Consider the following 144,179-nt stretch of genomic DNA (forward strand, 5'->3'; position numbering starts at 1 on the left):
AAGAAAAATTTAATTAAAAATACTAAAAATAGTTTGTGATTACTAAATGTTTGCCTGTTTCTTTGTCTAAGCATTGTTTTGCAGAGATGTCAGGTGCATAAAGTAGTAATGGTGCTGGAAAGCGAAGAAGAGGACCGCAGTCATGCCTAATAGGGGTTCCAGTTCAACAGGACAATCCTCCAGACCCGCGACTTAGGCATATCGTGTATCATACTCCGGAACGGATTCATATAAGATGAGTTGCATGATTAAGAGATCATCCTGTTCTTCAGTTCAAGGTTAACACAAACGAATGGAAAAGGTTGTAGAAATTAATCACTACGGAAGTTTTTGAACATCGAATGATAGACTGGGATTGGTTGGGTCAGATGGGGGAAAGACCGAGGGTTGAAAACTTGTTGGCAGGAAAGGCGAGGGACGCGGTTGAGTATTACTTGCATCAGTATGAAGAGCTGGTTTTGGAGTTTCATTCTACGTACCGACACAAGGAGGATGCATTTGCTGAGAGGGATGTTGTGTCCTTTAGTTCGGGTAGGATGGTACATGAGATGACCATTCGACAGTTTGTTGTAGCAAGTAGGTTTTACACAGCAGAGGAGGTAGTTACTCTTGAGTTTTTAACAGGTTTGAGAGGTGCTTATGTGTCTCCTCGGGAGTTGAGCTTGGGTAGTCGTGACTTGTCACAGTTTTGGGCTACTATTTCTAACCATCCTTTTGCGGGTACGAATTTGATTACATCGGTTAGGAACCCCGTTTATAGATATGTGTTGAAGATCTTCTCTACCACTCTGGTTGGTAGGAAGTCAGGGGAAAACAAAGCCAATTGGAGAGACTTGTTCATTCTTATGTGTTTGGTTGAGAGGCGTAATATGAATTTGGCTAGTGTTCTGGCGTGGTCATTTAAGCGTACTCGTTGAGGTGGGTATCGGGCTACTTTGGATATGGGACCCTACATTACTAGGCTTCCTTAGAGTCTGAATGTGTTTACTAGGTATAATCCGGATAATTTGACTAGAGGCCCAATTTCGAAGTTCTTTGCTATTAGAGACCTGCAGCTGGCAAGTATTTTGTCATGGACTGAGCCGGTTACATGGGATGGTGTTAGGCAGGGAGCTTAGGTTCAGCCACTTGAGGGCCACCCGACTCACGATCTTATGCAGGCTATCTACCCAACCCGTAGACGCCCCGTCAGAGGCAAGAGACACCGGCACCTCAGTATCCTAGCCGTTAGCCACCACCAGACCCACCTACTTTAGAGTCACTATATGATAGGATGAATCAGGGATTTGGTAGGATAGACACCAGGCATGATAGGCGGGATGATGCGCTCAAAAGGAGCCATTTGGATACTAGAGTGGTAGCTATTGTTGTACGAGAACTCTATCAACGGTAAATGCATATCCCAATTCCCACCAAAGTCAATAGCACAAGAGCGAAGCATGTCCTCTAGGGTTTAGATAGTACGTTCAGTCTGTCCATCCGTTTGAGGATGAAAGGTTGTACTGAGATTAAGATGCGTACCCATAGCGGTTTGAAATGTTTGCCAAAGCCGGGAAATGAAATGACCATCGTGATCCAAAATGATGTCAATGGGGATACCATGACGACAAATGACTTCATCCTTGTAGATATGGGCTAATTTCTCAACCTTGTAATCTTCACGAAATGGGGAGAAAATGAGCGGATTTCGGTCGATGATTACGTAAATGCTATCATGACCAGAAGGTGTGCGAGGGAGTTTAGTTATGAAATCCATGGAAATGCTTTCCTATTTCCAAATTGTAATTTCTGGTTGTTCGAGTAAACCAGATGAACGTTGGTGTTTGGCTTTCACTTTCGAACAGGTGAGACACTTTGAAACAAAGGTAGCGATATCCTTCTTCATACCAGGCCACCAATAGGATGTATGTAGATCGTGGTAAATCTTATCGAGACCTGGATGAATAGAGTACCGTGATTTGTGTGCCACGTTCATTATGAGTTCACGAAGTTCACCACGATTGGGTACCCAAACACGATCGAGGTAATATTGGATTCCATCGGATTTTGTCATGAGTTGGTTTTCAGCACCACACTTCATCTCATTGTACATGTTCTCCTCGTTGATGGGTGAATACTGAGCTTTACGAATGCGAGTATGAAGACCGCTTAGGATTTGAGAACAACGAATGCTGTTAACACGAGTCTTTCGACTGAGAGCGTCGGCCATGACATTCGCTTTACCAGGGTGGTAGCGAATCTCGTAGTCTTAGTATTTAAGCAATTCTACCCAACGACGTTGACGCATGTTTAGTTCTTTTTGGTTAAACATATGTTGTAGGCTCTTATGGTCGGTGAAGACCACACATTTAGTACCATATAGGTAGTGTCGCCAGATCTTTAATGCAAAAACAACTGCGCCAAGTTCGAGATTGTAAGTATTGTAGTTTTTCTCATGTATCTTCAGCTGTCTCGAAGGATATGCGATAACCTTGTCCTGTTGCATGAGAACACAGCCAAGACCTCGGTTAGATGCATCGAAATACACTACCAAATCATTATTTCAATCCGGTAGAGCGAGAATAGGAGCATTGCAAAGCAAGTCCTTAAGTGTTTGAAAAGACCCCTTTTGTTCAGGACCCCAAAGAAAAGGTTTATCTTTTTCATCAACAAAGTGAGAGGAACGTCGATTTTTGAAAAGTTCGATATGAATCGACAGTAATAGCCCGCCAATCCGAGAAATAAACGAATTTCGGATGGAGATTTAGGTGCGATCCAATTGTTGACAGCTTCGATCTTCGAGGGGTCAACATGAATACCTTTCTCACTCACGACGTGTCCAAGGAATTCAACTTATTTGATCCAAAACTCACACTTGGAGAACTTTGCGTATAGGCGTTCGCCATGTAGAAGTTCAAGGACCAAATACAGATGATGCTCGTGTTCAGCTTGGGTTTTCGAATAGATGAGGATGTCGTCGATGAATACAATCACAAAATGGTCCGGGTAAGGTTTACACACACGATTCATTAAGTCCGTAAAGACCTCAGGTGCATTTTTCAAACCAAAAGGCATGACCACGAACTCGTAGTGACCATATCGAGTATGAAACGCGGGTTTGGGGATGTCCTCTTCGAGAACGCGAAGTTGATGATTTCCTGAACGAAGATCGATTTTGGAAAAGCACGTTGCGCCTTGGAGTTGATCAAAGAGGTCGTTAATGCGAGGAAGAGGGTAACGGTTTTTGACAGTGAGTTTGTTAAGCTCACGATAATCGATACACATACGGAACGAACCATTTTTCTTCTTCACAAAAAGAACAGGAATGCCCCAAGGAGAAGTGCTTGGGCGTATGAAACTTTTATCAAGCAACTCTTGAAGTTGACTTGAAAACACTTGCATTTCAGAAGGTACAAGGCGGTAAGGAGCTTTAGCGACGAGGGTTTCATCGGGGATAAGGTCGATGCGAAAATCAAAAGTACGCGAGGGAGGAGGTCCAGACAGATCTTCAGGAAAGACGTCAGGAAAGTCACGCACCACTGGAACATCACTTACGTCTTCTCTCTTGCCCTTTTCTTCCACAACGTGTGCTAAAAAGGCAAAGTACTGTTTACGTAAGTATTTGTTCGCATCTGTGCATGACATAAGCTTAAGTGCTTTTGAAGGTCTGCCGACGGGGGTTGCATCAGGGATAAGGTGGATACGAAAATCAAAAGCATAGCACTACAAAAAAAAATTGCCATTTAATAGCACACAAAAAGTGCCATAGAAAACCAATAAAATGCCACTAAAGATCTTTGTAAGAATGAGCAGCACACAAAAAAAGTGTCACTAGAAGCGATGACGCTAAAGTCTTTTTATGGCACTTTTTTTATATGCCGCTACAAACTTTTAGGCTTTTAGTGGCATTTTTTATTTGCCACAATACAAAAAAAGGACTTTTGTGGCACAAATTTTGTGTTAGTAAAAATTGTTTGTAATTACATATTCGTACTACTTTTAGTGACATTTTTTACCACAATATTAGAAAGACTTTGGGGCACAATTTTTTTGTCGGTAAAAACAAACATCTTTGGCACTACAAACGTTTATCATATTAGTTTGATTAATTAAAATTGTTATTTGTTTACAGTATAAAATAAAGAGCAAACTGCAATTTTACCCCTTGTGGTTTGGGGTGATTGGCACCCTTACCCCCCCCTAACGAAATAATTGCAATTTTACCCCCAACGTTTGTTGTTATGTCGCAACCTTACCCCCCGGCCTCAAATTTGTTGACTGATCTATTTACTTATTGGTGAAATGACTATTTTACCTTTTTATTTTACCCCCCAACATTCCTGTTATGTTGCATAATTACCCCCCACAGGTAAATGACTATAATGCCCTTTCATATTACCCCCTGTGTTTTGTTCTACTCTGTAATATTACCCCCTCCCACCTCCAGCCACCACCCTCCAACACTCTCAACCGGGTACCACCACTGCCACCGCCATTAACCTCTCAAGATCCAAATCTCACTCTTCCATGGATGATACAACGCTCTCACGGTCCTCCATAACTTGTTTAAATCCCCTTTTGACCCGGAAACTAAATAAGCGAAACGAGGAACAGTTGGATGGGGCGGAGGTGGTGGAAACTGGATCTTGTCTTCAGCGAAAGATCCGGTCTTATTTGACCCAATTCGAAACGAGTTGAGTTTGTTTTCAGTACCCAAATTTAAAGAGATTGTAAAGAGAAAAATGGATTGATTGAAGCCATTGCTAATGGAAGCACCCATCTTTTTTCAAAGTGAGGAAATTTAAATTCTTTAAACTTTATCATTGTGTTTTTGACTAGTGTTAATCTCATTCACATCAATTTGCTTTGAGAATTTGTAACCCTGTGAAACAATATGGTCCAGCAAGATGTTAATTTACAAACCAAACTGGATCAGATTCCGTTGTGTGGCGGTCAAATCGATAGCTAGCTGTTGACAAGAACATCAAGAACAATTGATGCATATTACGAACACAATCGATAAAAATAATACAAAACTCAACTATAATAATAAAACACACACAACAAAACAAGCTATAAAACCAAATCATTATTCAACAAAAACCCAAATCCCTAAGCAAACATTGAACACTATGTAAATAAAGATTCAAGTATGTGTAACTAACTGCAACATCAACATCAGAGCTAAAAAAAGCTGAATCTATTAAATCAAAACAAAAATTAGCAAATCTAGCACTGACCCATTAAAATTAACATAAAACCCATGAATCTTTGATCAAGATTTGACAGAAACACTTACTTGGGTTTTTAATCTGTTAGTGGAGACGACATTATGCGAAACATACGACAGTGAAGAACAAACAATCCGAGGTTTGTGGTCGCCGGAGGTGGAGGTGGAGGTGGATCGCCGATGTGGAAGTGTGGAAGAAGGAGCGGAGGTGAATCTTAGGGGGTAAGGTTGTGATAGAATGTTGGCCCTAATCAGCAAGCTGTTGGTTATCAAGGATTTCGACCAAAGTGCAAGCAATGCAACATGCACCGCTACGGGCCTTGTGAGAAGAATCGTTGTAAAAGGTGCAACAAGGTGGGACATTCAGCTAAGGACTATAGTAGTCCTCACCCAGCGAAGCAGAACCAGAAGTCCCAGCAGTAGCAGTAGGGAAATGTCAAGGGGTGTTATCAGTGTGGGGACGAGGGACACTTTAAGACAAACTGCCCATAATTGAACCAGAATCGCAACAACAACAATCAGGGCGGGTGAAACAACAACAACAATAGGAATGGCAACAATGGTGACAACGGTGTAAGAGGACGCGTATTTGTGATTGGCGCAAGAGAAGCAAGGAACGACCCCAACGTGGTAACAGGTAAGTTCCAACTCAATGATCTCTTTGTTTCCGTACTATTTGATTCTGGAGTCGATGCTAGTTATGTATTATTAAGTGTTAGTAAGAAGCTTAAGTGTGACAACTCGTGTAAATTCCTTAACGCTTCGTTTTACTGTGTAATTTCATGTACGTTAAATGAATTGAATTTGGTGATTTATTTTACTTGAACGATGGTATGCGTGGTAATGTGTAATGTGAATTATGTGAAATCGAAACCCAAAACTAAAATGTTGGAATACGTTATTTTGTGAATCGAAGCATTGTAAAATATTATTCCGCGATACGCAATGTTTTAATTAATTATTTCATGAATCTTGTGAAACCGTCGCTTAGTGCGAAACCGTTACCTATTAAAACCCAACCCAAGCCCACCCCTCCCCTTCTTGCGCCATTTATAGGCCCAACCCCACATCTCTTGTTCCTTGTAGCCCATTAGCCCAACTTCCATGTGTTTTAATTATACGTATTTGGTTTAGGGAACAAGAAAAATCAAACAAGAAACCCTAAACACACTTGTGTGCGTCAACCAAGAGCCCCCCCTCTCTCTGCGCAAACCCTAGCTCCTCAGTCTAGCTTCTTGATTCGCCTTTCACTTCCTCATAATCCCTTCTCTTGCTCCAAGGTTAGTATTCTTGATTTGGATTGTGATTCTTGGTGTGATTTGGTATAATCATGGCTGTGATTTTTAGTTGACATGCTAGGGTTTTGATGTTACATGATTTATTTCGATTAAGTATGCGATTTGTTGAAGTAATCGATGATATGTATGCGTAAATGATTGTTGGCTGCATTTTTGATGAAAATCATGATGTTTTATAATTAGGGTTTTGAGATTATTGATATGGTTAGATGGTAATTGATGATTAGCCTGCTGATGGTTGTTATTAGTAAGAGTCGGGGTCGTTTACACGTGTTTTTGTGTCGTTTAAATGTAAAACAGCATGCTGATTGACGAAAAATTGATTTTCTAAAGTCTAAATTATATGTTTTCGAAAAACGTTTCAAATGGCACTGGAATCATATTTTTTTGAGGTCGTTTGCTATTTTTAAAGGTCCGTTTTATACAGCAGCAAAAGCTGCGTTTTTTCTGCAAAAAATATGTGTAATGTTTTTCGTCATAATTTGAAATCTGAGAGAGTTAGGTCACGAAATTTGTACAATAGATGGCCACGGGTGTCGTTGTAATTCTCCAACTAGAATTTCGTCAATCGGACTTACGATGAATTTTAAATGAATTTTTCCGTGGACTGCAGTTAGAAAGTGATGAATCTGATTGTAGCCTGGTAAATGATTTTTATTAGAGTAAATTACAAAACTCGTCCTTTATGTTGACATCAGATTGCAAAGTGTGTCCTTTGTCTTCAAAAAGTACAAAAACCATATTCGATGTTTGCAAACCCTTGCAGGTTATGTCCTTTAATTATAACTCAGTTATTTTTCAGGGTTAAATCTAACCAAATAGACCCCACATAAGAGTATTTTAGTCATTTTGCCCTAAATACTTAAATAAATAATCAAAAAACTCATCTCTCTCTCAAGATTCACTCTCCTTCACTCAGTTCCTTCTCCCTCTACAAACTGTCTCTCTCTCTACAACCAGGGGCCACCATCACCTATAGCACCACCGACCAAAGCTCTGTCATCGCACCACCATAGCCAGCGCACCCTAAAAGCTGCCATTGTCGAAACCCTAAATCCAGATCCACCGCCGCCGCCATTCGTTCTATAGCTCTCCCGCCGTCGTTCGTTCCACAAGTCTACATCCAGAAGCTGTCGTGCACAAGTGGCTCAATATTTCTTCTAATAGTTCTGATTAATGCAGTGCTGATTCTGATGATAGTGTTTGTGATTGATGTGTGTAAAATGCAACATATAAATTACATCAAATGAGGCATAAAACTAACCCTTTTTAAGTACTAATGTTGGATAAAGTGTGTTTTTGTCTTCCTTTTGTATTTTCAGGATTAAATGAGCTCAAATTAACAAAAGAAGCAAAAAGACAGCAAAATCTAACATAAATACAAGAAAAGGAAAAAAAGTGGACTGCCCGACCCCTCGACAGCATCCTCCCAAGCAAAACAGAGAAGACAGAAGACAGAACACGCCCCGTGCTCAGCGAGCACGAGGCCATGCCCAAGAAGCAGCAGAAAAGACAAACCTGTAGAAGCTTCTATTGCTCACCACGGGGCCGTGCCCAGCGGACAGGGGGGCGTGCCCAAAGTACTGCAGGCGCATTTATTGTAATTGCGAAATACAATTAATGAAGAAAGAGAGTGTCACACGGGCACGGGGCCGTGCCCAGCGGACACGGGGCCGTGCCCAGGCTTTTGTTCAGCCTATAAATAGGAGTTCTTGGATCCATTGCAACTCATCCCTTGGCACACCACCTCTCTCACACTTCACCCACCACCCACCACCACCATAACACCATCATCCACCACCATCATCCATTGTCCATCATAGAGTGTGTGAGTCGTCTTGGAATATCGAGTGAAAATAGCGAGACATCTTCCGTGCATTCATCAAACAGTCGAAGAGGGAGAAGGCCTTCCATTGAAGCTACACTTGTGCACTATGTCATAGCATTAAGGGAGGCTCTCGATGAAATGACTTCAGTAGAGGAGGTCCTAATTGACCGTATCAACTATCTTACGGTAGGGCTGGAAAATAGCTTTCAAGAAATTAACCTCTTGCACCAGAGGTTAAATATTCTTGTAACACCTCCAATGGAACCCGTCCTCCCTTAAGAGGATTGGAACCTAGCACTTGAAGTTAACAACCCTACCGGGTGGGACGACATTCCGACGGAACCTCCCCTTGAGCATCTACAAGAAATCCCGGTGGAAGTCGCAACTCCTAAAACTAACGCTAACGAGCCCTCTTTTCTCCTCCCAAGAGAGATAGAGGAGTGGCTCGCTGACATATGAGGAGGCCATACCCGGAAGAAGGAGTTTTATAAAGCCACAACTAACCCAGACCATTTGCTTCTTGGAAATTTTGCTAATTATTATAACTTGTAGGCTAGAACTCCATGGTTTATGCTTCTTGTGTTTTCTTATCTAACTTAGTAATATTTAGGATTATATAATTCTCTCTATGAATGAATTGATGATTTTAAGGTTTGAATGGTGTTATGAAAAAATAAAACACACTCGGATGGTCAAGGATAACAAGGGAAACAAGAAACATGGCCCATGCATGAAAACAGGGCCATCCGACAACAATTTCTTCATTACAGTAAGCTCAGCACGGGCCGTGCCCAGCCAACACGACCCCGTGCTGAACATCCTGCAGAAAATCGCCTAGTTCAGGTAACTGGACACGGGTCGTGTTCACTGAACACGCCCCCGTGTCCAGGCTTCTGTTTCTTTTCTTTAATTTTTGTCACTGGCACCTGAACACGGGGCCGTGCCCGGTCACCACGGGGCCGTGTCCAGACTGCCAGTAACATAAAATTTTGCTTTTAACACCATTTTACACATTCAATCAACCTAAAAATTTATTTTTGGGACATATTGAGGACAACGTGTAATTTAAGTGTGGGGGGGATGCTAAAACCTTGAATTTTGCAAGTCCTAATAACAAGCCTTACACAAAACTCTATTGGAACCGCTAATCACCCCAATTTTTTTTTAAAATTTTCATTTTTTTTACTTGTCTAAGTTTAAGTTAGGAATTCTAAGTCTAACAAGGTTATATTTTTATATGGTTACAACCGATAGTGTCGTGATAAAAAGAACCAACATAAGAAAATTATGAAACGGCATGACAAACTTAGTTAAAATTTGATTATATATATACTTGATCACATAAAAACCCATTCCCACAAAAGTGAGTTTTGAGCCTTTATTGAGCATCCAAATATACATCTTTACGCTAAATGCTCATTTTTCGTTTCTTGTGTGAATAGCCGCTTGGTTCTTACGACTTTAGAACTTGCCACGACAATTCATTCCCGGTCCTTACCAACTTAAACCCAAGTAAGTAAATGATGGAGGCATTAGGACTAACCCTTTTTCTTTCAACACCATTATTTTTATTTTTTCTTTTTACCTACCCAAAAAATTCCCCCTAGTTAACCCCTTTGAGCCTAAACCTTTTCATTTCTTAACCCAAAACCCTTTTTGCCCACCAAAAAACCCTTTTTATTTTTACCTTTTATTTTAGTAATAAGCTCGGTTTTCGTGTGACTATGAAAAAAAAATTTACAATGAAGTTGGAAATAAACAAACAAAGCTCCTCAAACAAAAAGCTTGTTTGAATAAATACTTCATTGAAAATAAAAAGTCACAAAAACAAAATGTTTTACGAAAACCAACGCTTTTTACGCCTTTCGCCATTTTCTACTAACCACTAACCCAACTACCCACCTTTAGCCCAAGCCTAACCCTTCACCCAAAAAGTCCTCTTGATATTTACAAAGGTATAAAGTTAAAAAGGAGGAGGATTGATTGCTTGGCAAGCTTATGGTAGGAATAAGTTCCATGCCGCTCTCGAGTGATTCACTAAAAATACACCTTCGGCCGAGTGTGAGTGATTTCCCTCGTGAGGTATGTGAACTTGTATATAAATGAAATTTTAAAAAGGTATGTTATGGCTTAATAAATAATTTACCTTATGAAAAGTTTTTAATAAATCATGACGAATAGGATTGTAAATAAATAAAAATAAAACCTAAACAATCTTGGAAAATCCCGACACTCTATGGTGGTGTTTGTTTTTTCAAATGTAAAATGTCTGCAGTCTGCGGACCATATCTGCAAACGTCTGCACGAGAAGAGGTGGACCAAATGTCTGCAGAGTGCAGTAAAAAGAGTGTTTGGTAATCTCAAACCCCACATCTACAAACCTTCTTTTCTCCCCTTCTCTTTCAGATCTGCTTGCTTTTCTTCATCCCCACCCACCCAGCTACATCTCTCTGTATCCTTCTACACCATCATTTATCATACACCCCATTCACCCCAAACCCACTATTAATTCACCGCTAATTTCGTCACATTCTCCACCAATTCCCCCACACTCCTATTAAAATCACCCCACTTATTATTATCATTATCACCCACCAAACTACAATTTTTGGAATTTGTAAAAACTGTAATTATCGTACCGAACAAGGAAGGCGGGAAGATTCTGCCGGAGGTACGAGGAAGGCAGGCGGGGACGGTGGTACGACTCTCTCATCTTCTTCATCGTGACCCCCTCTTTCTCTCTCCGTCAAGGAAGATTTTGCCAGAGGTACGAGGAAATCGGAGTTGTAGTGGGGGCCGGTGGCTGTGGAGGAGGTGGAGGTGGTGACCGGCGGCGTGGAGGAGGAGGTGGTGACCGGTGGCTGTGGAAGAGGTTGGAAGACGGGAGAAGAGGTTGGACCATGTCTGCCTGGGGAAGAGGATGCGCAGAGCTTTGAAGACATTTTTTAATGAAATCTCTTCTTAAAAACAAACGGTCTGCAGAGCTAAACGTCTGCGCGTGGTCTGCACGGCGCAGACATAAGAGGCCAGAAGAGGTTTTGGGGAAAAAACAAACACCCCCTATAACAAGCCCAAAACCTTCTCTTCTACCCATTCCATTTGAGAGTGTAAGCCACATATTAAAGAGTTTTGCTTGAGGATAAACAAAGATTCAAGTGTGGGGATATTTGATGTGTGTAAAATGCAACATATAAATTACATCAAATGAGGCATAAAACTAACCCTTTTAAGTACTAATGTTGGAAAAAGTGTGTTTTTGTCTTCCTTTTGTATTTTCAGGATTAAATGAGCTCAAATTAACAAAAGAAGCAAAAAGACAGCAAAATCTAACATAAATACAAGAAAAGGAACAAAAGTGGACTGCCCGACCCCTCGACAGCATCCTCCCAAGCAAAACAGAGAAGGCAGAAGACTGAACACGCAGCGTGCTCAGCGAGCACGGGGCCGTGCCCAAGAAGCAGCAGAAAAGACAAACCTGTAGAAGCTTCTATTGCTCACCACGGGGCCATGCCCAGCGGACATGGGGGCGTGCCCAAAGTACTGCAGGCGCATTTATTGTAATTGCGAATTACAATTAATGAAGAAAGAGAGTGTAAGACAGGCATGGGACCGTGCCCAGCGGACACGGCGCCGTGCCCAGGCTTCTGTTCAGCCTATAAATAGGAGTGCTTGGATCCATTGCAACTCATCCCTTGGCACACCACCTCTCTCACACTTCACCCACCACCCACCACCACCATAACACCATCATCCACCACCATCATCCATTGTCCATCATAGAGTGTGTGAGTCATCTCGGGATCCAAGATTGATCGTAAGAGTTCTTGACAATCAAGGCCATGTTTGCCTAAGTCTCTTACATCACTTGGTGAAGACAAGTGTTTAGTATAATACTTTTTATTTTTAATCTTTTGCATTTCTTAATTGATTTTGTATTAATGACTTTAATAACTAGTTTCTTATGTTGAAGGTGATTCTTCCTTATCGTTTGTCCGTGGTGTCTTGGCATTATTTTACTGTCTATATAAAATAAAAGATTTTGACCATTCATATCTCCACGGTCTATATGGAGGTATGTTGGCTACCTGGTCGGGGGTTAAGGGAACGGTTTGGTAAGGTTCTTGCCCTTGTTCAGCGTTTAGAGGTCCTGCAAGGGACCTGGGTCAAATTTAGTAGGACCTCCTTCAATACCCAAATGTATTGGATGGCGGGGGTCCAAACTCTTTGATCCCCTCATAAGTAAACTACTATTAATACTATAACCCGGCTATTTAGGACTGTATTCCTGCTGACTCAGACTACTTAGTCGAGGGTAACGTCACCTCCAAAAGAGGGGCCTACCATAATTTGCATTAATAACTTAATTAATTATCTTTCAATAATCCGACCCTTTAGGATTGTATCCTTGCTGACTCAAACTACTGGGTTGAGGGTAACGTCGCCTTCAAAAGAGGGGCCTACTACAATAACTAAGATAATCTTTTAAACAAGTGCAAAAGTGAGAAAATAATCAAAGGTTATACTAACACACGAGTCGGATCCAAGTGATTCATCTTGTCTATCTGTTTTTATTTTTATTTTATTTTTCAGCATTTAGTTACTTTTATTTTCTTAGTTTAAAAAAATCTTTTTCTAACATTTTGATTTGATTAGATGTTGAGGATAAACCAGTACTAAAAGCTCTTGTGTCCTTAGACGACCTCGGTATCTTACCAACACTATACTACGTCCACGATGGGTGCACTTGCCCATATGTGTGTTTAGTGTTAGTAAATATCGTGTTTTATAAATTTAAAACTTGGCTAAAGTGTAAAAAGGGCTTAAAATATATACCTAAAACATATTACACCTAACGCACATCAAGTTTTTGGCGCCGTTGCCGGGGACACAAGGATTTTAAGAAAGTTAGGAATCAACGGCCTAATCATTTTTTTTATTTTCTTTTTTATTTTTTTAGGATTTTCTTAATTTTTCAGCTTCTGCAGAGCTCAGCACGGGCCGTGCCTGCTGAACACGCCCCGTGCCCAATCATTGGAACTGGAAATCTTGTTTTAAGTCAGACAGTAAGCTGAACATGGGGCCGTGTTCACTCAACACGCCCCCGTGCCTAAGATTCAGTTACTGAAAACAGAACCGTTAGATCCCGGCGGTTGGTAATTTCTGACACAAACATGAGTGATGGTAATTCTTTTTACTTTCGGCACTCTTATGGTACGAGGTGTCGATTATGTGGCGGCAACCATAAAGAATTAGAATGTTATTTTCTAAATTATAGGCCCCACTATATAGACCCATCGTCTCCCTATAACCTTAAGAGGGGCGAAAGTAAAAATAATCATTATCTCTCCCTCGAATGCGCCGAACCAGATATTCTAGGAGAAATGCTCCTTGAAGAGTTAATTCAATTAGAAAATCTAATTCTTAATTGGTTAAAAGAGCTTAGGAAGGATTTCATTGATCCATCCCAAGACGATGGCCAAGAAGAAATGTTGGGGTCGCATGAAAACAACCTCGTTGTTCCCAATCCTACCTTCATACCTAGCAAAGACATGGACGATAATCGTCCCTGTGCTGATTGTGCCGTGAAGGACTCTCCATCGACTTCGTTCGGTGCATACATAGACCTGAGCGATTCGGCATATACCTTCTTTAACGAGAGCCCGGAAAAGGGTTGGACTTGTCCACCTAAAATAAACATAGGAATTACGCTCACCAACAACCTCTTGCATTCTCGTCTTAGTCTAGGGCAATTAAGGTATCTTAGGCACTTTGGGGTTGTTCCATCCAGTAAGGAACCACCCGATCCGGATAAGTTCCTTAGAAATAGACAAACTTCATAAACAGCCCTTCGACACGGGGCTGTGTCCAGCCAACACGCCCCCGTGTCCACCAAAAAGATTCCTTTCTGACTTTTACGTCAAAATACAGACAAACTGTGTCAGGATCCTACCTGCACACGGGGCCGTGTCCACCCGACACGGGGCCGTGTCCAGCCCGCTGTCGTTTTCTATAAATGCAGCCAAGAATTCTGCTCATTTGGACCATCTTAGGACAGAGATTTGAAGGAATCTTCTCTCAACTAACCTAGGTATGTTCTAAAAGAAGGTTCCAACAAACCATCTTGTCCTTTCCTCTTTTATCCATTTCCTTCTTCTTCATCTTTCTCCAAAAACCTCCATTAAAGTTTGAAATTTCAAGCTTTAAGGAAGGGATTATTGAGTTTTGTTCAAAGAATCTTGTTGAAAATAAGTTGTATAACATTGTTTTAAGTTACTAATGTTCAAAAAGACTTCAAAAGTTCAGAAAATAACTTAGAACTTCAAGATTCCTTGTCTCAAAACTCTGCAGAAAGATGAACACGGGGCCGTGCTCATTGAGCACGGGGCCGTGTCCAGACCATTATTTCAGCAAAATAAGCTATTTTCAGTTTGTTTTCGAAGAATATCGAGTGAAAATAGCGAGACATCTTCCGTGCATTCATCAAACAGTCGAAGAGGGAGAAGGCCTTCCATTGAAGCTACACTTGTGCACTGTGTCATAGCATTAAGGGAGGCTCTCGATGAAATGACTTCAGTAGAGGAGGTCCTAATTGACCGTATCAACTATCTTACGGTAGGGCTGGAAACTAGCTTTCAAGAAATTAACCTCTTGCACCAGAGGTTAAATATTCTTGTAACACCTCCAATGGAACCCGTCCTCCCTTAAGAGGATTGGAACCTAGCACTTGAAGTTAACAACCCTACCGGGTGGGACGACATTCCGGCTGAACCTCCCTTGAGCATCTACAAGAAATCCCGGTGGAAGTCGCAACTTCTCAAACTAACGCTAACGAGCCCTCTTTTCTCCTCCCAAGAGAGATAGAGGAGTGGCTCGCCGACATATGAGGAGGCCATACCCGGAAGAAGGAGTTCTATAAAGCCACAACTAACCAAGACTATTTGCTTCTTGGAAATTTTGCTAATTAAAATAACTTGTAGGCTAGAACTCCATGGTTTATGCTTCTTGTGTTTTCTTATCTAACTTAGTAATATTTAGGATTATGTAATTCTCTCTATGAATGAATGGATGGTTTTAAGGTTTGAATGGTGTTATGAAAAAATAAAACACACTCGGGATGGTCAAGGATAACAAGGGAAACAAGAAACATGGCCCATGCACGAAAACAGGGCCATCCGACAACAATTTCTTCATTACAGTAAGCTCAGCACGGGCCGTGCCCAGCCAACACGACCCCGTGCTGAACATCCTGCAGAAAATCGCCTAGTTCAGGTAACTGGACATGGGTCGTGTTCACTGAACACGCCCCCGTGTCCAGGCTTCTGTTTCTTTTCTTTAATTTTTGTCACTGGCACCTGAACACGGGGCCGTGTCCAGACTGCCAGTAACATAAAATTTTGCTTTTAACACCATTTTACACATTCAATCAACCTAAAAACTTATTTTTGGGACACATTGAGGACAATGTGTAATTTAAGTGGTGGGGGGGGGATGCTAAAACCTTGAATTTTGCAAGTCCTAATAACAAGCCTTACACAAAACTCTATTGGAACCGCAAATCACCCCAATTTTTTTTTTCAAAATTTTAATTTTTTTTACTTGTCTAAGTTTAAGTTGGGAATTCTAAGTCTAACAAGGTTATATTTTTATAAGTTTACAACCGATAGCGTCGTGATAAAAAGAACCAACATAAGAAAATTATGAAACGGCATGACAAACTTAGTTAAAATTTGATTATATATATACTTGATCACATAAAAACCCATTCCCACAAAAGTGAGTTTTGAGCCTTTATTGAGCATCCAAATATACATCTTTACGCTAAATGCTCATTTTTCGTTTCTTGTGTGAATAGCCGCTTGGTTCTTACGACTCTAGAACTTGCCACGACAATTCATTCCCGGTCCTTACCAACTTAAACCCAAGTAAGTAAATGATGGAGGCATTAGGACTAACCCTTTTTCTTTCAACACCATTATTTTTATTTTTTCTTTTTACCTACCCAAAAAATTCCCCCTAGTTAACCCCTTTGAGCCTAAACCTTTTCATTTCTTAACCCAAAACCCTTTTTGCCCACCAAAAAACCCTTTTTATTTTTACCTTTTATTTTAGTAATAAGCTCGGTTTTCGTGTGACTATGAAAAAAAATTTACAATGAAGTTGGAAATAAACAAACAAAGCTCCTCAAACAAAAAGCTTGTTTGAATAAATACTTCATTGAAAATAAAAAGTCACAAAAACAAAATGTTTTACGAAAACCAACGCTTTTTACGCCTTTCGCCCTTTTCTACTAACCACTAACCCAACTACCCACCTTTAGCCCAAGCCTAACCCTTCACCCAAAAAGTCCTCTTGATATTTACAAAGGTATAAAGTTAAAAAGGAGGAGGATTGATTGCTTGGCAAGCTTATGGTAGGAATAAGTTCCATGCCGCTCTCGAGTGATTCACTAAAAATACACCTTCGGCCGAGTGTGAGTGATTTCCCTCGTGAGGTATGTGAACTTGTATATAAATGAAATTTTAAAAAGGTATGTTATGCCTTAATAAATAATTTACCTTATGAAAAGTTTTTAATAAATCATGACGAATAGGATTGTAAATAAATAAAAATAAAACCTAAACAATCTTGGAAAATCCCGACACTCTATGACAAGCCCAAAACCTTCTCTTCTACCCATTCCATTTGGGAGTGTAAGCCACATATTAAAGAGTTTTGCTTGAGGACAAGCAAAGATTCAAGTGTGGGGATATTTGATGTGTGTAAAATGCAACATATAAATTACATCAAATGAGGCATAAAACTAACCCTTTTTAAGTACTAATGTTGGAAAAAGTGTGTTTTTGTCTTCCTTTTGTATTTTCAGGATTAAATGAGCTCAAATTAACAAAAGAAGCAAAAAGACAGCAAAATCTAACATAAATACAAGAAAAGGAACAAAAGTGGACTGCCCGACCCCTAGACAACATCCTCCCAAGCAAAACAGAGAAGGCAGAAGACTGGACACGCCCCGTGCTCAGCGAGCACGGGGCCGTGCCCAAGAAGCAGCAGAAAAGACAAACCTGTAGAAGCTTCTATTGCTCACCACGGGGCCGTGCCCAGCGGACATGGGGGCGTGCCCAAAGTACTGCAGACGCATTTATTGTAATTGCGAATTACAATTAATGAAGAAAGAGAGTGTCAGACGGGCACGGGGCCATGCCCAGCGGACACGGGGCCATGCCCAGCGGACACGGGGCCGTGCCCAGGCTTCTGTTCAGCCTATAAATAGGAGTGTTTGGATCCATTGCAACTCATCCTTTGGCACACCACCTCTCTCACACTTCACCCACCACCCACCACCACCATAACACCATCATCCACCACCATCATCCATTGTCCATCATAGAGTGTGTGAGTCGTCTCAGGATCCAAGATTGATCGTAAGAGTTCTTGACAATCAAGGCCATGTTTGCCTAAGTCTCTTACATCACTTGGTGAAGACAAGTGTTTAGTATAATACTTTTTATTTTTAATCTTTTGCACTTCTTAATTGGTTTTGTATTAATGACTTTAATAACTAGTTTCTTATGTTAAAGGTGATTCTTCCTTATCGTTTGTCCGTGGTGTCTTGGCATTATTTTGCTGTCTATATAAAATAAAAGATTTTCACCATTTATATCTCCACGGTCTATATGGAGGTATGTTGGCTACCTGGTCGGGGGTTAAGGGAACGGTTTGGTACGGGTCTTGCCCTTGTTCAGCGTTTAGAGGCCCTGCAAGAGACCTGGGTCAAATTTAGTAGGACCTCCTTCAATACCCAAAGGTATTGGATGACGGGGGTCCAAACTCTTTGATCCCCTCATAAGTAAACTACTATTAATACTATAACCCGGCTATTTAGGACTGTATCCCTGCTGACTCAGACTACTTAGTCGAGGGTAACGTCACCTCCAAAAGAGGGGCCTACCATAATTTGCATTAATAACTTAATTAATTATCTTTCAATAATCCGACCCTTTAGGATTGTATCCTTGCTGACTCAAACTACTGGGTTGAGGGTAACGTCGCCTTCAAAAGATGGGCCTACTACAATAACTAAGATAATCTCTTAAACAACTGTAAAAGTGCGAAAATAATCAAAGGTTATACTAACACACGAGTCGGATCCAAGTGATTCATCTTGTCTATCTGTTTTTATTTTTATTTTATTTTTCAGCATTTAGTTAGTTTTATTTTCTTAGTTTAAAAAAATCTTTTTCTAACATTTTGATTTGATTAGAAGTTGAGGATAAACCGGTACTAAAAGCTCTTGTGTCCTTGGACGACCTCGGTATCTTACCAACACTATACTACGTCCACGATGGGTGCACTTGCCCATATGTGTGTTTAGTGTTAGTAAATATCGTGTTTTATAAATTTAAAACTTGGCTAAAGTGTAAAAAGGGCTTAAAATATATACCTAAAACATATTACACCTAACACACATCAGTGATCCTGTTAGTGCGGGTTAGATAATTATATTGTTGTTTTTATTGTTTCTATGATGCTGTGTTTTGAGTTTTGAAAGTTAGGGTTTGATTGGATTTTATTTGCAGAGGCGTTGTAAGGAGATTTGCAGAATGATGGTTATGGTAAAGAGATATCATTTTCCTTTTGTGATTGATGTATTTTATGGTGTTGATATATGTTTTTTGAAGTTAGGTTAGTGATTTATTGTGTTGACTTTTGTGAAGAAAAGGTTGAAAATCATTAAGCTTTGTGTATAAGTTTGAAGACAGCTTTTATTAGAGTTGTTACAGTTTGATATATTATCATAAATACTAAATAGGGAATTAAATTTTAGAAGAAAACTGTTGAATCATGATATAAATTGATTCGAATCACGTGGTCTCGTTGATGTTTCCTAAATATGTAGGTTGGGGTTAGGGTTAGGGGATGGTAGTGGTGGAGGTTGTGCTGCGGGGGTTGGCCCCTGGTGGTGGAGGTGCAGCGGGGGTCAGGGTTGTGCAGCAGGGGTAGAGGTGTTTACGGTAGTGGATGTGAAGTGGTGGTGTGGTTGAGAGAGAAAGATAAGGAGGAGAGAGAAATATGAGCGAGAGGGAGAGAGAGAAATAATCAGTATGTATTCTTTTATATGTTTTGGATGAATGAGTAAAATTACCAATATGCCCTGATTTAACATTAAAATTTAACTCAGTTAGAGCTAAAGGACATAGTGTGTAAGGTTTTGCAAACATAAAGTATGAATCCCGTCAACTTTAAAGACAAAAGACATACTTTGCAATCCAATGTAAACATAAAGGACGATTTTTGTAATTTACTCTTTTTATAAAATAATTGTAATGAATTGAGTCACGAGATTTTTACACAATGTGATGCGGACCGTTTAATTAGTCTGTACAATTTTGGGAATTTTTGAAACAAGTTAACTATTTTATTAAAATACTCGAAAACAGCCCAATTTTGGATGTTAAAGCTGAAACAATATAAGTAGTGATTTGCGTGTCTAAATGTCGGTTATGTTATCTGATAATGATCCAACTTGTTATATGTCAATGAAAGTGTTATGTGAAGTATCGTGTGCTTGCTCTTGAGTAGTTATAGGTGGAATGTATATATGGGCGTGAACTGTCAAAGTGAGTGCATGTTATGTGGTAGATGCGTGTAGGAACTTTGTGCTCTATTTGAAACCACTAATGGACTAAATGGTAATCATACTAGGACGTGATTGACCAACCCTGACTATTAGCTATTTTTAAGAGTCCAACCGAGCAACCAAAGGTGAGTTCACACTTTTCTACAAAGCATGGGATTCCCGGTGGTTTGGGAATGAATTAAATAAGGATTCCCGGTGGTTTGGGAATGAGTTCAACAAGGATATCCCGGTGGTTTGGGAATGGGTTAATTAACAATACTCCCCCTTAGGTGGGATGCAACCTGCGTATTCTCCTCGGGTAGAATACGTACCTCGGTCCTCCTTGGGTAGGACAACAACCTTAAAATTACTAGACAAAACTCTATCATGAAGTCCCTCATTTTTATATCGACTTAATCGCCGGGCCATTGACGAACGAGTCATTAGTTAAATAGCACTATTAGGTCTGACAAGCCTCACACCGTGCCGCAGAGGACGGGAGTGGACAAATATACTTGGGCACTTTGTCAATGATGATAGACATTGACTCAGGGCACTTAAACATGACTTAAGTTAGTAGTCGATATGGTAACGGGTCTAGTGGTTTACAACATGGGGTAGCCCCCACGGTATATGGTTATGGGAACATGGAACTGGATAACTTTTGGTTTTCGAAACAACTTAACAACTTATGGTTTTTGGAACAACATTAAAACAGACAACCAACTGTGAACTCGCCAGCATTTTTGTTGATACGTTACTACATGCTTTGCAGGTCGTTAGGTTATTTGTTGGAGCTTGCATTGGAGAAGGAGTCATTGTGGGACATGAACCGCTGTGTGTTCATGAGAAATTTTATGAAAATTTAAACTTATATTTTGGTTTTGAACTTAATTCTTCCGCTGTTAACTTGGACTTTGCTAAATTGTTTGACACCAATTATATTGTTTTTGTTGAGTTTTACTTACTTACTTACATTGTTCAATATGATTGGTGGCTTGATCCTAGTCAGTCACCCTCCCTGCGGTGATACCTCGCTTGTGGATTTTGGGGGTGTATGTCACGGCTCCCCGACCCACCCTGGACGGAGTCGGGGGCCGCGAGGCAGTTCCCGTGGTACCCGTGGTATTTAATTTATGTGACAGCGGAAGTCTTTTATTACATGATCTTTTCACCGTAAAAAGCTCGTTTAATATATTACACAAAGTTTAAGGGATAAATCCCATAATTTACAATAAGTTGATTTCACACAGAAATCTTTATTTTTTCAAAACATATTTTATTGATTTATTCATACTGAGCCACTTCCTTGAGCTTGTAGTGCTTTACTGCACTTTTCCTGGATCACACAGATCACCTGAAATATGTTTGAAAAAGGTTTTGTCAGCGGGGAAATACTGAGTGAATCATTCGGTTTTTCTAAAACGACCTGTTAGTTATAAATTACAGTATTAAGGGGAATTACAATGTTTTTATCAACCAATTATCAAGAATGGGTATTTGTCACTCGACCGGATCTGTGACTGTGGTCATACCACTATTGGGCCCCGTCGCCCCAATAGTGACGGCTCACTTACCTAGAGTAATAAAAATAGTAATGTGCACAATACCCCACATACCAGCTGTAATTTGGTGATTACAAAGACTTAATCCCTGTAATTATAACCTTTGAAAATAACTTGAAGTTTTGTAATACTTACTCACAAACTGTGAGAAAACAGTTAAAAAGAAGAATGACTCACATTGCAGATTAACGAGCAAATAGATAAGCCTACTGATTAGCCTTGATTACACCTAGTTTAACACAATGCACACACATGCAGGTTAGTAACTAATACAGCAGTTACGTCAATTCACGAGATTAAACCCTCACAACGATTAATCAGTGCAATACTCGATAATTCAATCGGATTCACAACGAATAACAGAGCATAGTCCGAATTCGAACAGCACTCAAATATTCAAGTCGAAATCACGATGAATAATCAAAGTACAAGCTCAATTGAGCAGCACCCGGACTATCGTTGGATAGTTATAATCGATCGGACGTTGAATCGTAATAGCGATCGAGTTATTACCCTGATTGCGGCAGCGTTTCGTGATCGTGTGTGTGTGGTGAACTGATCGGAGTATAACACGACGTACAGACAGTATCTGATCGATGTTTTAACATCAAAATTCTAATGCCAAGGTCGGCTATTTATAGCTAAAATTTCGATTGGCTTACGGACCGTATGACTAAGCCCTTACGGTCCGTAAGGGAACCCGGTCAGCTTACGGTCCGTAAAGCTAATCCTTTACGGTCCGTAAAGGGTGCAGCCTACTTCCTAGCCTAGCTGAGTTCGGTTGTAGCTTAGGTGATTCAACAATTTCAACAAATAAGAACTGAGCAACGAATTACTTAAGATAATTATCAACGAGGGTTTGCCCCCTCGAGTTTTAGGGGTCCTGATCCTGATTCCGATTGTTCCGGAAATTTCAGGGTTTATGCCAAATTACTTGGGTGTCTTAATTAGGGTTTTCTTATTGAATGATTATTATCCTAATTACCGGTTTTATTGATAGTTGTTACATCCTCCCCACCTTAAGAAAAATCTCGTCCTCGAGATTTACTGGAAGAGATGTGGATATTTTCGCTTCATTTCTGATTCCAGCTCCCAAGTGTATTATGGTCCTCTCTTTGAATTCCATTTGACTTTGACCAATACCAGTCTTTTATGCTTGAGGAATTTGACTTTTCGATCTTCAATTTCTAATGGTTTCTCTACGAATTTTATTTTTTCGTTTACCTCTACATCCTGTAGAGGGACTACCAGGGATTCGTCTGATAGACATTTCTTGAGATTGGATACATGAAATACCTCATGTACTCCGGCTAATTCTTCTGGTAGTTGTAAACGATAAGCTACTGGTCCTATTCGTTGAATCACAGGGAATGGTCCAACGTATCTTGGACTTAGCTTTCCTTTCTTACCGAATCGTACTATACCTTTCCAAGGAGAAACTTTTAAAAGTACTTTATCTCCGACTTGAAATTCTAAAGGTTTGCGACGATTATCTGCATAGCTCTTTTGACGATCTTGAGCTGTTTTCAGTCTTTCTTTGATCTGGGTTATCTTGTCGGTAGTTTCTTGTACAATTTCAGGACCTGATAATTGACTTTCTCCGATTTCTGCCCAACATACTGGAGTTCTGCATTTGCGTCCATACAGTGCTTCGAACGGAGCAGTTTCGATGCTCGAATGATAACTATTATTATAGGAGAATTCTATTAATGGCAAATGGCTATCCCAATTACCACCAAAGTCAATTACACATGCTCGGAGCATGTCTTCTAACGTTTGTATTGTCCTTTCACTCTGTCCGTCTGTTTGTGGATGATATGCAGTACTTAGATTTAGTCGAGTTCCCATTGCTTTCTGAAAACTTTTCCAGAAATGAGAAGTAAATCGACTATCTCTATCCGATACAATGGAGAGTGGGACTCCATGTAGGGATACTACTTCGTCCACGTACAGTTGTGCTAACCTTTCCATGCTAAAGGTTTCTTTCATTGGTAGGAAGTGAGCTGACTTGGTTAATCGGTCTACAATTACCCAAATCGCATTATTACCTCTTTTGGTTTTGGGTAACTTAGTAACAAAATCCATTGCTATGAGTTCCCATTTCCATACAGGCATTTCTAATTGTTGTAGTAATCCGGAAGGTTTCTGGTGTTCAGCCTTAACTTGTGAACAAGTTAAACACTTGGATACGTATTCGGCTATATCCTTTTTCATTCCTATCCACCAGAAATTATTTCTTAAATCTTGGTACATCTTATTGTTTCCTGGGTGCATGGTATACCTAGATTTATGAGCTTCTTCTAAGATCTTGTCTCTTAACTCTCCTTGCTTAGGTACCCAAATTCGTTTCTTATGGAATCTCCAAATTCCATCGTTTCCTTGTTCTAGTTCTTTTAGGTAACCTTTCATTCCTTCAGCATCATCTTTGATTGCTGTTTTCTGAACTTCTTTGATTTGTGCCATTAAATCTACTTGTAGATTCAACCTCAGAGCACGGACTCGTTTCTGTTTCTCATGGTACTTACGACTTAAGGCATCGGTAACTACATTTGCCTTTCCTTCGTGATATTGAATATCACAGTCGTAATCGCTTAGCATCTCCATCCATCTTCTTTGCCTCATGTTTAATTCTTTTTGCCCAAATATATATCTTAAACTTTTATGATCTGTATAGATAGTAAACTTACTTCCATACAGATAATGTCTCCAGATTTTAAGGGCAAAAATTATGGCTCCTAATTCTAGATCATGAGTCGTATAATTCTCTTCGTGCTTTTTCAATTGTCTAGAAGCATATGCAATTACCTTCTTGCGTTGCATCAACACACATCCATAGCCTAATTTTGAAGCATCACAATATACTTCAAAGTCTTCTGTTCCTTCAGGTAAAGCTAAGATTGGTGCATTTGTCAATCTATGCTTTAAAATCTTAAAGGCTTCTTCTTGTCTAGGCCCCCATTCAAACTTAGCAGCTTTACAGGTTAACTTGGTTAAAGGTATGGCTATCTTAGAAAAATCTTTGATAAATCGTCTATAGTATCCAGCTAAGCCTAGAAAACTTCTTATCTCCATTGCTGTTTGTGGAACTTTCCATTTTGTAATTGCTTCTATCTTAGCAGGATCTACATGGATACCTTCGTGATTTACCACATGTCCTAAGAATTGTACTTCTTGCAGCCAAAATTCACATTTTGAGAATTTGGCATAAAGCCTTTCTTTTCTTAACAAAGTTAAGAGAACGTGTAAGTGCTCACAATGTTCTTTTTGGCTTTTGGAGTAAATAAGTATATCGTCGATGAAAACGATTACAAATTTATCCAAGTATGGTTTACAGATGCGATTCATCATGTCCATGAATGCGGCTGGGGCATTCGTTAACCCAAAGGGCATGACTGTAAACTCATAATGACCATACCTAGTTCTGAAAGCAGTTTTAGGTATGTCTTCTTCTTGTACTTTCAACTGATGGTATCCGGATCTTAAATCTATCTTTGAGAAGTACCTAGCTCCTTGTAAATGATCAAAAAGATCATCAATCCTAGGTAATGGGTATCGATTCTTAATAGTAACTTTATTCAACTCCCTATAATCGATACACATTCTCATCGATCCATCTTTCTTTTTCACAAACAACACTGGTGCACCCCAAGGGGATGAACTAGGTTGTATGAATCCTTTGCTTAATAATTCATCTAATTGCTTTTTCAATTCTAGCATTTCGGTAGGTGCTAATCTATAAGGTGCTTTAGCTATTGGTGCGGTACCTGGAATTAAATGAATTCTAAACTCTACTTCTCTATCAGGTGGTAACCCAGGTAATTCTTCTGGAAAAACGTCTGGGTATTCTGACACTACCTGGATATCCTGAAGTTCTTTATCCTTAGTGTTAACGATTACTGAAATCATATACACCATTTCCTGCTTTCTCGAATAATTAGCCAATTTCATTACTGAAATGAATTTCAGTGGCTTTCGGGGTTTATCTCCAGTAATTAAAATTACTTTTCCGGAAGGGGATTGAATTTCTACAGCATTTTTATCACATAGGATTCGAGCATGGTTGGCTATTAACCAATCCATTCCTAACACTACATCGAATCCGGCTAAATTCATTGGTAACAGATTTGCAGAAAACTTATGGCCTAATAGTTCTATTTTTCCTTCTTGCCAGACTTTATCTATTTTCACAGAATTTCCTTCTGCGGTTTCAACTGTGAAGACTTGTCTAAGAGTGGTTAAAGGTAACTTAAGAGCTTGGCAAAATGAAGTATTGATAAAACTTTGGTTTGCACCAGAGTCAAATAATACTTTTGCGAACACATCATGTACTAGGAACGTACCAGCTATCACATCTGGAATGAGTTCGGCTTCTTGAGTGGTTAGCTGGAATGCCCGCGCATTTCTCTTTGTTGCTCCTTCAGTTGGTTTGACTTGGTTGGCTACAGGTTTAGCTAATTTAGGACATTCAAATTGGAAATGACCCATTTCTCTGCAATTATAACAAATTCTTGTTTTCTTCCTGCAGTCTTCTTCCCGATGTCCTTGTGTCTTGCAAAAATTGCAAACCGTGTTGCATTGTCCATAATGCTTCTTTTTGCAAGTTTTGCAGAAGGGAGATGATGAGGATTGCCTCGTTCCTCTTTTCTTGGTATTACCCATACGAAATCCTTGGGTAATCTTTTGAGCTAATTCCTTCTTGCGATCTTCCTCTCTTGTGCGTACCAATTCATCCGTTAGGGTGTTAGCTAATTCTACAGCATCGTCAATAGTACGAGGTCTCGCAGCTTTAACGATGTTTCGGATTTCACTAATTAACCCCCAGATGTAACGGGAAATAAGTACCGGTTCTGGCGAAGCCAGTGTTGGCACTACCCTTGCGTATTCAAAGAATGTCGAAGTATAGCCCCGACAATCTACCCCTGTCATGCGGTGACTTAGGAATTTGTTTGCCATTTGATCTTTTTCATATTCGGGACAGAATTTTCTTTCTACAAGACTCTTAAATTCTTCCCAACTCATGGCATAGGCTATCCTTCTTCCTTTTGCCTGGAGGACCGTATTCCACCATTCTAGCGCTCCTTCTTTGAACAGATTTGATGCATACATCACCCGATCCTCTTCAGCACATTTGCTTATTGCGATTACTGCTTCGGTTTTCTCTTACCAACGCAGTGTTGCAGTTGCCCCTTCGTTACCTGCAAATTCAGCGGGTTTGCAAGCAAGAAACTCTTTGTAAGTGCAACCAGACGTTGCAGCTTTTATTCTTTTTAGAAGTGGGACTTGTTGCGGATCATGATTGTTATGATTGCCGCCTCCATTTATGCTGTTACTGCCGTTATCTTCCAGAGTACGTTTACTCGGATTTAATTGTTGTGGTTCAACAGGTTTTTGAACAGCAGCCACAATTGCTGGAATAGCATGGGCTATCCCTTGGGCGATAAAGTGCTCGATATCTTGTCGAGTTATATATTGATCTTCCTGTTCTTGCTCAGATTGATTTACTTCATTAATTGGTTCATTGTTAGCGTTTTCCATCTGCTAGTTAGTAGGAAGTATTAGTGTCTAACTTATAACTAACAAACTTAGCACAGATAAACACAACATACAAACATAATCAAAATTGTCGATTTCTCGACTTTCATTTTGTTATTGTATATTGTATATGCCTCCGTACACACCATATCTTACAGAGTTTTATTGCCCATTTTACAAAGTCTTACATTACTTATTTACATTATTATACAGTACGGCTTCCTGTGGTTTAACTGACAGTTCTAGTAACGATGTTCCCTCTCATCGTACTTCCAAGTTAAATGCTCTCCATTTCCCTGATCCTATTACCTGTACCTATCAGTTCTTCACCGAACTGACGAAGTTCAGCTAGGTTTTCATTACTCATGGGAGGATTCGGGATTGGTTCTGGATCGAATTGTGGAAGGAAACTATAAGGACTATTGACTATGTTTTGGAATTGCCAGTCGTTTGTCCACCATTCCTCCAGTTCGCCTAGTGGTCGGGTGTGGATTAAAGGTTCAGAAATAGCTGGTGCTACGTTTAAGGGAAATTGAACTGTAGCCGGGTAAGGGTACAAGTTAGTGCGGATTGGGCTTATGACCTCACAGTTTTCTAAGAGACGGTCTATTTCGTCTTGGAACGTAATTTCTTCTGGTTGTTTAGAACTTTTGCCAATCTCTATTCCCTTTTGCTTAAGATCTATTCCTATTTCTTTTTCTGGTGGTTTCGAACTTTCTCCAGTTTCTATTTCCTTTCCCTTGCTCACACTCACAGGGTTTTCTATTTTGGGAAGTCTCCTAGTGGCTGGTTTCCTACGACGTACTTTCCTCCATCCTACGTATCTTCTCTTCTTTTTAGGTTTGGCTTTTTCCAGCGGTGGAGCTTGGAATTCCACAGGTTCTTCTATGTCAGCAACGTAACCAGTAAAATCGTAAGAGACTTCGATAGGCACTGGATATAAATTGAGATTCTGGAAGGCTTCCGATATCTCATTCATGCTGCATAGTATATATGCAAAATAAAAATGCAATGTTAAAACTTTGGAACAAAGTTTAACAAACAAACACTGAAGTTTTATTGCATAATTTATACAGAAGACAACAGAAATAAACATACTGGGTTTTATTTATTTACTGGATAGTGATTTTTCTATTAGACTCGATTATTTGGAAATTTAGAGGTTGATATTTTCTGCTACAGTAGCTAGCATATAGAGATTTGCCCATTTCCCGTCTATTTTATCTTCCCAAGGTGCACTATTACCAAATTCTTGGACTTCTGGGTTAAACCTAACTCTCTTGGTTAGGGGTTTCTTTGTCCCCTGACTCTTTTTAAGTATCGAATCCCTTTTCTCTGGGGAAAGAGGATTTTCATAGTTTGCCTTGCGGACAAAGATTCCTTCTTCTAAGTTTACTGGGTTTTTAGAAGAAGATGCAACATCTAGTTTGTGGTAGATAGCAGACAGCTTTTGCTTACCCATACTGTAACTAACAAATAATCAGTTAATAAAACATATAATCACAAAATAACAACTAGTAAATTTAAGTATTCTGTCAAATACTTAGTTTAGTATTAGGCTTAATCAGCGGCTCGATCAGTGGCTCAATATTTATTAATTCTTAGCTCTGATACCACCTTTACTGTCATGGCTCCCCGACCCACCCTGGACGGAGTCGGGGGCCGCGAGGCAGTTCCCGTGGTACCCGTGGTATTTAATTTATGTGACAGCGGAAGTCTTTTATTACAGGATCTTTTCACAGTAAAAAGCTCGTTTAATATATTACACAAAGTTTAAGGGATAAATCCCATAATTTACAATAAGTTGATTTCACACAGAAATCTTTATTTTTTCAAAACATATTTTATTGATTTATTCATACTGAGCCACTTCCTTGAGCTTGTAGTGCTTTACTGCACTTTTCCTGGATCACACAGATCACCTGAAATATGTTTGAAAAATGTTTTGTTAGCAGGGAAATACTGAGTGAATCATTCGGTTTTTCTAAAACGACCCGTTAGTTATAAATTACAGTATTAAGGGGAATTACAATGTTTATATCAACCAATTATCAAGAATGGGTATTTGTCACTCGACCGGATCTGTGACTGTGGTCATACCACTATTGGGTCCCGTCGCCCCAATAGTGACGGCTCACTCACCTAGAGTAATAAAAATAGTAATGTGCACAATACCCCACATACCAGCTGTAATTTGGTGATTACAAAGACTTAATCCCTGTAATTATAACCTTTGAAAATAACTTGAAGTTTTGTAATACTTACTCACAAACTGTGAGAAAACAGTTAAAAAGAAGAATGACTCACATTGCAGATTAACGAGCAAATAGATAAGCCTACTGATTAGCCTTGATTACACCTAGTTTAACACAATGCACACACAGGCAGGTTAGTAACTAATACAGCAGTTACGTCAATTCACGAGATTAAACCCTCACAACGATTAATCAGTGCAATACTCGATAATTCAATCGGATTCACAACGAATAACAGAGCATAGTCCGAATTCGAACAGCACTCAAATATTCAAGTCGAAATCACGATGAATAATCAAAGTACAAGCTCAATTGAGCAGCACCCGGACTATCGTTGGATAGTTATAATCGATCGGACGTTGAATTGTAATAGCGATCGAGTTATTACCCTGATTGCGGCAGCGTTTCGTGATCGTGTGTGTGTGGTGAACTGATCGGAGTATAACATGACGTACAGACAGTATCTGATCGACGTTTTAACATCAAAATTCTAATGCCAAGGTCGGATATTTATAGCTAAAATTTCGATTGGCTTATAGACCGTATGACTAAGCCCTTACGGTCCGTAAGGGAACCCGGTCAGCTTACGGTCCGTAAAGCTAATCCTTTACGGTCTGTAAAGGGTGCAGCCTACTTCCTAGCCTAGCTGAGTTCGGTTGTAGCTTAGGTGATTCAACAATTTCAACAAATAAGAACTGAGCAACGAATTACTTAAGATAATTATCAACGAGGGTTTGCCCCCTCGAGTTTTAGGGGTCCTGATCCTGATTCCGATTGTTCCGGAAATTTCAGGGTTTATGCCAAATTACTTGGGTGTCTTAATTAGGGTTTTCTTATTGAATGATTATTATCCTAATTACCGGTTTTATTGATAGTTGTTACAGTGTAACAGATTGGTATCAGAGCCATTGGTTATAGTGAACTTGGTTTTAAAAGGGGGACAATCTTTTTTTGACAAAACCAGACTATAACCTGTTCAGTGCTCAACGATCCACAACGATGCTTCGCTCCACGTGCAAGACTCAACACTCCAGGTGGTATGATTTATGTTTGTATTGCCTACTTGCTAGTTTACATTTACATTGTGTATTGCACATGGTATGCCTAGTTAGAGTAGTAACATGTTATCTATTAGCCCGAATGTGCTCTTTATGACACCCAACTATTTACTTGAAATTTGACGTGTGGTGATCAAATTATTTTCCTGTTTTCTCCTCACCCCACTACGACAACTATTTTATGCGTTCTATCTATTCGTACGATTGCCTCGACATGGCGTCGCCGTTACAGCCAGTATTCAGACCTGACCCTCTGTACATTCAGTTTGCACGACAACATTCACGTAGACCAGAGCCGGCCCAAACGAACTTGGATTTAGGAGAACAGTATACCCACGCGTCCATGTCAACAAACCCCATCATCTCCACTAGTCGTCGTCACCAGAAACGAAGCAGTCACAGTTACATGCGTTTGTCGTTGTACAACTCGAAACCCTGTCATCCGAACTCTGTTTTGAACAAATGATGTACTCACATGACCATGATGCAACAAACTTTTCTGTCGTGTCGTTGCCGCCATCTACCATTACTGGAACTGTCTTTAGAGAACATAATAGTCGGCGAAATTCTTCGGTTACTTGTTGGATTTTGTTTTCGCTCAATTCTTCGTATGAACATCACCAACCTCCTGTTTCTCCGATCCGCAACCGATATAACGAAACGCTAACAACCATACCATGATTTCCACCAATTACAAGATTACCCCCCCTATTACCCTGTTGGGTGGTTAATTATTATTCTACTTTGATTTACACCTTCGTATACCCAACTTTGCAAGTGGATGCCTCCTAATGATGGGATAGTCTTCGGGACATTCGAGGACGGCGATACGGATTACTCAACCTACATACGGACACGATGAACTACACATTTACCTCACCCCTTTCCCCCTTACACTACAAGAGTCGCATTCTGATCCTACGATAGTTTATCTTAATTATGTGAAATCTTTTCGCTAGCCTTTGTAGCGATCTATGCTTGTCGATTAATGCAATGCCTAATTTCTACTATTGACTTAGACAAAACCATCATTTCTTTACCACAGTGACACTACGTCTTCGCTTCTCCATGTAGAGACACTAATACGAACTCACTCTAGTTTAGAGAATTTGGAAGGCTCGACTTTCGATCATTGGTGATCACTTCTTGAAACCCTGAGGATGGTGATGTATTGCTGATACGATCATACCCTCTTGAACATGTTTTCGCGTCCTTTCTTTGAAACCACTTGACTACACAGGCATATTTCAGATTCATTCACACGACTTAAGGAAACTCCTCCGAATTTGGTTGCTTACCGACTCGATAAATCGCAAACTCATCTAAGTTCATGGATCAAGGTGAATTATTCCCCCTTCGCATGTGGGCGAGCCCAACAACTTTGACGGAAGTTTCGGCGAACCTTAACACTACAAACTTGTGCGACAACCATTATTCTCTGGTTAATTCTTATTATGCTTAATATACCAACGTGGCACCTCTATTCGACAAACGACATTCTTCATTTTAACCTTAAGCAACTTGTGTATGACCAGCTATACCCTCGACAACAGGTAAACCCCTACTATGGATTCTTAAACGCCTACGCATCTATTGGGACTACCCTTTTTGCATGTTTCCACATCCATTCGTGTTATACTTCTCAAATCCTATGATCCTTCTCCTAACAACATTCTTCGCGAACTCTCGATTGGAAGAGTTACTCTCTACGAACGTTACTCAAGAAGCAATGGGCCATGAATATCACAGATATGGAGGTATCACGAGAACTATCCTTAGAACTCGTTACGATCGAGGTAGGTCCCAGTCACGACATTCGAATTTAGCCTACCTTGACAGATATGCCACTTGTTTTCTTTGACGACATCTGAAACTACTCCAAGAACTAGTAGGAATCCGAACGATACCTACACTTTACCATGGAGCCCCTACAACACAAACAACCTTATGCTTAGTTTCCAACGAATGACTTTTGATGTTACGAAGCCCGCTTTGCTTGATCGTATGCACAAACCCCCGCAATTCTAACTCGAAAGATTGCTCAGGAATCCGCGTTTCAATACTTGAAGGTGAAACTCTGTAGTACACCCATTCTTTCGTTACCAGAAGGCACAGACGATTTCGTTGTTTATTATGACGCGTCTATCCAAGGACTTAGTTGTGTGTTGATGCAACGTGAGAAAGTCACGCCAACTCAAGGCTCACGAAAAGAACTACACTACCCACAATTTGGAGTTGGGAGCAGTAGTGTTTGCACTCAAGATAAGGAGACATTACTTGTACGGTACCAAGTGCACCATCTACACCGATCACAAGCGTCTCCAGCATATCTTGGATCAGAAGGAGTTGAACATGCGACAGCGTCGATGGGTCGAACTCCTTAACGACTACGAGTGCGCAATCAAGTACCATCCAGGCAAGGCCAACGTTGTGGCCGATGCCCTCAGTCGTAAGGAAACCAAACCTAAGCGTGTACGTGCATTAAAGCTTACGATTCACTCCAGTTTTCCTACCTAGATTCGAGAGGCACAGATTGAAGCATTGAAGGAAGAAAACCTCAAAGCTGAGTCCCTACTGGGATTGGAGAAACAGTTGGAACTAAAGGAAGATGGTGCTTACTACTTAGCGGGGCGTATCTGGGTTCCATTTTTATGGTAATCTACGTGAGCTTGTGATGGATGAGGCACACAAGTCTCGTTACTCGGTACGTCCTGGCTCTGATAAGATGTACCACGATCTCAAAACCACGTACTGGTGGCCTAGTATGAAGGCTAACATAACGACCTATGTTAGTAAATGCTTGACATGCGCCAGAGTTAAGGTTGAATACCAAGAGCCATCAGGACTACAACAACATGAGATCACAACATGGGAGTGGGAACAAATTTCCATGGATTTCGTTGCTGGCTTACCTAGATCTCAGCGAGGAAACGACACCATCTGGGTGATTGTTGATCGACTGACTAAGTCTGCACACTTTCTGGCAATCAAGGAAACAGATAAGTTTTGTACACTCGCAGACATCTACTTGAAGGAAGTGGTTGCTAGGCATGGAGTGCCAACTTCCATCATAGATCGAGACTCACGCTTTACATCCGAGTTATGGTAGGCAATGCACAAATCTTTCGGCTCACGTCTAGACATGAGCACAACATATCACCCTCAGACGGATGGGCAGACTAAACGCACCATCCAGACTCTAGAAGACATGCTTCGATTTTGGCAATGGCTGGGAAAGACACCTACCCTTAGTAGAGTTCTCATACAACAATAGTTACCACACCAGCATTAAAGCTGCTCCATTCGAGGCGTTGTACGGGCGGAAATGTCGATCACCTCTATGCTGGGCAGAAGATGGCGATAGCCAAATCACTGGCCCAGAACTTGTTGTCAACACAATGGAAAAGATTGCTCAAATCAGACAAAGAATAACGGCAGCTCGTGACCGTCAGAAAAGTTATGCGGATACGCGTAGGAAGCCTCTCGAGTTCCAAGTTGGGGATCGAGTGCTACTTAAAGTCTCACCAAGGAAAGGTGTGGTCCGTTTTGGCAAACGGGGCAAAGTTAATCCGCAATATGTCGGACCTTTTGAAATCACTGAGAAAATCGGCAAGGTCGCTTACAGACTGAATTTGCCCGAAGAACTCAGTGGTGTTCACAACGTCTTCCACATGTCAAATCTGAAGAAATGCTTATCAGACGAGACCCTCATTGTTCCTTTCAAGGAACTCACTATCGACGACCAGTTGCGCTTCGTCGAGGAACCGGTGGAAATTATGGACCGGGAAATCAAGACTCTAAAACGTACTAAAATACCTATTGTTCGAGTTCGTTGGAACTCCCGCCGGGGCCAAGGGTTCACTTGGGAACGAGAGGACCAGATGAAACGCAAGTACCCCCAGTTGTTCAAGAAAGGTGAGTCCAGTACTGAAGCAACTTCAGAATTTCGGGATGAAATTCCAAACCAACGGGGGGATGATGTGATACCCCAGGAAAACACAGAACACAACTAGCTTCTCCAGTGACTATGTGCTAAATTTCGGGAAGAATTTTCTTTCAACTTAGGGATGATGTGACAACTCGTCTAAATTCCTGAACGCTTCGTTTTACTGTGTAATTTCATGTATGTTAAATGAATTGAATTTGGTGATTTATTTTATTTGAACGATTGTGTGCTTGGTAATGTGTAATGTGAATTATGTGAAACCAAAACCCGAAACTAAAATATTGGAATACGTTATTTTGTGAATCGAAGCATTGTAAAATATTATTCCGCGATACACAACGTTTTAATTAATTATTTCGTGAATCTTGCGAAACCGTCGCTTAGTGCGAAACCGTTACCTATTAAAACCCAACCCAAGCCCACCCCCTCCCCTTCTTACGCCATTTATAGGCCCAACCCCACCCTTGTCCCCTTATTCGAAATATAAAGCCCAAACCCACATCTCTTGTTCCTTATAGCCCATTAGCCCAACTTCCATGTGTTTTAATTATACATATTTGGTTTAGGGAACAAGAAAAATCAAACAAGAAACCCTAAACACACTTATGTGCGTCGACCAGGAGCCCCCCCCCCCTCTCTGCGCAAACCCTAGCTCCTCAGTCCAACTTCTTGATTTGCCTTTCACTTCCTCGTAATCCCTTCTCTTGCTCCAAGGTTAGTATTCTTGATTTGGATTGTGATTCTTAGTGTGATTTGGTATAATCATGGCTGTGATTTTTAGTTGACATGCTAGGGTTGTGATGTTACATGATTTATTTTGGTTAAGTATGCGATTTGTTGAAGTAATCGATGACATGTATGTGTAAATGATTGTTGGCTGCGTTTTTGGTGAAAATCATGATGTTTTATAATTATGGTTCTGAGATTATTGATATGGTTAGATGGTAATTGATGATTAGCCTGCTGTTGGTTGTTATTAGGAAGAGGCGGGGTCGTTTACACGTGTTTTGGTGTCGTTTAAATGTAAAACAACATGCTGATTGACGAAAAAAGTTGGCTGTAAACGGACCGTTATAAATCGAAAAATTGATTTTCTGGAGTCTAAATTATAAGTTTTCAAAAAACGCTTCAAATGGCACTGGAATCATATTTTTTTGAGGTCGTTTGCTATTTTTAAAGGTCTGTTTTGTACAGCAGCAAAAGCTGCGTTTTTTCTGCAGAAAATGTTTGTTATGTTTTTCGTCATAACTTGAAATATAGATAGAGTTAGGTCACTAAATTTGTACAGTAGATGGCCACGGTTGTCATTGTAATTTTTCAACTGGAATTCCGTCAATCAGACTTACCATGAATTTTAAATTAATTTTTCTGTGTGCTGCAGTCAGAAAGTGACGAATCTGATTACAGCCCGGTAAATGATTTTTATAAAATAATTGATGATGAATTGAGTCCTGAGATTTTTACACAATATGACGTCGACCGTTTAAAGCAATCTGTACAATTTTGGAAATTTTTGAAACAAGTTAACTATTTTATTAAAATACCCGAATACAGCCCAGTTTTGGATGTTAAAGCTGAAACAATATAAGTAGTGATTTGCGTGTCTAAATGTTGGTTATGTTATCTGATAATGATCCAACTTGTTATATGTCAACGAAAGTGTTTTGTGAAGTATCGTGTGCTTGCTCTTGAGTAGTTCTAGGTGGAATGTATATATGGGTGTGAACTGCCAAAGTGAGTGCATGTTATATGGTAGATGCGTGTAGGAACTTTTTGCTCTATTTGAAACCACTAATGGACTAAATGGTAATCATACTAGGACGTGATTGACCAACCTTGAATGTTAGCTATTTTTAAGAGTCCAACCGAGCAACCAAAGGTGAGTTCACACTTTTGTACAAATCATGGGATTCCCGGTGGTTTGGGAATGAATTAAATAAGGATTCCCGGTGGTTTGGGAATGAGTTAAATAAGGATATCCCGGTGGTTTGGGAATGGGTTAATTAACAACAATCCCCCTTAGGTGGGATGCAACTTGCGTATTCTCCTTGGGTAGAATACGTACCTTGGTCCTCCTTGGGTAGGACAACAACCTTAAACTTACTAGACAAAACTCTATCAAGAAGTCCCTCATTTTTATATTGACTTAATCGCTGGGCCATTGGTGAACGGGTCATTAGTTAAATAGCACTATTTGGTCTGACAAGCCTCACACTGTGCCGTAGAGGACGGGAGTAGACTAATGTACTTAGGCACTTTGTCAATGATGATAGACATTGACGCATGACACTTAAACATGACTTAAGTCAGTAGTCGATATGGTAACAGGTCTAGTGGTTTACAACATGGGGTTGCCCCATGGTATATGGTTATGGGAACATGGAACTGGATAACTTTTGGTTTTCGCAACAACTTAACAACTTATGGTTTTTGGAACAACATTAAAACAGACAACCAACTGTGAACTCGCCAACATTTTTGTTGATACGTTACTACATGCTTTGCAGGTCGTTAGGTTATTTGTTGGAGCTTGCATTGGAGAAGGAGTCGTTGTGGGACATGAACCGCTGTGTGTTCATGAGAAATTTTATGAAACTTTAAACTTATATTTTGGTTTTGAAGTTAATGCTTCCACTATTAACTTGGACTTGGCTAAATTGTTTGACACCAATTATATTGTTTATTTCGAGTTTTACTTACTTACTTATATTGTTCAATATGATTGGTGGCTTGATCCTGGTCAGTCACGCTCCCTGCGGTGATACCCCGCTTGTGGATTTTGGGGGTGTGACATTAAGTCTTTGCCAACTTCTTTGAACGCTAAGCATGTTTTTGAATTGGCCAATGGCTGGAATATCGAGGTTACTCACATCATTAACAATTGTACACGTGTTCTGTCTGACCAAGCTTTCTCTATCAATCTTTTTACAATTATTTTTGGAAGTTTCGACGTTGTTATTTGGATAGACTGGCTATCCCAACATCAAGCTGAAATACTCTATCAAGAGAAGATTGTCCACATTCCTCGTTCTGTCGGCGAGCCCCTCGTTATTCCAGGCGATAAGAGTGGCGCAGTTACAGACATCATCTCATTCTTGAAAGCCCAGAAATGTATACGAAAAGGTCATACTGCTATTCTAGCTCTTGTTATCGATACTCAAGCAAAGGAAAGGATGATTGAAGATATTCCTATCGTTCATGATATCCCGAAGTATTGTTAGGATTGAATTAAGTCAAAAGATTACAAATCATGCTTACAGAACTAAGCTCCCCCTCAGCCTGATACTCCAAGGTTGGTTGCACAAGTTGAAAGGATTGAATTGAGGAGAAGGACTCACCCAAAACGATCAAATGTAACAAACCACTGAAGCATCTAAGCTGACGTCACCATGAAAGTGACATCTAACCTCCTAACAAACTCTAACCTTTGATCTATACAACCTCTGCTATGCTAACTACTGATATTACATTACATTACATTACATAAAGTAAACAAAACTGCTGCTGCATCCTTCCACTGCTGTGAACCCAGCAGTACTTGTCATGATCAGCAGTGCTTGACTCAAGGCAGTAGATTGGGCAGTAGGGCTTTAGTTCTTCATCAGTCTTTGACTTGATCAGTAGTTGTAGGTCAGCAGTTTGTATGATCAGTAGATAGGAGGTCAGCAGATGTTGAAACCACTTTCAAGGGGAGAGACTTGTATGCATAACATCTGCTTATTCTGGATCCACTGACCTGATCTAGTTTTGGCTTTAATTATCTGTTCCTCTGGTAGGGTTCAATCCCAACAAGTATTTCCTGAGAAATTACCTGGTCTCCCACCTCATCGACAAGTTGAATTTCAAATCGAGCTAACCCTTGGAGCAGCACCCATAGCTCGTGCACCTTATCCTTTAGCCCCAGCTGAATTGGAAGAACTATCTACGCAATTGCAGGAGCTGTTAGATAAGGGTTTTATTCGTCCTAGCTTGTCACCCTGGGGAGCCCCGTACTTTTTGTCAAAAAGAAGGATGTCACTTTACGTATGTGTATCGACTACCTCGAACTAAACAAGGTAACTGTGAAGAACCGTTATCCACTCCTTCGTATCGATGATCTATTTGACCAACTGCACTGCAATGGTCAAGCTTCTATTCTAAGATCGGGCTATCACCAGTTGAGAGTTTGAGACGAAGATATCTCAAAAACGGCATTTAGAACTCGTTACGACCATTATGATTTTCTGGTTATGCCATTCGGGTTAACAAATGCACTTGCGGTCTTCATGGATCATATGAACCGAGTGTGTAAACCCTATCTTGATAAGTTCGTTGTCGTTTTCATTGACGACATCCTGATTTACTCTAAGAGCGAAGAGGAACACGAACAACACCTGCGTCTTATTCTAGAACTCCTCCACAACGAATAGCTCTACGCCAAGTTCTCGAAATGTGACTTTTGGCTTCGTGAAGTCCATTTCCTCGGACACGTGGTCAACGAAGCTGGGATTCAGGTTGATCCAGCTAAGATTGACTCCATCAAGAATTGGCCTGTATCCAAAACTCCGACTGAAATCTGTCAATTCCTGGGTTTGGCGGGTTATTATCGTAGATTCATTGAAGGTTTCTCGAAGATCGCACAACCTTTTACAACTCTAACTCAGAAGAGTGTCGCCTACAAGTGGGGCGATGCTCAGGTGTCTACTTTCCAGCAACTAAAGGAAAAACTTTGTAGTGCACCTATCCTCTCATTACCTGACGGCACCGACGACTTCGTTGTTTACTGTGATGCATCTATACAAGGGCTTGGATGTGTATTGATGCAGCGTATGAATGTTATAGCTTATGCTTCACGACAACTCAAGGTTAACGAAAAGAATTACACTACTCACGACTTGGAACTGGGAGCCGTAGTGTTCACTCTAAAGATATGGAGGCACTACCAGTACGGTACCAAATGCACAATTTACACCGATCACAAGAGTCTCCAACATATTTTGGATCATAAGGAATTGAACATACGTCAACGCCGATGGGTTGAACTCTTGAACGACTACGAGTGCGCTATCAAGTATCATCCGGGCAAGGCAAACGTCGTAGCCGATGCCCTTAGTTGTAAGGACACTAAACCAAAGTGTGTGCGTGCACTTCAGCTTACTATTCACTCAAACCTTCCTGAGCAGATTCGTGACGCTCAAACCGAGGCACTAAAGGAAGAAAACCTGCTAGCAGAATCACTACGTGGTATGGAAAAGCAACTTGAACGCAAAGATGACGGCGTCTACTACTTCATGGAGCGTATCTGGGATCCACTTTATAGGAATCTTCGAGATCTTGTGATTGATGAAGCTCATAAGTCTTGCTACTCGATACACCCTTAAGCTGATAAAATGTACCACGACCTTAAGACCTTGTATTGGTGGCCGAACATGAAAGTAATCATCGCAAAGTACGTCAGTAAATGCTTGACTTGTGCCAGAGTCAAAATCGAGTACCAGAAGTCGTCTGGACTACTACAGTAACCAGAGTTGCCTACGTGGAAAGGGGAACAGATTTCCATTGATTTTGTTACTGGCTTACCAAGGTATCAAAGCGGAAACGATACCATTTGGGTGATCATAGATCGCTTAACCAAGTCTGCACACTTCCTCGCGATCAAAGAAATAGTCAAGTATTTGAAACTTGCAGCCATCTATTTGAAAGAAATAGTTGCCAGGTACGGAGTGCCAACTTCTATCATCTCCGATCGTGACCCATGTTTTACTTCCGAGTTATGGCAAGCTACGCATAGATCCTTTGGCTCACGTTTAGACATGAGCACTGCTTATCACCCATAGACTGATGGTCAAACCGAACGCACCATCTAAACGCTCGAAGACATGCTGTGAGCATGTGTCATTGATTTTGGCAATGGATGGGAAAGACACCTACCACTGGTAGAATTCTCTTACAACAACAGTTACCACACTAGCATTCACGCAGCTCCATTTGAGGCATTGTACGGTCGTAAATGCCGATCTCCTTTGTGTTAGGCGGAAGTTGGCGGAAGCCAAATTACCAGACCGGAACTCATAGTCGACACGACGGAAAAGATTTCCCTGATCAGACAACGCATGGCGGCAGCTCGCGACCGTCAGAAAAGTTACGCGGATAAGCGTAGGAAACCTTTGGAGTTCCAGGTTGGGGACCGGGTTCTACTCAAAGTTTCACCTTAGAAGAGTGTGGTATGCTTTGGAGAAAAGGGCAAGCTTAATCTACGATATGTCGGACCTTTTGAAATCACCGAAAGAATCGGTAAGGTGGCCTATAAACTAGATCTGCCTGAAGAGCTGAGTGCGGTACACAATGTGTTCCACGTATCGAATCTAAAGAAGTGTCTGTCAGATGAAACTCTTTTTGTTACTTTTAAGGAACTCACTATCGACGATCAGCTACGTTTCGTTGAGGAACCAGTTGAAGTTATGGATCGGGAAATCAAGACACTTAAGCGCAGCAAGATACCTATTGTCCGCATTCGTTGGAATTCTCGCCATGGCCCAAAGTTTACCTGGGAAAGAGAAGACCAAATGATGTGCAAGTACCCTCAACTGTTTAAAAACAAAGACTCCCGTGACGAACTTACTGAGGAATTTCGGGACGAAATCCCCAATTAAGTGGGAGATGATGTGACACCCCGTACGAACACTCAGTTTTCCAGTATCCGTACACTAAATTTCGGGATGAAATTTCCATTAACATGAGGATAATGTGACAACTCACGTTTCACCTCGTATTATTTTACCTTTTCGTATCAATGTGAGTGTCTGATTGCTATCTGATATTAAATACAACGTGCTTAAACGTTCGAATATTTGAAATACATGTGTTAATAAATGATTATTGTTATTATTACTATCGTTATGGTTATTATTATTTATCAACCCAATCGCACACCTTCACTAAACGAGAAACACTAGTCATGTCGCACACCCCGATGCCTCAAGCATTAAAAAGTTTTGCTCAGTCGCACACCATTGTGTGTTCCTTTGTTAACCGCACACCCTTAATCCTTAGCCCAATTCCCCAGGCCCACTCCTTAAACCCTAGTAGAGCCAATATCAATACATGGGGAGTGTGCAAAATCTGCTGAGGTGCATATTTATACAAGAAGGAATCCCAAAATCCTAGGAACCTTTCCAGATTTGACGGCCGTAATTTCCTTTCCAAGAAACATCCTCCCTCTCTCTAAACATTCATCCATCTCTCTCTATTTGAAGAAACACGGTAGCCTTGTTCATCTTTTAAAGCTTCTTCTTCTTGAAGATTCTAACTCTCCTGTGAAGACCCATCTCTGATTTATCACACACTTTCTTCATCACCTAATCCAGGTTAGTATCCACAGCAAAAGATCAAATACAAATAATCTTAAGATGCTAAACATATAAATTGAAGAAAACTCAAAAAGACAAGGTGACATTTTTGTAATTACCACCAACTATCAAAGTTACTATTTGTAGAGTAACTTTGATAGTTATTGTTAATTACAAAAATGCCACCTTGTCTTTTTGAGTTTTACTTCAATTTGTATGTTTAGTATGTTAAGATTATTTGTATAAGAACTTTACCCTATGCTTACCTTGTTCATATTGATGTTTATGGTACTGGGTTTTCATAAATGTACAACCTTTCATGCTTAAAGTACAACCTGGTCATGCATGCTTGGTGATAATTGTTAGATGATTGTTCTCGTTAATAATGAACAAATAGATATAACATAACTAAGGGTTCGTATGCTAGAAGTCCTCGATATGGTTGATTTCTTGATATTTGTTTGAATGTTAAAACAGAGTGTTTGAATACTAAACCCATTTTGATGAAACCTTGAGAAACATTTAAGGATAAGCGTAATTTGATTTCCGTATGATCTAATTTGGTGATTTAGTATGGATGGTATGAAAAATATGAGCTTAATGTTGATTTAAAACTTGCCATTGATGTGATGATAATACTGTGTTCATGAAGTGTACAAGAAGGTATGCGTATGGTACAACCCACATCAGTGTTTCATAATTTGAACCTTGTGTGTTAAATGTTTCTTTTTGTCTCTTCCTGTTGAATTGAAAGTTGTTATGACCGTACAACACCGATCGCACAATAAAAAGATCCGGCCCCACTGTTTTCTGTGCACGTGATTTGGTCACACAAATCAATTACACCGTAAAAGTTTGTTTAGTCGCACACTTTGTTTGAAATCATACACTGCATCCTTTTCAAAGAAACAACATTAATGGACTTCACGTGCGGTGCTACATAAGCTCAGTTGGGCCAGATGATGGTGAGAACCCATGTGTTTGAAGAAATTAGTCGCACACTACTAATTCTCTTTTAAATCGCACACTTAGGAGATTGGACAGACTAGTATGTCAGCCGCACACTCCATACCTGTTCCAACCGTACACTGATTTTTAGCATGGAAGCCACTAATGGATCCCGTCTATTTGGGCTGCACACTAGGGGAGGCCCAATACGTTTATTAGATTCACACTCACTCAACTACTTACTCTATTTTGTGCAAACTATTAGTGCTTTATATACGAAAATTGTGTTACACATGAAGGTACAAAATACATGAAGGGTATTCCTTGTATACTGCTTATGGACTACATAATAAATGTAAAATACGTGATTACTTGATACGTGTATGAAATACATTTTATATGTGAACTACTTGCATACGGTTCTAACAAGTGGTAACCGTTATAGGACGTGGTTGACCAAGTTTAGGATAAGCGTATTATCTACCGAGCAATCTAAGGTGATTTCACACTACATCTAAAAAGCATGAACTTCCCGCTGGGTGTGGGAACTCCGTATATTCCCGTTGGGATGGGAACTTCACATATTCCCGGTGGTTTGGGAACTTCACACATTCCCGGTGGTTGGGAACTTCATACACTAAACGAAACTCTACCAAAAAGTCCCTTTTTCACTTATACCGATTAACCGTCATGCGAGGCAGACGGGATACTAGTTGATAGCGCTATTAGTGTCACACCCCTAATTTCCACGTGTCACCGGTGGGCCCGGTGGGGGATTATCGTGACGCAGTTGATATCATCATAGTCAAACAACACAAATTATAATGCACAGCGGAAGCAAAGATAGATTTATTTCAACTTAATTTATTGTAATATTCGAGTATCACAAAATGTCGAAATAGAATCCACAGGCAGAATCAAATAAAAAAAGAAACTTCATTTCAACAGACTTCATGCATCCTAAGCTTGCGAGACTTCTATGGATGCTTAAGGAGTGACCAGCCTACTACGCGTAGTACCTGCACTTAGTCTTTTTGGAAAATACGTCAGTTTACACTGGTAAATACAATTTAGCTGACTCATTTTGAAAACGTTTAAAATTGATTTAAATGCACGTGGCATAAAACTTTTTATAACTTGGGATAATTATTTGCTTAATAATCTTGTAAAAGAATTACATGTTCGTTCTGCGTTCAGTAGCCCGGGTTCGTTCCGGGTTAAGGATTAATAGACACACCACTTAATATAATTCCGCCGCGAGACTTCTCTCGTACCGACGATTATACATGTTATACAGCGCTACGGGTGTACGCCTACACCCGAGTGCTAAGGTCGTGGCCATTCTTTGAATGATGCCAAGGATATCCGGGACATGGTCATTAAGCCCCCAAAGGCGTTAAACAAACAAAACAGCATTTTCAAACGGGTTCATTTGACTGCACATAACCAAGACCGGTTATGGTCAATTTCCCGACCAAGCGGTATTTTATATACCGTGCCCCAAGCCCGTATAGGGAAAATAAGTTAAACGTATTTACCTGAGCAAGTATAAACCAAATATAACGAGTGCAAGTAGCTTTTACTGGGCTCCTAGATCTGGAAATTAAGGTTTTAATAACCTATTAGAATCCTAACGAGTCTTAAGCTTAGACCGGTTAGTTTTATATAAAGATTACGATTTTAAACGCACAATAAGGCGAAAACCGTTTTAGAATGTGGTTTTGTCCCAACAAGCTTGCACACTTGTTTTATATGGGTAACATAATCACATTCTGGATTTTAGACCTAAAAGATATGGTTTGACCCGTTTCGGCTAAATGGCCAAACTAGTCACATGAGCCGATTCGAACGCGTATAGTGCGTGACGAGTGACCATAAGAGTCAAATACAAGTTTCTGAAGTCAATATGCTTAAAGTATGTTGTGATATCAGAATGATACCTTTCATTATGCCCCAAATGATTTTAAACCAAAACAATGCCTCATAAGGGCGTTTTGGTCATTTTATAAGGTGTAAAAGGGTTAAAATGATAACCTGAGTTACAGGTCTGATTAAATTAGTAAATATACTTAATTTACTAAGTTATAACAGTAGGGTATCAAATTTATGTGAAATTTATTATCTTTAACCTTACTATGCACCGTAGGGGCATTTTGGTAATTTCACATGTGCCTAAAAGGTCAATTCTGGAAATTCTGAGTTCAAAACATTTGCCTACTGTTTAAAATATAAAAGTATACTAATTACATCAGTAGGTCCAAACCCTTATGCTAAATAAGGTTCTAGTGCACACTTATGTGTTAAAAATGCCTAAAAAGGCGATTTGGAGCCATTTCCGGGTTTTCTGTAAAAAGTTGATATTTTCAATATTCCAGAAAGCTCAAAATAATTCATTTATCATAACAAATCAGTAGGAATTGGTTTGAGGTCAAAAGGATTTGTAAAACTCAATTTATGGCTAAAAGGGCAAAACCGGCATAAACCGAATTAATCTTAGAACACTAAGTTATGCTCAGCCTAAAAATAAATAAAAATCACCAAAAATCCCAAAATATTATTTTATAACAGTGGGTAAAAAGTTTGGTATAAAAATTTGGGTTTTAATAGGCTATACGTAATTTACGCCATTTAATTAGTAAGGAAGCTCTTAATTACGCTATTGAGCATAACTCTTAATCTAGACCTCAAACTGACTTCAAATTTTGGGTGCAAGTTTATAAATCAGTAGCTAAGGTGCCTACCCTTTTATATTTTCAAAAATCCTCTTTTAAGGTCAAATGGGCATAATGGTCAACATATAAGCGATTAACGGAAACATGCATGTGAATAGGATATCTAATGAACCAAGTTGTATAATCTCAGAGAGTTATACTAACATGTAAATAGGTTCAAAAGAAGCTCTAAGGCAATCCTAATCTTGTCTTAAACGGGTTAGAGCTGAAAGTCAAAGCAGAAGTCAAACTTTGCGACTTTCGGTTCCAAACCGAGCCTAACTGAAAATTGTCGAGTTGAACATGTTGGAACATGTTCTTACTTTAATTACCAAGTTATTTTAATGATCAAACAGATTGCATGTAACCTACATTGCTAATTATGCATTAATTCGCAAATAGTCATTTCTGTTGACTTTTTATAATGTACTTTGACTCGACAATTAGCATAGTTAGAGTGGGATTCTGGAATTTCCCTTTTAAGGGTTTGTTACCCACATAATTACCTACTTAAAGGTATTTTTAATTCGGGATATTAGTGAGTAATCATGGACTAATCCCGAAGTCAAACCTTAATTACGATGGTTTGACTTTTAGCTAATTAACTAAGCTAAAAGTAATTAGAGGGGATTAAGGACACTTACAAGAGTCCTAAGAATGCTTATGAGGCCTAAGAAAGATTTGTTGTAGTCCAGGAGCTCCAGAGAAGTCTTGAACCAAAGTTGCAAATGAGCATACCAAGTGTTCACAACATCAAGTTCTTATATAGTGAACCTTGAGGTCCAAGATGATGCCAAGGTAGTCTAGAGTGGTTACAAGATCACCCCAGGTGTCTCTATGATGCTATAAACTGCCTAGCAAGCCCCTGGTTTCGAAAACCATTCATTTAAGTCGGTTTAACAGGTTGAACATGCAGCTGTCCATTTCCTGCAGCCAGCGACTGCCTTACGGACCGTAAGCTTAAGGCCTTGCGGTCCGTAAGCATCTCTTGCGGACCGTATGCTGAAACAGTTACGGTCCGTAACCGACCCTTGCTGAAATCGCCCAGGTACCCTCCTTACGGACCGTAAGACTAGGGCCTTGCGGTCCGTAACCGTTGGTCAGAAACAAAATTTTCACAAACTTCAAGTCTTGACCATGCAATCTCGTGGATTCCGAACTTCATGCTACTTTCTCAGTTGTGGGACCTATTGGCTCAGCCATTGCATGCTTGTATGTCCCTTACATGTTTCTACACTTTGGCATCTTGTAATTTCTTAAAGTGACGGACATTTCCAAGGATTTAAATCTTGGATTCTCACAAGAGTTGGTTATGCTAGTTAACCATTATTAATTTTCTTTTTCACAAGAATTCTATTCAGCATTTTAGTAGCAACATTCCCAATAATCCAAATTCCATATAAAAGACGGACTTTAGAAACGACCGGTTAATATATATATATATAAGATGTTTGTCAAACGATTTAAGGATCTTGGGATTTATAAATTTGGGTCGCTCAGAGGTATTTTAATAACATGTCGCCCTTGGGGTCGTTCAGAGGTATTTTAATAACATGACGCCCTTTTTAAATCCTACCATACATCTTTTTATTTGATCCGGTTTTCCTGACACATCTGTCTCCCATGACACGTGTCTTTATTTTATTGGACAGGAAATTCCGAGGTGTTACATCCTCACCCCGTTAAAAGAAATATCGACCTCGAGATTTAAGGAAACAAATGAGGGTATTTTTCTTTCATCGTGGACTCTAACTCCCACGTATATTCAGGACCTCTGCGGGCGTCCCACTTTACCTTGACAATAGGTACAAGCTTTCTTCGAAGCTTCTTCACCTGTCGATCCTCAATTGTCACAGGTTTTTCCACAAATTTTAAGCTCTCGTCTATATGCACATCTGTGTGTGGTATGACTAGTGACTCATCAGCTAGACATTTCTTCAGATTGCAGACGTGGAATACATTATGAATACCATCGAGCTCCTCAGGTAAGTTTAACTTGTAAGCCACTGATCCTACACATTCGATAATCTCGAATGGTCCTATGTACCTTGGGCTTAACTTACCTTTCTTGCCAAATCGCATCACCCCTTTCCACGGTGATACTTTGAACAAAACTTTATCGCCAACTTCAAACTTGAGAGGCTTTCGCCTTTCATCCGCATAGCTCTTTTGCCTGTCTCGAGCAGCTTTCAGGCGGTCGCGAATTTGGACAATCTTGTCCGTTGTCTCGAAGACCAAGTCAGGGCCTGACAATTGCGTATCTCCCACTTCTGCCCAGCAAATGGGCGTTTTGCACTTTCTACCATATAGTGCCTCAAAAGGCGCAACCTTAATGCTAGTATGGTAGCTATTATTGTAGGAGAACTCAACCAATGGCAAATGCCTGTCCCAACTACCTCCAAGATCAATTACACATGCACGCAGCATGTCTTCCAACGTCTGAATAGTACGCTCACTCTGCCCATCCGTCTGAGGATGGTAAGCCGTACTGAAATTCAATTGAGTGCCCAGAGACTGTTGGAAACTCTTCCAGAAGTGGGATGTGTATCTAGTATCCCGATCCGAGATAATAGATACTGGCACACCATGCAAGGCCACGATCTTATCCACGTATAGTTGGGCTAGCATGTCAGAGCTGAAGGTTTCTCTAATGGGCAGGAAATGTGCTGACTTAGTCAGTCTATCAACTATGACCCATATAGTATCATTTCCCTTCGGCGTCTTAGGCAATTTGGTGATGAAGTCCATTGTCACCATTTCCCATTTCCAGGGGGAATCTCAGGCTGTTGTAACAAACCTGACGGTTTCTGATGTTCAGCTTTGACTTTAGCACACGTCAAGCATTTAGCTACATAAGCAGCTATAGACTTCTTCAAGCCTATCCACCAATAATTTGCCTTTAAATCCTGGTACATCTTATCAGCTCCAGGATGGACGGAATATTTGGAACTGTGGGCTTCCTTGAGGATAACATCACGAAGTCCTCCATATACAGGAACCCATATTCGTCCATTTAATCTCAACATTCCGTCTTTATCGTAGGACAACTGTTCTTCAGTTACTCCTAATTTCTCCTCAGGATAGTTAGCTTCCAACATAGCTTCCTTTTGTGCAGCTAATAACCTTTCATTCAAACTACTCTTGATTTCAATGCTCTTGGCATTGATCCTTATCGGATTCACTCTTTCCTTCCTGCTCAAAGCATCTGCGACTACATTGGCCTTGCCTGGATGGTACCTTATTTCACAATCATAATCGTTCAAGGTTTCCATCCATCGTCGCTGCCTCATGTTCAAATCCTTCTGATTGAACAGGTGTTGAAGGCTCTTATGGTCGGAATAGATTACACACTTCGTCCCATACAAATAATGCCTCCAAAGCTTTAGTGCAAATACAACGGCACCCAACTCCAAGCCATGGGTGGTGTAATTCTTTTCGTGCACCTTTAATTGACGTGAAGCGTAGGCTATGACCTTCCCTTTTTGCATTAACACACAACCCATTCCGGTGTGTGACGCATCACAATACACCACAAATTCTTCAATGCCTTCAGGTAGAGTCAGCACTGGTGCGTTACTCAACTTCTGCTTCAAGATATCAAAAGATTCTTGCTGCTTAGGCCCCCAATTAAACTTAATGTTCTTACGTGTTAACGACGTTAAGGGTGCAGCAATCCTTGAGAAGTTTTCAATAAAACGCCTATAGTATCCAGCCAAACCTAGGAAGCTACGAATCTCTGAGGGTGTCTTTGGCTCTTGCCAGTTCATGATAGCTTCTATCTTTGCGGGATCTACTTGAATTCCACGTTCGCTCACAACGTGACCAAGGAACTGGACTTCGCGAAGCCAAAATTCACATTTTGAAAACTTGGCATAGAGCTTCTCTTGATGGAGTAGCTTAAGAATGCACCAAAGATGCCTCTCATGGTCAGCTTGGTTCTTTGAATAGATGAGGATGTCGTCAATGAAGACGATGACAAATTTATCCAGATAAGGCTTGCATACGCGATTCATGAGATCCATGAATGCGGCAGGTGCGTTAGTGAGCCCAAAAGGCATCACTAGGAACTCGTAGTGACCATAACGAGTCCTAAACGCGGTCTTATGAACATCCTCCTCCTTAACCTTCAATTGATGATAGCCTGACCTGAGATCTATCTTAGAAAAGTAACTCGCTCCCTGAAGCTGGTCGAATAGATCATCGATTCTAGGCAAAGGATATCTGTTCTTGATAGTAACCTTGTTTAGCTCACGGTAATCAATGCATAGACGCATTGATCCATCCTTCTTTTTAACAAACAGAATTGGCGCTCCCCATGGAGATGAACTAGGTCTAATAAAGCCTTTAGCTAGCAAATCATCTAGCTGTGTCCTTAATTCCTTCATCTCTGTTGGTGCTAATCTATACGGTGCTCTGGCCACTGGTGCAGCTCCGGGGATGATGTCAATCCTAAATTCCACCTGCCTATCTGGCGGCAAACCAGGTAGTTCCTCCGGAAAAACCTCGGGATAATCAAAAATGACCGGTATGTCTTTGATCCTGGGCTTCTTCTCGTCAATGGTTACTCTTGCCATATAAATGACACAACCCCTACTCGTGCATCCGGATGCCTTAAGCATGGCCACACGCTCTGGCATTCCGTGTTGAGTATCTCCCTGAATAGTGAGTGGCTCACCAGATGGGGTCTTGATTACTACCTGCTTCTTGTTGCACACTATCTGGGCTTGGTTACGCGATAACCAATCCTTTCCTATCACTACATCAAAGCCTGCTAGCTTAAAGGGTAACAAGGACAAAGGAAAAGAGTGGTTCTTAATGGATAAGACACATCCATCTAACACAGTCGAAACTGTTTCTATTGTTCCGTCAGCTAATTCCACTTCATATTTCATACTTAGAATTTTAACAGGTAATTTCAACAGTTCACAGAACTTATTATCTACAAAGGACCTATCCGCCCCAGAGTCAAATAATACCCTTGCGTAGACATCATTTATGAGGAAAGTACCTGTTATGACATTATCGTCCTGAATAGCTTCCTTTGCATCCATGCGGAAGACCCTTGTATTTGTCTTCTTTCCCTCTTCTGCTTTCTTGGCAAGCTTTGGGCAGTTGGGCCTAATATGTCCCTTCTCATTACAATTGTAGCAGGTGGCATCCTTAAGCTTCTTGCAGTCTAATGCCTTATGATCTGGGGACTTGCAAATCCCACATAATTTCTGCTGAGATTGGGACCTAGACTCCTGCCTGCATTTCCCAAAATGGTGCTTCCTACAAACTTTGCACCTGGGTTTTTCACCTGTCTGATGATCTCCTTTCTTGGATCCCGACCCTTTCTTGTGGTCGTCATTGCCCTTACGCTTCTTTTCTGAGCGTCGCGAACCATCATCTTCGCGTTTTCGCTTCTCGGCATCTGCGGCTCTCAGTGATCTCTGTCTAACTGCGTCCTTTGTAAGGGACAGAGATATGTCGGCCACTGATCGAAAAGTAGTGGGCCGAGAGGCCTTGATGCTTGCTTTAATTTCTGGGGCTAGACCCCCAATGAAACGGGCTATCCTTTTTGGTTCAGGTGTTACAAGGTAGGGAACTAGCCTTGACAAGGAATTGAAGGTTGTGAGGTAAGCCTGGCAGTCCAGGTTCTTCATCACCAGAGACAGAAAATCAGACTCTATTCCTTCGACCTCGTGCTGGGGACAGTAATTCTCTTTGATTAGGGCAACAAATTGTTCCCAAGACATGTTGTATAGCGGTATCTTTCCGGTGGCTTGAATCAGCGACTTCCACCATTGCAGTGCATCACCTTTAAAGGATTGTGTCACGAACTTCACAATATCTCTTTCAGCACAGCCACTTATATCCACTACTGTCTCCATCTCATCAAGCCAAGTCATACAGTCCACTGCCCCCTTCTCCCCAGTGAAATCCCGGGGTTTACAAGACACAAAGTATTTATACGTGCAACCCTTGGCACGTGGGGCGTCATAAAGCACAATCTTCTTGGAATGATTATCATTTTCATTCGAAGAATGTCTATCATCCTCCTTCTTGGATTCCTCCTTCTTGGATTCCTCCTTTTTAGACTTGGGTTTGACAGAAGGTGGCTTGCTGTGAGCCTCTGAATGAGTCTTAGATTTATTATGCGGTGTAGACAAGGTTTTACTATGGGTCCCGCTGTACTCACTGTACTGTCTTTCTAAAGCCTTAGTAACCGCATCATCTACCAGTGCTTTCAACTCCGCACCAGTTAACTGTATCTTGGTGTTATCGTGGTTTTCCACCGGACGACTATTTACCTCGTCCGACCTAGCCATGTAGCTTCACTGCTACATATAAACAATAATGGGCAAGGTTTTATTTAACAGCTAATACAGTATTTTATGTAATTTATTAACCATGGTTTTAAATAGCCATTGCAGGTTAATTTATTAAACAAATATTAATTCAGGATCTGTATTGTAATCCTATATTATAGTTAAGAATTAACATATAACTTAGTCACAAGGCCAGTGTTAGTCAATAACCCGGATTCTTACAGAATCAAGACAGTGAGTTGCAGACTCTAACTGTCCCTTAGTCCCTAGGACATTAATTATTACCCGTAGGCACTTCATTCCCAAGGAATGGACATTTACTTACAGGGAATTTCAAATTAACCCAATTTTCAATGATGGCCTATGTGACTTTTACTGTGTCACAATTTGCCCATTATGTTAACATACTTACAGATGTTAACAGAATTTGGAATCTTCTAGACAGGTTCTGCCATCTTGGCCATGTCTGCAACGACACGTTACTAGGCTTTTACCCCTTAGATTCTCTTTATAACGCAGATCAATCCTAAGTTGAGACATTAATTATGGACCTGAATCTAATTATGGAGATACCATCTTGGCCTTGTCTTAAAATGACATGTGGCTAGGTCTTGCCCCCTTTTAGATTTTGCCATTTTATATTAATGGTAGGTCTTTTTTTTTTAATTTAGGAAATGTTATTTTCATTTTATTTTAAGTTTATTCATATACTTATTTATAACAACAATCATGAAAATTTAAATGCAACATTTCACTAAATAAAGATTTAACGGTACAATACTTGCCCTAAACGGGACTTCTACAACAACATGCCCACGCAGGGGCGAAATACAACAAATAAAACAACAAACAAACCCACGCAGGGGTCAACTGAAAGACACGCCCACGCAGGGGCAGAATACTAAAAGACAAGCTCGCGCAGGAGCTGAATACAGAAACAACAAGTCCACGCAGGGACTGACTACAACTAAGCAACAAACAACAAGGTCTTCAGTGACCCCTCCTCTTGGACTTCCCCTTTAGCAAGTCTGACAGACCCTTGAAGAAGCCTTGCCGCTCTCTGCGGTCTTCTCGGACTTCTCGTTCGACCTGGTTCAACCTATCAAGAACCTCCTGCTGACGCTCCGGTGGGATAAGCTGTGGCTGCGGTGGCTGGTACAACGGCTGAGGAGGTGGTGGCTGCTGGAACACATATGGAGGGTACCCGGTAGTCCAAGGACCACCATAGGGCCCTTCAGGGTGTCGCGCGTTGTAATCCCAAGCCTCCTGATATGGGTCCACGTTGGCATAATTAAAGCTGTTGTGGCCCGGCATTACAAACGGGTTGTACGTCGCAGAATAAGCAGGAATTGGGTTGTCAAAACCCAACGGAGGCACCTCAGGCACTGAGTTAACATCTGGAATGGGGTTTGATGGAACCCCCATCTGTGGTTCTTCTTCTTCCTCCTGTAGTGGCGGATAATGGCTGCCACTTGACGGTTGGGGTGTGCTGATACGGACACCCCCTCGCACGGACATCAGTGCGTTCGACCTCCTCCGCCTCGGCGGCTCCGGAGGCGGCTGCTGTTCCACTGGTGGTGGTGGTGGCGGGGTGAGTGCCACGAATCGTTGATCCTCAGAAGGATCTTGCTGTTGCTGTTGCTGCTGTTGCTGATACGGGGACGAGTGTTCAGAAGGCGTGAAGTACCAGTCCCACTGCTTGAACCTCTCTTAATAACTATCCGGATCGCGGTATGGTGATCCGTGGAAAGATGACCCATCCGAGATTTCGATGGGGTGGTGCGGCGTTCCTGTAGCAGGCTCCATTGGATCAGTATCCTCGTCCATGTCGTTTTCCCCAGAGAAGTGGTCTTCTGGTCCGAGTGGGTTAAAGCCTCCAGGTTCTGGAAAAATGTTGGGCGGGTTGAATCGGCTTTGGAAAACTGGGGTTGGGTCACCAAAGGAATGGTGGGAGTTGGATCTCTGTAATGGTATGAAAGAGGGTGGTTGTTCGTTGGGCTCGTTTTCCGATTGAGGTCCTAAGGAGTGCTGGTAAGAAGGCGAAGAGCTGAGGGAAACTGACCGTCTCCCGGGTTCAACATAGAGCCTCCACGGCTCTTGTAGACTAGTGCTCATGGTAATGGACGGGGTACGCCGGTGCGAAGGCCCGGCTTCGTGGTCGTGACCCGTGACAGGGGCCTTGCCTCGTCCGCGAAGAAATCTTGGTGGCATGTTGACCTGCATACATGTTTTAGATAACAACAATATAATAAAATAAGACCCAAAAATAAAACAAAACAGAGTTTGTCCTATGTTCTTTATCTAGACTCGGAACTCGAAGAATGTGCAATTCGTGCACTGAGACTGAACACAAAATGTCACACCCCCAAATAACCACCTAGGGCATATCCCTATTGGAGGTGCAACGATCCAACAAAGAGCCACCAACCATATCAAACACAAGTTATAATGTATTGAAATACCCAATTGAAAGAAATGTATCATTTGAAAAGTTAAACCAAAACCAAAGTATTGAGCGGAAGCATAAATGTATAAGTGCGTATATGTATCAAAAGCAAATCAAATAACTGTTTATTATGACCACAACCACTCCAGCAGCATCAGACAGCAAGCTCCCAAGTTCCTTCAATAATTACCTACAAGCATGCAACAAGTGTGTCAGACTACGCTGGTGAGTTCAAGGTTTCGTTAACGTGTTGTGTTACCAGATATATGTTAATGCGATTCAATGTTGTGTTACGATGTTGCTCATGTTAGTTACCCTAGGGACTACGCCCTTACGTAACCGAGGAGTGTGCCTCTTAGCAACCCACTATGTTGTTCAGTTAGTTACCCTAGGGGAACCGCCCTTACGTAACCGAGGAGTGTGCCTCTAAACAACCATAGTGAAACCCAGATAATTAGTACCTAATAGCGCTATCAACTAATCACCTCCATTGTCCTCCAGGCAATAACCAAAACCGATTAAGTTATTTACCCAATGTTTCCCTTCCAAATGTTTACCAGTTGTCCCAAACCATCGGGACGCATGCTTGAGAAAAGTGCAGTGAACTCACCTTTGGTTTGCTCGGCAGATAAGTTACTCGTTAAATAAGTTCAATACTCACGACCTAGATAAGTGTTTGATGTTTATCAGTTTCACAATTCGTTTTCAGGTATCATCACATAAGTCACGTATAAGTAATGCATACGATCATTAAATTCCTTAATGTCTTTAATGACAAACAGCACATTGGATCATACTATAATTCCCACAAACATAACCAGTGTATTTCCGGTCCTTGTATCACCTACCATTTATTCATCTTGTTCACATATTCACACAGTTTAGTATATACACATTTGTGGGCTCGACATTCACTCACAACCCACCCTATCCGATTACCTATTGAGTGGGTCGGCCCAAGTTTCATGGCCCATTAGCAATACCTCCTACCCGGCTAACCAAACTGTCAAGCCCACTCATTGCATCAATTCACATTCCTTCACTTGTCCATACGTTAATATTATACAGTTTGTGGACATGCATTGCTTCACTTGATTTAATGACTATTATGAGCTTAATCTAATCAGTATATACTCTTATCAGCATGCTATCCAACATATTAAATCACTAATACATGTCACTTTCAATTCACAGTTTAACATCAAGTAGGATAAGCATTCAACAGTGGGTTATTTCATGCGTATGGGTCAATGCGGTTTCGCTCGACAATACCCGACACAACATCTTACGGCAGTCTAGTGATGCGTTCTGGGAGATGGCATAACCATGAGACCATGGTTCATCTCGATAGGGTTCTATATCCTTGGTTGGGTTCGGTTCTGATCACAGCAATTAAGCAATCAAATCAACTCATATACTTTACACAAATAACCTTACAGTTCATGCATGACCCTACGTAACCCTAGTTTGCTTCTAACCCTACTCGACACCTGACTGGAACATAAGCACACATATAGCATGTAACAAACAAGTGGAGGGTAATAACCTATGATTCAGTCGACCAAGATGCACCCCAAACCGGAGAGTGTAAGCTTCCGAGCTGCCGTCTCCTTTACGAATTCCCTGGGTTGCGTACAAACGAGGGCTTAGTCACCGGATCATAGTCGCATAAACAACAAGGATTGAGGGTGGTAATACTCACCGATTGATCTATACTCCGAAGGAGTGTTTGCTATGCCGTCGCTACTCAAAACAGGGAAGTAGGGTTTGGTGTTTGTGCATTACCACAGTTACGTACAAGGGAAATATAAGATGAGGGTTTTGGGCCGGTGGTTTTCTTAGTGAGACGAGAGTTATTTGGGCCGGCTCCCTCTACCGAATGCATTGCTGAATTGGGTCTAGGCTTAGGTTTAAGTAGTCCATAAGATTGGCCCATACACGAGTTAGATTTAAGTAGTCGGATACGCAAGGTCCTTTAACGACTTCGAGTACACACTTCGCACACATAGCATTTCCAACACACGCACACACACACACAAGTAAATGAATTTGTACGATCGCGAAATGAAATAAATAATTAGGTACCGAGATACGCGTCAAAGGTTGTGGAATCTAAGTCATACTAACCTCAGAATTACGGGTTGTCACATCATCCCCAACTTGAAAGAAATTTCGTCCCGAAATTTGGCAAGTAAGCATTGAGGAGTGAAGTGGGAAATCAAGATTGCTGCGGATTTTGCTCAGGTGTGACATCATCCCCAGCTTGAAAGAATTTTCGTCCCGAAAATTGATCTAAAACAATGGCTTGAAGTGAGTTCCGACGAACTCGATCTATAGATACCTTACAACGCCTGGGGGGCTAATCTTGTGATCGGTGGAAATCATGGTATGGTTGTTAGCGTTTTGCTATATCAGTTGCCAATCAAAGAAACAGGGAATTAATGAGGTTCGTACAAAGAATCGAGCGAAACAGGGGTCCATTAAACATCCGGAGGATTTGGCCAGCAAATTTGTTGTCAAGAAGTAATTTCCAGTAGTGGTGCATGGCGGCATGGCACAACAGGGAGGTTCGTCACATTGCGGTCGCGCGAGTGTATCATTTGTCCAAAACAGAGTTTGGTGGGTAAAGGTTAGTGTTGCAAAACGACATACGCGTGTAACTGTGACTGCTTCACTTCTAGCGGCGATGACAAGTGAAAGTGATAAGGTTCGTCTACAGGGATGCGTGGGTATAGTTCTCCTAATCCCGTGTTCGTTCGGAAGTTCCATTCTAGCGATGCCTTCACATGGTTAGCTCTATTGAAACAAGGGTGCACTGAAGGCCCTTGTGATCGGTCTAATTGGTGCCTTCGGTACCGTCCAAGTAATGCCTCCCACTTAAATCCAATGACCACGGTTTCCACCGGAGGTTGTAGGTCGTGCAGTTCCTCTCCGTAACACCATCATGGCATATCGCTGGATCATCGGTACCCTCGGATAGAAGCGATGCTCCGCGTGTTGTAGAGTTGGGTTTCAAAAGCTGCAAAGACGTTCTCCGATTTTATTTCTCAGGAATTCACAGCTCCCCGCTATGCTAAGGAGGTTGAAGTTGCGAAACCTTCGAAAATCCTATGTTGAAGCTGTGATAGTATCCAGCGAATCCAAGGGATTGCTGTGCCCCAGAAGGAATCTAAAATTGCATAAGATTAATCTGAAATTCCACCTGACGATGGTAAACCAGGTAACTCTTCAGAAAACATGTCAGAAAATTCACGAACAACTGGAAGATCCTCGATCTTTCCTTCTTCAGGTTGCTAATCTGTGACGAGAGCTAGAATAGCAGGGTAGCCCTTCAGCAGACACTTCCGGGCTTTCATGACTAAGACGATGCCAACTTTTGCACTACCCTGATGCTTTAGCACAATTAACGGTTCTCCACACAAAGTTTTCTCCTTACTGGGTATATCTGTGTGATTCCTGGATAACCAATTCACACTAACAACTGCGTTGTAACCATCGAGGATAGTAGAAGGAAGGTCGGCGTCGAACACTTGTCCCACAAGGTCGTGTTTACACTCCAACGAACACATGAGGTTTCATTTGGCTTGCCATCAACCGTTTCCACATCAGGTTTGGTTTTAAGAAGTATCAAGGTCAAGCAGAATAGAGACGAAGCGAACAGCTACCTATACAAGCTATCCTGTTGTTGCTATGCCTGGCGTTGCCTACGCTAATCCTAAATGTCCTTCCACGAGCATCATTTCCAGTGTTGTTGTTACGGTTGCGAGGGTTCCCATCACCATCATTATTCCCTTGGTTGTTGACGTCTGGACTTAGCGACAGTCAATCCCTGTCAATGTCACCTTCGTTTCCATGTTGTAGACTACGATTACGAGTAAGAGTTGACTCCCACGAGTTGATTCGTAAGAGTTGACTCCCACGAGTCGCTGACTAGAGTTAAGAATTCAATTGAATTCAATTTGCCAGTGTTTGTTGCCGGTAATCAGGGTTGTCCAAATACTGAGGTCGGTAAAATACTACGCTCACCCTTTTGTCTATCGATCTAGCAAGTCGATTGAGTAATACGCGGTATGCTGCGATAGTGTTGCAGAAGTGATCACACTTTGAAATCTAAGGCGTCAATACATAGAGTTCCAGCAAACGAAGAGAAGCGAGAAAGGTACAGACCAGCTCAAGAACGTTCGTTCAAGCACCTAACATTCTACACGTTTCGCTAGGCGTTCAGATGTGTGTTCAGATAATACTCGATAGCATCGGAATTTGTAAGGATTCAGAAAGGAGTGAAAAGATCATGTTCGAGTAGGAGACAATCACTGCTATGACTCCTATGGACTGTTGTGTTCTAACATAACGTCAATTAACAGAGCGGAACCCCTCTCACACTCGTTAAGCCTCACTGGGACTCACATGCACCCCACATTATTATTATGTGTGCACCCATAATAATAAGGCAATTTGCATGCTTATCTCAGTGCCTCTTAACTTGCGCTAAAAGGTTCCCCACATTCAAATAGCAACAAAAGGTTTTACAGGATCAAGAATCACAATAGTCAAAGGGTTGTGTCACACTAACAGTTCAAATTACAGGGGTTGGTAATATAAGGGCTCATGCTGCTGTGCCAAGTGTGAATTCACGTGTAATGTTATACATATGTGTACACTAGATATACTATGCATTAGTAGATGAGAAACGAACCTTGCAGTCTGGAGCTGAGTGTCATGGTCATCGTTTGGATCAATTCGGTTATAGTCTGGTTTTATGAAAACATTTTTAAAACCGAGTTCTCTATAACCAGTGGCTCTGATACCAAACTGTCACACCCCCAAATAACCACCTAGGGCATATCCCTATTGGAGGTGCAACGATCCAACAAAGAGCCACCAACCATATCAAACACAAGTTATAATGTATTGAAATACCCAATTGAAAGAAATGTATCATTTGAAAAGTTAAACCAAAACCAAAGTATTGAGCGGAAGCATAAATGTATAAGTGCGTATATGTATCAAAAGCAAATCAAATAACTGTTTATTATGACCACAACCACTCCAGCAGCATCAGACAGTAAGCTCCCAAGTTCCTTCAATAATTACCTACAAGCATGCAACAAGTGTGTCAGACTACGCTGGTGAGTTCAAGGTTTCGTTAACGTGTTGTGTTACCAGATATATGTTAATGCGATTCAATGTTGTGTTACGATGTTGCTCATGTTAGTTACCCTAGGGACTACGCCCTTACGTAACCGAGGAGTGTGCCTCTTAGCAACCCACTATGTTGTTCAGTTAGTTACCCTAGGGGAACCGCCCTTACGTAACCGAGGAGTGTGCCTCTAAACAACCATAGTGAAACCCAGATAATTAGTACCTAATAGCGCTATCAACTAATCACCCCCATTGCCCTCCAGGCAATAACCAAAACCGATTAAGTTATTTACCCAATGTTTCCCTTCCAAATGTTTACCAGTTGTCCCAAACCACCGGGACGCATGCTTGAGAAAAGTGCAGTGAACTCACCTTTGGTTTGCTCGGCAGATAAGTTACTCGTTAAATAAGTTCAATACTCACGACCTAGATAAGTGTTTGATGTTTATCAGTTTCACAATTCGTTTTCAGGTATCATCACATAAGTCACGTATAAGTAATGCATACGATCATTAAATTCCTTAATGTCTTTAATGACAAACAGCACATTGGATCATACTATAATTCCCACAAACATAACCAGTGTATTTCCGGTCCTTGTATCACCTACCATTTATTCATCTTGTTCACATATTCACACAGTTTAGTATATACACATTTGTGGGCTCGACATTCACTCACAACCCACCCTATCCGATTACCTATTGAGTGGGTCGGCCCAAGTTTCATGGCCCATTAGCAATACCTCCTACCCGGCTAACCAAACTGTCAAGCCCACTCATTGCATCAATTCACATTCCTTCACTTGTCCATACGTTAATATTATACAGTTTGTGGACATGCATTGCTTCACTTGATTTAATGACTATTATGAGCTTAATCTAATCAGTATATACTCTTATCAGCATGCTATCCAACATATTAAATCACTAATACATGTCACTTTCAATTCACAGTTTAACATCAAGTAGGATAAGCATTCAACAGTGGGTTATTTCATGCGTATGGGTCAATGCGGTTTCGCTCGACAATACCCGACACAACATCTTACGGCAGTCTAGTGATGCGTTCTGGGAGATGGCATAACCATGAGACCATGGTTCATCTCGATAGGGTTCTATATCCTTGGTTGGGTTCGGTTCTGATCACAGCAATTAAGCAATCAAATCAACTCATATACTTTACACAAATAACCTTACAGTTCATGCATGACCCTACGTAACCCTAGTTTGCTTCTAACCCTACTCGACACCTGACTGGAACATAAGCACACATATAGCATGTAACAAACAAGTGGAGGGTAATAACCTATGATTCAGTCGACCAAGATGCACCCCAAACCGGAGAGTGTAAGCTTCCGAGCTGCCGTCTCCTTTACGAATTCCCTGGGTTGCGTACAAACGAGGGCTTAGTCACCGGATCATAGTCGCATAAACAACAAGGATTGAGGGTGGTAATACTCACCGATTGATCTATACTCCGAAGGAGTGTTTGCTATGCCGTCGCTACTCAAAACAGGGAAGTAGGGTTTGGTGTTTGTGCATTACCACAGTTACGTACAAGGGAAATATAAGATGAGGGTTTTGGGCCGGTGGTTTTCTTAGTGAGACGAGAGTTATTTGGGCCGGCTCCCTCTACCGAATGCATTGCTGAATTGGGTCTAGGCTTAGGTTTAAGTAGTCCATAAGATTGGCCCATACACGAGTTAGATTTAAGTAGTCGGATACGCAAGGTCCTTTAACGACTTCGAGTACACACTTCGCACACATAGCATTTCCAACACACGCACACACACACAAAAGTAAATGAATTTGTACGATCGCGAAATGAAATAAATAATTAGGTACCGAGATACGCGTCAAAGGTTGTGGAATCTAAGTCATACTAACCTCAGAATTACGGGTTGTCACACAAAAGGCTAGTGTTTAATTCACTCAGTGTTGGCTCTGATACCAACCAGTCACACCCCTAATTTCCACGTGTCACCGGTGGGCCCGGTGGGGGATTATCGTGACGCAGTTGATATCATCATAGTCAAACAACACAAATTATAATGCACAGCAGAAGCAAAGATAGATTTATTTCAACTTAATTTATTGTAATATTCGAGTATCACAAAATGTCGAAATAGAATCCACAGGCAGAATCAAATAAAAAAAGAAACTTCATTTCAACAGACTTCATGCATCCTAAGCTTGCGAGACTTCTATAGATGCTTAAGGAGTGACCAGCCTATTACGCGTAGTACCTGCACTTAGTCTTTTTGGAAAATACGTCAGTTTACACTGGTAAATACAATTTAACTGACTCATTTTGAAAACGTTTAAAATTGATTTAAATGCACGTGGCATAAAACTTTTTATAACTTGGGATAATTATTTGCTTAATAATCTTGTAAAAGAATTACATGTTCGTTCTGCGTTCAGTAGCCCGGGTTCGTTCCGGGTTAAGGATTAATAGACACACCACTTAATATAATTCCGCCGCGAGACTTCTCTCGTACCGACGATTATACATGTTATACAGCGCTACGGGTGTACGCCTACACCCGAGTGCTAAGGTCGTGGCCATTCTTTGAATGATGCCAAGGATATCCGGGACATGGTCATTAAGCCCCCAAAGGCGTTAAACAAACAAAACAACATTTTCAAACGGGTTCATTTGACTGCACATAACCAAGACCGGTTATGGTCAATTTCCCGACCAAGCGGTATTTTATATACCGTACCCCAAGCCCGTATAGGGAAAATAAGTTAAACGTATTTACCTGAGCAAGTATAAACCAAATATAACGAGTGCAAGTAGCTTTTACTGGGCTCCTAGATCTGGAAATTAAGGTTTTAATAACCTATTAGAATCCTAACGAGTCTTAAGCTTAGACCGGTTAGTTTTATATAAAGATTACGGTTTTAAACGCACAATAAGGCGAAAACCGTTTTAGAATGTGGTTTTGTCCCAACAAGCTTGCACACTTGTTTTATATGGGTAACATAATCACATTCTGGATTTTGAGACCTAAAAGATATGGTTTGACCCGTTTCGGCTAAATGGCCAAACTAGTCACATGAGCCGATTCGAACGCGTATAGTGCGTGACGAGTGACCATAAGAGTCAAATATAAGTTTCTGAAGTCAATATGCTTAAAATATGTTGTGATATCAGAATGATACCTTTCATTATGCCCCAAATGATTTTAAACCAAAACTATGCCTCATAAGGGCGTTTTGGTCATTTTATAAGGTGTAAAAGGGTTAAAATGATAACCTGAGTTACAAGTCTGATTAAATTAGTAAATATACTTAATTTACTAAGTTATAACAGTAGGGTATCAAATTTATGTGAAATTTATTATCTTTAACCTTACTATGCACCGTAGGGGCATTTTGGTAATTTCACATGTGCCTAAAAGGTCAATTCTGGAAATTCTGAGTTCAAAACATTTGCCTACTGTTTAAAATATAAAAGTATACTAATTACATCAGTAGGTTCAAACCCTTATGCTAAATAAGGTTCTAGTGCACACTTATGTGTTAAAAATGCCAAAAAGGCAATTTGGAGCCATTTCCGGGTTTTCTGTAAAAAGTTGATATTTTCAATATTCCAGAAAGCTCAAAATAATTTATTTATCATAACAAATCAGTAGGAATTGGTTTGAGGTCAAAAGGATTTGTAAAACTCAATTTATGGCTAAAAGGGCAAAACCGGCATAAACCGAATTAATCTTAGAACACTAAGTTATGCTCAGCCTAAAAATAAATAAAAATCACCAAAAATCCCAAAATATTATTTTATAACAATGGGTACAAAGTTTGGTATAAAAATTTGGGTTTTAATAGGCTATACGTAATTTACGCCATTTAATTAGTAAGGAAGCTCTTAATTACGCTATTGAGCATAACTCTTAATCTAGACCTCAAACTGACTTCAAATTTTGGGTGCAAGTTTATAAATCAGTAGCTAAGGTGCCTACCCTTTTATATTTTCAAAAATCCCCTTTTAAGGTCAAATGGGCATAATGGTCAACATATAAGCGATTAACTAACATGCATGTGAATAGGATATCTAATGAACCAAGTTGTATAATCTCAGAGAGTTATACTAACATGTAAATAGGTTCAAAAGAAGCTCTAAGGCAATCCTAATCTTGGCTTAAACGGGTCAGAGCTGAAAGTCAAAGCAGAAGTCAAACTTTGCGACTTTCGGTTCCAAACCGAGCCTAACTGAAAATTGTCGAGTTGAACATGTTGGAACATGTTCTTACTTTAATTACCAAGTTATTTTAATGATCAAACAGATTGCATGTAACCTACATTGCTAATTATGCATTAATTCGCAAATAGTCATTTCTGTTGACTTTTTATAATGTACTTTGACTCGACAATTAGCATAGTTAGAGTGGGATTCTGGAATTTCCCTTTTAAGGGTTTGTTACCCACATAATTACCTACTTAAAGGTATTTTTAATTCGGGATATTAGTGAGTAATTATGGACTAATCCCGAAGTCAAACCTTAATTACGATGGTTTGACTTTTAGCTAATTAACTAAGCTAAAAGTAATTAGAGGGGATTAAGGACACTTACAAGAGTCCTAAGAATGTCTATGAGGCCTAAGAAAGATTTGTTGTAGTCCAGGAGCTCCAGAGAAGTCTTGAACCAAAGTTGCAAATGAGCATACCAAGTGTTCACAACATCAAGTTCTTATATAGTGAACCTTGAGGTCCAAGATGATGCCAAGGTAGTCTAGAGTGGTTACAAGATCACCCCAGGTGTCTCTATGATGCTATAAACTGCCTAGCAAGCCCCTGGTTTCGAAAACCATTCATTTAAGTCGGTTTAACAGGTTGAACAGGCAGCTGTCCATTTTCTGCAGCCAGCGACTGCCTTACGGACCGTAAGCTTAAGGCCTTGCGGTCCGTAAGCATCTCTTGCGGACCGTATGCTGAAACAGTTACGGTCCGTAACCGACCCTTGCTGAAATCGCCCAGGTACCCTCCTTACGGACCGTAAGACTAGGGCCTTGCGGTCCGTAATCGTTGGTCAGAAACAAAATTTTCACAAACTTCAAGTCTTAACCATGCAATCTCGTGGATTCCGAACTTCATGCTACTTTCTCAGTTGTGGGACCTATTGGCTCAGCCATTGCATGCTTGTATGTCCCTTACATGTTTCTACACTTTGGCATCTTGTAATTTCTTAAAGTGACGGACATTTCCAAGGATTTAAATCTTGGATTCTCACAAGAGTTGGTTATGCTAGTTAACCATTATTAATTTTCTTTTTCACAAGAATTCTATTCAGCATTTTAGTAGCAACATTCCCAATAATCCAAATTCCATATAAAAGACGGACTTTAGAAACGACCGGTTAATATATATATATATAAGATGTTTGTCAAACGATTTAAGGATCTTGGGATTTATAAATTTGGGTCGCTCAGAGGTATTTTAATAACATGTCGCCCTTGGGGTCGTTCAGAGGTATTTTAATAACATGACGCCCTTTTTAAATCCTACCATACATCTTTTTATTTGATCCGGTTTTCCTGACACATCTGTCTCCCATGACACGTGTCTTTATTTTATTGGAAAGGAAATTCCGAGGTGTTACAATTAGGTTTGATAACCTCACACCGTGCCTTTAGAGGAGGACAAGCGTGAACTATAATCTAGGAACTCTGATCAATGACGGTAGACATTGATCAAAAGGGCAAACAACAATTATGTCAAAGTTTCAGTACTACATAGTTTAGTGGATTGACTGGTTCATTCATACATTTAATGGGGTGCTATGTTGATTACTTGGTAACTTCATGAAACGATGTTTTCGGATAAAACGAGAAAAACCTTTTCGAAAACCATGAACTCGCCAACTTTATGTTGACACGCTACTGCATGCTTGCAGGTCCATAGATGTTGCGCCGGAGTTTGCTTGGAGCGTTGTTGTGACAACCCGCACTTTTGAGATTAGCACCTCTCATTTTCCCGTTTACATTTCATGCTCTGTTACATGTCACATTTAATTGGTATGTATTAAACTTGATGTAGGATCGTTTGCTGCCCTGAACGAGTCGTTCAGAGGTTGTCTCTTGCGTTTCAGATGCAGAATAATAAGAAATGCAAGTAGATATAGCTTGTTCTTCCTCCTAACTGCTTGTTTTATTGATTTGAAACGTTTTACAGCTCAATCTTTACACCGGCAGAGCTTCGGCGTGGAATCCGACTATTACTCTTATGAGGATCGCTCAAACTACCCAATATATAGGCAGTTGGGTCCGCTTATGTGTCACATGACCATAAGAGCGGACCAGCTTAGTCCACATAAGCGGACCATAGTGACAAATGAGCGAACCTAGAACCCTAGGTCCCTATGAGCGGACCTAGCATATAAAAACTATACAGACTCCTGTTTTCTCGTTTTACGTGCCCTATGCTATACAATACGATGTAAGACCTGATCCTAGACACCTAGACGAAATCAACAGATGTAGTGCACTAACAGACTCCCCCTCAGATGTTGATGGAGTCGCCAATACACCTTGACTTCAAAACTGTGTCTTCACATCTTCAGTCTAGATCAGTCTCTGGGCTTTCTCTTTTTTAATCTTCAGACTCCCCCTCTCGATTTACTGGCATTCTTTTGTTCTTCAGTAACATCTTCAGGATCGTTGTCTGATCTTCACAGAGATCTTCAGAAATTGAAACCTGGCTACCTGCACAATCTCAACCCCGAAATAAATTTCTTTCACAAACATTTCAAACAACTGTGCATCACCACATAACTTCTCTCATATGCACTAAACAAACATATAATCGCATTAACTCAGACTCTCTCTCAAATATCTATGATGAACCACTTGAAGAAGGTTAGATTTAACGAAAACAGTTAGATTTACACAAACACTCCCCCTCAAATGCTGCTCATCATGTTTAGCACTCGGAATTTTGAAAATCAGTTTTCCAACATCAGCTGTCGAAAATCTTTTTGAGTTTTTCAAAATTTATGCTAAAACACACACAAAATCTTTTTGGATTTTTGAAATAAAAAAACCTGAAATGCAAAGAATAAAATATTTACAAACATATTTTTGTGAATTCGTGCAAGAGGATCATATCAGTATAAGAGACAAATCACCAACACCGTTAAGCTTGATTTCATTTTAAGCTTTAAACAATTTACCTAGATTGTCAGTATGTTTGTCTACTTAAATTCTCACACAGATTTCAATCGATTCGAGATACGATATTAATGTTTTAGAGACTTAAACTTAATTGTGTATCACTCCACTTGAATATACTCCCTCATCCAGATCCCAAATATTCAGTCTTACAGGTGAGTATACCACAGCTGATATCTGTAAAGGGATTAGATGCGAAACCGTGAGAGCTCAGGTCAGAACTTCCGTTCAGCAGAGAGATGACGGCTCGACTTTTGGTGGGTCCCCTTTAGAGGATCTTTTAATTTCAACAGCAGCGACTATCAATTTTATTGTTTCATCAGCATGCTGAGGGCGAAGCTTATGTTTCAAAGCTTTAGCAGAAAGTATTATCCGGGGACTAGGTCAGAACTTCCATTCAGCAGAAGTCCCGGGATAATACCCCAGATATCACTGAGCATAAAGACCTAGTATCTCAGAATATGGGACCTTTCAAACAAGATTTCGGGGGTTACCCATATATTCAAGAATAGTTACCCACGAATCAAGCAAGTTTGAATTTAGGTTCATATCCCGTTTCAACATACTAAATGTGCGAAAATCTACTGACACATCCGCAGTAAGATTGTTTATCACATTTTAACTTTACATTTCTTTAGCGTGCCGTGACAGTCCACTGATGTACTATCATTTCCTCTTTTTTCGCAACAAAACTCTTTTTTAATTTTATCATGTTTTTGGCTTTTTCAAATTTTCAAATGTTTTTGGATTTTCTAAAATTTCTTACTCCCCCTAAAATGCAAACACATTTCAAAGGAAATTTGAAAACAACTAGACTCTAACCCAATAGAAACATGAAAAGTAAAACAAACTGTACAGAAACTTGACAACTGACATCGAATCACATCAAATCGCCATTCACTAGGCATAAACAATCTGAACTCCCCCTATCACAAATCATTTTCTCATTTAGATTTCAAAACACTTAAGTTTGTTTTAATCAAAATGATTTTTCCGAAAAATGAATTTGTGTTGATAAAAACCATTTGTAGGTTTATCATTTTTAAAACGGGGATGTGGTTCATCATCATGTGCTTCTCTTGCCATGAATAGTAAATCAAGTACAATTTAATGTCCCTGTTTTACCATTTGCATTTCAGAACCTTCTGTACCACTTGTAAAAAAATACAAACATCTCAATATATAACCACAAATACCACTTGTAAGATCAAGATTACCACTTGTAGGAATGTTACGTCTACATCACCATTTTACCAATCAAGATGCCGATTCCTGCTTCGCAATTACCAACCTGGAAGCTCCGACATAGTCCTTCAACCTGCAAAACATTAAAAAACACTATTCAAAATCTTTCAAAACAAACTGTTCAAACACTAGAAAGATGCCGATTCCTGATCCACGATATGAACTTGGGATCTCCGGCATAGTCCTTCGACTATTATGGGAAACAAACTTCCATCCAAGTCTTTTCAGACTTGATGGCTTTCAACTCTTGAGCAGTCGGGTTGTATGTAGCCTTTTTAGTCGCGTAAAAATCTTTAACCCCTTTAGCTCTCCCACTCAACATTTTCCCAAAAATCTTTTTAACATTCCCGTTGAATGTTTTCTCGACATCAAAATCATTCTTTTCTTTGTAGAACTGATTCGAAATCTCAGTTTTTCCAACTTTCTTTTTCACTTCTTCAAACTTCAATGATGGAAAATCTTCATCATTCACTGACATTTTCTCCTCAACCTGTGGCTCTTCTGGCTTTGTGGAACCAGATTCATCGCCGACATTAACTTCATCTTTCTTCGCAACCCACACCTGGTTGTCTTTTCCTTTCTTCTCATATTTATTCTTCTTTGAACACTCACCAACCTCGAATTTTGAATTCTCAAAAATCTTAGGTCTATTGGTTGGTGTGTCAACATCAACAACTTTTTCTTTCAACTTCTGAGAAACTCCCTGTTTTGATTTGGCACTTTTCGAGCAATTCCATGCAATATGACCAGCTTCATTGCATCTATAACAGGTTCTAGTCTCTTTTAGATAACATATATCAGCTCCATTCTTCTTTCTCTCAGCAAAAAACTCTTTATTAGACTGTCTCCAGAACGGTTTCTGCTGTTCCTCCTCAGCACTTCCACCTGACACAAATTCATATTTTGTTTTAGAATTTTTCATATTTTTATCATTTTCTGATGGAACAAAACCAAGACCTTTCTTTTTGTAGCTACGATTCTGGTTAGGTTTCTTTTGAAAACCATACCCAGAATTGTTGCCCTTTTTCTTATTTAAACGTTGCTGAACTCTAGAAGTATATTTTTTAGATTTTTCAAAACTTTTCAAAACTTTTAATTCTGGAATATTAACTTCTATAAGTTTGAAAGTTCTGTTTATTAGTTCCGTTTTAATACTCATTATTGAGAACTCTTTATTGTAATATAATTTGTCCGAACCATTCAAAGTATACACAACTTCAAATGTTTCATCATTCAACTCTGCTTTTGACAATAAAAATTCTTTACTATAAGACCGTTTATCCGACGAATTTTGACTGTTGACTGACGACTTTGACTTTCCAGACCCAGATTTCGACTCAGACTCCTCATCAGTATCCAACACCTGATCGACCACCTTTTTGATTAATTCAGACTCATGATCAGTATCGGACGAGGTATACGTGACATCAATATTATCTGGTAAAACGTCAGTTGTATCGGCTTTAAGCTTTATATTGACTGCTTTTTCCAATTGCTCCTCATTTGGTCTCCTAGGTGAATAACCATCCCAAATCGGAGGCGGACATTTGTTTTAACTAACAGTCGATTTCTTACCACAGTCTTTCTTCTCTTTTAGCTTCTCATCTTTGAAAGCTTCCATACCTGCAACAGTTGGGTAAATACGATCAATGAGATAATCAGAACTAAAATAACTTTGCAATAAGCGTCTAATTCTCTCATTCTCTATTTTCTCTGTCTCCAACTCTTGCTTCCACTTAGCACTCTCTTCGATGTAGAAATTTATTGCTTTTTGTTTTGTCATTAAAACTGCATTCAACATCGTCAGTGCTTGTTCTCTCTCTGAGTTTGTCTTTTGAAGACCAGTTACTGTTTTGTTCAAAACATCGTATGATTCTTTCACATAATTGAGATTGAACAATAACTGCTCCTTTTTCTTCTCGTACTCAGCTATGATGTCGTCTTTAGCTGCACAATTCTTGCAAGCTTCCAAGCACTTCTCACACGGCTTGACGACTTCAACAATCTTCTCAACTTCGATTGTTTTAACAAATTCTACCACCTTTTCTTCTTCTATCACAGCTTCAGTAATCTTCTCAGCAACATTCTCAGAGTTTTGAATATCACCTTCAGATTCAGCTTGTTGTTCTTTAGCAACTCGTTTCTCCTTCAGTTTCTCCATTCTTTCTGCAAAATAGAAATGAAAACTTTCAGGAGATAGATGAGTTTTTGCAATATTTATATGTTTTTCTTCCTCATCATCACTGCTGCTATGATCAGGTGATTGATCAAATTTTATAGATTTATCAGAATCATCATCTGATACATCAGAAACAGTCGGTGTTTTATAAAAAACAACTTCTTTTTCTTGAACATTTTCATTTTGTACACTTTTATCAGAACTCTGTAAATCTTCATCTGAACCTTCTGAAACTTCCCCAGAATTTTCTGAAAGTTCATCGGTACTGTCTGAACTTTCATCAGATGACACAGACTTTTCATCTTCGCTTTTCACAGTCTCTCCAATAGATTTCATCCAAGTAGCAAACAAATCTGGCTCCCGGACGATCTTGGCAATGAAAGCTTTAAACTCTCCCTTCTTATCCACAAACATATCCCAACTGAAACCTTCTGGTAGTTTCTCATCATCTTGATCAATAATGTGTGCTGCTGTAGCTTCAGATGATATGTAATTACTCCAGCTGAAATCTACCAAACATGCTCTATTCGGATCTTCAATCTTTCTTCCGTGAGCTGTCTGTGGTTCTTGGGATTGACCAACTTGCTGATAGATAGCTTTGCGATAGTAATCATCTTTCCCGAATGGATTCTGTGCTCCGCTAGCTTCTCTTCCTTTACACTCCCGCTTGAAATGGCCTTTCTCCCTGCATCGAAAACAAGTAACTTTAGATTTATCAAAACCTAAAGTAGATACATGAGCATCAAGAAAGTCATTTCTCCCGGTGATTGTTTTGAATTTCTCAGCTCGTCGAAGAACACTTGCGAGACACCATTTAATGTCCATGAGTTCCATTTCCTCAGCGTCTATTTGATCGTAATCCTCTTTGGTGAGCATAGGATTTCCGATCCGACCAGCAACAAGACCTTCATAGGATAACAGAACTGAACCCAGAAGTGCCATGTGATCTTTAGCAGTGTCTTCAGAGAAGCTTTGACCTTCTGGAAGGTTGAGAGCTATGTTGCATTGAATCACGTATCCATTTCCAGTTTTTGTACTCTGAGACTGAAAACTCGTGTTAGTCTCTTTCGGATTCACACTCGGAAACGATGAAAACCCGCTGCTACTCTTATTCGAACCCTGATCTGCCTTTTCAGATGAATCACCAGCACTGAACGCAGTTTGAATCTTCGGACTTCTTTCAGACTCAGTGACTGGAACACTACCCCGGTAGTACATCTTCACGTCCTGTTGACTACTCGGACTGTTCATTCTCACGATCTTTTGCTGCTCAAGATCCTGACTTTCTATTTTCTCAATGAACTGTGAAATAGTCAGCCCGTCATACACACCAGTATTCTTTAAAATCATCAAATATGTTCCCCACTCTTTTTGAGGTAACGCGTCAGCCAATTTATCCACCCATTCCTCACGACCTTTTTCAACTCCCAACATCGATAGTGATCGCACCAAGTGACAGTATCTCTCGATTAGCTTTTTAGTATCCTCTCCCGGCAAACTACTAAACAAATCGAACTCTTTCTTTAACAAAGCTTTCTTGCTTTTGATCATGTTTTCGCTTCCCTCGAACTTGACTTTTAACGCATCCCAAATCGACTTAGCAGTTTTATCGTGCTGTAACAGGATGAATATATCCTCTTTAATTGCCTGCTGCAACAAACTGATCATCATTTTCTCAGCTCTATACATTGCTCTTTCTTGATCAGTAAATTCAGATATCTCTTTAACAACTTGCAAATCTGTTCGAGGCAATGTGTACTTTTTCAATATGTACTCCCATGATCTGAGATGATTTGCCTGAACCCAGTTTTCAAACCGATCCTTCCACCCATAATATTCCTCAATGCTCATCAATCTAGGGGGCTTTTGAGTCGTTCCCGTCTCGTTTTCTAAATTCATTGATTGAGCAATTGCGGCTGGAGTAGTCGATGTAGCAAAAGCGTTGTAAAACTCGGAATCCATACTGACTTATAAGCGAACTAAACGAATGACAGAATAGCGATCCAACTCTGATCAGATAAGCGAACCAGAAAAATACACACAAGCGAACCAGACAAAGTCCTTTGGAGCGGACCCTTAAAAGCGAATAGGACAAATGAGCGAACCGGGTGACTGAATAAGCGAACCAGGCAATCCGGACCAAATAAGCGAACTCAATCAATGTCCGTTCGAGCGGACCATTTTTGAGAAATAAGCGGACCTGTCTTGATTTTGGAGCGAACCAGAAGCAAAAAATGTACACTCGAGCGAACCAAACTACTAATTTGAAGCGAACCAGACTTAAACGTGTACAAATGAGCGGATCATGATGACGTCAGTACGAGCGAACCACATGACGAACACGATTTGACCCACTAAAACTTCGAATTTTGACACGAAACTTTCCAGGGTTTGTCGTTATACAGATGCACACAATCCTTGAAATTTTGAGACAATTCCGACCGTTAAAACTTTACGAACGAAGAAAAGACGGTGTAGAAGAGAGAAAAAACGATGAAATCCGGCTATAATCTGCAGAAAACCTCCTCCCAAGCTCTGATACCAATTGTAGGATCGTTTGCTGACCCGAACGAGTCGTTCAGAGGTTGTCTCTTGCGTTTCAGATGCGGAATAATAAGAAATGCAAGTAGATATAGCTTGTTCTTCCTCCTAACTGCTTGTTTTATTGATTTGAAACGTTTTACAGCTCAATCTTCACACCGGCAGAGCTTCGGCGTGGAATCCGACTATTACTCTTATGAGGATCGCTCAAACTACCCTATATATAGGCAGTTGGGTCCGCTTATGTGTCACATGACCATAAGAGCGGACCAGCTTAGTCCACATAAGCGGACCATAGTGACAAATGAGCGAACCTAGAACCCTATGTCCCTATGAGCGGACCTAGCATATAAAAACTATACAGACTCCTGTTTTCTTGTATTACGTGCCCTATGCTATACAATACGATGTAAGACCTGATCCTAGACACCTAGACGAAATCAACAGATGTAGTGCACTAACACTTGATTATTGTGTTTATGCTATTATACACTAGAGGTTTTCTTGATACTTGAAACTCGAAACTTGCAGCTCGCAATGAAACCCGAAATTGCCAACCTCTCCTCTCTTTTCTCGGCCCACATCCAAACACCTTGTGTGACAACCCTCACTAAACCAGGTATCCGTACGACTTAATTAACTATTAATTGTTGCTTAATTACTGTGCTTAACTGAGATTACTGATAAACTGCTACTTGAGTATTGATACTTGTACATATCTGCATCATACTTTGATTTCCGTCACTACATTATTACTTACTGAACTCTAGTGACAAACATGATGCACAAAAGCACAGTAGCATTAGAACGGATAACCTATTGAACATGCTGATATAGCCAGCATCAGGCGACACTGCCTCTAAAGGCCTATACGAGCCAGAAATATTTTACTACACCCATAGTGTGTGTAGGGATACAAGGGTTGTTAAACTGCGTCTCTAGGAATAAGATACAGAGATTGGATGTGCCTAAAACGTACTCTAAGCGCAAAACACAGCACTTTTATTAACTCACTAGCTTCTAGCTAACTAATAAAGTGCCAAAACATGAGAAAATATTCCTGACACTTTGCAGAATAAATTGTGTCGCTAAAAATATTATTTACGACGCTTAAAAGATTACTTAAGCACTTTAACGCATTACTATCCAACCGAACAACCGGACTATACCCGGAACATAAAAATATTGCCAGAAATATTATTAGTCTTTTTCTGAGCCAGTTAAGGTCCCTGATTACCTTAACACCCGCTTTATAACGCGTCACGCAACTAACGGGGTTAATCCCTAAAGTTAACCAACTTAACGTAACTAAACACTAACTAAGCAATTGAGATCGAACCAAGTGACCCCCCCCCCCTTGGGCCGGTTTGGTCCCTTTGTAACTAGGGAGTACACCTTTTGATTATTTTATTTGATGTTGTGGATATCTAGAGAACATGTAACCCTTGGATTATGGCACTTGTTTATGTCTATAAATACAAGCTCCTACACAAGATTTCTCACACATTTCACCAACACTCAAACACTCTCTCTTGCTCTCTCCTATTCTCGGCCGAAACCACCCCCACCTACACACCCATTGTCGGCTTTTGATCTCTCCATTCCAAGCACATACAAGGCTTACGGGTTCCATATTAGGAGTCTCGAAGCAAGCGGAAGTTGAAGGACCTCATTTCTTTGCTTTTATCCACGCCATTTTCGACTAGATTCTTCCCTAGCCCCGAGCTAGTGGTATAATGTTTAAAACTCACTCTTGATCGTATCTAAAGTGGTTAGTATGATTTTTAACAGTTAAAAGTCGGAATCATACGTTTTGAATCTTTAAAGGCTACTAAAACTCGAATATTGTTGGTTAAAAGCTCATAACATGTGTAAAAGTTAGTATTTGATTATGTTGGTTATTGAGGCCCGATCTACGATGTGGTGGCTCTTATCATCGTTTAACCCGACTTTGTTAAGATCATAGATCTTGACATAAGCTTGTTTCTGTCGGTACGAGGGTTAAAAGGTGAAACTCCACCACACGAGACACATGAACTTGTGTAAAAGTATTTTGACTTGTAAAATAGTATTTAAAACGAGCCGATCTACGTATGTACAAGTGGTATATTCGTAGAACCAAGTGTCGAGAAAATCATGTTTTATAAAAAGTTGGGAGACATGTTAACAAATATGATTTTTACAAACTACAAGTGTATAAACACTTGTGAAACGAAAGATCCGACAAAATAACAATTTTTACAAAAGATGTCGGGAAGTTATAAAGAATGATTTGTTCCAAAAACGGGGTTTTTACAAGACTAAACTATTTTATACATAGATCCACTAAATATAAGGTGATCTACACTATGACTTTCGGAAAAACTACAAGTTCATGTAATAATGCGATTTTACATACTAGTCTACAAGTTTGATGTGTTGAAACTAGTTTGAAGTATCGGAAATTGATTGGTTGATTTAAAGAAGTGTTGGAATGATTTTGTAAAAGAAAATGATACGCTTGAAAGCGTGGCCACCTCCAGTTACAGGGGAAACTCTGGCGAAATTTTTCTAAAATCTAACACTTAGAATTATTTATAAGTGTTAAACTATTTTGAAATGTTTTCAAAATACATTTCGCCAAGACTTTATTTATTAAATAATCGGAGGTGGGATTTTCACAAAAACTAAACGTGATAAATATTTATTCGATAAATATATTTTTCACCACACTATTTATGATTATTTTGTGAAAATATATAAATATTATTTTTAGAGTAAAAATAATATTTACAAACTTTGTCGAACCCAAAATAATACCAACGCCTACACGACAAACATATAAGTTACAACGGTAATTACTATTACCACTAAATTGCCAAAACGTAACTTACGCTTTATACGGAAAAATTCATAAACGTGTAATTTGTCAACGTATTATTTTTGGAAATATTAAGTGAAAAGAGATTATATTATTTTTGAGAAAAATAATTATATTTTGGAATGAGAAATAAAATATATTAAGTGAGACTTAATATTATAAACGCGCATGTATTAATTCCCCCATCCTTGGGAAGGAGATTAACTACCAAATATATACAAGGAACAGTTGTCTAACTGTCTCCCGAAAATTACACTATAAAGCTAAAGCACGGCCATCCGTCTAATAGAATTAGCACATGTAGGTCGTTGCACAGCTTTCGGACATTTGGAGTGCCTGATTTAGCGACGCACTGACTGTGAGTTCATGTCCCCCTTTTCTCTTAACTCTTTTCAGTTTTATAAACTGCGGGAGTGAAATACATGTTACTATGATTATGAAATACTTGATACATGGTATGGTTAGCGTAAGGAGGGTTATTACTTAGATCATGTGAGTGGGTAGGCGGGAACTGGAGGCCATTAATCCTCATGGTAGGACCGAGGGACGTAAGTGGTAGATCTATCTGGGTGTAGCGAGCCCAACTCCAGGTCCAGCATAACGGGCCTCGGGGTGACTTTGTGCCCGACGCAAAATCCGCTAGGTTTGAGTCTTCCTACTTGCACTTCACACATATCAATGGACTTGCAACCCATTGGTGATCTCTTTCTTTTTCCTTATTTGCTACATACCAGGGTTTTGATAAATACAAAGGTTTATTTACTCACTTTCGCATGAACTCGCTCAACATTATTGTTGATTTTTCAACTTACATGTATTTCAGGAAATTAAAGATCTGGCACGGTATGGCATGTTTTCCGCTGCATAAATCACCAGGGTCATCCAGGGTTCAGGGAATGTGACTCTTTCCTGGACAAGTCACAGTCCTTGAATCATGTTTATGTTATGTTTGGGTTTGTAATGTTTAGACAAGTTTATGGTTGTTGGGTGTTAACCCGTTAAGACAATGTTTCGATATTTTTATTTTTTTTAATGGATGATCTTGCATATTTTAAATTCATATAGCTGTGTTATGATTAAGCTATGGTATTAAGAAGTCACACCAAATTAACCACGCTTCCGCAAAGCCAGGGTGTGACAGCTTGGTATCAGAGCCCTGATCATAGCGAACTAGGATTCCTTCTCGAGTCTAGACTATGATCACTAGGGCTCTCACGAAAACATTTTTACTGCATACCATTTAAGTCCAGATCCAAAACGTTTTTATAAACAAATGTTGAGCACATTTTATTTATTATTTTTAGGCTCAGTCTGGGAGGCTGAGGCTCAGTCTGGGAGACTGAGGCTCGGTCTGGGAGGCCGAGGCTCGATCTAATGGATCGAGGTAGTTGTCTAGTGGGACTAGGGAGTCAGTGTGGGAGGCTGGGAGAATTTGCTAGTGGGACTAGGGAGTCAGTCTGGGAGGCTGGGAAAGTTTGCTAGTGGGACTAGGGAGTCAGTCTGGGAGGCTGGGAAAGTTTGCTAGTGGGACTAGGGAGTCAGTCTGGGAGGCTGGGAAAGTTGGCTAGTGGGACTAGGAAGGACAGTCTGGGAGGCTAGTGGGACTAGGAGGATTATGTGATTATTACTTGGTAACTTGTGTGATTACCTGATTTACTGATTTTTGTGCATGTTTGTGTTTATGTTACAGACCCATGGACTCACCAGCCACGGGTGATTCAGATACCACCGGACCTTTACCCATAGTGTCGGACGACATTGTGTCTTCAGAGCACGAGGTGCATACCTCCGACTTCACCAGCACCGATGATGATGACTTCCAGCCCTTCGCTCTACCCGAGGGTGCTTATGAGCCTATTGATGGCGCTCCTGCTGAGTATCTTCCCCTGGTTGTGATTCCAGCTCCTATTCCTCTTGCTTCATATCCAGCATACGACTTGCTACCCGACGCCGAGGCTGACGGCGATATTGATCTCTTTGAGGACGAGCCTTTCGAGGATGAGATTCCTGATGCAGCCCCTCTTCCCGCTGGCGATCTTTTGATGATCACTGGTGCTCCTGTTGAGGACTCGCCCGCCCATTCACCCGTCCCAGACTCCTTTGAGTCTGTGGCATCTGCACCGTCTCACGAGGTGAGCACGCAGCATTTTGTACACGACTCGGACCCCGATCAGGCATCTTCTGCCGCACCCATCCCGAGCTTTGAGTTCGAGCACGACGACATTGAGGATTCTGATCCCGTTTTTCCTCCAGGATTTGATCCTGACCGCGATATTGAGTATACTCCTATGGACCAGCATATGGAGGACCCTGTTGATCCCGTTGATCCTGTCGATCCCTTTGATCCAGAGTTTGATTTTGATATGGCTTTTGATGACCCAGAGCCTGCCTTGGCCCCAGAGTAGGCAGTTGCTCTAGATCCTGTGCATGAGCATGACCTGGTACATGCCGGCGTTCCTGTTGAGCCCATTTTAGCAGACCCACCTGTTGGTGACCATCTTGTGGACATTCCTTTGGTTGTTGACGACCATGTTATAGCTGATGATCCTGTTGTTGATCCACCTTTTGTTGATCCCCCTTTGATTGCTGATATCCTTGTTGACCACCCAGTTGAGCATGTTGCACCAGTTGACCCTGTCATTGCACCATTTGATCCTGTTCCCCTCGAGCCTAAGCACGCTCTGTTTGCTGATCACCTGATCCACCCGATGAGGACGCTCAGCATGGTTGGATACCTGCTGACGAGGATGTTCCACCGTTTCCCCCACATCACACTGATGCACATCATGCTGATTTCTCATTTCAGATCCCTGTGACACGATCCGATGATTTCACCTTTCCGATCTCTCAGATTATACCTCCAGCGAGGCCTGGAGAGGGCTCTTCAGCCCACCCTTTTGGGCACATACCGATGTCTATTCCTTTCGTGCCCCAGATGACATCTGTTCCATCTTCTGTTTCACCTGTTCATGCAGCACCATTCGATCCCACCAGCACGCCACTGCTTTGGTCATCTTCCTCTCCGATGCCACCCACTGATCCATATCATCCATTCCATATGGGGTACACCATAGAGGACGTCTTGATGTCCTTTGTCCATCAGCATGAGTCCCATACGCAGCGACTCCAGGAGCTCGAGAGAGCTCAGCTATCACTAGGTCCATGTCATGGTCAGACATCCTCACCTTTTCAGCCGTATCGATCATTACCCCCGGACTTCGCTGCCCGACTTCTGACTTTGGAGCAGCAGATCGCTTCTGTTATTCACACTCAGCAGGCGATGGAGGAGGACTAGCTTCATCTACGCCGCTTACTCTACACTCACTTTCCCCTCCTCCACCCCCATCCGCATAGAGCTCATCGGTGCTATAGAGGTAGACGTTGGTGAGACGACAGCGATTGTGACTGCACAGCCTTTTGGAGACCACCTGATATTACTGACTTTTGTTGATACTCATTTGATGTACCTGATGTATGTGATACTGATATGATATAGTTTTGTACAGGGGTGATGTAGCCCCTATTTGATTGATGGTTGTATGCCACACTTACTACGTTATGGTCTCGATATATGTAGCAATCGCGGTATTCTCACCATAACTGATGCACTTGAATTCTTATTTATAATACTTGTGACATGGGATGTTGGGACATGGGATGTTGAGTATATAATACTTGTGACATGGGATGTTGGGACATGGGATGTTGTGTGTATAATGATCGTAACATGGGATGTTGTGTGTGATATATTGATAACATGAGATGTTATGTGCTATTACTATTACTATATTCGTATGCTTACTATGGCCTGACCGACGTATACATCTTTAGAAGATGGCGCCACGACGACAACCTCAGCCAATGCCTACTACTCAGGACGAACTACAGCAAGTCATTGCTGCTGCTATTGCTCAATATGCTGCCTCTCAAGGAGGAATGAGTGGAAGCAACTCCGGCAACACGGGCAACAACAACAACCCACCGCATGGGTGTACTTACAAACAATTCTTGGACTGCAAGCCCATAAACTTCGATGGCACAGGAGGTGCTGTTGCTTTCGTCCGCTGGGCTGAGAAAACCGAGTCCGTACTTCGCATGAGCAAATGCGCGCTGGATCAACAAGTCACTTACATCTCAGGGCTATTTGTGGATGGAGCCCTATCCTGGTGGAATCTACAGGTCCAGACCCTTGGCGAAGCTGCGGCTTACGCACTGACCTGGACTGAGTTGAAAGAACTCATGCGCAAGAAGTACTGTTCTCGCGCTGAAATTCAGAGATTGGAGACCGAGTTTTGGCATCTAAAAATGGAAGGTTCTAAGATAGCTGAGTATGTTCAGAGGTTCCACGATTTGTCGCATGTGGTACCCTACATGGTTACGCCTGAGTTCAAGAGAATTGAACGTTTCATTTGGGGACTAGCTCCTCAAATCTTTAGTATGGTGACTTCCTCCAAACCTGCAACTATCACAGAAGCCATTGATTTGAGTGTGGCTCTCACCGAAGAGGCAATTCGGTTGAACAAGTTTGATGAAACTGAGCCCAAGAAGAAAGAGACTCATGTGGAGTCTTCAGGTGGTAACAAGCGAAAGTTCTCGAATTTCAAGCAGGGCACCGGGATGGTGGTTAAGAAAGGAGAATCGAATGTGCCGGCTCAAGATTCAGCTGGTGGTAGGAAGAAAGGTAAAGGATATATGGGTGCTCATCCCAAGTGTAGTTCATGCCAACGCCATCACTCTGGCCGATGCGGGCCAAAAGTTTGTGAATCATGTGGGAAGACTGGTCATTCAAAGGATTCTTGCTGGGCTAATGCTGGCCGGGGAGGCCAAGGAGGATATGGGAATAGGAACAACCGTGGTGGTGCTGGGAACCGCCCACAAGGAAACCAGGGAGGTGATGAAACCGTGCCAATCATGCTAACCAAGCGGGCGCCATGAATCGGAACCAGGGAAACCATCAAGCTGGAAACAATGGTGGGAACGGGCAGAGGCCCGGATGTTTTAATTGCGGAGATCAAGGGCATTACAAAAGGAATTGCCCAGAATTAAACCAGGCACGCGGAAGAGTTTTTAACATGGAAGCCAGGGAAGCGCACCAGGATCCCAATGTTGTCACTGGTACGTTCCTTGTAAACCAACGCTATGCATCCGTTTTGTTTGATACTGGTGCCGATTATAGCTTCGTGTCGTTAGAATTTAGAAACATGCTTGGTTTAGCTGCTAGTAAGTTAGATATTCCATACTCGATCGAATTAGCGAATGGGAAGTTAGTAGAAGCTAATGAGGTGATTCGAGGTTGCGTAATCGAGCTGGGAGAGCGTGAGTTTGCTCTCGATCTACTACCGGTCCAGTTGGGAAGCTTCGACGTGGTAGTAGGGATGGATGGGTTATCGAGTAACAAGGCCGAGATAGTTTGTCACGAGAAGATTATTCGTATTCCGACCAATGATGGTGAGACCATTGTTGTTCATGGGGAGAAGCGTGAGACGCCGTTGAGGATGATTAGCTGCCAGAAAGCAAGGAAGTGTTTTGCAGAAAGGATGTGTTGCCTTTCTGGCACACATTGTGGATATAAAGGCTGCTGAGCCGAAGATCGAAGACATCCCTGTCGTGAGGGAATACCCAGAAGTCTTTCCAGAAGACTTGCCTGGCTTGCCGCCTCAAAGGCAAGTGGAGTTTCGCATAGACTTAGTTCCAGGCGCCGCGCCTGTGGCTAAGGCACCCTACAGACTTGCTCCGTCTGAAATGCAAGAGCTGTCGACACAACTTCAAGAGTTGTTAGACAAGGGTTTTATCCGACCAAGCTTCTCGCCTTGGGGAGCTCCGGTCTTGTTTGTCAAGAAGAAGGACGGTAGTTTTCGGATGTGCATTGACTACAGAGAGTTGAACAAACTGACGATCAAGAATATGTATCCCCTGCCAAGAATCGATGATCTGTTCGACCAGCTTCAAGGTTCGAGCTTCTATTCAAAGATCGATCTTCGATCGGGATACCATCAGCTACGGATACAGGAGGAAAGTATCCCGAAGACAGCCTTCAGAACTCGATATGGACACTACGAGTTTCTCGTTATGCCGTTTGGTCAGACAAACGCACCTGCAGTATTCATGGATCTGATGAATCGAGTTTGTAAGCCGTACTTGGGTAAGTTCGTGATCGTATTCATCGATGATATTTTGATTTATTCAAAGACGAAGGCTGAGCACGAGCAGCATCTTAGAGCCATTCTGGAGCTGCTGAAGAAAGAACAGTTGTACGCCAAGTTCTCTAAGTGTGAGTTTTGGCTACGAGAAGTGCAATTTCTTGGACATGTGGTAAATGAAGGTGGGATTCATGTGGACCCAACCAAGATCGAGGCGATCAAAGATTGGGAAACGCCAAAGACGCCAACTGAGATTCGGCAATTCTTGGGTTTGGCTGGCTATTATCGAAGGTTCATCGAGAACTTTTCAAAGATCGCTCAACCATTGACACTCCTCACGCAGAAGGATAAGAAGTTTGATTGGGGAATCAAACAGGATGAAGCGTTTCAGATATTGAAAGATAAGCTTTGTAACGCGCCAATATTAGCTCTGCCAGAAGGTACAGATGATTTCGTGGTATACTGCGACGCTTCACGTCAAGGATTGGGTTGCGTGTTGATGCAACGCCAGAAGGTTATTGCCTACGCGTCACGCCAACTGAAGGTGCACGAAAAGAACTATACCACTCATGATTTGGAGCTTGGCGCAGTGGTTTTCGCTTTAAAGATCTGGAGACACTACCTTTATGGTACAAAGTGTACGATCTTCACAGATCACAAGAGCCTCCAGCATATATTCAACCAGAAGGAGTTGAATATGAGGCAAAGGCGATGGGTCGAGTTGTTGAACGATTACGACTGCGAGATCAAGTATCATCCAGGGAAGGCGAATGTGGTCGCTGATGCCCTAAGTCGTAAAGAGAGAATCAAGCCCATAAGGGTTAGGGCTATGGAAATGATAATTCAAACCGACCTTTCCTCGCGCGTTCGTGCGGCACAGAAGGAAGCTCTCAAGGAGGGAAACCTTGAGGAAGAATATCTCCGTGGGATGGAGAAGATATTGGTGCCAAACAGGGAAGGAACGTTGTGTTTTGAGAAAAGGATTTGGGTTCCTCTGTTTGGTGGTTTAAGAGAGGTTATCTTTGATGAAGCTCACAAGTCACGGTACTCTATCCACCCTGGAGCGGATAAGATGTACCAGGATCTTAAAGATTATTATTGGTGGCCTAGGATGAAAGGCGATGTTGCAGTTTACGTGAGCAAATGTTTAACTTGCGCCAAAGTTAAGGCGGAATACCAGAAGCCTTCGGGACTTCTGCAACAACCAGAGATTCCCAAGTGGAAGTGGGAACAAATCTCCATGGATTTTATTACAAAGTTGCCAAGAACGCCAAAAGGCCATGACACTATCTGGGTGATAGTGGATCGCTTAACGAAGTCAGCACACTTCTTACCTATCCGCGAGAAGGATAATACAAGCAAATTGGCTGAAATCTACATGAGAGAGATTGTTACACGCCATGGAGTACCTCTCTCGATTATTTCTGATAGAGACGGGAGGTTCGTATCGAGGAAATCCTTCCAGGAAGCTTTTGGCTCAAAGCTGAATATGAGCATTGCTTTTCACCCGCAGACCGACGGACAAAGTGAGCGGACGATTCAGACGTTGGAAGACATGCTGAGAGCATGTGTGATGGATTTGGGCGGTAGCTGGGATAAGCATTTACCCCTGGTTGAGTTTTCATACAACAACAGCTACCACACCAGTATTGGTGCCGCGCCGTTTGAAGCTTTATATGGGCGCAAGTGCAGATCGCCGCTTTGTTGGGCTGACGCTGGTGATAGACAATTGGTAGGTCCCGATGTAGTTCAGGAAACTACAGATAAGATTGCGCAAATCCGAGATCGCATTAATGCGGCTCGTGACCGTCAGAAGACCTACGCAGATCTGAAAAGGAAACCTCAGGAGTTTGAGGTTGGGGATATGGTTTTGTTGAAGGTATCACCCTGGAAGGGTGTGGCACGCTTTGGGAGGCGTGGGAAGTTGAATCCACGCTACATTGGTCCTTTCAAGGTTTTGGAAAGAATTGGGACCGTAGCATACAAGTTGGATCTACCTGCCGAACTGAATAATGTTCACGATACATTTCATGTATCCAATCTGAAGAGAAGTGCAACTCAAGTTAACGTTGCCATTCCTACCGACGAAATTCATGTTGATGACACGCTCCACTTCGTTGAAGAACCTGTCGAGGTCACGGATTGGAAAGCGAACAAGACCCGCCGGAGCAGCGTCAAGCTCGTCAAAGTTCGTTGGAATGCTAGACATGGTCCTGAATTCACCTGGGAGCGTGAGGACCGAATGAAAGAGAAATACCCCCACTTGTTTCCTGAGAACCCTGCTTCTACAAGCAGAACTTAAAATTTCGGGACGAAATTTTTCTAACGGGGGGAGAATGTGACAACCCTCACTAAACCAGGTATCCGTACGACTTAATTAACTATTAATTGTTGCTTAATTACTGTGCTTAACTGAGATTACTGATAAACTGCTACTTGACTATTGATACTTGTACATATCTGCATCATACTTTGATTTCCGTTACTACATTATTACTTACTGAACTCTAGTGACAAACATGATGCACAAAAGCACAGTAGCATTAGAACGGATAACCTATTGAACATGCTGATATAGCCAGCATCAGGCGACACTGCCTCTAAAGGCCTATACGAGCCAGAAATATTTTACTACACCCATAGTGTGTGTAGGGATACAAGGGTTGTTAAACTGCGTCTCTAGGAATAAGATACAGAGATTGGATGTGCCTAAAACGTACTCTAAGCGCAAAACACAGCACTTTTATTAACTCACTAGCTTCTAGCTAACTAATAAAGTGCCAAAACATGAGAAAATATTCCTAACACTTTGCAGAATAAATTGTGTCGCTAAAAATATTATTTACGACGCTTAAAAGATTACTTAAGCACTTTAACGGATTACTATCCAACCGAACAACCGGACTATACCCGGAACATAAAAATATTGCCAGAAATATTATTAGTCTTTTTCTGAGCCAGTTAGGGTCCCTGATTACCCTAACACCCGCTTTATAACGCGTCACGCAACTAACGGGGTTAATCCCTAAAGTTAACCAACTTAACGTAACTAAACACTAACTAAGCAATTGAGATCGAACCAAGTGACCCCCCCCCCCCCTTGGGCCGGTTTGGTCCCTTTGTAACTAGGGAGTACACCTTTTGATTATTTTATTTGATGTTGTGGATATCTAGAGAACATGTAACCCTTGGATTATGGCACTTGTTTATGTCTATAAATACAAGCTCCTACACAAGATTTCTCACACATTTCACCAACACTCAAACACTCTCTCTTGCTCTCTCCTATTCTCGGCCGAAACCACCCCCACCTACACACCCATTGTCGGCTTTTGATCTCTCCATTCCAAGCACATACAAGGCTTACGGGTTCCATATTAGGAGTCTCGAAGCAAGCGGAAGTTGAAGGACCTCATTTCTTTGCTTTTATCCATGCCATTTTCGACTAGATTCTTCCCTAGCCCCGAGCTAGAGGTATAATGTTTAAAACTCACTCTTGATCGTATCTAAAGTGGTTAATATGAATTTTAACGGTTAAAAGTCGGAATCATACATTTTGAATCTTTAAAGGCTACTAAAACTCGAATATTGTTGGTTAAAAGCTCATAACATGTGTAAAAGTTGTAGTATTTGATTATGTTGGTTATTGAGGCCCGATCTACGATGTGGTGGCTCTTATCATCGTTTAACCCGACTTTGTTAAGATCATAGATCTTGACATAAGCTTGTTTTTGTCGGTACGAGGGTTAAAAGGTGAAACTCCACCACACGAGACACATGAACTTGTGTAAAAGTATTTTGACTTGTAAAATAGTATTTAAAACGAGCCGATCTACGTATGTACAAGTGGTATATTCGTAGAACCAAGTGTCGAGAAAATCATGTTTTATAAAAAGTTGGGAGACATGTTAACAAATATGATTTTTACAAACTACAAGTGTATAAACACTTGTGAAACGAAAGATCCGACAAAATAACAATTTTTACAAAAGATGTCGGGAAGTTATAAAGAATGATTTGTTCCAAAAACGGGGTTTTTACAAGACTAAACTATTTTATACATAGATCCACTAAATATAAGGTGATCTACACTATGACTTTCGGAAAAACTACAAGTTCATGTAATAATGCGATTTTACATACTAGTCTACAAGTTTGATGTGTTGAAACTAGTTTGAAGTATCGGAAATTGATTGGTTGATTTAAAGAAGTGTTGGAATGATTTTGTAAAAGAAAATGATACGCTTGAAAGCGTGGCCACCTCCAGTTACAGGGGAAACTCTGGCGAAATTTTTCTAAAATCTAACACTTAGAATTATTTATAAGTGTTAAACTATTTTGAAATGTTTTCAAAATACATTTCGCCAAGACTTTATTTATTAAATAATCGGAGGTGGGATTTTCACAAAAACTAAACGTGATAAATATTTATTCGATAAATATATTTTTCACCACACTATTTATGATTATTTTGTGAAAATATATAAATATTATTTTTAGAGTAAAAATAATATTTACAGACTTTGTCGAACCCAAAATAATACCAACGCCTACACGACAAACATATAAGTTACAACGGTAATTACTATTACCACTAAATTGCCAAAACGTAACTTACGCTTTATACGGAAAAATTCATAAACGTGTAATTTGTCAACGTATTATTTTTGGAAATAATAAGTGAAGAGAAAATATATTATTTTTGAGAAAAATAATTATATTTTGGAATGAGAAATAAAATATATTAAGTGAGACTTAATATTATAAACGCGCATGTATTAATTCCCCCATCCTTGGGAAGGAGATTAACTACCAAATATATACAAGGAACAGTTGTCTAACTGTCTCCCGAAAATTACACTATAAAGCTAAAGCACGGCCATCCGTCTAATAGAATTAGCACATGTAGGTCGTTGCACAGCTTTCGGGCATTTGGAGTGCTTGATTTAGCGACGCACTGACTGTGAGTTCATGTCCCCCTTTTCTCTTAACTCTTTTCAGTTTTATAAACTGCAGGGGTGAAATACATGTTACTATGATTATGAAATACTTGATACATGGTATGGTTAGCGTAAGGAGGGTTATTACTTAGATCATGTGAGTGGGTAGGCGGGAACTAGAGGCCATTAATCCTCATGGTAGGACCGAGGGACGTAAGCGGTAGATCTATCTGGGTGTAGCGAGCCCAACTCCAGGTCCAGCATAACGGGCCTCGGGGTGACTTTGTGCCCGACGCAAAATCCGCTAGGTTTGAGTCTTCCTACTTGCACTTCACACATATCAATGGACTTGCAACCCATTGGTGATCTCTTTCTTTTTCCTTATTTGCTACATACCAGGGTTTTGATAAATACAAAGGTTTATTTACTCACTTTCGCATGAACTCGCTCAACATTATTGTTGATTTTTCAACTTACATGTATTTCAGGAAATTAAAGATCTGGCACGGTATGGCATGTTTTCCGCTGCATAAGTCACCAGGGTCATCCAGGGTTCGGGGAATGTGACTCTTTCCTGGACAAGTCACAGTCCTTGAATCATGTTTATGTTATGTTTGGGTTTGTAATGTTTAGACAAGTTTATGGTTGTTGGGTGTTAACCCGTTAAGACAATGTTTCGATATTTTTATTTTTTTTAATGGATGATCTTGCATATTTTAAATTCATATAGCTGTGTTATGATTAAGCTATGGTATTAAGAAGTCACACCAAATTAACCACGCTTCCGCAAAGCCAGGGTGTGACACCTTGCACCGGCGTAAACCAAGCCCAAACCCCCTTATGTTATAAACGCATGTATATGTGTGTTCTTTTGTGTTTCAAAAAAAACCCTAGCTCCCTCATGGAGGTCGATGGCAACAAGGACCCCCCCCCCCCCGAACCGTCGTAATCCCCCTCACTCTCGATCTCTCTCACTTTCGCTCGAACTCTCCTCCCCTTGCACTCCATCTCTCTCGGTATGTGTGTTTTTGTTAGTTTTGGCTTGAAGTTCTTTCATTACATGGCTGCGTTTTTTGTCACACCCTGGCTTTTGCGGAAGCGTGGGTTTATTTGGTGTGACTTCTTAATACCATAGCAATTATCATAACCATGCTATATGAAAATAAAACACATGATGTTCATCCATTCATAAAGTTTTTAAAGTTACCATGACAACATTGTTTTAAAAAGTCGACACATAAGACTTAATACAACCACGACATAAATTAAAAACATGTTCATACGACATAACGAAAGACTTGACTAAAAATACGGTTTAAGACTTGTAACCCGTCCAGGCAAGGGTCACACTTCCTAAACCCGGATGACATCATTATTCCTTACGCAGCTTGACGTGATTGCATACCTTGCCAGATCCACTAATTTCCTGAAATACATGTAGTTTGAAAAATCAACAAAAGTTGAGCGAGTTCATGTAAAAGTGAGTGTATATAAATCTTTCATGTATGAATAAAAGTCCTTGGTATGTAGCAATAAGGAAAAAGAGATCACCAATGGGTTGCAAAGCCACTGGTATGTGTGAGAAAGTGCAGGGAAACTCAAACCTAGCAAATTTTTACCGGGCTTCGGCTGGAAGACACAGTCACCTCTATGGGCCTCCCCGGCTTCATGGGTGTGGGCTCGCTACCCCCAAATAGATCTATCACTCTTGTATCCCTCGGTCCTAACAACAAGGATTAATGGCCTCAAGTGTTGTACCCACCCCTCACATGATCTAGTAGTATAAACCCTCCCTACGCTAACCATACCATGTAATAAATGTTTTTTTTGGGTAAAGGGTTTTACCCCGGTGATTCTATATATTCACAACCAAAAGAACCAAGTAGCGTAGAGATCCTACACTAGTTCAATCATGGGGCATACCCCATGAAAGTAAACAAACGAAAACAAATCAACAAACAACCATAGCGTAAAAAAAACAACTAGACTAGAATCTAGAACCCATAACCAAAACAAAGAAAACTAATCAGCCAGCTCCACCGTACATCTCTGAAACGCAAATCCCCCAATCACCTAGAAGCCTTTGCACGTTGTCACACTTCTTCAGCTTCGCTCCCATTAATTTGTATCGAACCTGTTGAATATTAATTTCAGTTATCGTCTCCGGAGGTCTCAACTGGTTCTTGAACATTCTAGCATTACGCTCCTGCCATATAACATAAGCACTAGCCGCCACCAACAATCTAGAAACATAGTTGGCCGCTGACTTAGACTTAACACGATTAAGAAGCCAATCAACAACATCATCCCACTTTGGTTGAACCGAATCCATCCCCACTTTATGTCTGACCATTAGCCAAACTTTCGACGAGAATTTACATTCAAAAAATAAATGACTATGTGAGTCATTATTTTCATAACAAAGCAAACAGCACATCATATTCATATTCTTCCTTTGCGAAAAATCCCATTTCAAAATCTTGTCTTGAGTGAGCAACTTACCTTTCATGATCAACCACATCAAAAAAGCATGCCGCGGAATGCATTGCGCGAACCATGCAATTCCACACCAAGCTATTTCCGGCTCACTATAACGAATCGAGTTCCAAACACAAGATGTTGAAAATTCATTTATATCATCACCGTGTCGCCACATGAGTATATCAGGTTTATTCGGATTGATAGCCAGCTGATCCAGTTGGTTCAGGACTGGGTAGGTATCTCTCCAAGCGACTGGCCATCTCCAAGTATTATTTGAATATACATCAGAAGCCTTAGACTCCAAATTGAATCCCGCATTATTAATAGTTCTAGGCGATAGAAAATCACCCAGCGACCCCAAGTCACACCAAGTATCAAACCAAGCAGAAGTATTAGAACCATTCCCAATCTCGGACCAAACAAAATTCCTCATGACTGGCCGAATTTGAAGAATCTTTCTCCACGACCAGCAACAGTTAGATGTAATAAATGTTTGTAATAATTGTCGCATGTATTTCACCCCCAAAGTATAAAACTGAAAACAGTAAAGAGAAATGGGGGACATGAACTCACAGAAGTGCGTATCCTGAAACGTTAATCTCAAACTCGATCCGCTGCGCGACGACCTACACGTACTAATGTCTATTAGACGGATGGGTCGTGCCTTGGCTTAGGGTTTAACGTTTTTGGAAAAATAGTTAGGCAACTATTTCGTATTCACACTTCTTAATTATTTTATAAGTGTATTTCCTTCCCAAGGATGGGGGTATTTATACATGTACGCTTTATAATTCCAAAAAATATATTTTAAGTCTCACTTAGAAAAATATATTTAAATTACTTGTCTAAAATATCTCAATTCCAATATATATCTATATTTCCCAAAAATATTATATTTTACCTCACACATTTTTCAAAATAATACTTTATCAAAACATACGTATGAGAGTATTTTCCGAAATATACATAAGTTATGTTTTATCGTGTCGTAAAGCAACAATACTTGTGTAACTTAAATATTTATTTTGTGAGAGCGTTGGTATTATTTTGGAGTCGTAATTTCATGGTATTTTCAAGTTATATTATTTTTACCCTAAAAATAATATATCTAGTGCACAGAATAACAAACAATCATACAAGCGTTTTATTATAAAATATATATTCTAAATATATATTTATCAAATTTTATTTATGAAAATCCACCTCCGGTACTTGGTAATTTTTGAAATAAAAATGATGGAGAAGTTTATTTAGAAAAATAAAGTTAAAAATATATTTGTAAACACTTGTTAGAAAAATATTTCTAAGTGTTGAAATTTTAGAAAAATTTCACTAGAGTTTCCTTTGTAAATGGAGGCGTCCATGTTTACTAGCATATCATTTTCTTTTGTAAAATCATTCAATCAATCATCATCCAACAACATACAACTTCTAATCATCAATCTTGACAAAAATAAGCATAAATCATAAACTTATGAACTTGATATATTTATAAAAGCAAGTAGTAACTTACTAGCATGATTAGTGAGTCTTGTTACCTTTAAAAATGTGGTTAGTTTCTTAAAAACTTTATTTTTAAAGGATTTGGACATTTACAACTTCTAGTCATGATTTCTAAAAATATTTCTTTGTGAAATTTCTTTTTACAGAAGTGTTTACACTTACACACTTGTTTACTTACTAAAAATGTGTTTAGTTCATACAAGATCCAAGTTTTAACAAAACTCATATCTTTCACTTGGTTCTTTCGAAAAACCACTCATAGATCTTTAGATCTACAAGTTTACAACCCATTTTGATTCTTTATTTTTCAAGAAACATGTATGTAATCAAGTTCATAGCTTATGTGTGGATGATTTCATTATCCACAACATTTTTCACCTTCACATCTGGCTAGTTCATGTCTTTAAACATGATCTAGCAAGTCTATGTGATGAACCATATCATTCTATCTAACAAACAACATTCAACCATCATAACAACATAAGAATAACATGATTTTATCTTCATTTTATCACTACTTCATCACTAGTTAGTTTATACTTCAAGACTTTGATTATGTTCTTAGAGTTTCTTAATTTTCACCATTCTTTTCACTATTAACCACCAAAAATATGAACAAGATGAAGATCTAAGGCACTTACTACTAGCACAAGGCTAGGGGAGAAACAAGGCGTAAAAGTGATGGATAAAAGAAAAAAAGAGCGGTCCTTGAGCTTCCGAACACACCAAGCTTAGTTGTAGGGCCTCTTGCACCTTTGGGTATGTATGGATTGCTTGAAGGAAGCTTGAAGGTGGTGGTATGGTGGTGTGGTGGTGGCGGCCGATCCAAAGAGAAGAGAGAGAGATGAGTGCTTGTTGTTGGTGAAATGAGAGCTCAAGACTTATGTGTTTATTTATAATCAAACTTCCATGTTTATCCATTGTACATAATGTTTCATTAACCAACAACATCTAAATAAAATATTGAAAAGAAAACAATGGGTGGGTCACCCTATGGTGACCGTCGCCCAAGGGGGGGGGGTATGGGGTTGGGTTGTAATGTTATGGTTACCATCTAGTTAGGATTTAATTGTTAAGTTAGTATGTTAAGATGCATTGTTATTTATAAGGTGTGTTAGGGTGTTCGGGGACCCTAACTAGCTCAGAAAAGTAAAGACAATGTGTTTGGCAATATTTTTATGTTTCGGGTAAAGTCCGGTTGTTCGGTTGGGTGTTGTCCGTTAAAGTGCTAAGTTAATCTATGAAGTGTCTTTTATATTACTTTTAGTGACACATTTAATTCCCAACACTTTGGAAAGTATCTAGGACTATTTTGTCAAGTTTTTGCACTTTACTAGCATTAATAAATGCTGAATTTTGGTTATTTAGTGCAGAATTCTGCACTTAAAGTATGTTTTAGGCACTTCCAGGCACTATAACTATCACCTAGTAACGCAGTTTTATGGTCCTCACCTCCCTACACTCCCTACTAGTGTAGTATTCTATATCTGGCTCATACTGGCCTCGAAAACATTGTCTGTCTAGGTGCTGGCATTGTCAGCATGTTTTCTGGGTTATCCGCTCACTGTGCTAACTGTGCTTTGTGCATCAAGTTTGTCACTATTGTTTGTATAAAATAAATGAAGTGACAGTGTAAACTATGATGCATATGTATGTTTGTAACAGAAATCAGAAAGCAGTTTAATCACAGTTGTTATCAAGCACAGTCATTAAGCACAAAGTAAATATTAATTAATTGTATGGATACCTGGAAATGTGAGGGTTGTCACATTCTCCCCCCGTTAAGAAAATTTCGTCCCGAAATTTTAGGCTATGCTTCTAGTTGCAGGGGTCTTGGGAAATAAATGGGGGTATTTCTCTTTCATACGATCCTCACGTTCCCACGTGAATTCTGGACCATGTCTTGCATTCCATCGAACTTTGACGAGCTTGACACTACTCCTGCGTGTTTTGTTAATCTTCCAATCAGTAACCTCAATAGGTTCTTCAATGAAATGGAGCATGTCGTCGATATGAACTTCGTCAGCAGGAATGACTACTGTCTCTTGTGTTGGACTCTTTTTCAGGTTTGATACATGGAATGTATCATGAACACTATTAAGTTCAGCAGGTAAGTCCAATTTGTATCCTACAAGCCCAATCCTTTGCAGGATTCTGAATGGGCCAATGTAGCGCGGATTCAACTTTCCACGCTTTCCAAAGCGTGCCACACCCTTACAGGGTGAAACTTTCAATGAAACCATATCTCCTACCTTAAATTCCAGAGGTTTCCTTCTTCGGTCCGCATAACACTTTTGTCGATCGCGAGCCGCTTTGATGCGCTCTCGGATCTGTGCAATCTTGTCTGTCGTTTCCTGGACCAATTCCGGACCAACTAGCTGTCTATCACCTGCGTCAGCCCAACAAATCGGTGATCGACATTTGCGTCCATAAAGAGCTTCGAACGGTGCGACTTGAATGCTTGCATGATAACTGTTATTGTATGAAAATTCGACCAATGGTAGGTGAGTATCCCAACTTCCACCTAGATCCATTACGCAAGCTCGCAGCATATCTTCTAAAGTCTGGATCGTTCGTTCACTCTATCCGTCTGTTTGCGGGTGAAATGTTGTACTCAGATTCAGCTGAGATCCGAATGCTTCTTGAAAGAATTGCCAAATCCTTGACACAAATCTTCCATCCCTATCGGAGATGATTGAGAGAGGCACTCCATGTCGTGCAACGATCTCCCTCATGTATATCTCAGCTAGTTTACTCCTGTTGTCTTTTTCTCTGATTGGCAAGAAATGCGCAGATTTCGTTAACCGGTCTACTATTACCCAAATAGTATCGTGGCCTTTGGGCGTCCTTGGCAATTTCGTTACGAAATCCATTGAAATCTGTTCTCATTTCCATTTGGGTATTTCAGGTTGCTGCAGTAGACCTGAAGGCTTCTAGTATTCGACTTTTACCTTGGCGCACATTAAACACTTGCTAACATAAACTGCAACATCGCCTTTCATCCTAGGCCACCAGTAGAAATCCTTAAGATCTTGGTACATCTTATCCACTCCTGGATGAATTGAGTACCGTGACTTGTGAGCTTCATCGAAAATAACCTTTCTCAAACCACCAAACAGAGGAACCCAAATTCGTTTCATGAAACATAAAGTTCCTTCCTCGTTTGGTACCAACTGCTTCTCCATCCCACGGAGATATTCGTTCTCAATGTTCCTTTCTTTGAGAGCTTCTCTCTGCGCGGCACGAATGTGCAGTGAGAGATCCGTCTGGACAATCATTTCTAGAGCCCTAACCCTTTTGGGCTTGATCCTTTCTTTTCGACTTAGGGCATCGGCGACCACATTCGCCTTCCCTGGATGGTACTTGATTTCACAGTCGTAATCGTTCAGCAGTTCTACCCAGCGTCTTTGTCTCATGTTAAGCTCTTTTTGGTCAAATATGTGCTGCAGACTCTTATGATCCGTGAAGATTGTACATCGCGTACCATACAAATAATGTCGCCAGATCTTCAACGCAAATACCACTGCGCCTAACTCCAAGTCGTGCGTGGTATAATTCTTCTCATGAACCTTCAACTGGCGTGACGCGTATGCTATAACTTTCTGTCGCTGCATCAACACACATCCTAAACCTTGACGCGAAGCGTCACAATATACCACGAAGTCATCCGTTCCTTCGGGTAGTGATAAGATCAGTGCATTATAAAGCTTCTCCTTCAGCAACTGAAACGCTTCTTCTTGTTTGTCTCCCCAATCGAACTTCTTGTCTTTCTGCGTGAGGGAAGTCAAAGGTTGAACGATTTTTGAGAAATCCTCAATGAACCTTCGATAATAACCAGACAAACCTAAGAACTGTCGGATCTCGGTGGGCGTCTTTGGAGATTCCCAGTTCTTTATCGCTTCGATCTTTGTTGGATCCCCACGGATTCCATCTCCATTAACCACATGTCCAAGAAATTGGACTTCGCGTAACCAGAACTCGCACTTTGAGAACTTGGCATACAACTTCTCCTTTTTAAGTAGCTCTAAAATAGCTCTTAAATGATGTTTGTGCTCACCCTTCGTCTTCGAGTAGATCAAAATATCATCGATGAACACAATCACAAACTTGTCGAGGTACAGCTTACAAACTCTGTTCATTAAATCCATAAAATCGGCTGGCGCGTTTGTCAACCCAAACGGCATTACCAAAAACTTGTAATGTCCATAACGAGTTCTAAAAGCAGTCTTGGGAATACTTTCCTCTTGAATTCTCAACTGATGGTAACCTGATCGCAAATCGATCTTTGAGTAGAAGCTTTAACCTTGCAGCTGGTCGAATAGGTCATCAATTCTCGGCAGAGGATATCTATTTTTGATTGTCAGCTTGTTTAGTTCTCGGTAGTCGATGCACATACGAAAACTACCATCCTTCTTCTTGACAAACAAAACTGGAGCTCCCCAAGGCAAGAAGCTTGGTCTGATGAATCCCTTGTCTAACAGCTCCTGGAGGTGCGTTGACAACTCCTGCATCTCCGAAGGCGCAAGTCGGTAGGGTGCCTTAGCCACAGGCGCGAAGCCTGGAACTAAGTCAATGTGGAACTCGACTTGTCTTTGGGGCGGTAATCCTGGCAAGTCTTCTGGGAAAACTTCAGGATATTCTTTTACAACTGGGATGTCTTCGATCTTCGGCTCAGCAGCTTCCTTATCCACGAGGTGTGCCAAGAAGGCAACACATCCCTTCTGTAAACACTTTCTAGCCTTCAGACAGCTAATGCTTCTTAGGGGCGTATCGTGCTTCTCTCCGTGAACTACGATCGTCTCTCCATCTTCTATTGGGATGCGAATGGTCTTTTCGTGACAAACAATCTCGGCTTTGTTGCTTGACAGCCAATCCATCCCTACCACCACGTCGAAGCTTCCCAACTCGACTGGTAATAGATCCAAAGTGAACTCGCGTTCTCCCAGCTCAATTACGCATCCTCGGACAACTTCATTCGCTTCAACTAGCTTTCCATTAGCCAGTTCAATTGAGTATGGAATATCTAACTTACTAGCAGTTAACCCAAGCATATTCTTAAATTCTAACGATACGAAGCTATAGTCGGCACCAGTATCAAACAGAACAGATGCAAAGCGTTGGTTTATAGGGAACGTACCAGTGACAACGTTTGGATCCTGGCGCGCTTCCCTTGTGCCTATGTTGAACACTCTTCCACGGGCTTGATTCAGCTTTGGGCATTCCCTCTTAAAGTGCCCAATATCCCTACAATTAAAGCATCCCGGTCCTCGACCATTTCCATTTCTATTTCCAGCTTGGGTGTTGTTTTAGTTGCGATTTCCATTTCCATTACCATTCCCATAACCTCGATTACCAACATGCCCAGCACCAGTTCCGACCCAGCACGTATCCTTCGTGTGGCCGTTCCTTCCACATGATTCACATTTCCTCAATCTGCACTGACCAGAATGATGGCGCTGGCACGTATCACACTTGGGCAACGTACCCATGTAACCCTTTCCTTTGTTTTCAACACCGGTTGCAGCCCTGGCCGGTGTGCTTGATTCACCCTTCTTGTTCACATTACTGGTACCTTTCTTGAAGTTGGAAAATTTCCTTTTGTTTTCACCAGACGACTCCACATGAGTCTTTCTTCTTCTGCTCAGTAACTGAAAACTTGTTCAATCTAATGGCTTCGTCAATAAGAGCCACACTGAGATCTATGGCTTCTGTGATGGTTGCAGGCTTGGATGTGGTAACCATACTCATGATCTGAGGTGCCAATCCCCAGATAAAGCGCTCAACACGTTTGAACTCGGGTGTGACCATTTACGGCACTACATGGGACAAATCGTGAAATCTCTGAACATACTCTGCAATCTTGGGACCTTCCATTTTTAGGTGCCAGAACTCAGTCTCTAGCTTCTGAATTTCAGCACGTGAGCAGTACTTTCTTCTCATGAGCTCCTTCAGCTCATTCTATGATAACGCATAAGCAGCAGCTTCACCTAAAGTTTGCACTTGCAGATTCCACCACGATAGGGCTCCATCGAGAAACAGCCCTGAGATGTAGGTCACTTGTTGCTCGGGAGCACACTTGCTCATTCTAAGGACATATTCTGTCTTTTCAGCCCACCTAACAAACGCAACAGCACCTCCTGTGCCGTCTAAATTCACGGGCTTGCAATCGAGAAATTGCTTGTAAGTGCACCCTGCACATATGTTAGAATTTACAATTGGTATTAGCGAACGTGCTATAAATATCCAAATGTATCATAGTATATCTCAAACGACTTAACATTACCATTGGGTGGATTGTTATTGCCGTTGTTGTTTGAGACATTTCCACTCGTCTCTACATGAGAGGCAGCGTATTGTGCGATAGCTGCGGCAATGATCCTTTGGAGTTCCGCCTCAGTAGTGGGCATGCGCGGGTCACGTCTTGGAGGCATCTTCTAAAAGGGTGATCATATTGGTCAGGTCATAGTAAGTAAATAGTATGTGTATGAAATAACATTCATCAAGCACATAACGTCTCATGTTATAAAGTTAAAACAATTAATCCAACAACGCATATAATGAGAATACTGCGATTGTGCTATCATAAAATCAAGACCACAATATAATGTTTACAAGTTTTATAACTGTATCGTACATCAAAAGTGACTAAGGGCCACATCGCCCTTGTCTGAACTATCTAGTCATCTACAACAACCATAAACTAAATATCGAAAGTCATGACATCAAAATGCGGTCTTCAAGATGTTGTATAGTCGGCACAATCGCGGTCTTCTCACCAAAAGTCTACCTGCATCAAACCAAAATGCCTATGCTGATGGCGGAGGGGGAAAACGAGAGAAAAGCAAGCGACGCATATGTAACCAATCCTCCTCTAAGGCTCTCTAGCTGGCAATTTTTCTTCCTGTCATGGAATCCTTGATTTCTTCGTGATTTAGATGCATAACAGCCTGTGATCAGGTATTGATTCATGAAACATCTGTAACGAACTCGTTAGCATCTTCTGATCGTTTGCAATCTTGGATTTTTCTTTTAGTTCTTCATCGCCGGCCCTAACCTAAGTGTCAGATCAGATTGAATAGCGTATTGGGTCTTTCGGTTCTACTGGTTAGGCAGTAACCTTGATTGATCGGTTTCTCTATTTGATCTTGTGACGATTTTTAGATTAGGGTTTTGCTAGATTAGGGTTTTTGTTTCAGGTTTCTTTGGCTTATTGGTTTTCGATCTAGTTTTTCTGCATGATTAGTCGTCTGATGTTTTAATGGAGAGAGGTGCTCATTCTGAGGGGGTAGACTACCCCATCTTTGATAATATTCAGAATTCTCAGCTTGATGATCTGAAGGCAGACAGCGAGTCTACTCCTGGGAATTCTCCTGGGACTGCTCCTGTACGAGGCATTAGCTTTAAGGTTACCAACATAGAAGGCAATACTTTGTTAACGAGAAGAGGGTTGTATTCTACTAATAATGTTTCAATACTTGATGGATTGACTGCAATGTCCAAACCGGTAACTCTTGATAATATGGGGGGGAGTTCGGGTGTGTCTAATGCAAATGCTACGGTGAACCAAGGTAGTTCGGACAGAACTGATCATTCCTCGGAACAGTATCAATCCTATGCTGAGAAAGTCCAACAATTTGCTAAAACGAAAAGAGAGGTTAATTTTCGTCTTCTTGAATCTGTTGAATCAATGGAGGAGGCTGATGTGGTGATCCCGAAGGAAGCAGTACGACAGGTTCAAAGGAAATTTGAGAATGTCTTGTACGGTTACTTCCTGGGGGATAGATTACCTTTTCCAGTTGTCGAGTACTACGTTAAGAACGTTTGGTCGAAATTTGGTTTCGAACAGCTTATGATGAATTCTGAGGGGTTTTTCTTCTTTAAGTTTGATTCCAAAGACGGGATGAACAAAGTTTTGGAGGGAGGTCCGTGGTTAATAAGGAAGATGCCGCTTTTTTTGAATATTTGGGGTCCAACGGTCAGTTTAAAGAAGGAAGGAATTAAGTCTGTTCCGGTTTAGGTGAAATTCCATAATGTTCCCCTAGCAGTCTATACTGACGATGGATTAAGCCTTTTAGCATCCAAGATAGGGACTCCGAAAAGACTTGATAGCTATACAGCGGATATGTGTATTGAAAGCTGGGGAAGAACTAGTTTTGCAAGGGCCATGGTGGAGATTAATGCAGATAAAGCTCTTAAAGATCATGTAGTTGTTGCAATTCCAAAGATGTATGAGGAGGGCTATGTTACTGAAAAAATTAAAGTAGAATATGAATGGAGGCCACATCGATGTGATACATGCTGCTTGTTTGGTCATACTAATGCTGTTTGCCCTAAGGCTAATAATGGAAAAGCGAAGAATGTTATAATTGATGATGAGGGTTTCATTATGGATAAGAAGAAAGCAGCTAAACATGGGTTTCCTCAAAAGAAGCAAAAGCCAAAATTTGTGTATAAGCCAAAAAACTAGTTCTGTAGGGGCTAGTACTTCGGGAGTGAAGAGACAACCTGAATTAAGAGGGGAGCCGAATATGGTAAAAATGCAGAATACGTTTGAAGTCCTGGCTAACAACCAAGTTACATCTGATCTAGGAAAGGATCAACTTCCGATGGATAGTTCTTTATATGAGAAGGTAGAAGGTAAGGGAAATAAAGTATATTCCAAAACTCTAAAAAAGAACGAAGCGAGTAATCTGGAAGAAGAGGGTTTTGTTGATCCTCTACAAACTGAAGTCTCGAATTTTATGAAGGTGGATAATCAAGGAGGGTTTTCTGAGGGGGCAAGCACTCCCGTAGATATGGGTATTTATGGATAGCATTGCTTCTTGGAATGTTAGGGGCTTGAACCGGCCCCTAAAACAAAGAGAGGTTCGCCAAATTGTTACTGATAATTATCTGAGTGTTTGTGCTATATTGGAATCTCATGTTGAGGTTTCAAAGCTCTCCAAGGTTTGTCGGGGGGTGTTTAAAAATTGGGAGTGGACCTCGAATGGGGGTGTCTGTCAGAAGGGAACTAGAATTATAGTGGGGTGGAATGATGAAAAGATTGATCTTATGGTCTTAGCTCAAACGGACCAGGTTGTGCATGTTCAGCTAAACTCTAAAGTAGATTTTCAAGTTGCGCAGATTTCTTTTGTCTATGCTAAAAACACGTATCAGGAAAGAAGGATTCTTTGGCAGGATTTGTGTAAACATAAATTGCTTACGGGGAACCAGCCGTGGATTGTTATGGGTGATTTTAACTCTGCTCTTTATATGGATGACTGTCTTCATGATTCTTCTACCCCTACCATAGGTATGGGAAACGTTAATTTGTTAGATGGTTTTCCTAATGCTCATGTCCTCTATCATCCTTACCGTATTTCGGATCATACACCTTGCATACTTAAATTAGCGAGGCCTTCACTTGTGAAGCCAAAACCCTTTAAGTTTGCAAATTTTATTGCTACCAAAGTTGGATTTAAAGAATGTGTGTTGACTGAATGGGGTAAATCGGTGGAAGGCATCCCTATGTTATTGGTAGTTAAAAAATTGCGTAATCTTAAGACTCCGTTGAGGAAACTGCTTCACCAATAGGGTCACTTACACGCTAAGGTGAATGAGTTAAGAAGTAAACTGGACGAAGTTCATAAGCTGATTCATTCGAAGCCGTTTGATGAAGGTCTTCGGGATCAGGAGGCCGCTCTCATCAAAGATTTTCATAGTGCGGCTTATGATGAGGAATCATTCTTAAAGCAGAAAGCAAAGCTTGATTGGCTTTGTGCGGGTGATGGTAACACTTCCTATTTCCATAACGTTATTAAATCCAGGAATGCTAGGAATAAAATACACAACATTAAGGATACTAATGGTAACCTTTTTGAGGGGCCGGGTATTGAATCAGCTTTGGTTGACCATTATGCAAGTTTTTTGGGCACTGAGGATAATGTGGATCAGCTGGTAACTGATAACTTGTTTATAAATAGTGTTAGTCCAGCTGCGGCTGCTAATATGGTGAGGTAGGTGACTCATGACGAAATTAAGGCTGCCATGTTTAGCACTGGAGACAATAAAGCGCTAGGGCCTGATGGTTACACGTCGGTTTTCTTTAAGAAGGCATGGGATATTGTGGGTGAAGAGGTTTCAGCTGCCATTCTTCAGTTCTTTGATAATGGGAAACTTCTCCAACAAGTGAACCATACGATTATTGCTCTTGTCCCGAAAGTTCAGATGCCGAGTTCGGTTCTAGAGTATAGACCGATTTCATGTTGTAATGTCATCTTTAAATGCATCAGTAAAATTGTGACGGATAGAATTAAAGGTAGTCTGAATAGCCTGGTCGATATAAATCAATCTGCATTCGTGCCTGGTAGAAGAATATCTGATAACATCCTCCTTACGCAAGACCTTATGCACAACTATCATCTCGGTAGAGGCCAACAAAGGTGTGCGTTTAAAATTGATATTCAGAAAGCGTATGATATGGTTAGTTGGTCCTTTTTAAAGAACATTCTTATTGGTTTCGGATTTCCTCAAAAAATGGTAGATTGGATCATGACTTGTGTCTGTACAGTGTCTTATTCGCTAAGTATTAATGGGAATTTGTGTGGTTATTTTAGAGGTAAACGGGGTCTTAGACAGGGAGATCCTATGTCCCCCTACCTGTTCACATTAGTAATGGAAATCCTCTCGTTGCTGTTACATCAAGTTGCTGATCGAAGTCTTGCATTTAAATACCATGCCAAGTGTAAGCAACAGAAGATTCTTAATGTTTCATTTGCTGATGACCTGTTTTTGTTTTTAAACGCGGATTCATTCTCAGTAAAAGTCATGAGAGATGCTTTGGATTTGTTCACTAGAGTATCGGGATTGAAACCAAACTTGGCGAAAAGCACCGTGTTTCTTAGCAATGTTTCTCAACACGACAAACAGTCTATTCTTTCGCTTTTGCCGTTTCAAGAAGGAGAGCTTCATGTCCGGTACCTGGGAGTCCCGTTAATCTCTTCCAAACTTATGTACAAAGATTGCAAGATTCTAGTGGACCGAGTTGATCAAAAGATTGACCATTGGATGAATAAGTCTCTATCATTTGCGGGCAGGCTTCAGTTAATTAATTCGGTTATCTCCGCTATGCACGTTTACTGGGCTTCTGTGTTTATGCTTCCAGCTCGTATTATTGGTGATATTGAAAAAAGAATGAGGAATTTTCCGTGGAGTGGTGGATCGGTTAAAGTTGCTAACCCCAAGGTGGCTTGGAAGAAGGTATGTCTTCCAAAGTATGAGGGAGGGTTGGGAATTAGAAGGATCTTAGATGTAAACAAATCTCTTCTTGCAAACCATATTTGGAGCATACTTGTTAAGAGAGAGTCGCTCTGGGTTAAATGGGTTCATTCATACAGGATCAAGGGAAAGAATTTTTGGGCTATCCCCAGTCGTGTCAGCATATCTTGGGGATGGAGGAAAATCTTAGCTATTCGCCCTTATATACGTCTGTTTATATGGTATACTATTAGTGATGGTCGTAAAGCTAATGCTTGGATGGATAATTGGTGCAAATGTGACTGTCCTCTACATGACTTTATCACCCCTAGACGTATACATGGAGCGGGTTTTAGCATGCAGTCCACTGTTTCGGATCTGGTGGATCACTAAAATCTTTGGAAATGGTCGAGTGCTTGGTTCGATCTTTTCCCAGCGCTGATTAATTTACCTCCTCCCATTCTAGATCAGAATGCTGAAGATAAACTGGTTTGGAAGGGTAGGCAGGGTAGTCAAAGTTCCCTTTGTTCTAGTGAAGTTTGGAACAACATTCGGGATCGAGGTGATGAGGTAGATTGGGCGGAGTTGGTGTGGTTTAGTCAAAGTATCCCTAGACACTCCTTCCATTTGTGGCTGGTCATTAAAAACAAATTAAAAACACAGGATCGTATGGGTGTGCGGGACGCGGGTAGTGCAACAAACCTTAATCTTATGTGCTGTCCTCTTTGCCTACACTGTAAAGACTCTCGTGATCATTTATTCTTTCAATGTCCATTCGCATTGCAAGTTTGGAACCAGGTAAAAAATTTGGCCTACATGAATACGGTTGATCCCAGTTGGGACGCTATCATGGCTTGGTTTACTCAGCGGGTTAGATCTAAATCGGCTGAAAGTATTGTTAGTAAAATGGTAGTGGCTGCTTCTACTTATTACATTTGGCAAGAGAGGAATAATAGGCTATTCTCTCCTAATCACCGAACTGCCCACATGATTGCCAATATTGCCTTACATATGGTGCGCCTAAAGCTGATGACGTTCAGAGAGGGGAGGAATATGAAGAACCCTTTCCTGTTAGAGAGGTGGAAGACCCAAGTGAGGGTTATGAGTATTGAACCGGGCTAGAGTAGTAGTTTGCGGTTTTTGGTTTTTGGTTTTGGTTTTGTAGCCATTGTTTCGGCTTGGTTGTGATTTGTTTCTAGTCTGGTTGTTTTGTTTGTTTGTTAGGGGTTGTTTTTGTTTGGATTTTGCCTTATCTTGGTATGTCAAGACGGGCTCTAGTGTGTCGCTCTGGCACACTCGTGTTATTCTTTTATTTTTATAAAATTCACCGGGGTAACCCTTTACCCAAAAAAAAAAACCAATCCTCCTCTAAGGCACGACAGACGCGCAACAAATATGCAATCTGCTGCTCAGATGTCAAGAAGCGAACGTCTGAGTCAGGGGAAAGCGGACGAGGAGTGTGTGGTGCTGCAAAGGGGGTCTGACAATGGCAAGGTGGTCGTGGAGCTCTCTCCAACTCCTGAATACGACATGTCAATGCATCCTGCTGCATCATCAAGGATGTAAGTATGTCCTCCGTAGTGTACCCAACATGGTACGGGTGGTACGGATCAGACAATGGCATGATAGGGGGCGTAGTCCATAAAAATGGCTCGCTCGATGGCATGAAAGATGGTGCAGAAGGTGGTGCAACATGAGGAAACTGAGACGTGAACGGAAAAGGTGATGACAGTACGGGTGGAGCAGAAACAGGCGGCTGTCTCGATGACCTCTCTCCAGGACGAGGTGGCGGTATGTCCTGGAGGAACGTAATGGGTAGATCAGTACGATGAACATCAGTGGTGTGTGGGGGGAAACAATGGAATATCAGTGGGTGCAGAAACAGGTGCTACTGGAGGAGTGACAGGTAGCACAAACGGTGGGTAATCCTCATCGTCATCGATCCACCCGTTGCGGGTGTCGGCGTAACGAGGATCTATGTGAGCAGCAAAAGGTGCACTGTCAAACAATACCGGCACGGGATCAGGTAACGGTGCATCAACAACAGGATCATCCACCACTGGTGGAGCATCAACGGGAAGATCAGCAATGGGTATATCATCAACAAGAGGTGCAATGGCTGGTGCACCCATATCAGGCGGTGCAACGGCTGGGGCCTCATCAAGAACAGGGTTATGGTCAACAACAGGCTTGGGGGCCATGACAGGCTCGGGGTCAACAAGATCCATATCAAAATCAGCAGGAATGTCAAACAAAGGATCAATAGGAGCTATGGGCGCCTCTAAGGGCTGGTCCATATGAATAAACTCAATGTCCTGGTCAGGATCGAAATCAGGGGGAAAAACTGGATCAAAATCATCATCGACCTCATGGTCAAACTCGAACTCATGTGATGGACCAGGTGCAGCTGACATCGCCATGTTGGGGTCAGCGTCAGAAGAGTGATGCTGCACACTCTGGTCGTGCAAAGACGCAGATGCCACAGACTCCAATGAGTCCGGGACAGGTGAACCAACAGGAAGCTCCTCTACAGGGGCCTCAGCAATAGGAAAAATAACGTCAGCATCAATCGGGGCCCCGCCCTCATAGTCGTCCTCAGGCGGACCCTCCTCCAACAGATCAATGTCGTCATCAGATACGACATCGAGTCGTGGCGCATCCACCACGGGGAAAGCAGCAAGCGGAATGGGAGCAGGGATCACCGCAAGAGGTAAATCCCCAGCAGGAATGCCATCAGCAGGCTCAACTCTGACGTCTGGCAGCGCGAACGGCTGGAAATCATCGTCATCAGTGCTGGTGGTGTCTGATGTGTAGACCTCTCGCTCTGACGGAATCTCGTCATCTGACACGATCGCCATAGGATCCAAGGTGTCCGATACTCCTGTGTCTGAAGATGATGGCATGGTGTCTGTAACACAACCACACATATGCACAAATATCAACATGAAATCAAATAAACATGTAAGTCACAATAATGCAAACAAGTAGTTCTCCTAGTCTCTCTAGACTACCCTCCCAGTCTCTCAGACTGAACTCCCTAGCCTCTCAGACTAACTCCGTGGTCTCTAAGACCAACCTCCCAGTCTCTAAGACTAAACCTCCCCAATCTCTAAGATTGAACCCTTCAGTCTCTAAGAGCGAACCTCCCCAGCCTCTAAGGCTGAACCTCCCTCAGTCTCTAAGACTGAACTCCCTCAGCCTCTAAGACTGAACTCCCTCAGTCTCTAAGACTGAAATATAATTTTGAAAAAGTGTACTTGTGCCTTTTATTTGTAAAAATGTTTTGTGCACTGGATCTGGACGTTTTAGTGTATGCGATGTAAAAATGTTTTCGTGAGAGCCCTAGTGATCATAGTCTAGACTCGAGAAAGAATCCTAGTTCGCTATGATCGATGCTCTGATACCAAGCTGTCACACCCTGGCTTTTGCGGAAGCGTGGGTTTATTTGGTGTGACTTCTTAATACCATAGCAATTATCATAACCATACTATATGAAAATAAAACACATGATGTTCATCCATTCATAAAGTTTTTAAAGTTACCATGACAACATTGTTTTAAAAAGTCGACACATAAGACTTAATACAACCACGACATAAATTAAAAACATGTTCATACGACATAACGAAAGACTTGACTAAAAATACGGTTTAAGACTTGTAACCCGTCCAGGCAAGGGTCACACTTCCTAAACCCGGATGACATCATTATTCCTTACGTAGCTTGACGTGATTGCATACCTTGCCAGATCCACTAATTTCCTGAAATACATGTAGTTTGAAAAATCAACAAAAGTTGAGCGAGTTCATGTAAAAGTGAGTGTATATAAACCTTTCGTGTATGAATAAAAGTCCTTGGTATGTAGCAATAAGGAAAAAGAGATCACCAATGGGTTGCAAAGCCACTGGTATGTGTGAGAAAGTGCAGGGAAACTCAAACCTAGCAAATTTGTTACCGGGCTTCGGCTGGAGGACACAGTCACCTCTATGGGCCGCCCCGGCCTCACGGGTGTGGGCTCGCTACACCCAAATAGATCTATCACTCTTGTGTCCCTCGGTCCTAACAACGAGGATTAATGGCCTCAAGTATTGTACCCACCCCTCACATGATCTAGTAGTATAAACCCTCCCTACGCTAACCATACCATGTAATAAATGTTTGTAATAATTGTCGCATGTATTTCACCCCCGAAGTACAAAACTGAAAACAGTAAAGATAAAAGGGGGACATCAACTCACAGAAGTGCGTATCCTGAAACGTCAATCTCAAACTCGATCCGCTGCGGGACGACCTACACGTACTAATGTCTATTAGACGGATGGGTCGTGCCTTGCCTTAGGGTTTAACGTTTTTGGAAAAATAGTTAGGCAACTATTTCGTATTCACACTTCTTAATTATTTTATAAGTGTATTTCCTTCCCAAGGATGGGGGTATTTATACATGTACGCTTTATAATTATAAAAAATATATTTTAAGTCTCACTTAGAAAAATATATTTAAATTACTTGTCTAAAATATCTCAATTCCAATATATATATATATATATATATATATATATATATATATATATATTTCCCAAAAATATTATATTTTACCTCACACATTTTCCAAAATAATACTTTATCAAAACATACGTATGAGAGTATTTTCCGAAATATACATCAGTTACATTTTAGCGTGTCGTAAAACAACAATACTTGTGTAACTTAAATATTTATTTTGTGAGAGCGTTGGTACTATTTTGGAGTCGTAATTTCATGGTATTTTCAAGTTATATTATTTTTACCCTAAAAATAATATATCTATTGCACAGAATAACAAACAATCGCACAAGCATTTTATTATAAAATATATATTCTAAATATATATTTATCAAATTTTATTTACGAAAATCCACCTCCGGTACTTGGTAATTTTTGAAATAAAAATGATGGCGAAGTTTATTTAGAAAAATAAAGTTAAAAATATATTTGTAAACACTTGTTAGAAAAATATTTCTAAGTGGTGAAATTTTAGAAAAATTTTGCCAAAGTTTCCTTTGTAAATGGAGGCGTTCATGCTTACTAGCATATCATTTTCTTTTGTAAAATCATTCAATCAATCATCATCCAACAACATACAATTTCTAATCATCAATCTTGACAAAAATAAGCATAAATCATAAACTTATGAACTTGATATATTTATAAAAGCAAGTAGTAACTTACTTGCATGATTAGTGAGTCTTGTTACCTTTAAAAATGTGGTTAGTTTCTTAAAAACTTTATTTTTAAAGGATTTGGACATTTACAACTTCTAGTCATGATTTCTAAAAATATTTCTTTGTGAAATTTCTTTTTACAGAAGTGTTTACACTTACACACTTGTTTACTTACTAAAAATGTGTTTAGTTCATACAAGATCCAAGTTTTAACAAAACTCATATCTTTCACTTGGTTCTTTCAAAAAACCACTCATAGATCTTTAGATCTACAAGTTTACAACCCATTTTGTTTCTTTATTTTTCAAGAAACATGTATGTAATCAAGTTCATAGCTTATGTGTGGATGATTTCATTATACACAACATTTTTAACCTTCACATCTTGCTAGTTCATGTCTTTAAACATGATCTAGCAAGTCTATGTGATGAACCATATCATTCTATCTAACAAACAACATTCAACCAGCATAACAACATAAGAATAACATGATTTTATCTTCATTTTATCACTACTTCATCACTAGTTAGCTTATACTTCAAGACTTTGATTATGTTCTTAGAGTTTCTTAATTTTCACCATTCTTTTCACTATTAACCACCAAAAATATGAACAAGATGATGATCTAAGGCACTTACTACTAGCACAAGGCTAGGGGAGAAACAAGGCGTAAAAGTGATGGATAAAAGAAAACAAGAGCGGTCCTTGAGCTTCCGAACACACCAAGCTTAGTTGTAGGGCCTCTTGCACCTTTGGGTATGTATGGATTGCTTGAAGGAAGCTTGAAGGTGGTGGTATGGTGGTGTGGTGGTGGCGGCCGATCCAAAGAGAAGAGAGAGAGAGATGAGTGCTTGTTGTTGGTGAAATGAGAGCTCAAGATTTATGTGTTTATTTATAATCCAACTTCCATGTTTATCCATTGTACATAATGTTTCATTAACCAACAACATCTAAATAAAATATTGAAAAGAAAACAATGGGTGGGTCACCCTATGGTGACCGTCGCCCAGGGGGGGGGGGGGTTATGGGTTGGGTTGTAATGTTATGGCTACCATCTAGTTAGGATTTAATTGTTAAGTTAGTATGTTAAGATGCATTGTTATGTATAAGGTGTGTTAGGGTGTTCGGGGGCCCTAACTAGCTCAGAAAAGTAAAAACAATGTGTTTGGCAATATTTTTATGTTTCGGGTAAAGTCCGGTTGTTCGGTTGGGTGTTGTCCGTTAAAGTGCTAAGTTAATCTATGAAGTGTCTTTTATATTACTTTTAGTAACACATTTAATTCCCAACACTTTGGAAAGTATCTAGGACTATTTTGTCAAGTTTTTGCACTTTACTAGCATTATTAAATGCTGAATTTTGGTTATTTAGTGCAGAATTCTGCACTTAAAGTATGTTTTAGGCACTTCCGGGCACTATAACTATCACCTAGTGACGCAGTTTTACGGTCCTCACCTCCCTACACTCCCTACTAGTGTAGTATTCTATCTCTGGCTCATACTGGCCTCAAAAACATTGTCTGTCTAGGTACTGACATTGTCAGCATGTTTTCTGGGTTATCCGCTCACTGTGCTAACTGTGCTTTGTGCATCAAGTTTGTCACTATTGTTTGTATAAAATAAATGAAGTGACAGTATAAAGTATAATGCATATGTATGTATGTAACAGAAATCAGAAAGCAGTTTAATCACAGTTGTAATCAAGCACAGTCATTAAGCACAAAGTAAATATTAATTAATTGTACGGATACCTGGAAATGTGAGGGTTGTCACATTTTTTATATTTGATTGGTATTTGGATATTATAAGAATGCTTGTGAACTAGGGTTGCTAGAAATTGGTGTTTCAATGTGGTTTTAATCATATGAGCGTTTGAAGCATAATTAGGGTTTTGTGCTTACTAAGGTTCATGCACGATCTATATTGAGTATCTTGGCTGTGATTATGTTTAAATAATGATGTTGATGTGTTATGATTATAAGTTGTGTCTAGGGTTCATGAAAATCAAGAATGATGCGTAGAATTATCGATTATATGTGTATAGGCATATGTATATGGATTAGGGTTTAAATTATTGATGTTTGAGCATGTTAAATCTGCTATAAATGACCGATAGTCTGCTATGATTGATGTTTATGTGTCGCAGGTTCGCTAGATAATCGTTTGCGGGATCGGGTAACGAAAACAGGTTCTGTCCTGAACAGTACATCCGACTTGTATCGGCTGTAACGGGGTCATAATTTAATGAAATCTGGATTTTCTCAATTCTATAACGTGTTATTTTGAAATACGCTTCTAATGGCATCGGAATCATGATTTTTGGACATCGTTTGCTGTTTTAAATAAATTATCTTGTTTTAGCAACTGAAGCTGCGCTTTTCTGCAGATTTTACGTGTTATATTTTAAGTCATAACTAGATGAATAATTAGAGTTAGACCACGAAATTTTTACTGCAGATGGTCTTAAGTGTTATTGCAAACCTCCAATTGGAATTTCGTCAATTGGATAACCGAGGATTTTCAAATGAATTTTTCCGTGAGCTGCAGTCAGAAAGTGACGAATCTGATTGCAGCTTAGTAAATAAATTTTTATAAATTTTTGGTAAAGAGTTAAACTTTAAAAATTTAAAACAAGACCAAATTCTCTGAGGGGCACGTCACATAAAAAGATTGTATTTTCTGAAGTCTCGTAAGTACGGTAAACAGACACTCCAAAACAGTCCATTTTCAGTAAATTGAGTTATGCATGTTTGTAAGTTCATAAAGTGTTGAATCTGCTATATTGGGTACTTGTACATACTTGATGAGTAGTGCTGTAAACGAGCCGAGTCGAGCCGAGCTAGACCTAGCTCGAGCTCGGCTCGAACTCCATTCGAACTGGCTCGGCTCGAGCTCGAATTTCAAATCGAGCTGAGATTTTAGGCTCGAGCTCGACTCGATTAGAGTTCGAGCTAGCTCGGCTCGGCTCGATCTAGCTCGAACTAACAAAGAACCGCAAAACTTACTACATAAAAAGTCCTTAAAATGAATTTCTTCATAGACTAAGGGCCATAATTGTCATTTAATTTAACCATATGGCTAAATATGCAAGTATAAATAGTTAATTCACCTTATACATTGTCTTTACCTTCTTTTATAAGGAAGATACTCCCTTAAGTTTTGTTTTCTAAGCGATGTGAGACAAAAAAATGAAGGATGTAAACCTTATCGAGCCAGCTCACGAGCCGAGCCAGGCCAAGCTCGAGCTCGGCTCGTTTACAAACCGAGCCGAGCCGAGCTGGCTCGTTTACAACCGAGCCAATTTCGAGCCAAGCTTTCTTCGAGCAATTTTCGAGCGAGTTTCGAGCGAGCTGCGAGCCACGAGTTTTTTGAACACCCCTATTGATGAGTGTATAAATGGTGTATCGCACATTGAATGGCCACACACTTCTATGTGTGCCGCACACTATAGTGGGCCGCACACTTGTATTGAACTGTTATATGTTATGGGCCGCACTATCACGTTAAATGGGTTAAGAGCCTGGATCGCACACCAGTTGGGCCGTACACTTAAACTGTATACTTTGGGCTTTTGATGTGAACGTATGTTGTAACTGTTATGCTATACGTGTTATGTGATGACCATGCTTGTATGCAACTTGTTAGAATACCTGTAGAACAATACGTGTATTACTTATACGAACCTGACTTATATGGTAACCATAATAGGACGTGGTTGACCACATTAGCTCAAGTGACATTTATCTGCCGAGCTAAGCTAAGGTGAGTTCACACTTTTTATAAAAGCATGTATTCCTGGTGGATTGGGAACGGAATATACAACTACGTATTCTCCTTGGGTAGGATACGGAAACCTTGTTCCCTTGGGTGGAACAACAAGTTAATTTACTATTATATCACATGTCTTAAGCGTACTAGACGAAAACTCTATCTGAAAGTCCCTACACATTTTATACCGATTAATCGTCAGGCCAATGGCGAACGGGTTATTAGTTGAATAGCGCTATTAGGTCTAACAAGCCTCACACCGTGCCGCAGAGGACGGGCGTGGACTAATATACTTGGGCTCTAGTCAATGACGATAGACATTGACGCAGGGCACTAAACATAACCACAGTTAGTAGTCGGTATGGCAACAGGTTTAGTAGCTTAAAAAGGGGGGGGGGGGTAGCTCCCCATGACATGTTTTATAAAAACAGAGTAATTTAACAAACTTGCGTTTTTGGAACAACACTAAACAACTGTGAACTCGCCAACTTTATGTTGACACGCTACTGCATGCTTGCAGATCTACAAGTACAACTGCGGACGGACGTTGCAAACGGATGGAGTGTGTGTGGTTTGGAAAGTGGTGTGTTTTGTACGTTTGTTTAAATTGTGGTTTCTAACTGGGATAAGTTTATTTTACATTTCCGCTGCAAACATAAAGTACATTTTTTAAACTTTTAAACCAAATCACCAATTGTATCATTTGGAATAGTTTTACACACTTCGTAAACGGGTCAAAATAATTAGTGGCTAGATCCTGGGCAGTCGCACGCCTCGTGGTAATACTCCGCATGTGGAAATTTTGAGGGTGTGACAGATTGGTATCAGAACCATTGGTTATAGTGAACTAAGTTTAAAAATATAAAATATTTGGAACAACACTAAACAACTGTGAACTCGCCAACTTTATGTTGACACACTACCGCTTGCTTGTAGATCTGCAGTTACAGTTGCGGACGAACATTACAAAAGGATGGAGCGTGTGCGGTTTGGAAAGTGGTATGTTTTGTACATTTGTTTAAATTGTGGTTTCTAACCGGGATAATTTTATTTTACATTTCCACTGCAAACATAAAGTACATTTTTTAAACTTTTAAACCAAATCACCAATTGTATCATTTGGAATAGTTTTACACACTTCGTTAACGGTTCAAAATAATTAGTGGCTGGATCTTGGGCAGTCGCACGCCTCACGGTAATACTCCGCATGTGAAAATTTTGAGGGTATGACAGATTGGTATATAGTGAACTAGGTTTAAAAATATAAAATATTTGGTGGAGAGATAAAGTATTTTTATATGGAAACCAGACTATAACCGTTCTTCAAGAAGAAACCACAACATCACACTCCAGATTTGTGACAACCCTCATAAATCCAGGTATCCGTACAATTAATTAATATTGATTTGTGCTTAATGACTGTGCTTAATTACAACTGATGACTTAAACTGCTTTCTGATTTCTACATCATACATGCATGTGCATCACATTTCATGTTGTCACATCATTCTTACATACAAACTTATTGACATACATGATGCACAAAGCACAGTAACACAGTTAGCAGATAACTCAGAAACATGCTGACAGTGTCAGTACATAGACAGACAGTGTTTTGAGACCCCGTAAGGGCCTGAGACAATGTACTACACTAGTATGGAGTGTAGGGAAGTAAGGATCATAAAACTGCGTCACTAGGTGATAGTATAAGTGCCGGAAAATGCCTAAAACCCATTAAAAGTGCAGAATTCTGCATATTTCAGCAAAAATAAGCATTTTAACAAGCTAGTAATGTGTAGAAAATTGACTAAATGGTCCTGCATGCTTTCCTAAGTGTTGGGAATTAAAAGTGTCACAAAAGGGTACTTAAAGAACACTAAACGGAATAACTTGACACTTTAACGAACCGGTATCTAACCGAACAACCGGACATTACCCGGAACACCAAAATATTGCTAGAGGCATTGTTTTATTATTTTTGAACTAGTTATGGTTCCCGAACACCCTAACACACTACATAATACACCCTACACTTAAAACACTAGACCTTACACTTAACCTCCAACTAATTATCTAATTTACCATCAAACTTACATTTAACCCCCTCCCCTTTTGTTGTAATCGGCCACAAGTATGGCCCCACCTCCAAAGATCTCACAAGATTACTCTTGATATTCCTTGGATTCCACAAGATTGAGTAGAGATTGGTTTGTACTATGAGGAACATAAAACCCATTGGACCAAAGGATTATGGATTATAAGAACACAAGCTCACCTTCATCTTCACAACACCACCACAACTCTTCTACTCTCTCTCCCTCTCACGGCCGTAAGTAGCCACCACCACCACCATCACTTCCATTTTGCTTCCATCTATTCCAAGCTTATCTCAAGGTGTAAGGAGCGATATTAGAAGGTTTGGTGGTCTCGGATCTTGAAGGACCTGACCCGTTTGCTTTTATCCACTCCATTTTCATCTTGTGTTCTTCCCCAGCTTAGAGCTAGTAGTAAGATCTTTGTAACCCTTTGATACTTCTATTTTGATTGGTTAAAAGAGATGTTATGTTGTAAATCACAAGAACACTAAAAGACATAATCTTGAATCTTGAACAAAAGCTTAACATGTGATGAAATATGGATGAAATGATGTTGTTTAGTATATGTATGATGTTGTTGTTGTTTACTTGAGAATATGATGTTGATCATCACATAGAGCTTGCTAGATTGTGATTAAACACATGATCTAGCAAGTGAGAGGATGATTATGTGACAACATAAGATAATCATCTTCTTGTGTAGACATGAACTTGATGAATAAAATGATTTCTTGTAAAACAATAATCAAAGTCATCTAGTAAACTTATGGATCCAATATTTATGAACGGTTTTCCTAAAAGAACCAACTCCAAAAGATGATTTCTAGAAGATCTTGGATTTTACTTAAACTTACACTATATTTGGTGATAAAATAAGTGTAGAAACACTAGAGAAACAAGAAGGTTTAATAAAGAAACGTTTTTGTGAAATATGTTTACAAGTTGTAAACACCTAAAATTTACAAGAATGAAATTTATTAAGAAATAAACCCACTTTAGAGGGTAACAAAACCTACTAAAAACATTACCAAGTTACTACAACTTTTTGTGAAAGATCAAGTTCATGTTGTATTGTAAATTGTATAGTTTTTGCACTCGGTAAGTATAATATTGTTTAGGGTTGATTGTTGGTTATTGTGTGTTGATTTTGAAAAGAAAATGATATGCTAAATAGCATGGACACCTCCATTTTCAAAGGAAACTATGGCAAAATTTTCTAAAAATATAAACACTTAGAAAATATTTTCTAAACAAGTATTTATAAGTATGTTTTAAACTATGTTTTTCAATATAAACCTTGCCATAAATTTTGTTACAAAAATGCAAATATTGGAGGTTGTTTTTATAAATAAAAATGGGTATATATATATTTAGAATATATATATATATGTTAAGACACTTGTGTGAATATTTGTATAATTTGTGGAATAGTTATATTATTTTAGGGTAAAATAATATAATTTAACAAATACCATGGAATTTACAATTCCAAAATAATACCAAAGATCACAAGGAACAAATATATAAGTTACACACTTAATATTTTCGAATCGAACGCAAAAACGTAACTTATGAAATATTCCAGAAAATACCTTTACAAATATACTTTTGGTAAATATTATTTTAGATACAAGAAGTGAAAATGTGATTTTTGTACATATTACCAAGTTATGTCGTATTTTCAACAAGAAGAAAATATATTATTTTGAGACTACTAATACAAGAATACAAAAATACATGTATAAGATACCCCTATCCTTGGGAAGGAAAATACTTGAGAAGTATTATTACAGAAATAGTGTTTAAACAGTTATTCCAAACTAAATATGATTTAAAGTTAAAATAATTATTATTTTAGCAAGAAATTATAACTTGTAATAATATTGGAGACATAAAAGAAACGTAACTAAAAAACGTAAATACAAAGGCAAGGCAAGGCAAGGCACGACCCGTTCGTCTAATAGACATTAGTACGTTGTAGGTAGTCGGGTTTGCTGAAGAGATTTTTGGATTACGATTCTGAAGACGTAATACTGTGAGTTCATGTCACCCTTTTCTTTTAACTGTTTTCAGTTTTATATTTCGGGGGTGAAATACATGTTACAATTATTACAAACGTTTTATACATGGTATGATTAGCTTAAGGAGGGTTTACTGCTTGATCATGTGATAGGTGGGTATAACACTTAAGGCCATTAATCCTCATCGTAGAACCGAGGGACATGAGTGATAGATCTATTTGGGTGTAGCGAGCCCACACCCATGGGACCAGGGTGGCCCAGAGGGTGACTATGTCTTCTAGCCGGAGGCCTGGTACAAATCTGCTAGGTTTGAGTCTTCCTGCACCATTTCACACATACCATTGACTTTGCAACCCATTGGTGATATGTTTTCCTTATTGCTACATACCAGGGACTTACATACATTCAGACATACTTTAATGGTTTATTCATACACATACACATGAACTCGCTCAACTTTTGTTGATGTTTTTAAACTACATGTATTTCAGGGAACTAGGGGATCTGGCAGGTGTATGCATGTGTTGTCAAGCTGCGTTTGAATAAAAGATGTTATCCATGGTTGTTGAGTTTAGGGGGTGTATCCTATTCCTGGACGGGATACAGGCTTCTAAAGTCAGGTTTTATTTAAAGTCTTTTGTAGATTCTTTATGAACTCAGTTGAACATGTCATGGTTTGTAACTTAATTTGGTGTCGATGTTTTCAAGACAAGTATGTTGTGGTATTTTCTAAACTTAATTAATGGATGAACATCTCATGTTTTTATCATATAGCGTTGTTATGATTGAATGCCATGGTATTAAGAAGTCACACCAAATAACCATGCTTCCGCAAAAGTCAGGGTGTGGCAGCTTGGTATTAGAGCTTCGATCGTAGCGAACTAGGATTCTTTCTCGAGTCTAGACTACGATCATTAGGGCTCTCACGAAAACATTTTTACATTGCATACACAAAATGTCCAGAACCAGTGAACAAACATTTTTACAAACAAAAGGCACAAAACACATTTCAAGGTTATGTTTATGATTCAGTCTTAGAGACTGGGGAGGTTCAGTCTTAGATACTGGGGGAAATTCAGTCTTAGAGACTGGGGGAAATGCAGTCTTAGAGACTGGGGAGGTTCAATCTTAGAGACTGGGGAGGTTCAGTCTTAGAGAATGGGGAGGTTCAGTCTTAGAGACTGGGAGGTTCAGTCTTAGAGACTGGGGAGGTTCAGTCTTAGAGACTGGGGAGGTTTAGTCTTAGAGACTAGGGAGGTTTAGTCTTAGAGACTGGGAAACTTAGTCTTAGAGACTGGGGAAATTGAGTCTTAGAGACTGGGTAGTTCAGTTTGAGAAACTGGGAAGGTTTTAGTCTGAGAGACTAGGGAGTTCAGTCTGAGAGGCTGGGTGGGATAGTCTAGGGAAGACTAGGATGATTACATGCTTACATTGTTACTGCTTACATGCTTACTTGATGATTGTTAATATATGTGCATACGTGTGATTGTTTTGTCACAGACATTATGTCATCTTCTTCTGAGAGTGGAGTATCCGATACAGTAGACCCTATGGCCATAGTCTCGGATGATGAGATAGCCACAGACCCTGAGGTTTTTACATCTGACACTACGAGTGACGACGATGATGATTTTCAGCCGTTTACTTTACCAGATTTTGGAGATGATATACCACTAGCTGATGGTTTTCCTGACGGGGATCTACTTCTTGTTCCGATTCCTGCTCCTTTTCCTCTTGCTGCGTTTCCTCTGGAGGATCTGCCTCTTGATGCTATGTCTGACAACGACGTCGATCTCTTTATTGAGGGTTCCCCTGAGGGTGATGGAGTTCCAGTCGATGATGATGTTGTCGTTCCACTTGTCGAGATTCCAGTCGATGATGATGTTGTTATTCCTCTTATTGAGATTCCAGTCGCTGATGTCATTACTGTTCCGATTGTCGAGGTTCCTGTCGTGGAGATTTTATCTGACCATTCTGGTCCAGACTCATTCGAGTCTGTGTCGTCTTCTACTTTACATGCACTGGGATTACAGCATTATCCCACTGACTCTGACTCCGACACCGCTATGTCAGCCGCACCCGTTCCTCTGCAGGATTTCGAGTTTGATGACGAGATGGATCCTATCTTTCCACATGACTTTGACCCTGATCATGAGATTGAGTTTTTCCCTGACGAGCAGCCTTTTGAGGCACCTGTCATTCCTGACGATCAGCTCTTCGATATACCCGCTGATATTGAGTTTGCTCCAGCTGACCCTGAGCCTGAGATTGCACCAGAGCCTATGCCTGCACACGATCCTTTTCCTGAGCATGACCCTGCACCCGTTGACATTCCAGTTGTTGCACCACCTTTGCCTGACCCGATCCCTGTACTTGTTGATCGTGCTCCTTTTGCGGCCCAGGTTGACCCCAGATATGCACACACCCGCAATGGTTGGATCGAGGACGACGACGACTATCCTCCTTTTGTTAGACCTGTCACCCCCCACCTGCACCTGTACATGCACCCATTGACATCGCCTAGTTTCACCCACATGAGTCTGACATTCACCGCACAGATCTACCAGTCACATTCCTTTAGGATATCCCTCCTCCCCGTCTAGGGGAAGGACCATCGAGTCAGCAGCCTAGTCACATACCTTCTGTGTCAGCAGCCGATCATTTCATGTGACAGTTTACACACACTGCTTCTTTTTCTGCACCCACGGGCGAGCCACTTATTTGGTTTCCGCCCAACATGATGCCTGTATCTGATCCATACCATCCCTTCCACATTGGATACTCGAGGGATGATCTGCTTATGTCCTTACAGCTCTAGCAGGAGATGCTGTGTAGGAGAGTCATGGAGTTAGAGAGGACCCCGCGTCCTCTGCCTTGTCCCTGTCAGTCACCATTCGCGTGTAACAACCCTCACCAAAACAGGTATCCGTACGAATTAATTAATATTTAATTAATGCTTAATTACTGTGCTTGCTTACAGTTGTGGTTAAACTGCTTCTTGATTTCTGATACATACATATTCATGCATCATACTTTATTACTGTCACTCCATTATTACACACAAAACCATAGTGACAAACTTGATGCACAAAAGCACAGTTAGCACAATGAACGGATAACCCAGTAAACATGCTGACATTGCCAGCACTAGATAGACACTGTCTCTGAGGCCAGTATGAGCCGGGAATAGTTTACTACACTAATAGGGAGTGTAGGGAGGTGAGGATTGTAAAACTGCGTCACTAGGTGATAGTTATAGTGACCGGATGTGCCTAAAACATGCTTTAAATACAAAATTCTGCACTTTGTGCAAAAATTCAGCATTTAACTCAACTAGTAAAGTGCAAAAACTTGGGAAAATGATACTAGGCCCTTTCCAAAGTGTCGGGAATTAATTGTGTCACTAAAAACACTATAAAAAGCACTTTAAAGCTTTACTTGACACTTTAACGGATCAATATCCAACCGAACAACCGGACTTTACCCGGAACATAAAAATATTGTCAATGACATTGTTTATACTTTTCTGAGCTAGTTAGGGTCCCCGAACACCCTAACACCCGTTATATTATACTACACACATAATACTCTAATTAATACCCTTGGAAATTAACTAGAACACAACTAGCCATTTGAAACACAACCATATCTCCCCCCCCCACCACTCTTTGACGGTTCCAAGGGTGGGACACACCCTTGTCCTACTTTGATTATTTCAATCACTCTTGTTTAGTATCTAGTAGGCACATTATATGGAGGATAATAGGAGAATTGGACTATAAGTAAACTCAAGAGGTTATAACCTTCATTTCATCCAACACACACCAACTAGCTCTCTCTCTCTTTCTCTTCTTTGTGTCTTCAGCCGAACACCCTCATCACCATACTCCCACCATCAAGTTCTTGTGCAACCATTTTACATACATACATAGAAGCAAGAGATCACACAAGGAGGCTCGGTGCTCTCGGAAACTCAAGAACCTCTCTACATTTCTTTTATCCACCTTGTTTACGCTTTGATGCTTCCCTAGCCACGAGCTAGTAGTAAGTGCTTCTAAATGCCCTCTTGATCTTGTTTAAGGTGGTTAATAAGAGATTTAACGGCTAAAACTCAAGAACATACAAGATCCAAACTAAAAGTCTTGAAAGAATGATGAACTAGTTGGTTAAAGAGTAACTAGTGGTGTAAATCTTGTGAATCTTGTCTAGATGTAATTATTTTATGTTGTTTATTGCTAGTAGTGGAACGGATCGTCATCTAACCATGCTAGATCATGTTCATGGAACATGAACTAGTGATATGTTAAGTGTAAAAGATGCAAGATGATGAACCCTTCCACACATAAACATGAACTTATGTAAAAGTGATTTCTCTTGTAAAATAGAGTTCTAAACTAGTAGATCTAAAGATCTACAAGTGGATTTTTGGAAGAACCAAGTAAAATATACAAGTCTTGTTTAAAACCCGGGCTTTTCATAAACTAAAAGCATTTTTGTGAACAAACAAGTGTATAAACACTTGTGTGACAGAAGGATTTAACAAAGAAATTTTTTCGTAATTTTTGACTAGAAGTTGTAAAATTACATATTCTTTAAAAATAAAGTTTTCAAGAAACTAATTTTATTTTTAGATGTGGAAAGATCTACTAAATATGTTGGAAAGTTACTACATATTTTTTTTACACAACTTACAAGTTCATGAGTTTGCGATTTATACTTGTTTTGACTAGTTTGATGTTTGAATATTGTATATTGATGATTGATAAATTGTTGATTGAATTTTGAAAAGAAAATGATACGCTAGTAAGCGTGACTGTCACACCCCAACCGATGGCGGAATCATCGGGGCATGGCACTGAGCGAAACAGATTGTCCAGAAGTTTCCATAACAATTATCATCACTATTTAGTTTAAATTAACACGTCCCATACCGTGTCCCAAATAACAAACAAATTATTACAGATACAACTAGTCAAATAATCTGTTCCAACAACTCATATTTAAATAAACGAATAAATATTGTTTAATTGCTCCTAAAGACCCAGCCTGACAAGATCTACAGACAACTATGCTCTAGTTGCTCTTTCCTGACAGACAACTATTTGTTGGGGGCCTCTAGAGCTTTATTCTAGCCTCGCTTTCCTAGCAAGCAAACATCTTAAACACCTGTCACATACGTTAAAATAAAGTCAATACATAAAATGTAAAGTTGAGCATACAAGTTTGATAATAGCAGATAGAGTTAGAAATAGTTTACGCGTAACCAGCACGTACACAGAAGAAAACGAAGCATGTTAATTATCGACATGGACCTATCGATACCAATGACTGCGGGTTGACCGTCCGAGATGGTTTGCAATACATGATTACCACCTTAATCCATGCAAGTAATTGTCCTTAACAACCCCCGTGTGAACGGGTGTTGAGTCCAAACTATAGTACTACGTCGTTAAGGCAGGTAGACAGCATTCCACGTGTAAACACAATCAACAAGCATTCATTTAGTCACGTAATACATGCAATTCGGTTAGCATTCAAACAATTGAGTAGTGTGTTCAATAGTGATTTTGATAAGTAACGTATGTAAGACCCAAAAGTGCTAAAAGAAAAAAGGGATCGAGTATACTCACAGCGACTGATTGATGGATTGAAGGGAGCGCTTGGGAGTAGGGTTAGCCTGAACAGTTCGATAGCATAGCGATGAATAACACGTAAAGTGGGAAACAAGTGTAAGTGGGTCGAACCGCTTGGTCGATCGATCAAGTGGTTCGATCGAGTGGGTTGTTCGTTCGGCTAGACAATCCGTTCGGACAACCTGTTCGATCGGCCGGCAGGCTCGATCGGTTGGGCTGTTCGAGTGGATTGTTTCTTCCTTTGTAAAGGATGTGTTTGTGTATGATGGCTTGTCTTTTGAAGTTTTCGTTGTAGCATTTGAGAACACAGAAATGTTCTTACCATTCAGGTCGATCGGTCAAACGAACCGTTCGATCGGTCGGCATAACCGATTGGTTAGGAACTTCAGTAGTAGTCCTCATCAGGATGCCTACTTGATCGATCGGATGGCATTCCTATACAACAGACGAACTGAAAATCGACTAAGTGTTGAAGCATAGTATCTCATGATCCGAGGAATAATGTTGACAAACAGCTGTTCGATCGAATAGTACCTCGTTCGATACCATACTTCATGAAATGGTTAAGTTGTGGGGCCATGTGCTAGTCGATCGGCTAGCTCGGTCGATCGGCAGGCATGTCCGATCGGTTGGGTTGTTCGTTCGAGCAGCCTAACCGTTCGGCCAGCATCCTGACCTGGTCGGCCTGTTCGTTTAACATGTGACTGTCCTGATTATTTGACGTGATATTAAGGTAGTTTGACGACGAGCTGAACTATGGAACTTCCATCCTTACTCGTTTCTCCTGTTCGGACAGGAATCACCCAAGTCCGGCCAGTGAACGGTTCGGAACGGTGGTTTATCGTTTAACCCGAAGTCGGTGAACCTCGTAGATAGGACCCGAATCTTGAACCGCACAACCATGAGAATGATTAGTGAGTTGGTTCAAGCTCCGTTTCTACCGGTTTGAAGGCATTGAGTGTAAAAGAGTTGAAAGAAAGTTGGAATTCCTTCTTTCAATCCTTCACATTATGTAAATGTTTAGATCTTCGGTAGATCTTAGCTTGTTTATGTGGAAATCGGTTAGATCCGAGCTATTCATGGTGGATTGAAGCCAAAACATGGTGTTCTTGAAGAACACCATGATGACATCACCCAAGAATGCCTAGATCTTGGTGATTTCACGGTTAGACATCAAAAATTGAAAGATAGAAAGGTGTAGGAGCATGTTTTGATCAAGAAAGTACAAGATTTAGGATGGAGACTTACCGGAATTGGAAGAAATCTGAGAAAAGAAGAGGAGCACGGGCTGGTCGGTCAGAGCTTTCCAAAAGTGGTAAAGAGTGACAATGACAGCCCTGTTTATTGGCTCCAAAAGAGGAAAGGGCTAGCCTATCGGCTGGACTGTTCGATCGGCTGACAGCCTGATCGATTAGCAGCCTGGTTCGAGTGTCGGTGCGACGATTTTCGATATTTCGATTTCGATTGAAGACGATACGAGTACGATAGGGTTTCCTATTCAAATTTCTTTCAGTCCCAACTACTATATCTAACATACAATCATCTATAATTCACCCTATCCTAACGTTACCATTTGTCGTAGTTCGATTTCGATTGTATTTGATTTGAGTTTCGAGTTTCGGTTTGAGTTTCGATTGATCACCACACAAAGCACAAAACACGTACAGGTAACACATAAGGCACACACACCCGTATAACAACAACCAAAGTTCGCGTAATCCAAGATTCAAGTTTGATGATAGTTAGATCGGTTTGATTACTGATTAGTTAACTTTATCGCATTGTTACTTCCTACTATTCACAGTCGTAAGTCGGTTCGCGTTAAAACATTCGATTACTTCGATTCTTCCTGATTACAACACTTACTCCACATAATACAAATAGAATATAAAATAGACTATTTACAGTCAAAGAAAGTCAAAGTTGACTTAGACTTTGACTTTGACATTCGAAAACACGGGGTGTTACAGCCTCCCCTTGTTTAGGGAATTTTTTCCCGAAATTAGGCTCGAAGCTGCACAACACCGTGAATTTCCAATTTGACGCTTCAGGTCTTCATTTGAACAACTGCGGGTACTTGGCCTTCGTGTCGCTTTCGAGTTCCCAAGTGAACTCCGTGCCTCAGTTGCCTTCCCATCGGACTTTCACGATAGGGATGCGTGAGCGTCTGAGTTGCTTGGTTTGGCGATCCATGATTTCGACAGGCTTTTCCACGAAGTTTAGCGTTTCGTTGACCTGAAGATCGTCGAGAGGTACAATCAAATCATGGTCAGCTAGGCATTTTCGGAGGTTCGACACATGGAAAGTCGGGTGGACGTTACTCAGTTCCTCCGGTAGTTCGAGTTTGTAGGCGACTTTTCCGATCCTTTCCAGAATCTTAAAAGGTCCAACATATCGAGGCGCTAGTTTCCCTTTCTTGCCGAACCTGACTACACCATTCCAAGGTGATACCTTTAGGAGTACGTAGTCGCCAACGTCAAATTCAAGGGGCTTGCGTCTTCTATCGGCGTGACTTTTCTGTTTATCCCTGGCCTTTGCCAGGTTGTCGCAAATCTGGAGGATTTTGTCAGTCGTTTCTTGTAGTAACTCAGGACCGGTTAATTGCGAATGACCAATCTCGTGCCATACAATAGGCGATCGACATCTTCTTCCATATAAAGTCTCGAATGGTGCCATTTGTATGCTGGCATGATAGCTGTTGTTGTACGAGAATTCGACTAACGGTAGGTATTTGTTCCAACTACCACCAAAGTCTATGACACACACGTGGAGCATGTCTTCCAGAGTACGGATCGTTCTTTCAGTCTGTCCGTCAGTTTGAGGATGGAATGCAGTACTTAGGTTAAGCGACGTACCAAGGGCCGCTTGAAACGTTTCCCACAATCGCGAAGTAAACCGAGCGTCACGGTCTGAAATGATGTCACGAGGCGTACCATGATTACAAATAATCTCGTCGGTGTAGATTCGGGCTAGTCATTCTACCTTGTAGTCTTCCCGTATTGGCAGAAAGTGGGCTGATTTGGTCAGACGATCTACTATAACCCAAATGATGTCGTGACCTGATGGCGTGGGTGGAAGTTTGGTTATGAAATCCATAGCTATACTCTCCCACTTCCATATGGGGATTGGAGGTTGTTCGAGTAAGCCAGAAGGTCGTTGATGTTCAGCCTTAACTCTTGCACAAGTCAGGCAACTTCTAACATAGAGAGCGATTTCCCGTTTCATACCCGGCCACCAGTACTTGTAACAAAGATCCTGGTACATTTTATCGGCACCGGGATGAATAGAGTATCGGGACTTGTGGGCTTCGTTCATTATAATCTTTTGCAAATCGGTCCGCTTAGGGATCCAAATTCGGTCCAGATAATAGAAAATCCCATCTACTTTGCTTACAAGCTGAGCTCCATCGTGATAGATTCTCTCCTTCTTCAAGGTACGTTCGTTAAGGCAAGCATGTTGGGCTTCGCGGATGACAGCTTCGAGATTGTGCTGGGCTTGGGTATTGCGAATACCGAGCAAATAACTCCGTCTGCTGGGTGCGCCGGCTACAACATTTGCCTTGCCCGGGTGATAACGAATCTCACAGTCGTAATCGTTAAGAAGTTCTACCCATCGGTGTTGACGCATATTAAGTTCCTTCTGATTAAAGATGTGTTGTAAACTCCTGTGATCAGTGAAGATCGTACACTTGGTACCAGGTAGTGTCGCCAAATCTTCAAAGCAAAAACAACTGCGCCTAGCTCGAGATCGTGGGTTGTATAGTTCTTTTCGTGGATTTTGAGCTGACGAGATGTGTAAGCTATAACCTTGTCTCGTTGCATGAGAACACAACCAAGACCAAGGTTGGAAGCATCACAGTAGACAATGAAATCGTCGTTTCCGTCCAGCAACGTGAGAACGGGAGCATTGCAGAGCTTGCGCTTAAGGGTTTGAAAAGCAGACTTTTGTTCAGTTCCCCAAACAAAAGACCTGTCTTTATGAGTAAGAGCGGTAAGCGGCACAGCGATCTTAGAGAATCCTTCGATAAATCGTCGATAATAACCCGCTAATCCAAGAAATGATCGGACTTCTGACGGGTTCTTTGGCGTAATCCTGCTTTTAGCTGCTTCAATCTTCGCGGGATCGACGTGAATACCCTGACTATTCACGATGTGACCCAGAAACTGAACCTCCTCCAACCAGAATTCGCACTTGGAGAACTTGGCGTAGAGTTGGTTTCCCTGGAGTAACTCGAGAACCAAACGTAGATGTTACGCGTGTTCGGCTTTCGATTTGGAAAAAATCAAGACATCGTCGATGAACACGATGACGAAACGGTCAAGATAAGGCTTACACAAACGATTCATCAGATCCATAAAAACTGCGGGCGCGTTGGTTAGACCAAAAGGCATAACAACGAACTCATTGTGGCTGTATCGAATGCGTAAGGTTGTTTTGGGTATATCTTCCTCTTGTATGCGCAACTGATGATAGCCTGAACCCAAGATCGATCTTCGAGAAACACTTGGCACCTTGCAGCTGATCAAATAGGTCGTTGATTCGAGGCAAAGGGTAACGGTTCTTGATGGTCAGCTTATTCAATTCCCGATAGTCGATGCACATCCTGAACGACCCATCCTTCTTTTTGATGAAAAGGACTGGCGCGCCCCAAGGAGAGGTGCTCGGGCGAATAAAGCCTTTTTCAAGTAACTCCTGGAGTTGGTTCGAGAGTTCCCTCATTTCGGATGGCGCGAGTCGATAAGGGGCTTTGGCAACAGGGTAAGCTCCAGGAATAAGGTCGATATGAAAGTCGATATCACGACTTGGCGGTAGTTCGGGAAGGTCATCAGGGAATACCTGAGGAAATTCACGAACCACTGGGACGTCTTTGACTTCAACCTTCTTTTTCTTTTCCTTCTCCGCTACTACAATGTTGGCCAAGAAAGCGATGTATTCCTTACGGAGATACTTGCTAACTTGGACGCATGACATAAGTTTAAGACCCTTCGAAGCTGTTTCACCGTACACACACAATAGATCTCCATTCGCGAGCGAGAATCGAATCATATTTTCGAAACATACAACTTCAGCATGGTTTTCGCGAAGAAAGTCCATGCCTATTATGACGTCAAAACTTCCGAGTTGCATGGGGATAAGGTCGATTGGAAAGATGTGATTGTTGAGCTCTAGGGTACAATCACGAAGAATGGAGTTAACAGCGACGGTTCTTCCAGTAGCAACTCGACTTTGAATGACGAGGGGAGATAAGAACGCTTACGACTAAGGAGCTTCTCGAATTCAAACGACACAAAGCAGTTATCGGCTCCAGTATCAAACAAACATGATGCATAAATACCATTCACAAGGAACGTACCATTAACCACGTTGTTGTCAGCCTGGGCTTGACGGGCGTTGATGTTAAAGGTTCTGGCACGGGCTGCTTGCTATTGCTGCTGAGGCTGCTGCTGCTGCTGCTGCTGCTGGGGTTCTTGTTTCACAACCCTGTTCGGGCACATGTTTGAAAAGTGGTTAGGATCACCACATGCAAAGCAGACTCGAGCATTGACCGCGGGTGCTTGAGCTGCTGGTTGGCCTTGAGGGGCTGGAAGTAGAGCTTGATGAGCGGCGGCTTGAACTGGGGCCTGACGAGGACCACAGAGACAGTTCGCAGTGAAATGCCCGTAGAGGTTGCAGTGGGCGCAGAAACGACAGGCGAATCCCACCGGATGATGATATGAGCATGTCGGGCAGAGCGGGTGGGGACCTGTGTAGGCGCGCTTAGCTGGCGGCGCATTGATCACTGGAGCTTGTTGATGGTGCGACTGCTGTTGTGCCGGTACGGCTTGCAGAGGGGCAGCAGTCGTTGTCACAGCATAGTTCTTGTTGCTAGAGCTGTTGTTGTTGTGCTTCTTCTTTCTTCTTGACGACTTGGAGGGTTGAGCAGTGGTGGTGTCGACGGTTGACGTAGCGGTGGCTTGGTGCAGAGACTTGGTATGCTTATCCCAAAAACCAGACTTTACCCGCTTGTCATTGATCTCAGCGGCAAGCAGGTAGGTCTCTTCAATCGATGATGGCTTGGCAGCATGAACGAAATCGGCAACACAATCGGGTAGAGCTCGAATATACTTCTTGATGTCCATGTCTGACGTCTTGACCTGATCGGGACAGATGATGCTGAGCTGCTTAAAGCGTACAGTTAAGGCAGCGTTATCTCCATCCTTCTGCTTAATGTTCCAAAACTCGTCCTCCAACTTTTGGCGTTCATGGGGAGGGCAGAATTCGTCCATCATGATGGCTTTCAGCTCCTTCCATGTCAGCTCATAAGCTGCATCATTTCCGCGCTTGTTTCGTTCGGCCGTCCACCGGTCTAGAGCTCGGGACTGGAAGACGCCGGTAGCATTGAGGGTGCTGAGATTTTCTGGACAGCCGCTTTGGCGTAGAGTGACTTCAATAGAATCGAACCATTGAAACATAGCTGTCGGGCCATCTTCTCCGGTGAATTCCTTTGGTCCGCATGCCTTGAACTGTTTAAAGCTGAACCCAGTCTTGCTGGTATCCTTAGGAGCATCGATTCGCGACTCTTCAGACGACTTGCTGGCGTTTTCAAAGACATCGCTCACAGCTTTTGCCACACTCTTGGCGATGATAGTAGCGAGACGCCTGTCTCTCTTCTCTTGGCGGGTGAGTGGGGTTCGGTGTCCAGATGACGACATGGTTTGCAACAGACATCGTCGTATGTCTCAGACACAACAAATCGAATCTCACCTCCCACGTCTACTACTTGTTAAAGCTTAGAATCACGTCGAAACACGCATCACATAAACATGTAGGCACATAACCACAGATTCACGAAATCACAAAAGCACATAAGCACGTAAAGCACAGAGACACGTAAGCACAGAAGCACATACCCATTTAAACACAGAAGTAGTCAGAATACAGAAACCTATCATTCGAAGTTCGCGTGTCGTTCGTATATAGCGGTCGCGTATAGTATATCGAATAGTATCACATAATCGCATGGCATGTCGAGTATAGTATAGTATAGCGTATATGCTAGCATAGTATCGTCTAGAATTGCAGCGACTTGTTACCGTTTTGAGATAGAAGAGCAATGCGAGTCGCGTGTGCCGATCGAAGTGATAGCAAAAATCAAACGATTCATCAAAATAAAACACATAAACAGGTAATCACACATAAAACACATAAAATCACTGAATCATCAGAGTCTGCGGTTGCGGGCTCAAAATCGAAACACATAAAATCGAGAAATAGATTGTCTGCGGCTACTAGACATCGACTACCCAAAGCGATTCGACTATTCGCAGTAGACTTGTCGTCACTTTTCGACTCTTGGGATCGCGTTTCTGCCTCGATTCTTGGGCATTCAGCACGTATTCCCTAGGTCATACTAGTGAGTTCAGGTCGTTGGAGTCCGTCGAGGCTTTGGTGAGATGAGTAAAAAGTGGAATAAGTTGCCAAGATTCGGGTTTCACCCCTGGCTTAGCAATTTCTTCCTTGTTTTAGTAAAATTTGAGGTGATTATTCATCAAAATATGGATTTCACTCCTGATTTGGTATAATTCTCCTCGTTCGTTATTGAAAATAATGAGGAAATCATTGATAAATTGATAAAATCGGCATTGATCAAGTAATTTAGTCGGGAGTTTGCGGTTTTCACACCTAATCCACACCAAACCGCTTGATTTTATTTGAAAATTCAAGTGCAGTGATAGCGAAGAATATCGGAATATAGCACACCTAAGCTTGGTCTGTTGGTTCCTAACTATAGTCTAGGTCTCTAAGACACGATGTGACCCAGAAACTGAACCTCCTCCAACCAGAATTCGCACTTGGAGAACTTGGCGTAGAGTTTGTTTCCCTGGGGTAACTCGAGAACCAAACGTAGATGTTACGCGTGTTCGGCTTTCGATTTGGAATAAATCAAGACATCATCGATGAACACGATGACGAAACGGTCAAGATAAGGCTTACACACACGATTCATCAGATCCATAAAAACTGCGGGCGCGTTGCTTAGACCAAAAGGCATAACAACGAACTCATTGTGGCCGTATCGAGTGCGTAAGGCTGTTTTGGGTATATCTTCCTCTTGTATGCGCAACTGATGATAGCCTGAACGTAGATCGATCTTCGAGAAACACTTGGCACCTTGCAGCTGATCAAATAGGTCGTCGATTCGAGGCAAAGGGTAACGGTTCTTGATGGTCAGCTTATTCAATTCCCGATAGTTGATGCACATCCTGAGCGACCCATCCTTCTTTTTGACGAAAAGGACTGGCGCGCCCCAAGGAGAGGTGCTCGGGCGAATAAAGCCTTTTTCAAGTAACTCCTGGAGTTGGTTCGAGAGTTCCCTCATTTTGGATGGCGCGAGTCGATAAGGGGCTTTGGCAACAGGGTAAGCTCCAGGAATAAGGTCGATATGAAAGTCGATATCACGACTTAGCGGTAGTCCGGGAAGGTCATCAGGGAATACCTGAGGAAATTCACGAACCACTGGGACGTCTTTGACTTCAACCTTCTTTTTCTTTTCCTTCTCCGCTACTACAATGTTGGCCAAGAAAGCGCTGTATTCCTTGTGGAGATACTTGCTAGCTTGGACGCATGACATAAGTTTAAGACCCTTCGAAGTTGTTTCACCGTACACACACAATAGATCTCCCTTCGCGAGCGAGAATCGAATTATCTTTTCGAAACATACAACTTCAGCATGGTTTTCGCGAAGAAAGTCCATGCCTATTATGACGTCAAAACTTCCGAGTTGCATGGGGATAAGGTCGATTGGAAAGATGTGATTGTTGAGCTCTAGGGTGTCACATCCTGGCTTTGCGGAAGCGTGGTTAATTTGGTGTGACTTCTTAATACCATAGCTTAATCATAACAAAGCTATATAAATTAAAAACATGCAAGATCATCCATTAAGTTTTTAAAAATCAAATACAGTACCATTGTCTTAACAGGAAAATACCCTAGCAACCATAACATTGTTCAATCCAACAAACAAAACATAAACACGATTTAAGGACTGTGACTTGTCCAGGAAAGAGTCACATTCCCTAAACCCCGGATGACCTCGGAAACTAGTGCAGCGGGAAAACGTGCCATACCGTGCCAGATCTTTTAATTCCTTGAAATACATGTAAGTTGAAAAATCAACAATAATGTTGAGCGAGTTCATGTGTTTAGTATGTGCGCGCGAATAAACCTTTATGATCATTGTAAGTGTGAATATTTTGTAAACTCTGGTATGAAAGCAAATAAGGAAACATATCAGTTAATGTGTAACCACATGGTCCAACCTGCGGGCGCATGGGAGGGGATAGGACAAGGTCACCACATGGTCCAACCTGCGGGCGCATGGGTGGTGTTACGACAAGGTCACCACATGGTCCAACCTGCGGGCGCATGGGTGGTGTTAAGACAAGGTCACCACATGGTCCAGCCTTAGGGAGCATGGGTGGGGTTTGTTATGCTCAAACAGGCCTATCACTTGTATCCCTCGATCGTACTACGAGGACTAATGTTCTTAAGGTTTCACCTACCCAAATCACATAACCTAACAGTTCCTTCCTTAGCTGACCATACCATGTAAGAAATATTCGTAATCATAGTAACATGTATTTCACCCCCGCAGTTTAGAAAACTGAAAACAGTTAAGAGAAAAGGGGGGCATGAACTCACAGTCGGTGCGTCTCTACCAAGTACTCCAAATCGGGCAGCTGTGCAACGACCTACATGTGCTAAATCTATTAGACGGACGGCAGTGCCTTAGCTTTATAGTTTAAGTTTTTGGGAAATAGTTAGACAACTATTTCGGGTTTACTTTTCGTATGTACTTGGTAGTTAATCTCCTTCCCAAGGATGGGGGATTTAATACATGTGCGTTTGAATTATATCATTAAGTCTCACTTAATATATATTTATTTCTAATTCCAAAATATAATATTTTTCTCAAAAATATTATATTTTCATATCACATAAATTTCCCCAAAAATAATACGTCGATAAAATACGCGTTCATGAACATTTCCGTGTAATGCGTAAGTTACGTTTTGTCATTCGTGTGGTAATAGTAATTACCGGTGTAACTTATATAATTATCGTAGAGGTGTTTGTATTATTTTGGATCTGTTAACGTTCGTAAATATTATGTTTACTCTAAAAATAATATTTATGTATTTTCACAAAATAATCATAAACAGTGTGGTGAAAATATATTTACTAAACATATATTTATCACGTTTAGTTTTGTGAAAATCCCACCTCCGATTATTTAGTAAATAAAGTCATGGCGAAATTTATATTTCGAAAACATATCAAAAAGTTATTTCTAACACTTATTGTGAAAATAATTCTAAGTGTTAGGTTTTTAGAACAATTTCGCCAGAGTTTCCTCTGTAACTGGAGGTGGCCACGCTTTCAAGCGTATCATTTTCTTTTACAAAATCAATTTCAACAACCTCTTTAATCAATCAAACAATTTCCGACACATCAAACTAGTCGACAAGTATGTAAATCGCATAATCGCATGAACTTGTAGTTTTTCCGAAAACTATAGTGTAAATTCCATTATATTTTGTGGATCTTTATATAACGTAGATCGATCTCGTAAAAACCTCGTTTTTAAAGTAAATCCATCTTTACAACTTCTCGTCATCTTTTACAAAGTTTGTTATTTTGTCGAACCTTTCATTTCACAAGTGTTTACACACTTGTGGTTTATAAAAATCATGCTTGTTAATGTGAGATCTATTTTTAGAAAACATGACTTCTGTGATATGTGGTTCTTTGAAAATACCACCAGCAGATACGTAGATCTGCTAGTTTTAGATACTATTTTACAAGTAAAAATACTTTTACACAAGTTCATGTTTCTCGTGTGGTAGAGTTTCACCTTTTAACCCTTGTCTCATTCAAAACAAGCTTATGTCAAGATCCATGATCTTAACCAAACCGGGTTAAATGGTGATCCGAGCTACCACAACGTAGATCGGGTCTAGGTAACCACAAATTTCAGTTACTATAACTTTTACACCCCTTATGTGCTATTAACCAACAATATTCATGTTTTTAGTAGACTTTTATGCTTCAAAAGGTAAGTTTCCGCATTTTAACCGTTACATAACTTATTAACCACTTTAGAATAGTTCGAGAGAGTGTTTTAAGTATTATACCTCTAGCTCGAGGCTAGGGAAGAATCTATGCGAAAAAGAGGTGGATAAAAGCTAGGTAGAGAGGTCCTTCGCCTTCCGTTTGCTCCAAGACTCCTAATGCGTGACCCGTAACACTTGAACAACCTTGGAATGTGGAGATCAAGAGCCGAAAATGGGTGTAGAGGGGAGGGGTGTTCGGCCGTGAGTTTGTAGAGCAAGAGAGAGAGTCTTGAGTGGTGAAGAATGGAGTGTAAGATCAAGTGTGTAAGAGTTGTTTCTTATAGACAACAATCAAGTCCTTAATCCATTGGTCCAAATGTTGTCTAGATATTAGACAAGTGTGATTATTTTAATCACCAAGGTACCAAGTGTGTCCCCCTACAAGGGGACGGTTTGTAATGGGGGGGGGTACTAGTTTGATTCCAAATCTTAGTTGGTGTTTAGTTAGGTTAACCAAGTTAGTTTTAGGGGTTAACTTGGTTAGTGGTGTGATGTGCTCTATAGCGGGTGTTAGGGTATTCAGTGACCCTAACTGGCTCAGAAATACACCAATATTGTTACTGTCAATATTTTTATGTCCCAGGTTTAGTCCGGTTGTTCGGTTGGATAGTAATCCGTTAAAGCGCTTAATAAAGCTTTTAAGTGTCGTTAATAACATTTTTAGTGACACAACTTATTCTTCAAAGTGTCAGGAATATTTCCTCATGTTTTGGCACTTTATCAGTTAGCTAAAAGCTGAATCTTTGATTAGAGTGCTGTGTCTTGTGCTCGGTGTGTGTTTTAGGCACATCCAGTCACTGTAACTTATTCCTAGAGACGCAGTTCCACAACCCTTGTATCCCTACACTCACTATGGGTGTAGTAAAATATTTCTGGCTCATACAGGCCTTAGAGGTAGTATCTGCCTGATGCTGGCTTTGTCAGCATGTTCAATAGGTTATCCGTTTATAGTGCTACTGTGCTTTTGTGCATCATGTTTGTCACTAGAGTTCAGCATGTAAATAATGTAGAGACGGAAATCAAAGTATGATGCAGATATGTACAAGTATCAACAGTCAAGTAGCAGCTCATTCACAATTTCAGTTAAGCACAGTAATTAAGCAGCAATTAATTATTAATTAAATCGTACGGATACCTGGTTTAGTGAGGGTTGTCACATTCTCCCCCCGTTAGAAAAATTTCGTCCCGAAATTTTAAGCTCTGCTTGTAGAAGCAGGGTTCTTAGGAAATAGATGGGGGTATTTTTCTTTCATTCGGTCTTCACGCTCCCAGGTGAATTCAGGACCATGGCGGGCATTCCAACGAACTTTGACGAGCTTGACACTGCTCCGGCGGGTCTTGTTCACTTTCCAATCCGTGACCTCAACAGGTTCTTCAACGAAGTGGAGCGTGTCGTCAACATGAATTTCATCGGTAGGAATGACAACGGTATCTTGCGTTGGACTTTTCTTTAGATTGGATACATGTAATGTATCGTGAACTAAATGGAGTTCAGCAGGTAAGTCCAGCTTGTAAGCTACGGTCCCGATTCTTTCCAAAATCCTGAACGGACCAATATGTCGCGGATTCAACTTCCCACGCTTCCCAAAGCGTGCCACCCCCTTCCAGGGTGATACCTTCAACAAAACCATATCTCCAACCTCAAACTCTAGAGGTTTCCTGCTTCGATCTGCGTAGGCTTTCTGACGGTCCGAGCCACACTAATGCGATCTCGTATCTGTGCAATCTTATCGGTGGTTTCCTGGACTACGTCAGGGCCAACCAACTGTCTATCACCGGCGTCAGACCAACAGAGCGGTGATCTGCACTTGCGCCCATATAAAGCTTCGAATGGCGTGGCACCAATACTGGTGTGGTAGCTGTTGTTGTATGAAAACTCAACCAGGGGTAAATGCTTATCCCAGCTACCGCCTAAATCCATAACACATGCTCTCAGCATGTCCTCCAACGTCTGAATCGTCCGTTTGCTTTGACCGTCGGTCTGCGGGTGAAATGCGGTGCTCATATTCAACTTCGAGCCAAAAGCTTCTTGGAAGGATTGCCATATCCTTGATACGAACCTTCCATCTCTATCGGAGATGATTGAGAGAGGTACTCCATGGCGTGTAACAATCTCTCTCATGTAAATTTCAGCCAATTTGCTCGTATTATCCTTTTCTCGGATAGGCAAGAAGTGTGCTGACTTCGTTAATCGGTCCACTATCACCCAGATGGTGTCATGGCCTCTTGGCGTCCTCGGCAATTCCGTAATAAAATCCATGGAGATTTGTTCCCATTTCCACTTGGGAATTTCGGGTTGCTGCAGAAGTCCTAAAGGCTTCTGGTATTCCGCTTTAACCTTAGCGCAAGTTAAACATTTGCTCACATAAACAGCAACATCGCCTTTCATCCTAGCCCACCAATAATAATCCTTAAGATCCCGGTACATCTTATCCGCTCCAGGGTGGATGGAGTACCGCGACTTGTGAGCTTCATCGAAAATAACCTTTCTTAAACCTCTAAACAAAGGAACTCAAATCCTTTTCTCAAAGCACAACATTCCTTCCTTGTTTGGTACCAATAACTTCTCCATCCCACGGAGATACTTTTCTTCAAGGTTTCTCTCCTTGAGAGCTTCTCTCTGCGCGGCACGAATGCGCAGAGGAAAATCGGTTCGTATAACCATCTCCAAAGCCCTAACCCTTATGGGCTTGATTCTCTCTTTTCGACTTAGGGCATCGACGACCACATTCGCCTTCCCTGGATGATACTTAATCTCGCAGTCATAATCGTTCAACAGCTCTACCCATCGTCTTTGCCTCATATTCAACTCCTTCTGGTTGAATATGTGCTGGAGGCTCTTGTGATCTGTGAAGATTGTGCACTTCGTACCATAAAGGTAGTGTCTCCAGATCCTTAAAGCAAAAACCACTGCGCCAAGCTCCAAATCGTGAGTGGTATAGTTCTTTTCGTGCACTTTTAACTGACGCGATGCGTAAGCAATAACCTTTTGGCGTTGCATCAACACACAACCCAATACTTGACGCGAAGCGTCGCAGTATACCACAAAATCATCTGTACCTTCTGGTAGTGCCAAGATTGGCGCGTTGCAAAGCTTATCTTTCAATATCTGAAACGCTTCTTCCTGTTTGATTCCCTAATCAAAATTCTTGTCCTTCTGAGTGAGGAGCGTCAATGGTTGAGCGATCTTTGAAAAATTCTCAATGAATCTTCGGTAATAGCCAGCCAAACCTAAGAATTGTCGAATCTCGGTTGGCGTCTTTGGCATTTCCCAATCCCTGATCGCATCGATCTTGGTTGGATCCACGTGGATTCCATCTCCATTTACCACGTGCCCAAGGAATTGCACTTCTCGTAGCCAAAACTCGCACTTAGAGAACTTGGCATACAACTATTCCTTCTTTAGCAGCTCCAGAATGGCTCTTAAATGTTGTTCGTGCTCAGCCTTCGTCTTTGAATAAATCAAAATATCATCGATGAATACAATCACGAACTTATCCAAGTACGGCTTACAAACTCGATTCATAGATCCATGAGTACTGCAGGTGCGTTTGTCAACCCAAACGGCATAACCAGAAACTCGTAGTGCCCATAACGAGTTCTGAAAGCTGTCTTTGGGATACTCTCCTCTTATATCCTTAACTGATGGTATCCAGATCGCAAGTCGATCTTTGAGTAAAAGCTTGAACCTTGTAGTTGATCAAACAGATCATCAATTCTTGGTAGAGGGTATCTATTCTTGATCGTCAGCTTGTTCAGCTCCTAGTAGATGATGTTTATTTGAAAATCATCATCCTTCTTTTTAACGAGTAGTAATGGGGTTACCCCAAAAGGGAATTTTGGTCTGTTATCTTCCTTTTCCATCCATTGCTAAAGCTTCTCTGTCAATCCTTGCATCTCCGAAAATGTAAGTCGCTACGATGCATTGACTACGGGTGCAGTGCCTGGAATTAAGTTGACGCGGGATTCGACTAATCGTTGAGGAGACGATTCCGGCAAGTCTTCGAGGAAGACTTCGGGGTATTCTCCAATCACAGGGATATCCTCCGGTTTTGGTTCTTCGGCTTCTTTTCCACGACATGAGCAAAGAATGCAACACATCCTTTGTGCGAAAATTTTTGTGTCTTCTTTGCCTGATAATCCGTAGGAGCGGATCCTGCTCCATGAATCACAATCATTTCTCCGTTCGTCGTCGGGGTGCGGATGACAATCTCCGCTGGGTTGTTCGACAACCAGTCCATCCCAATTATCACATCGAAGCTTCCTTTAGGCTTGTTCTATCGAGAACTGGGTATCTAGGTTACTTACTACTAAAACAACTATATTTTCTGAAGCTAAAATTTTGACAATACTGTCAAATAGAGCGTAACATTGACTATTATGAGTCGTACCGATATCCACGCTTGGGTTCTATACCCGCCGTTGAGCTTTCATCCACGTGCCTGAGTGTTCTTAGGGCAATACTTCCTGAAATGCCCCACATCACCGCAATTAAAACATGCTTGGCCACCGCCTTGATCGTCACCATCCCTGCCTTGATAGTTGTCGTCGTCGTTATTTCCTCCGCGATTTCCGTTACCATCTTGACCTCTATTTCCATGTTCAGTACCTTGCCGACATGTTTCCTTGACATGTCCCACCTTGCCACAGTTACCACATTTTCCATATCTACACCGCCCGTTATGGTGACGTCGACAGTTGTCGCACTTTGGTAGGATACCCGTGTACTCTTTTCTCTTTTTGGCCTTGTCGTCGCTACTCGACTGGGTACCCTGTTTGAAATTCGCCAACTTCCTCTTATTGTCCCCAGATGACTCTACACGAGTCTCCTTCTTTTCCTCAGTGGCTGAAAATTTGTTCATCCGGATTGCCTCTTCCGTCAGGGCTACACTTAGATTGATGGCCTCAGAGATTGTTGCAGGCTTTGATGCCGTTACCATGCTCATGATTTGGGGTGCCAATCCCCAAATGAAACGCTCAATCCTTTTAAACTCCGGATCTACCATGTAAGGAACGATACGCGATAGAACTTGGAACTTCTCCACATACTCAGCTTTTTTTGGACCTTCCATCTTCAAGTTCCAGAACTCAGTTTCTACCTTCTGGCTTTCTGTTCTCGAACAGTACTTTTTATGCATTAGTTCTTTCAGCTCGTCCCACGATAGAGCATACGCAGCAGCCTCGCCCATTGTCTGAACCTGAAGTTTCCACCATGACAGAGCCCCATCTCGGAACAGCCCGGAAATGTACGTGACCTGATCTCTTGGGGCGCATTTGGTCGCACGCAAAACAGTGTCCGTCTTCTCAATCCAGCGTACGAAGGCTACGGCACCCCCAGTGCCGTCGAATTGTAGGGGCTGGCAGCCTAAGAACTGCTTGTAGGTGCAGCCGTTGGGTGGGTTATTTCCTGAGGTACCTCCATTGCGCTCGGAGTGATGGGCCTCGTATTATGCGATGACTGCAGCAATGATTCCCTGAAGTTTTGCCTCGTTGGTGGGTATGCGTACATCCCGTCTTGGAGGCATCTTCTAAATGATGATCGCATGGGTCAGGTCATAGTAAGTAAAGTGTACGTGAGTATACAACAATATCAACATATAACATCCCATGTTATAACTAAATCAATCACATAACATCTCATGTCATAGAACATAAACAATAGATCACTTCGATTGCATTGCCACAAATCGAGACCAGAATGTAAGGTTTACAGGTACCCAACTGTATCATACAACATCAATGACTTAGTAGGTGACGACCCTAAGCAAGTCGTGCGATCGCTGGACACGTTCAGGAATCTCTGGTTCGTCCATTTTCAAATTCTAGGACTCCATCTCAAGCTTCTGAATTCCAGTCCTAGAACCATATTTCTTCTCAATCATTTCCTTGAGCTCGTCCCAGCTCAGTGCATAGGCAGCATCTGTACCAAGGGTCTGAATCTGAAGATCCTATTATGAGAGTGTGCCATCTAGAAATGACCCCGAGGTAAAGGTAACACTCTGTTGGGGTGAACAGTTAGTCATTCTTAGAATGGAGTCAATCTTTTTGGACCAACGACAAATGCAATGGCGCTTCCTGTTTCGACGAAGTTCAAAGGCTTGCAGTTCAGGAACTGCTTATAGGTGCGGTCAGTTTAGGGGGGGGGGGTTATTCCTAGTAGTGCTATCGCTACGCTTAGTGCGGAGTGCTTCATGTCATGCATTTGCCTGTGAGATGCGTTTTTGCAGCTCGGCTTCTATCCTTGGCAACATACTGGTGTTTGTGTCACGCCTGGGTGGCATTCTCTTCTGCCGAAATGGCATGAAGTGGGTTAGACAACTTCCCAATTGTCTATGAGATACATAGCACCATAAGCCATCATGTACTCACCTAATTTTACACGTAAATATTCTCAATGTATGGGTGGGGAAATAAATTACTGAGCCTTTACATAGGCTTGCCAATTTGGCTCGTTGCTTGAAATAGAATGAACTCGAGGCTTCATCGCCTTGGTCATTCGTGTTCGAGTTATTTCCTGCCACATTGGTTTTCATTAGCTTGACCCGCAGAGTCCACCAGGATTTCTGTGCACTACAAGTCGTTATTACGTGGGCCCCCGTAATAATAAATTATCTTGCACAGTTACCCCACATTTTCTCTCGTCCAAGCAGATGATCAACCAAGGAGCAACATCAGGTGCATTGGCATGAACAGGGTCATGCTCCAATGCGGGGTCAAGAGCAACGCCTGGCTCAGGGCCACGGCTGGCTCCGGATCAACAAACTCTATCTCAAAAATCAGCTGGATCAACCATCACAGGGGGGTTGCAGGATCCTCCAAGGGCTGGTCTAAGTGTATGAACTCAAGGTCATGGTCTGGATCAAAACCACGTTGAAGAACAGGATCACCCTCAATACTGTGATCAAACTCAAAGCTGTGTGCAGGAAACGGTGCAGCTAATGATGTCGTATCAGGGTCGGCGTCATGTGAATGGTGCTGCACTTCCTGTATATGCGAAAATGCGGATGTCGGAAACTCAATGAGTCTGGGACAGGGGAATGGGCATGAGTTTCCCCCGCAGGAGCGTCCGCAAACAGTAGGCTAATACCAGCAGCAATAGGGCCTCGCCCTCGAATGGGTCCTCCTCTAGTAGATCGTTATCGTCGACAGAGGCCATGTCGGGGGCATATCAACAATGGGATAAGCGGCAAGGGGCACCGGAGTAGGGATCACCGCGAGTGGCAAATTCCCAACAAGATGGCCATCAGTAGGCTCTGCTACGACTTCAGGCAGCGCAAAAGGGCTGAATGTCGTCATTGTCTGTGCCGGTAGTATCGGAAATGTGCTCCTCGTGCTCCGACGAACTATGTCGTCTGATGCTATGGCCATGGGATTCGTAGTGTACATCTTTCTTGTACATGATGAAAGCATGACGTTTGTAACATAAACACATATACGTGTAATAATCAATCATATAATCATATAAACATGTTAGTCAATAAGCAATCAAATAATTCTCCTAGTCCCACTAGCCTTCCAGTCTCCTAGACTGATACTCCTAGTCCCACTAGCATTCCAGTCTCCTAGACTGATACTCCTAGTCCCACTAGCATTCCAGTCTCCTAGACTGATACTCCTAGTCCCACTAGCATTCCAGTCTCCTAGACTGATACTCCTAGTCCCACTAGCCATCTACCTCGATCTCCTAGATCGAGCCTCGGCCTCCAAGACCGAGCCTCAGCCTCCAAGACTGAGCCTAAAAATAAATAAATAAAATGTGCTCAACATTTGTTTGTAAAAACGTTTTGGATCTGGACTTATGTGGTATGCAGTAAAAATGTTTTCGTGAGAGCCCTAGTGATCATAGTCTAGACTCGAGAAGGAATCCTAGTTCGCTATGATCAGAGCTCTGATACTAAGCTGTCACATCCTGGCTTTGCGGAAGCGTGGTTAATTTGGTGTGACTTCTTAATACCATAGCTTAATCATAACAAAGCTATATGAATTAAAAACATGCAAGATCATCCATTAAGTTTTTAAAAATCAAATACAGTACCATTGTCTTAACGGGAAAATACCCTAGCAACCATAACATTGTTCAATCCAACAAACTAAACATAAACATGATTTAAGGACTGTGACTTGTCCAGGAAAGAGTCACATTCCCTAAACCCCGGATGACCTCGGAAACTAGTGCAGCGGGAAAACGTGCCATACCATGCCAGATCTTTTAATTCCCTGAAATACATGTAAGTTGAAAAATCAACAATAATGTTGAGCGAGTTCATGTGTTTAGTATGTGCGCGCGAATAAACCTTTATGATCATTGTAAGTGTGAATATTTTGTAAACTCTGGTATGAAAGCAAATAAGGAAACATATCAGTTAATGTGTAACCACATGGTCCAACCTGCGGGCGCATGGGAGGGGATAGGACAAGGTCACCACATGGTCCAACCTGCGGGCGCATGAGTGGTGTTACGACAAGGTCACCACATGGTCCAACCTGCGGGCGCATGGGTGGTGTTAAGACAAGGTCACCACATGGTCCAACCTTAGGGCGCATGGGTGGGGTTTGTTATGCTCAAATAGGCCTATCACTTGTATCCCTCGATCGTACTACGAGGACTAATGTTCTTAAGGTTTCACCTACCCAAATCACATAACCTAACAGTTCCTTCCTTAGCTGACCATACCATGTAAGAAATATTCGTAATCATAGTAACATGTATTTCACCCCCGCAGTTTAGAAAACTGAAACAGTTAAGAGAAAAGGGGGACATGAACTCACAGTCGGTGCGTCTCTACCAAGTACTCCAAATCGGGCAGCTGTGCAACGACCTACATGTGCCAAATCTATTAGACGGACGGCCGTGCCTTAGCTTTATAGTTTAAGTTTTTGGGAAATAGTTAGACAACTATTTCGGGTTTACTTTTCGTATGTACTTGGTAGTTAATCTCCTTCCCAAGGATGGGGGATTTAATACATGTGCGTTTGAATTATATCATTAAGTCTCACTTAATATATATTTATTTCAAAAATTCCAAAATATAATATTTTTCTCAAAAATATTATATTTTCATATCACATAAATTTCCCCAAAAATAATACGTCGATAAAATACGCGTTCATGAACATTTCCGTGTAATGCGTAAGTTACGTTTTGTCATTCGTGTGGTAATAGTAATTACCGGTGTAACTTATATAATTATCGTAGAGGTGGTATTTTCACAAAATAATCATAAACAGTGTAGGATCGTTTGATGACCCGAACGAGTCGTTCAGAGGTGTTTTCGTCAAGTACAGGTGCGGAATAACAAGTAAATGACGTAGGAATAGCTTGTATATCACTTTAAACTCCTCTTCTATTGATCTGACGATGAGTACAACCTGTTTTCGATCCGGCAGCACTTCGGTACGAAAATCAGGAAACCGTTACAAATGAGATCGCTCCAGAGGTATTTATAGGCTACTGGAACCGCTTATTGGACAGGCCCAATAAGCGGTCCATATACATGTCATAAAAGCGGTCCACATGTTGACACATGAGCGGTCCACATCCTTGACACATAAGCGGCCCACTATCACCATTTACCTATGAGCGGTCCAAACCCTAAAAATCTATACAATCTCACTATTTCTCGTATATTGTGCCCAGATCTAACATTCTATGACTCTGACTCGATACAAGACGTAATCAGCAGATGTAGTGCACCAACAGACTCCCCCTCAGATGTTGATGGAGTCGACTATCGAGTCACACCATGCTATATCTTCACATCTTCAGTCTTGATCAGTCTTCGAGCTTTTCTCTCTCTATCTACAGACTCCCCCTCTCGATTTGCTGGTATTCCTTTGATCTTCAGCAACATCTTCAGTATCGTTGTCTGATCTACACAGGCCTTCGGAATCAAATAACCTAGCTTTTAAAAAACACTTTAATTCTCTTGATCAGATCTCTTGATTCCTGCACAATCTTAACCCAGAAATAAATTTTCTAGATTCATCACATATCAACAACCTGTGCACCAACACATGACTCTCTTTAACCAATCTATGATGAACCACTTGAAGAAGGCTAGATTTAATGAAAACAGTTAGATTTACACAAACACTCCCCCTCAAATTCTGCTCATCATGTTTATCACACGGAATTTTGAAAATCAGTTTTCCAACATCAGTTGTCGAAAATCTTTTTGAATTTTTCAAAATTTATGCTAAAACACACACAAAATCTTTTTGGATTTTTCAAAGTGAAAAAATAAAATGCAGAAATAAACTATTTACACACAATATTTTTGTGAGTTCGTGCAAGAGGATCATATCAGTTTATGAAACAAATCACCAACATCGTTAAGCTTGATTTCATTATAAGCTTTAAACAATTTACCTAGATTATCAGTATGTTTGTCCTCCTAAATTTTCAACACAATTTTCAATCGATTCGAGATACAATATTAATGTTTTAGAGACTTAAACTTAATTGTGTATCACTCCACTTGAATATACTCCCGTATCTAGATCCCAAATATTCAGTCTTACAGGTGAGTATACCACAGCTGATATCTGTAAAGGGGTTAGATGCGAAACCGTGAGAGCTCAGGTCAGAACTTCCGTTCAGCAGAGAGATGACGGCTCGACTTTTGGTGGGTCCCCTTTAGAGGATCTTTTTGCATTTCAACAGCATCGACTATCAATTTTATTGTTTCATCAGCATGCTGAGGACGACGCTTTTTCAAGCATTTGCAGAAAGTATTATCCGGGGACTAGGTCAGAACTTCCATTCAGCAGAAGTCCCGAGATAATACCCCAGATATCACTGAGTATAAAAACCTAGTATCTCAGAATACGGGACCTTTCAAACAAGATTTCGGGGGTTACCCATATATCCAAGAATAGTTACCCACAAATTAAGCAAGTTTGATTTAGGTTTATATCTCGTTTCAATTTACTAAATGTGCGAAAATCTACTGACATATCCGCAGTAAGATTGTTTAACACTTTTTAACTTTACATTTCTTTAGCGTGCCGTGATAGTCCACTGATGTACTATCATTTCCTCTTTTTCGCAACAAAACTCATTTTTGAATTTTATCATGTTTTTGGCTTTTTCAAATTTTCAAATGTTTTTGGATTTTCTGAAATTTCCCTACTCCCCCTAAAATGCAAACACGTTTTAAAGAAAATTTGAAAACTTCTAAAAATATGACCTACTAAAAACATAAAAAGCAACAACAAACTGTACAGAAACTTGACAACTGACACTGAATCACATCAAATCGCCATTCACCAGACATAAACAATCTGAACTTCCCCTAACACAAATCATTTTCTCATTTAGATTTCAAAACACTTAAGTTTGTTTTAATCAAAATGATTTTTCCGGAAAATGAATTTGTGTTGATAACAACCACTTGTAGGTTTATCAATTTTAAAAACGGGGTTGTGGTTCATCATCTTGTCTATCTTTTGCCATGAATAGTAAATCAAGTACAATTTAATGTCCCTGATTTACCATTTGCCTTTAAAAACCTTCTGTACCACTTGTAAATTTACTTCAAAGAATACACTCAAAATTTAACCACAAATACCACCTATGGAATCAAGATTACCACTTGTAGATACCCAAAAACTACCACGTGTAGGAATATTACGTCTACATCACCATTATATCAATCAAAATGCCGATTCCTGCTTCACAATTACCCACCTGGAAGCTCCGGCGTAGTCCTTTCACCTGTAAAATCATTCAAACATTAATCACAAACATTCAAACTTCTCAAATACTAGAAAAATGCCGATTCATGATCCACGATATAAACTTGGGATCTCCGGCGTAGTCCTTTGACTATTCTGGGAAGCAAACTTCCCTCCAAGTCTTCTCAGACTTGAGGACTTTCAACTCTTCAGCTGTAGGGTTGTATGTCGCCTTTTTAGTTGCGTAAAAATCTTTTACCCCTTTAGCTTTTCCACTCAACATTTTCCCAAATATCTTCTTAACATTCCGTTGAATGTTTTCTCGACATCAAATTCCTTTTCATCATCATAAAATTGATTTGAAATTTCAATTTTTCCAATTTCCTTCATAACCTCCTCAAACTTCAATGATGGAAGAACATCATCATTTTCTGAACTTTTCTCCATAACTTGTGGCTCTTCTGGCTTTGTGGAACCAGATTCATCGCCGACTTTCACTTCACCTTTCTTCGCAACCCACACTTGGTTGCCATTTCCTTGTCTTTTGTAAAATGTTGTCTTTTTCTTTGAGCATTTTCCAACTTCATTTTTCGAATTTTTAAAAATTTTAGACTTCTCAGCTTTTTCTTCAACTTTGTCTTTCATCTTCTGAGAAGCTCCCTGTTTTGCTTTGATATCTTTCGAACAATCCGATTCAATGTGACCAGCTTCATTGCATTTCAAACAGGTTTGAGCATTTCTCGGATGAAATACTCCAGTTCCATTCTTTCTCTTTTCAGCAAGAAACTCTTTGTTAGTTTGTCTCCAAAATGGTTTCTGCTGTTCATCTTCTGAGCTTCCACCTGTCACAAATTCAGTGTTTGAATTAGAATTTTTCTCATTTTTATGATTTTCTTGTGGAACAAAACCTAAACCTTTCTTTTTGTAGCTACGATTTTGGTCAGGTTTCTTTTGAAAAACAGGACAAGAATTATAACCTTTTTTCTTGTTTAGACGTTGTTGAACTCTGGAAGTATATTTTTTAGATTTTTCAAAATTTTTCAAAACTTTTAACTCAGGAATATTAACCTCTATTAGTTTAAAAGTTTTGTTGATTAGATTCGTTTTAACACTTAAAATTGGAAACTCTTTTTTGTAATATAAT

The 144,179-nt window shown here is 40.8% G+C and overlaps 1 protein-coding gene across 1 annotated transcript; it reads right to left on the bottom strand.

Moving 5' to 3' along the window:
* Positions 1 to 88,297: 88,297 nt before the first annotated feature.
* Positions 88,298 to 89,185, bottom strand: LOC110943603. The gene has a single exon (XM_022185340.1). It carries the CDS (start codon positions 89,183 to 89,185, stop codon positions 88,298 to 88,300), a length of 888 nt encoding a protein of 295 aa, XP_022041032.1.
* Between the last annotated feature and the right edge of the window lie 54,994 nt (positions 89,186 to 144,179).

Source organism: Helianthus annuus, chromosome 5, assembly GCF_002127325.2.
Source record: "Helianthus annuus cultivar XRQ/B chromosome 5, HanXRQr2.0-SUNRISE, whole genome shotgun sequence".
Taxonomy (NCBI): Eukaryota; Viridiplantae; Streptophyta; class Magnoliopsida; order Asterales; family Asteraceae; genus Helianthus; species Helianthus annuus.

What these genes read in the sequence shown, in the direction of transcription:
- LOC110943603 (XM_022185340.1), bottom strand. Translation starts at nt 89,185, where the DNA reads ATGAGGAATTTTGTTTGGTCCGAGATTGGGAATGGTTCTAATACTTCT.